Below are 144,179 nucleotides of genomic sequence, written 5' to 3'. Positions count from 1 at the left end.
AGGGTATCTGCAATCCTAAAATGCGATGGGAAGGGCGGGAAACAGGTCCGCGACGTAGGAAGTGGTGAAGGAAGTAGTCAAGGTGAGTAGTCCGGAGTGTGGGAACTGTTAATGACGATTAAATTAAGGTATCTGCAATCTTTAAATGCAATGGGAAGGGAGGGAAACAGGTCCGCGACGTAGGAAGTGGTGAAGGAAGTAGTCAAGGCGAGCTGTCTGGAGCGTGGGAACTGTTTATGATGATTAGATTAAGGTATTTGCAATCCTAAAATGCTATGGAAAGGGAGGAAAATAGGTCCGCGACGTAGGAAGTGGTGAAGGAAGTAGTCTAGGCGAGTTGTCCGGAGTGTTGGAACTGTTTATGACAATTAGATTAAGGTATCAGCAAACCTAAAATGCTATGGGAAGGGAGGAAAACAGGTCCGCGACGTAGGAAGTGATGAAGGAAGTAGTCAAGGTGAGCTGTCCGGAGTGTGGGAACTGTTTATGACGATTAGATTAAGGTATTTGTAATCCTAAAATGCTATGGGAAGGGAGGGAAACAGGTCCGCGACGTAGGAAGTGGTGAAGGAAGTAGTCAAGGCGAGTAGTCCGGAATGTGGGAACTGTTTATGACGATTAGATTAAGGTATTTGCAATCTTTAAATGCAATGGGAATGGAGGGAAACAGGTCCATGACGTAGGAAATGGTGTATGGTGTAGATGTGTGGATTTATGTATCTCCAATACTAAGGTGCTTTCAGAGTGAACTACGTTTACATTTGTTGTCATGAGAGCCGAAGCCCCCTGACTGCTTACCCGGTACCTATCCTTCAGGACATACCCGGGCCCCATGATGTAGGCCGAAGCTTACGCATCAACCTTTAGCACATCATGGGCGGATGACTTAAGGTCATCAGGCTCGCCGGCTGCCGAAGCAGACCCTTCGGAAAGAGGGTTGCCCCTCAATCCTAACCAGGGATTCCGGCTGCTTGTTTAAGCGTCACTCCACCTGGGTTCCACTAGGTCGGAACCTAGAGGTCCGTAGTAGAGCGCCCCGACGCATTTAGTGCAAGCAACACTTGGGACCTATCTAATCCCTGACAGGCAGAACCCGCCATCAATAGCCAGGAGGAAGGGGACCATCAGCACGCTGACGGGGGGAACCCCAACCTCCCATTTACACCGCTGCCCGATCGAGGCCTTACCCATTGCTGGGAAACCAGAGATAACCAGAGCGATAGATCCCCAGATACCCCTGGCGGGCTCGGACCCAGCACCCGATCTACTTCGTTTGCCCGTCAGACCCAACATCACTGCCAGGCCATCAGGGTTTCCCAAAAGGAGGCAGGTATAGAAGTGGGACCCACCCGGATGAACCTATCCACCAGAGGTGGCGACACCCTTGACTCAATTGAGGTTCCGGGAAGAACCCCCCACACTCAAGATAACCATACCGTCCGTGCTCAGAGACAGGGATTGGTTTGGATAAGTACCTACAAACCGTTGCCCTCACACTGCGGAAAGTTACGTTGCCCTTGAGTGTCCCCGTGAGCTGCGGGTACTTGCCCGTTTTCACCTCCAGGAAAGGTTACTTCCAAAGTCGAGGATTTGCCCACTGAATGCTGGTCGCACACAACAAGCAGGCCGAAGCCCAAAGAACCACACACACAGGTAGGTTAGAGATTATGATGTACTTCCATCTCTCCTAGAGCTAAACACCCCTCCATCCTGGATAAAGGAATGTCACTGGGACCCGATGCCCAGTCGTCCATGTCTGTGGCCAACTTGAAAATGCCGATACCAACACGGAGCATTTACCTCCCCTCTGGGGGCTAGTATTTCAGAGTGAACTAATGATATTCCCCGAGCAAAGCTCGGTCCCCAGGTACTCATGACTAATACAGCATGTTGTGATTATTAAAACCTACAAACAGTTGCCAGGTAACAGCTAGTTATATTTATTTGTAAACATGGTACCTAGTTCAAAAAGTCTGACATTGGCCCACTTAAAACTACCCTTTGGGGCAGAGCCCTTTTGACGGATCTTCACCAAACTTCACTCAAACCATCCTTCCTTGAATAATAATGAAAATAAACGTCTGAAAGTTTCATTACAATCTGTCGAGCGGTTTCAAAATACATAAGGTACATACATACATGCATAGTTACTCTTTTATAGATAAAGACTAGCTGTTGAACCCGTGCTTCGCAACGGAGAGGACACTGAAGCGAAAAAAATGATCTTGAATTCTGTTGTATGAAATAATTACACATTCCCCTTTGTTTTCTGTTATTTCAAAGCGAATAACAGTAATTTTTACAATGAGTTTAATACCCCCACCGCAGCAAACCTGCAGACTATGCGAATTTCCATTTGCTTGATTGGATGTGCACTAAAATATCTCCTTTAAATATTACAAAATTATTCCCTAATTAGGTTTGCTGCAACAGGGAGGGTTTAAAAGTGTTTGATTGTGAAACGTTAATACAGTATGTAGTTAAAATTAATAGTAGTTAAAATTAACATATCTTCTTCTTGTCACGTGTTTAATTTCTGACAACAGCTGGAGTTTCATAACAATATTTGTTTCCCATGTTAATCTTATGGAGAAATACAAAACTTTAAAGGACCCTAGGGCCTCACCCTATAATTATTTCCCTAAAAAGAAAGTGTCCTGGACAACTTCACGTTACGCTCTTCCCAATGACACCAAGAACATATAAATTGGTTCAGTAGTTTCGGAGGAGTAATTGTCACAAAAAACCTGCTTGCGTATTAAATAAGTATAGATAAGTATATTTTCATAAATATTTTTAAATCAAACTATTCTCATAATCATATGGCTTTAGACTCTTGGGAGCAGAACCTGTACCTCTAAGCCTCTGCTATTTGAACTGTGAAATTATAGTATTTACAGCTGACTTCAATTAATATTTTTGACTATTTACATTCTTCAAAAATGTAAACATCGAAACTTTGGAAGCCCATGGGGCATAGCCCAAGGGAATACGATAGAAGGAATAGGCCTATATGTTAACCAGGTATATAAGCTACCTTCATACAAAATGTTATTTCAATCGGTTCAGTGGTTTTTGCGTTATAAAGTAGCAGACAGACACACAAACACACACCATCTCATTTTTATATATTAGTATAGATTAATTGAATTTTATTTAATTCTTTAACCCTTCACGGACGGGTGACGGATATATCCGCCTAAGTCTTTTGCGATAAAGAACGGGTGGCGGATATATCCGCTTATGGTTTTTGATGTTCTTGACGGAAAGTGGATAAGTTAATATATCTGCCTTTTCTTCAGACAGACTGGTAGGTGCTTTAGCAGTAACCAGATTTTTCACGGTACCAAGGCGCCACTTTCCTGCTCTCTCCATGGCTGCACTCTCTCCCGCACACCCCCCTCTCCTGTGCACCACCCGCCTCTCCTACGCTCCCCCCTCGACGTTTCGCACTCAACACCATGTTCTCTTTATTTATTGTTTACATATTGTTCTTTATTTATTGCCTCACGTTGTCATGGTCATATCTTCAAAGACAGGAGGCGGAGATATCCGCTGCTTTTCTACTCATCAGCGGATGGGTAGCGGATATATCCGTATGGTTAAAAACTAGTAAAAAATTATTTTGACAGTATGATGTGTTCCATTGTGTCTATTTTATGTATACTTGTATAACAAAACACAAATAAGGAAAACTAGTGTACCTCTTGCTCGAATTCGAGCAATTGCGAAGCATTATACAGGCGACTCAAAGATTATGGAAAAACTCACAATCTACAAAACAGTTAGATATAATCAAAATCTTTTTTAAATATCTTATCTTTTTTCAAAAAGCTGATCTTGTTTTTTTAGTGTTTTAGTTTAAAATACCCCCACTGCAGCAAACCTGCTGTCTAAGCGAATTTCCATTTGGCTGAATTGATTCTCAATCGATCTATTAAAAAAACATTAGGTTTAACGAGTGGGTACCTAGGTTTGCTGCAACAAGGAAACCAATAAAGTGTGTGTTTTAAGTAAAATAATTATTGCTTAGTAGAAAATGAATATATATGCCAAGTTTGAACAAAAGATATCCATAAACAAGCAAACTACAACATTTTACAATATTCTCCATAAGAATAACATGGGAATTTTAAATTTACAATTTTTTTAGTTTTCTCCGTAACCAATAACTGTACAAAAACACTTTGATATACTGAATTGTTTGTTTTTTTAAGCTCTTTAAGAAGGTTTAGAGAAAAATTGGGAAATTTTGTGTTTTCAGGGTCAAAAGTGAGAAAAACCCATTTTTACCCCATAAAACCCCCCATAAAACCCTGTTCCCATGGTCCGATCATGCTGGATCGCGAACTCATTCAAGTTTATCCCGCCTTACACCTTCAAACCAAATTTCATCAAAATCGGATAAAAATTACTCAAGTTATCGTGTTCACGGACACATATATATATAAATCTATATATATACCTATATATATATATATATATATATACATATATAAAAATTTGAACGAATGGTGTTTTTGGCCTCTGGGGACATCAAAATGAAAAAGTAAATCGGTCCCGGGCCTAAGTCTTACCATGAGACCTACGGTAATAGCTACTTCCCTATAGGGAAATTCGCTAAAATAACATTATTTCTATTTCTTTTACTTGGTTGTGTTCTATGACTTTTTCTATGTTTCCATTGTTTGAAAATCGGTTATTTAAATGATTGCTCAAGAAATGTAGCACAGTGTTAATTCAGTTTTTTTTTTAGCCTATATCAAATTGTCCAGGATTTCTCGCTAATAATAAGAAATAATTGTAAAAGTTACTGTGATATTAGGATTTTCCACTGATTTGGTAATAGAACATTATATTGCAAAACATGACAGATGCAGAAGAAAATCAATTTTAAAATCAGAAAAATCCATTGCAAATACTGTACTCCATTTTGACAAATTCAATAAATCACAATTTAAATATTAACAGCTGTTGCATTCAAAAGTAGTGTAGAATTATGCATATGGTCGTAATGTAAACAAATCTGAAGAGGCAACTTTAAAGGCTTCTGGGACAGAGCCCCAAGGGAATTTACCTCTTTCCTCTTTTGATGGCTCATCTACAGAAAAAGACCTTTCTTTAGAGACCCCTACGAAGTTTCTACGCCCAGCCGTTCTCTCAAATTAGCTGTGACAAAAACCCCGATTTCCTCCATAAGAATAACAAAAGGCCACGGGGGCAGAGGCCCAAGGGAATTCACCATGTTTCTCTTTTGATGGCTCATCTACAGACCAAGACCTTTCTTTAGACACCTCTACTGAGTTTCTACGCCCAGCCGTTCTCTCAAAATAGCTGTGACAAAGAAAAACAGTTTCAAATTAATATATAGATTAATTTATATTTTTTATTATAATTTTTTCCCCTTCTATGTCACGATTTCGCCTGTGCGGGAAGGGTTTTAAGACAATGACACACACTTAGGTGTGTTTTTTAGGTTAATAATAAAGGATGAGTGTAGGAATGGAGTGGATGTGATGAGATATGGACTGTGTAGCTTTCTTTACTGACTAAGGCTATAGCTGCTGTTTAGTGTTTAATAGCCAAGCTCATTTATTAAAACCCCAATGATTAAGGAAAGCTGGGTCTAGTTTCAAAACATCTTGATCCTTCAGGATTGTAAATGCTAGAACTATCGGTAGCAGTTATTGAAAAAAATATAGTGAAGTAATTAGTTCATACTGTGATGATATCTAGGAAGAATCACAACATGTATAATACAGTAGAGTCCCGCAAACTCGGCACTCGATAACCTGGCAGTCTGGATAACTCGGCCATCACCTGGCTCAGAAAATTAGTGAATTAGTCCAAGTAAAACATGGACTCAAGCCAGCTCAAGTCAAATCACTCGCAACTCGTACCAAGGATTTGTTTTACTATATCTGACGACTTAATACTGACTTGTAATATAAATATAAATAAAAAAGCGGGTTAAAAAGCTTAAAAATTCTATTGTTCTTATTTTTAACCCTAGTTCCCGATAACCTGGCATTTCACAAACTCGGCACCCTTCCAGTCCACATTACGCCGGGTTTGCAAGACTCTACTGTATCTATGTTTTACCGAGGCTGATTTTGCCATGTTCTCTTTCGACCAAAAATTTAAAACCAAGATTAACATTTTAATTGCTTAAAAACATTGTAGAAGTACAAAGAACCAAGAGATGAAAAGGATAATGACAAGTTTTTTAGCAGCAAATCATTTTAAGTCGACAACATAACTTTATATATTTTATTTTAACTTTGTGGATACAAAAATAGTTCTCCCTTGGATATAGATTTCAATGTTCATTGTTATTGTAATCACAGTCATCCAAACTTTTATTTACTTCTAGATAGTCAGACTCCAAAACTGCGAGATCATCTCTAGCTTCTATGAACTCCTCGTCTCCCATGCCTTCGCTAGTGTACCAATGTACAAATGCTTTTTTCGCCCACATCAAATCAAACTTCTTGTCCAGCTTCCTCCAAGCCTCAGCAATGGCTGTGGTGTTAGACAACATACACACAGCTCTCTTGGTAAGTGATAAGTCACTATTTACAGGCATCAAAGGGGTTTGATAAGTTATCCCAACCTTGAACACAAACAGGAATGTGATAAAACATGTAAAATAATAACCATTTCCAGTAGACCAACAAGATGCTATAGATATATTTATGTGATTTGATTTTACCCCCTAAAACTCAACAATGCAGAGTTTTAACCAAACTGTTGACATCAAACTGTTCTTAAATAACCCTTTGTTTATTTAAGATATATTAGTATATATATTTTTTTAAATATAAGATAGGTATTATATTTCTCTCTAAGAACTGGGGCTTATTATACCCTCTTGATAATGCATGGGATGGCAATTGCAAGGCAAACTTTAACCAAACCATCAAATCACATACCGGTATTGATCATAGAGATTTTTCAGCAAAATGGAAGCAGTAATAGCCAATTTGTTAGTGTTTCTCATCTGGTATCATCCATTGGTATTTCGGTAACTTTGTACAAAAAGAGTGTTAACCCAAATCAACAGTTAATTGCATACTGTATTCAAAAGAAACAAAAACAAACCTTGAATCCAGTTGGACACCAGTCTACAAAGCTGATGGTCTTTTTATTTTTCAACATCGCAATAGAAGAGTTGACATCCTTGGGGGCCACATCCCCTCTAAAGAGCATACAGCACGCCATGTATTTGCCCTTTCTTGGATCACACTTTACCAGCTGATTGGAGGTGTCAAAGCAGGATGTGGTTATGTCACTGACTGAGAAATTCTCATGGGACGATCGGTTCTTGGAGCTGAGCGGTGCGTAGGCGATGAGAGGAAAGTGGATCCTAGGGTATGGTACAAGGTTGGTTTGGAACTCGTTCATGTCCACGTTCAAGGCTCCGTTAAACCTCATTGAAGCCGTTACAGCAGATATCGCCTGGAACCAGATTAACAGAATCATATTATATACTGTAGTATCAAAAATATTTTAATTATTGCGACCATTGCAGTTGTCGGCTACTCGTTCACCACTTGAAAACACTCATGATCACCAAGCGCAGATAGCTCAGGAGGTAAGGTACTAAGTTACTACTAAGCTACTAGTAAGAGGCTCATGATGCGAAGGTACCAGGTTCAAGACCCGTCTGGGCCAAAAACTTTTTTATCGTTTTTTTTTCTTCAAAATTTGTGTTTATTAACTATTTAATCAATTTACTCAACTGATAATTAAGCTTTTCATACTAAATCTATATTATTTTGTGTTTTTTATGTTCAGGCCCAGACCACACTTTATCCCAGGGACATCCCATAGTAGTCCCATATGTCCTGAGAATGTCCTGAAGACTACCCTGGGATGACCTCGGATGTCCCACGGATATGCTGCGAGCTTATCCGTAGGACATCCCCGGGCGGGGACATTACGCATTCCTGCGGATATCCTGGGATATCCCAGGTTGACCAAAGGACTACTATGGGATATCTTGCATATCCTGTCGCAATATCCGTGGGATGTCCTGAGGAGAAAGTGTGCTGTCTGGGAGTGGACACTTGTAAATCAACATAAATTTTATCTTTCCAAAAAAGGCCCTGAATTTGCTTTACTGAGGAAATCTGATATTGTTAACAAACCTAGCAAGAAAGATTATATCCCAAGCCGTCTTTTATTGTCGGGAAAAATAATTAGAAAACTAAACTTCACCTTAGTTCATCTATGCGTTGTTTAAACTATATGCACTACTGTATGGTGTTTTGGTGCTGTGGTTTAGTTATTCACTTCCAAGAACATGGTGACTTTTTCAACATTTTACAAAATATGAAGAAACTATAGGTACTTTTAATAATTATTTTAACCAACTAGACCGGAAAGTTCATTAGTGAGAGGGATTAAAAGAGACAAAAGTCAAATTTTATTGTTGACTGGTTATTATTATCCATTCTGACCTGACCGATGATGCGGTTGAGGTTGGAAAACGATGGTCTCTCGATGTCCAACTTCTCTGTACATATGTCGTAGAGAGCCTCATTGTCCACTATGAAGGAGCAATCAGCATAGTCCATGCACTCGTGTGTCATGAGGACACTGTTGTAAGGCTCCACTATTGAACTGCTGACCTACACAAGGTGCATTATTAGCTTATAATTATTTAAATTAATTCTTGATCAGCAATGTACAAGTTATTAAATTTACAGAAAGTAAATAAATATACGTGTTATTTGAAACATATACTTACCCTTATTACTGTCAATTCAGGAAGAGTTAAGGAGTTACCCCTTTTTGCATGTATTTGTTAAATACCTTAAAACAACTTCACAAGATAAAACCTCAGTCAGGTTCAAACTTACGAGGAAATTGGTTAGCTTATCCATATTTTTTCCAGATACCAGTTGTACCTAAACATGTCACAGGCTTATGCAGAAACATGACCAATTGAGGTAAAATCTTTCTCTCAAGAGTGTGGTAGCCTCGCTGTCTATTCATATTTTATATTATAAAACCACCTCTTCTAGTGGCCCGAAACAGTTCAGTACAAACAGGGCCTCACCAGACTTGTTGGGTCCAATATGGCATCTGAGATTGAGTAAGCAATTAATAATTTACTTATTATTTAAGACTGCATGGACTTAAGCCTTAATATCGCGCTGTAATTGGGAACTATGCTTTTAATGTTGTATTGATATACAAATAAATAAATGTCACAGTACAAGATCCTACTCTATCTAACTATAGGCCTATGCAATAAAACCATTCATAAGAACAGGAATATTAACTTTTTGAAGATTAAAAAACCTCCTCATAGGTAACACATTCTACAAGCCTGACCTTAGGTGAGGGGTAGACCAAGAACTCAAGTCGGCTCTTCTTAGGGTATTCAGCTGCTAGCTGTTGGAGTAGTAGAGCAGTCAGACCAGTGCCGGTGCCTCCTCCTAAGGAGTGGTAAACAAAGAACCCCTGTAGACCGTCACAGCTCTCTGTCATCTTGCTGATGCGATGCATGATGGCGTCCCTCATGGGTTGGCCGATGGTGTTGTGGCAGCGAGCGTAGTTGCTAGCTGCATCCTCCTTGCCACTGAGTAACTGCTCCGGATGGTACAGTGCTTTGTACGGACCTGTGCGGACCTCATCTGTAACTCAATGGAGAAATCAGTTGAATCATCAGGGATGCCACTGTAAGTGTGAATTTGTATTGGTTAAAATAAGCTCACAAAAAAATATACTTCACACTTGCCTGTCCGCACAGGCTTCAAAGGCCTGTGTGCGTCAAAAGTATCCAAGACAAGCGAGGAGTGAGCAGCACAGCACTCAGGATTCAGGTAAAAGAACACATACATACAGTATATTGTTTCACCCGCTTGAATTCTAGAAGTTCAAACTACTTTGGATAGGCACTGTAGGGATAAAATAAATTACCGTACTACAATCATAATGAATTTAAGATATTGATATTTAAAAAATGTTTCATTGAAATACTGTTATAGTTAAATATTTGTGATTCTGATATATATGGTGATCGCCATCAGGGTTACCTACAATCGTTTTAAATGGAAAAACACAAACCTTGTACATGGTAGGTACCGTATGTAGTTTATGTGTTACCCTCATCAACTCAGTTTATCAAGTATTCACCAATTCACCTATGACAGTTGGCTCCAGATCAGCAAGGATAGCTCGAGGGACATATCTGTGATTCTCTGTGATGGAGAAAAATGCATCACAGCCAGATCTACAGGTTATGTCACCGGAGACCTTGTCATTTTTCAGTGTAGGTTTACCATCCTTGTCAATACCATGTTCCATGCAGTAGAGCTCCCAGCAGGGATTGGCAATCTGGACTCCAGCCTGACCAATGTGGATGGAGATACATTCCCTCCTGTCACAACTTCCAGCTCGCTAGAAAAATACATATAAATTAAATGTAGTCTATTATTAGATGGTACAGGGGAGTGGAAACTTAATTATATCAGTGTACTGTAGTGCAGGCCAAATTATAATAAATACAATTAAGAATTCTTTGACTTAAACAATGGTTGATCAAGACTATATGATACACAAGGATCAGTGTTTCTACTTTCAGATTATGTTATGGGATGATGTATTGTACAAGGAGGATTCCAATATATAAAGCGCTTGCGTTTACTAATATCACTAATCTATCAGATTTTACATTGTTTCATGGATTAGGTAGGTACACTAAATATATAATACACTATGGTACATAAATATAACACTACAGTATAGTTGTATTTATAAAAACTAAATTCTTACTCTTTGCTATGATTGTGACAACAGACATCCCTAGTATAACATTTGTAGAATCACCCTGTTATACAGTACCTAGAAAATCATCATTGTAGGTTGCCTGATTACATTATCATTAAAAAGAGGGGACCATAATAAGGCAATGCCTCCGTAGACACATTTTTCCTGGATGTCTGTCCACCTCTAAAGGGAACTGATTGTTCAAATCTAACTCTTTTTCCTCATATGGGAATCTCTTGTATTTGAGAAGGTGTTGAATCTTTATCGTTATCATTCATCATTATGGAGCCTTACCTACTTTCACATATTGCCTGAGAATAAAGGAGACAAAGGATAGGATAAGCAGGCTAAAAGACCGTTTAAATTGTGCCTATTACTTACTGTATTTGCCCCTCATCGGCCTCATCGTATGATCTTATGAACACAAAAGTGCAAAAAGCTATAAAATTAGTTTTCTTGTTGGATAGGCTACATACAGAAAGATACAGTAAATAAAAAGTTGCAAAATGTCAGATGGGTGCAATTAACTCACAAACAATTCACCTGTCACAACCACCGTTTATTTTAAATGAACCTCCACCATCAAGCTGCACTCTCAACCTGATAGAAATATGATAAAACTCTTGATCTTTATCGTCTCCTGCCTGGGAGACAAAACTTATAAGACCGTATTGTCATTGATCGAGACCTAAAAGTCTGCCGCAATAACAATACTGGTAAACCCAAAGCCCAAACAGTGATATTTTAAAACTCAAACTCAAGGTGCTTAGCCCATGTCAGATTCAACTGACGCACCCCGGGTTTTTAAGCTAGAAACGCAAATTCAACTAATAAAAGTATAGAATGTTGCTATAGAGTCCATTCACAAAGTTTAGGCGGTTTAAGGGGAAGATTTCCTGTGTATCCCCACCACTTTTTTTAGCTTAATGTTTATATAAGCTGATCCAGCTTTCGGCTGTTATTTCATAGTTATGGTGAAGTGGGTCGAGGGGATGGAATCTCTTACCCTCAAACCGCCAAAATTTTGGTGCCTGGATTATAGTGTACCTACAGTTTTAATTTCAATCATAGTTTTGCTGTAGACAACAATATTGCCGCGCATAAATTATTTAAGTAGGCCTACTAAAAATGTGTTTCTTTTCATGGTCACACCTGTATAAACTGTGCAAATTGTTTTGTTTAAACTAGTTCAAAATCGTCATGAAGATTGTTGAATTAAATAAGTACGGTAGGTACCTCCTTGTTAACGTTTTTGTAGAGAGACGGTGATTTTTGTTGGGGTGCCTATGCCTATGCTTGCAAATATATAGAAAAAGTGAGGGTTTGATCGTGTTACTCTAGATGGACAAAATAATGGCCTGTGGTGTTCAGAAGATTATGTCTGTTTTCAAGACTGTAAAACTAAAGAAATAAAAGTTTTAACTGTTCAGCCTCCGGATAACTGTATATTTAAAATGGTTTACGATATCCGCATTTTTCCTTGGTAGCTGTACAGGAGTTGTGGCTCCTTATCAGAACCATCATCAGGTCTACTAGACTTTACTTCAGTCGTCTTATTTGCTTTTGTCTATAACCTTTGTTTATTTTGTGTTTTTTTAAGTATCCATTTTATTTTACTGTATCTCCTGTGTATGTTATTTATTTAACTCTGTTGACAAACTTCAAATGAAGTGACTACTGACACCTTGTACTTAGAGCTTGTGATGGTTCTGATAAAGAGCGGAAACTAGTAGCTAGTAGCCACTACTACAGTAACCAAGGTTTACGATAGGCTACTATATGCATGCAGATATCGTAAAAAATTTTAGAATAATAAATAATCAACTGGATAATCTCTTCCTGAGATATGTTGACTCTCTGTTAAGTAGTAGCAATATGACAGGAAATTTGTTTTTAATTGTTGAACAATTTTAAATTTAGTTTTTGCAGGGCTATGATTTAGATGTCTAAACTTACATGGATGGGGCATAGTCACACAAAATAATACACATAGTCACCAGGGACGTAACTAGGGGGGGGGGGGGGGGCACGCGGGGCATGAGCCCCAGGCGCCAGTTGTTGGGGGCCAACACAGGCACAGATTTTTCAAAAAAAAATTGTTGAAAACATTTTTAATTCGTCTTGTGTTGCAATATATTTTTTTATTTTTATATTAGTCTAAGAAAGTAAAAAGTGAAATGATGTATGCTATCTGACTGTTACTATACTGTTTACAAATCATGTCAACGGTCCGTATGAACTTGTACGGAGCGAGTATGAGGATGAGCATACTGTGTTGTCTGTCTGTCGTCGATGAGTCACTAGGTTGGCGCCAATCTTTTTTAAGAAGATTTGTAAGGAATTAGTTTCAGTCCAATCGAGGGGGGGCGCCAAAATAGGTGTTTGCCCGGGTGCTGAATAGCCTAGTTATGTCCCTGATAGTCACACATTAATAGTCTCACTTGTGACTATTTAAAGATTTATGTAAATTGTTTAAATACTTACATTATATTCCATTTTCGTGCAAAGAGAGATTGAAGACTATAATTAATTGATAATAGTACTTATAATTTAGTTAACAAAAAATTTTGATAACAAAAATTTAAAAAAAGTGTTAAGTAACTGAAATTTTTAAATTGGTATAACAATGAGTGTTTGTTTACATTGCAACAGGTGTTTTTCTTTTTGTGTATTTAACTGGTCTAAAAGAAAGTTTAAGAGCACATGATTACATAACTCTTATTGCATCGATCAAACCTGTGTACTCTAATTAGTAATTACCCATTATATTATAGTTTCAGTTAGTAAAAATATATTACCTACCTGAAAAAAACACTAATTTAATTCACTCTTCATTTCGATTTTCTATAAGTGTCTATCAAAACAAGGGTATATTCTAAATAAGTACCTAACAGTTTCAAAGAATGTTTAAGCTTTTTTAAAGGTGTGCTTTGATTTGTTCTAAGCATGTTTTAAATCTTTGTCTGTGGGGGACATGGCATTACTATTACTCCAACCTATCCACCTATTACTCCAAAGACTGGTTTGTCCCTTTCCCCTAAGGTAATCCTGTGGGTGCCTATGCTGGATAGTGCGATGAGTATTTCAGAATCTGGAATACTTGTTTGTGTCTATGCTCTTTCCCATGGTCCAAATAACATGTTCTTGAAGTAACTAGTATTTTTCTGAAGATTGTAGAGAATGTCCTTCCTCAGATGATCCCTCTTATTGAAACTTTAACCCCTTTTAATGTCCCGTTCATTGCTTCATTGCTATTGTCATTGCTTCTATGTCACATCTAGTTAGCACATGTTTCAAATTGGCAGAAATTATGCTTAAGTTTGTTATTTTACAGCTTATTTGTGTCATATATTTGCAACAAGTGGTCTTTAGTACTGAAATTAGCTTGGCATGGCTTTCAAGATATGGAGATCATAGTTGCATTCAATTTTATGCTCAGTCATACAGTTTATACGAATGTCGACAGAAATATGCCGAGTGTCATACAGAAATATACGAGCCATCGTTTGATTTTTTCCCCAAAAGGTCAATATAGGAAGGGTAGTATGCTTGTTTTCTACCATTGAAAACAGAAAAGAAGAAAATGTTAAGCTATTATACAACGCTCCTCAACTAGGAGAACCAATATAGCAACTTTTATATGTTTAAAAATAAGCTAAATATAGGGCCTACATTTTTTTATTTAAGTTAATTTAATAATTTTTTTATACTTTACAATATTTCAGATTTTGACAAAAATAATGTCCATAAAAGGTACACATTACTTCTCTTTGGGTACACATAAATACATATCTCCTTGTTCTCCATTAAATTCTACAACTTTTTGTAAAGTTACAAGCCAAAAGCTTGAATGCAGTTACAATATTAAGAGCTATCAAAAACTAAAAAAATTTGGATCTTCATTTCATTGTAAATATTAGATTTTTCATCTGATTTTTCTCAGTCATACCCAACATGCTTGCTCAAACTAGTAATGAAATCTCTTTGAAATTTAATATTTTATCTAGCAATACTAGTGTTATCATCCCGGTCAATTTTCAATCTAGAGGTCAAAATGTTCAACAGATACACTGAAAACCCAAAATACCTATTTTTACATATAAATAGAAAAATTGTGAGTTTAGAAACTATGCTTGTAGGAAATTTTTTTTCTAGTTTTGACATAAGGAACCATTTCCCAAAATTTATCAGGGTTCCCTTGAAACACTAGTTTGGAAGAGAGATATCTTCAGGTTCAAAGGTTGTAGACAGGATATTTCACTGCTTTAGAAAGCATTTTCAATTAAGGGTTGACTTGGAAAGAGACATGTCTTGGTGTAAAAGAAATACATTTTATCATTCTTCAGCAGGAGTGGACCTTTACCCTTTCATGCAAGCCTGCTATCTTAACAAAAATCTGGAGATACAACAAGTGGCTCTTTCTGCTTGCTTGATTATAAGTTTGGCGTATAAGATCCATCAGCAGTGCAGTTGGAGGCTCACTTTAAATATGCTTGTTTTCATTCCAAATTTGTCTTCAACTTTAAACAGAAATTGAATATATATCAGTCCATCCAATCCACAGTGAAAATGTCTGTCTACGCTTCTTGAACAGCAAAATAATAATTCCTGTGGCATGTTGACAGTAAATATATGTTTCCATAGAAATCACTTATTTAATTCTATCACTGATCGACTCAGTAAATGAACAAAAGATAACATTTTTCCTCCTGTTCCAAAATCTGCTCAAGTTCCAAAGAATCTGCTATGGGAAAATGTTGGAGGAACATGATGAAATGTGGGAGACGAACGGAACTATGGAGGATAACTGATATGAAACTTCAAGAGGAAGAAACTATAAAGTTCTGCAACAACACTGTGAACTAATTAAAGACAAGTTAGGACAGACAGGAACAACTGTATGAATTAGAAAATATGTGTTAGTATGTATCTAGTGTTAACATCTAGTATAAGGCATCTTGTATCTAGTGTTAAGTATCTTATGTATCTAGAAATAAAGTATTTCACGTACTAATAACCATCCCAAGTGAGGTAGCATCGTAATAATGATGCTGTTTCACATTTGGGAGATTTGAATATCAGGACTTACTGTGGTCCTAATTTTGCTTGGTTTAAAAAACTCTAAATATAGGTACGTGCTGTGCTCTTCCATTAAATCATTTAATCCACAACAATTATAAACATATCTTTTTATTATTACTCTTACCCTTGCTTTTAAAACCCCCTATTCATATTATATGGAGAAAGTATTGTTTTTGTAAAAATGAGTTTGATAAAACAGTTTTCTCCATAAAAACCCATAAAATAACAGAGAAAATTTGTTCAAAAACTGTTTTGATAGAAATTTGGTATGTTATAGTACTTTAAATTCTGGACAAAACTGTACAACTGTCATTCCTGTAAGAAGTGTGGTTCAAAAGTTATTGTAACTTATGTTATTTTCCCATAAAAAACCCATAAAAATCTGAATAAATAAAAATATATTAAAATAGAAAATATGATTTTTGAACAAATTCGGTTTTCATTGAAATTACTGTGTTCTGGTCCTTATAATTCAACATTTATTTTAAAGTTTGCACAAAATAGTGCAACCTCATTGCTGTAAAAAAGGTGTGATGATGATCAAGTTTGTTGACAAGCGAATAGGAGAAGTATGTGTCAGATGATACCGTTTATTATTCTTTGTGTTTTAAAAATAAGCTTAGGTTCAAAAACATCACTTGCCTCTGCAGATAAATTCATCTATCTATCTATACTAGTGCACCTGTTGCTCGAATTCGAGCAATTGCAAAGTATTACAGGCGTTATTTAAAAATGAATAACATCATAGACTAACCAACACTAAGGGAGTATGTTTTATCTATGATAACAGTCATAATTTCCGATGACTTAAAAGAGTCAACTCAAAGATAATGGAATCAATCACTCCACTCCAGTTATCGAAACTAAAAACGAACTCACTCTGAAAACGAACGCTCTTGTGTGTATCATGTTTTTACTATGAACAGCTGTAATTAATATAAATTATTCGTCTGTGTAAGTAAATAAAATCTTTTCTTCGTAAGAAATGCATTGGGATTTTGATGGCCTGTGGGGCAAAGCCCGAGGACTTTTATTACAGGAATTGGCAAAAGGGGGCGTCTAAACAAAAGATACTTAATTTTGACATATCGTTTGTAAAAATCCGTCCATTATTAACGGAGGAGTAGTGTTTCGTAGAAACGGTTTACGTTTTGAAGATATATTAAATTGAAAACTCTCCCCCATACATTTCTTATGGACGTTTCGTACTTTGAAGATTTTTAAAGACATTTTTTCTTATATGTCCAGTTCTTATCAACGCTTGCAGTTCAGTATAACCTTTAAATATTCTGGGATGTAAGGGCTTTCATTTCACCCATTGATCATTCAAATTGAATGGGTAAGCGACGAGCTACAATTCCCAAAACAATGTTAAATTTAACTTTTTAGAAATCTTTTTTATTAAAAGATTTATATCTCGAGTTGTTAATACGTCACCAAGTTCTTTCTGATTTTGAATTACTTAGTAAATGTTTGGCTTTAATTTTATTAATCACTATATAAAATCTGACAAATCTAAAGTGAGTCATGAACCTTCATTTAACATTAAATTATTTTTGTTAAGAAATTTGTCTTTGGTTTAAGACATAGTATGAACCAATTATAAATAACAATCAATAAGTAATCTTTATCCAAAATAAAAGTCAATAATTTGACGAATTATTTAAGACTATAAAGAGTTTTTGGAGTTATTTATAATTGGGGATATATGTATTTAACTAAAGACAAATTTCAAAATAAAAATAATTTTATGTTAATTGAAGGCACACAACTCATTTTAAATTTTTCAGATTTTATTGAATGATTAATCAAATAAACGCCAAACATTAAATGAGTAATTTGAGACCACAAAGAACTTGGTGACGTATTAACAAGTCAAGGTATAAATCTTTTAATAAAACAGATTTCTAAAAAGTTAAATTTAATATTGTTTTGGGGATCGGAGCCTGTCTCTAATTCGTTCGATTTGAATGATCAATAGCTCAAATGAAAGCCCTTACATCACAGAATATTTAAAGGTTATACTGAACTGCAAGCGTGGATAAGAACTGGAGATATAAGAAAAATTATCTTAAAAAATCTTCATAGTACGAAACGTCTATAAAAAATGTATGGGGGAGAGTTTTCGTTTGAATATACAGTATCAGCGTGAAAATCTAGTTTGTACCGCTGGACAGATTGTAATGAAACTTTCAGGCATTTTCATTATTCAAAGAAGGATGGTTTGAGTGAAGTTTGATACAGATCCGTTAAAGCCAATGGGGAGGGTTTTAGGCGGCCCAATGTCAGACATTTGGAACTACAATGTCTACAAATAAATATCATTTAAAAACAGATGTTTACTTTCACCATATCTGCTTTGTAGTTTTGAATAATCACAACATTCTGTATTAGTCAGGATTTGAAATAATGGCACACCGTTACCACAGAATGCAGCACAGAAAACTATATTACTTTTGGATAAGTCCAAATATATTAAACCCCAATATACAGCACACCCCCAACGCATTCAGCAACGTTTCAATGCTTCACCATTAAATATGCAGATCCGTCAAAAGGGCTCCGACCCAGAGTGTTTTAAGTTACATTGTTACTTAGAGAATACAAAACAATATATTGATGTTTTTCACAAGATCAAAGATCGAATTGTAAAATATCAATTACCATTATTTTATATTTCAACAATTGTTGACTAAACTTATGATGTTGGTCTACCTTTAGTGACTTATTTTCATGTACAATGAACCCCTGCTGACGAGCTCAACGCATGACTATAAATACCCCCGTCACAGCAAATTTGTAGACTAATCGAATTTCCATTTACCTGATTTATTTTAAATTACATTAAATAACATTAGGTTTAACGAGTACCTAGGTTTGCTGCTACAGGGAGGCTAATAAAATGTGTTTTGTAGTAAAATATTAATAGCTTAGAATAAAAAAAATAAATATGCCAAGTTTAATCAAAAATATATCCATAAACAAGCAAACTAAATTTTACAATATTCTCCATAAGATTAACATGGAAATATTCCTTAACCAATAACCGGACAAATACTCTTTAATAGGTATAAGGTAAATGCACCAGTAGCTGACAGTGCTCCAGAAGCTGACAGTTTGAGTTTCTTTACATTATAATGTGGTCTCTTAAAAATATTTACACATGATTGCATTGTTAGAAGAACATATGTTTATTCTTGATTTGTTTACAAACAAATCAGTGAAATTTAGCCCATACTCGCTGAATGGTGGTGGTTTGAAAGCGACCCTGTCTGTACACATCACATTTAGTCGATTCCCTTAATGAAATTGTTAAGAAGGTAAGTTTGGGTTTTTGTCATTTCGCTAAATTTCTTAAATAGTATTAATGATTAGGCTCATTATTTTTATCAATTATATCTTTGTTGACAATTTCATGATAAAATTGGGGTGTTAGGGTTTTTGGATTTAAAATGATATCACTGTCAGGCTTTGGTACACAAAAGCCATACAAGTTCCACTAGCTGACAGGGGATATTTGCTACTTGCACAATATTAAATTGCTTTTACCCATTGAAATTTGCATGCTATTTATAATTTATCTGATCTCACATTTTTATAAAATGATTTTAATCTTTTAATTAATAAGCCAAATTATCTTTAAAAAAATGTATATTTTTTTTAAATATATATATATATTTTAATGTAAATATTTTTTATTTTAAAATATGTAAAATAAATTTTCTTAATAACATTTTACATGATTTTATAATTTAATTATTAAGTTAGATTTTATTCGTCTTATAAATTATAAAACCCTAAGGTTTAGCAGCTAGTACATTTATAGTTCCAGTGTCAGCTACTGGGACAACTGGCAGTCAGCTACTGGTACAAGCACTTTTTTCACTGTTAGCCACTGGAACACGTACAAAGGTTGAATTAAGTTTAAAAATGTTATAAAATATATTTAAAAAACCCTTTTTGTATGACAAATTTAAAAACAACACGAAATTTAGAATCACATAAAATCCGTAATATCTCTTTAGTTCCTATTTATTCAAAACCACGGATTATTAAGTGCGTATAGTTTCTTATACTGTCAGCTACTGGTGCGTTTACCTTACTAAATTATTTATTTTAAGCTCTTTATTATGGTGTAGAGAGAAATTGGAAAATGTTGTGTTTCGATGGTCAAAAATCAGAAAAACTAATTATTACCCCATAAAATCCCGTTCCCATGGTCCGATCATGCTGGTTCGCAAACTAATTCAATTTTATCACGCCTTACACCTTCAAACTAAATTGTATCAAAATCGGACAAAAATCACCAAATGAATCGCGTTCACGGACACATGTATAAATCTATATACAGTATATAACATTTTGAACAGTTGGCGTTTTTGGCCTTTGGAGACATCAAAATGAAAAAGTAAATCCGTCCCGGGCCCAGGTCTTATCGTGCCACCTAAGATAGTAATAGCTACTTCCCTATTATAGAGACATTTGCTAAAAATTGTATAATGGACATTTTTTTGACGTAAAACATACGTAGGTAGGCCTAAACTCGAAAATGTTCGAAATGATTGACAACTGAATTCAGCACAAACTCTGAAATCTAAAAAGCCTATAGGACGAAGGGCTTTCACGGGATATCATCCAAACCCGCAGAGCTAGAGGATAAGAGCTTTACATTTATAGGTACCCACCCAATATGCCTATGAAAATAAATATTTAGAGGTCGATATTCTGAATAGAAAAATCCAACAAATTATTTTAATAATATAGATATCCTGTTAGTAGATCCGCTAATGTCATACAAACATGCCGGACATAAGATCGGAAGCGGATGTTTTGAGTGTTGATTTGTTGCTTAATACTAAGACACGGCCGGAATCTCGATGAGTGGTAAAGTTTACAATGGGGACCACGAAGTTGCTTTCTATCATGCAGATAGTTGGCCGTTGGCAGTGCTTAGTTTCCAATTGCGTAATATGAACGTCCTCTGCCCCACCGACGTAGTGCTCAATGACTTAATAATTGAAGGGATGGAGTTAAAGGACAAATACAACGACATGTTTCAATACATTGACTTAGTAATCCTTGTTTACTGTAGTGGGAACTAGTTTTGATTTGTAGATCCATCTTCAGGCCTAAAAAGATTAATAAAAGTCAATCACGTTAACTTCCGTTGCAGGCTGTTAATAAAGTACAATAAAGGATTAGCCTACTTAAAAATAAACGGTATCAGCAATCCGACACATACTTTCTCCCATTACCTTGTCAATAATCTTTATCGGGTAAGCGAAGAGAGTAACTATCTATGATATTTGAAAGGTAAAATCACAAAATTTGCATTAACTTTTGATTTGAACCATGATTTTTGCAGCAATGAGGGGTTGCACTATTTTGTTTTTGATTACAAGGACCATAACAGACGAAAGATTATGACACTCGCCAGTCGCCCTCACTTGTTGAAAAGAACATAGCCTATTTATGAACAACAAAATGGTTCTTATTTTAACTAAGGTGGCTGTCGTCGTTGTCTTACTGGTCGTGGAGAGCGAACTGGAAAGTTAACTTCTGTAGGCTGGTCTGGTTCAATATGGTCGGGTCTTTTATCAGGATAAGGTGGAGTTTGGTTTTGGAGTTTTGGGACATTAAACGATTGTACAGGTCCAAATGTTACTATCTTTTCTTTCATGACTAGAGTTGGTCTCAGCTGGTTAATATGTCTCTTGATACGAGGCATGTTTTTTAAAAGTAAGTACCGTTTTTAAATTTCTCCTTTCCAGCGCTGCGATTGGCATTATGGATGGACATTTGCGCTCTGCATGTGCATCTATTGGCCAGCCTGCACCGGAAATTCGGCAACAATCGGCCGTGTTTACATCCGATTTCGAGCATTCAAAATGGTGCCGCCAATTGAGACTGCCGCCGACTGTGAAGTGTAATTAAGGTAAGGTGAGAATGTTCTGATGCGGGCGGGGTATATACTGTGACTGGCAGACAAGACGTTAAAGAATGCGTTAACCAACTTTCGATGGTGTTGCTGCTTTAGCCTATTCAAAGCAGATTATGGCTGCCAAAAACCCAGAGTTTTTTCTCCATGCTAAAAAACTTTGTTGCAACATGTTAACTCGAATTGAAGCAGAGCGTTTAGCATTCATTAGAAGTTATCAGTTAAAACTGAGAGTAGAAATAATGTAGGCGAACCTTGACAACGCAATAAGAGAAATTTAAAATTAGTTGCTAACAAGTTTTCAAACAATTCTAAGATGTATCTAGAATTACTCGAATTTAAGCATAACGTTTTCCTCGACGTTGTGTTTTATACTGTAGTTCGGCCGCTTAGAAAACGACCTGCGCGCTAATGCTAAACCAATGCTGGAGGAGGTCGTTTTCTAAGCGGCCGACCTATAGTAGTAGTATCTCTAGTAATTGAAGATTATTTGAATATGTAAAATGTTATAATTTTGGTTTTTACTCGTCACCAAAAAGGGTTTGCAAGATTATGATAATCTGTCAAAGGCAATGTTATTATGTTACATACGTCGTTTTCTTTGATGCCAAAATATTTTTGCCAGATAAACATTTCCGGAAGGCTTGTCTATGTAAATAAAAAAAAATACTTGGATTAACATTAGAGCGAAAGCTAAACCCTGTCAAGCCTCGTTGCCGGTTGTTCACCATGAAATGTTGTGCCTCCTGTATCAATGATTCGTCCAATTAGTGAACGGAAGTGAGGATGACCCGGGTCGCCGAGGACCAGCGTGAAGGAACACATCCGAGACCTGCCAGTATTGTGGACGTGTGTACACAACATTTGTAACATAGGATTATAGGTGCAAAGCTCGGGATAACGTCACCTACGGTGCATACACTTAGCCACAACCGAACCCCCAAAACAGGAACCGAATGAATTTCAAACGGAATTCACACGAAATCAATAAATATCGTCAATCACTTATAGTTTTTCGTTGAACAAAACAAATCAAAATACACAAAAATTATGTTTTAATTCTTTTAATTTTGCATACAAACGTTTATCTCTCAATTTTGCAATGATGTTTTTTGCAAATGTAAGCACTTTTGATGGCCTTTATGGTGATCCAAATAAGAAAACTTTCTTATTTTATTTTATACTATATATTTTTGGTTATTTGTAGTTATTATTTATCTCAACCAATTTATTACCAATTATCTGTCAGTCATGTGCAATTTGCAAAGATCGATTGACCCAGACCTTATAAAGCTCTTTTTCATCACACCGTACAGAAAGTAGATATTTTCGATAACATCTGATATCAAAGAAAGCAATTGGTTCCCAAACTCTAATCGAGACCAAAGAAAAAACGATCAGATGATTTCCCTTTGCTCTTTACTTTTTACCATAGATAAAACATACTCCCTTAGTAGATTTCTCATCCTAATGGAACAGCTGAAGACAATTTTATTGTTAGTTCTGTACGGTCTATGTAGAGGTCGTGTTTTGTTTACAATTTGTTTCCCGTTAATACAGTCATTTAAAACCTCGTTTAACCAAATCAATACGATCTAATCATAAACAATAAATTGTCCCCTAGTTATTTAACCAAACAGTAAAGCACAAATCAAGGAATTAACCCTAAAATAATAGAAACAAAATTTCGTCGACACTAGCGCCCAGTGTGGCGTACATGAACTAGACATGAAAAACGAGCTTCAAAATTTTAAATGGGATGAGAAGTCTACTTGTGTTGGTAAGTCTATGTTTTTACTTTGACCCTCAGCCAGTTCTCCATTTGCCTGCCACACGTGACATACATACATACATAGTTCCTCTTTTATAGATATAGATTCGAGTTTGTGTAAACATAACCCCAAGACGGATCGTGTTAGTATGGTTGTATCTAAAATTGGTGTATTTATCGTTGTTTTGTGTCGCTATGACGGATCGTGTTAGCATGATTCTAACTTAAATTTGTGCATTTATTGTTGTTTTGTGTACCTATAATTTGTTTATTTGTTGTTTTTTCTTTAAATGCCTCCAACGCGACGAAAACGAAACATAGACAGGAGGCGTAATCGTGATAACGACCGCAGCAGAACAGTGGCGCGTAAAATAGGCTTAACTAATCAGTCAGCACCTGACCCTGGACAATCTCAACTATTAGGTTACAAATGCGCCCTAACACTACCCCAAAACGACTTTTCGTTCTTAATTGGCCCTCTATCAATGACCTGTATTGCCTGTACAGCGAGGCATTTAGAGAAGGAGAAAACCGGCCGGAATGCTTTTTTATCAATAACGAAGATAAACATGGTCTGAGTTACACACCGGTAATCTTTGAGTTGACTCTTTTAAACTTATTTCAAATATGACTGTTATTCGTTTTGAAATAACTCCTAGAATACTTTGCAATTGCTCTAATTCGAGCAACATGTACACTAGTCATGACTAATGCTAATACAGAATGTTGTAGTTATTCAAACGTACAAAACAGTTGGTGAAAGTAAACATCTGCTTTTAAATTATATTTATTTGTAAACATTCTGGATCAAAAAGTCTGACATTGGCCCACTTAAAACCCTCTGGGGCAGAGCCCTTTTGACGGATCTGCACCAAACTTCACTCGAACCATCCTTGAAAGATGCTTAATAATGCCTGAAAGTTTCATTACAATCTGTCGAGCGGTTTCGGAGTCCATAACGTACATACACATATATATACATACATAGTTCCTCTTTTATAGATATAGATTATTGATTTCTATTATTGAAATCGACCGGTCAACAAACAATTTTGAATATATACATTATTTACTATTTTTGCTAGTTTTAGCTTGTAGTGCGTGTTTACTACATAATGAACATAACCTTTAACTTGAACTGCTATTTTTACGTAGGTATGTAATTTGCTAAAACCTATATGTTTACATGAAAATCAATAAATAAACTAATTGTCATAAGCTTAAGGCTCCTTTCACGCTATACGGGGTTTGCCGTCCGTTTGAAAACAGTAGGCCTACGATTTTAAGATGTGTCTTTGTTTCTTTCACATTACAAGGTTTCTGACTGTGCGGCGAGATAAATGTGTATACAAGATCACAATAAACATAAACAGTGTCAATTGACAGGTGAGATTGTAAACTAAAAACAGTGGAACAGCTAAAGCTTTTTGCTCTGGCTGGTGGGCTCCAGTGCTAATGGAAAAGGCTCCAGTTCAATTAAAAACCGTGCAGTTTGTAATGGCAACTAGCTACTATCCCCGGCCCCGGCTGCACGCGCCTCTCGCACGGCCACGGCGCGACAACCGTCCGGTTCAGTTGCAGTGGACGGCTGCAAGACGACACGGTTTTCTGTCATTGCCGTAACCGTGTAGTGTGAAAGCTCTCATGCCCTTCTTTACACTACTAACAATAAATTACCCGTACGATTTTTAGCCGTACTCTTCTATATCTACTCGCTTATATGGGGCTCTTCTATACCTTTAAAAGTAATTCTTCGATCGGGGTAGCGGATTTTTATCCCCCTGGAATTTTACCCCCTGGGCAAACGTGACGTCACAAACCAGGGGGTAAAATTCCGGCCGCGAACTTTTGAGTTTCGCGACATCAGCTCGATGGATTAAACGCGGAATTAAACATATATTTTCACGGTTGTGAGTTTAATCAGAACACATCAAATTATAAAAACCTAGAATGTACGGCCCGGATTTTTACCCCCGGAATTTTACCCCCGGAATTTTACCCCCCGGAATTTTACCCCCCGGGATTTTACCCCCTGGCCAGATATAAATTAGTGAGAATGATTAATTATCGTCATTCAGTTTTAATTTAATGGTAAACATTTTATTATTAAGTAGCCTATCTTAATTTATATGTAACATTAACTAATCGAACAGGGTTTTAATATTAATTTTGAGATTCGAGTGTCAGGATTCGATCTTTGAAGCTAACTGTTGGTTAATATGATCAAAATAAAACAGCGAATTCTGTTTACTTAGTTGAGATTACAAAATAAATAAATAAAGATAGGCTACTAAATAATGAAATGTTTACAATTAATTAAAAACAGAAATAAGAAAATCAATCATTCAATTTCTAAAATCAGCCAGGGGGTAAAATTCCGGGGGGTAAAATTCCGGGGGTAAAAATCCGGCCCGTACATCTTCAGTTGCCTAAACGCTAGTTATATGGACAGGGGGTAAAATTCCGGTTTGTATCGCTAATCTAATTAATCACGCTCTGACTATTTTCATTAGACTTCCAAATCCGCGGGGGTAAAATTCCGGCCGCGAACAAACTTTTGGCCACTCAGGTTACTACGTCATAGTGACGTCAGCTTTGCCCAGGGGGTAAAATTCCAGGGGGATAAAATTCCGGCGACCCCTTCGATCACCAAAGTTTAACGGCAACTAGATAAGTAGTTCGATAATTTTATTTTGCGGTATATGGATTCAACGTTGTATAATAAATTATTATTCGAATTCTAGGAACAAGCTGATCTGTTGTTTAACTAATTGAGCAAAATTGGTAGAAGCCAAAACTGTTTGAATGTAATCACCACACCTTTTCTGTACCACCCTGTTTTAAAATGAAATTAAATATACCACCCCAGAGGTTTTAAGCTTAAAATGTAAATTCAGGTCTCAAAAATCCATATAATAACACCTCTGTATTTTTGACAAATTGTTTCTTTTCACTGGGAAATAGTTTTGTAACTATTTTATTCACCATCTATTCCTAAAAATTTTTTCTATATCTGAAATTCTAGGTAAAATGATTTTGAAGCTTGATGAGGGTCAATGGCTTCTGATGACTCCGCTCAATTTTGTGGACGCGTCTGCGAACGCCATCTAGTAGTATCCTTGCTTATGGATATGTTTTGATTGAACTTGACAAATTTATTTATTTTAAACTAAGCTATTAACATTTTACCAAAAATCACACTTCATTAGCCTCCCTGATGCAGTTAACCTAGGTACTCGTTAAACATTTTAATACATTTAAGTGAAAATCAAATCAGGCAAATGAAAATTCTCTTAGTCTGGAGATTTGCTGTGGCGAGGGTATGTTTCTTTTTCTCAAGAGTATCGTTTTGATAACATTCAATAATTTTAAATTTCGTTTTAACCCTAACAGCTGTCCTACTGGTAGTGTGCCATTAATATCAACGTTTTCCTGAAAATTATACCATTGACTTTGGAACATTGCAATAGATTTCTCATTCTATTATAATCCTATACAAGTCCATGGAATACCGTTATTTGCAATTTTGCCACTCTATGTTTATGTGTGTTCCAAAAACCCGGAACTAAACATTTACGTTTGTTATCGGCTAAATGTGTTTCTCCTATAGAAGAGTATATTTTACAGTTTAAACTCTTTTTATTTTCTAATTACACCACAGGACAAGCCACTGTTACAGTCATAGTAACTAGGAACCGACTATGTATAAATCTGAAATGGTACAAATCGAACAACAGGGCTTTTTCTTACGTGAATTGATACGTTTAAAAATTTAACATGGGCCTTATGGGTTAATTGGTCACTATGATTGTTTTTGCAAGATAAAAACAAAAGAGTCTTAACATATGTCTGTCAAAAGCAGTTTATACAAGCATAATATTGCAAAACAGAACAAAAGGAAAGGACAATCGGTTTAATACCGTTGTGCATAAAATACTAGAAAATAACAAATAAATTTGAGCTTTGCACCATTGACTTTAGATATTGAAATAAGTTATTCCATTTATTTAAACAACATGTATTATTGAATTTGAATACCACAAGTAAACATCCCATTAACATGAGCCAGATTTCTCTCTCTCTCTCTCTCTCCTGGCCACCACGAAATCTAATGCGCAGACTCACCAGCGCTGTGTTCATGAAAATACGTTTACATACATCACTAATAATAACAACCCTTTTATTTTTAATTGACATTCCACAAATTCAATAATTACTTTTTTTCTATTTGACAGCAACTTAGCAGACGCACAGGTAGCACTGCCTATGTCTGCTAGTTCCATTTGTCTATTGTTGAATATTTTGGCTCATTAAAACTTGTATGTATTTTACTATTTTTAGTGTCATAAGTCTCTGTTAAGTATATTTGATTTTATAATCACTGTTTGTAGCCAATGTTTTTTGGAATAAACTATATATTCATTCATTCATTCATTCATTTACTACTAGCTTTGAAAACTGCATGTAGACAACTAATTTACGTGAACCAGTTGCAGCATTGGCTTTAGTTACTGCAAGTAAACACTCTATTGACTTTGGGTAGTGCAAGTAGACATCCCATTTATGTAAATCCGAGCACATTAGGAACAACCAACTCATAATTTTACATTACCCAAAATTATTGTATCATTATGCATGCTTCCCTCAACATTACAAACAGACAACTGCACTGTGCTCCTAGTTAATAGATACATCATATCTCATGTTTAATATAAGCCTACGCGAACCACGACATCCACTACAAGCTGTTACAAACTACTCATCACTTATGTCCCAACTCTAGCGAAAAACTATTATCAATTCATGAACTGCACATATAATTTGGTATTTTGGTGTGTGTTTTGGCGGTTGGTGGGGAGAGAGTATAAGAAAGTGTGTGTGACGGGGCGCCGGCAGTCGGTGATAGTGCGGTGGCTGTGTACTGTAGAGTGAGAGAGGAGGACAGGATAATGCAGGTAGGTCTAGGTTACACGTGATAAATAGTAGTGTGTGGAGATATGTGGTAGTTTACAAAAGTGGCTAAAAACCTTCCGAAATGTGCGAATCTTAAGGGTAAGAATGTGGAGATAAAGTATATGTGGTTTACTGTACCTTTCAATTCCATATACAATCCCGAAGAGTTGCTAAATACTTCCAAAGATAAATAAAGCGAGAAAAAGTTTGTATGGAATCAAAGATAAAGCCTCCTTAGCATAACAACTGGAGCGATTTTACTTGATAAAGTATGTTGACAAATCATAACGACGAAAACACCATATTTTAACAATGCTATTTTGATTAATATATAAAATCTAGAAGATATGACGATAGATTATAAACCGAACTGTAAAGTGAATAAAAATGTAATGATAGATACAACTGTTAGTATAAACAGCACACAGCTATGACTTAAACGATAACGACATGTTTAGGCCGATTGTGGATCTCTTTAAAGTTTTTCATTGTTACTTCATTATTGACACAGAGATGCTAGTTGGCTATGTGTTTTATGCCTAATACAAGGCAAGAGATGAATGAACTGAGGAGACTACTTGTAGTGTAGTGTGTCGCTTTTACTGTCAACTCTCTTAGACAATCTTAAACGCAGCTTGGTATATATAATATTTTTTCATTTTAGTTATAATTTGAATGTTATTATTTAATACAATGTAATACTGTAATGTTAAATCAACAAATATAATAATTTAACTGTCATATCGATGCATAATGAAAATGCCATCACTGGTCCTTGTAAAAAAGGTCGTTTACTATGACTCACTCATTAAGACAATGTACTTGGCTTATCATGTTAAATTTGCTTGGATTTATAATCAAAGAATTTATCTTAGTATTTATAAACAGATTTAGGCACAGTTTGACTATAAATACGTCATAAGTCTATTTATTCAGAGCAGTGGCGTGAAATAAAACTTTGCTGGCGACGCCTTAGTTAATCCACTGACGTAAAAGTCAATAAACAAATAAACTTACTCATTGTTTGGTTATACAACCAAAGGAAATGGAAATAGTTATTTGTTAAATTATCAGAACCAACCAAACACACTTGGAATATGCCGAGCTCTTACTTCTCGTGTTCTTAGGTAATTTTATTGTTATGGTAATTTCTTCGTAAATTAAAACATCACTGTAGATATTGAAAAACAATTTTTGTAAAAGTTTCTCACTGACTTTCTGTAGGCTTATGTTATAAAGCTGTCGTATCACTAAACGTAGGATCTGCCATACGATTTAAAAAATCGCACAGTGTTGCAAGTATTTTTTTGAGAATACTAAACACTGAGAACGACATAGAATTGGAAATTTAAATGTATGTGCATAAATATTATAAAATCCATAAAAGTCTGTGCAATATGAAATTTAAATGTGCCTCGTGCCTTACTTCAACAGTAAGTTGTCCTAATTTATGATTATGACAACAATCCAGTAGCCTACAGTTGGTACAATATTGTACAATTGGTGCGATGGGTAGGTCGTCCCTGTTTTGACTAGGATAAATATATGACGCCGTGTTACGAGTAGGTCAAGACAAAGTAAAGAAAGATTAATTAATTAATTATGAGATATATGAAGCGAATGGAATATAGCTGCAGGTTTATTGCAGTGCTTGAAATTTCAATATGCATTGTAGTATTCGAGAAAGTTTTACCAAGCATTTGACTGTATGATCTAAAACAATTGAACTTGACAAATGAACAGGCTAGTAGTATAAAAATCTAATGGTGTAGCCACCTTTGTATGGAAATATTAAAACAGATTAGGTATAACTTGGTCTGATAGTTGAAAAATATAGGATTATCTACTTCAGTAGGCTTACAATACATTTTTCGCCATTTTACGAGTATTACCACTTGAGATCTCCAATTTAGGCGAAAAATTATGTAGTTTCCATTCTAATTAACAAATTATACAAAACCAAGCATATAACACAAAGTACAATATTTTCTGAGTTTGAGGTATTCTTGCTTTTACTGAGGTATTAATTTTTACTAGACCACTTTAACTACCTGGGCGTGACGGAAGCTGTATGGACTCACATATTATGCTACTTTGCCTCCGGGTGAAAGTGGTCGATGCTTTGCTAACGACAGCAGCCACAGTTGCGCCGTCAATGCTACGTCATCTCCGTGGTATTAATTGTTCAACGAAAGCAGAGTTAGTGAAAGAAATTCTAAATATGAACTTTCATCTCTCCTCGTTTTATCATAAAAATGAAATAGTATATTTCGTACCTAGGGCCGAAAACCGTCTCGAGATAGTTTTTAAGTTCTCCTCTTCGTCTCGAACTTAAAGCGTTCGAGAGCTGCAAAACCATTTCGGTCCGTGGTACGATCACTACTTTTCACCACACTATACCCTATTACCACTAATCACAACAAAAATAATGCACACAGTCTGAACAACTTAAGGTTATGTTAAGAAATAATTTGAGGAATCAGACGAACGCTATTTTTCACCACTCTATAAACCTACCTATTATCACTATTCACTACAATAATAATGCAGACTGATAGTCGACACAACTACAACTTAAAGGTTATGTGAAGAAACAATTTGAGGAATCAGCAAAAATAATAATATATAGTTTCTCGGCAGTGGTGACAAAATAAAACAATTCTATTTCAATGCTATGGATACTGATTGTGTATTTAATAGGCATTCATTTTTAAAGAAAGTAAGTGAACAGCTGATTTTGTGACCCTAGGGATGTAAAAACCTGCTCGGTCCCCAAATGACGATGACAGCTGGCATGGTCAGCAAAACGTAACTTTCAGCCACCAATTAATGTATGTAAAACAGCTAAAAACATTATAGTGTGGTGAAAAAAAATAGTTGCTAGTCAGCGGTGAAAATCTATTTCAATCTCAGTCTATTTCAATGCTATGAATACTGATTGTATATGCATTAATGTTTTAAGTAAGTAAGCGAACAGCCGATTTTTGGCCCTAGGGATGTAAAAAACCTGCTAGGCCCCCAAATAACGATGACAGCTGGCATAGACATAGACAGCAATATGTAGCTTCCGGTCTCCAATAAACAATTGTAAAACGGCTGAAAACATCGTAGTGTGATGAGAAATCCTTTTTGCGAAGAGAGTAAATAGTTCTATAGTCTGAATTAGTTGGACCCTTATAAGCAATTAAAATTGGTAATCTCATGGTTAGAGAGTCTAATTAACTAAAATCATTAGTTATATAAACTGAAAAGAACCCTAATGATTCAAATTCTTAATAACCCCTATTAGAGTAATAGCTGTTAAGATTCTTATTCTACATTATGTTTTTAATTAGTCCATACAGAGAGAATTATTTAACTCGATACAGGTGCATTACAATATAACATAGATCATAACACGAATATTGCTATGCATCTGTTGTACAGGGTAAAAAAAAAAACACAAATAACGTACACTAGGCGTGGTTTAACGTTGAAACAAGCTCACTATCCTTGTATTCTTTATTTCATTGGCAATCAACTTATATGCGTTGTTTCATAGTTATCTATGAGCTTTAGTGTTATTGGGAGTTTATTGTGAATACGTCTTAAATCCAATTATTTAACAGTCAAACAATTTTGAACTTCATCAATACGTACCGGTACCAAGATATGCAAAGTGCCAAATACAATACATTGCGTCCCATTTAAACTCTTATGGAGAGTAAATTAAATGCTTTAGAAAAATTTGCTCATGGATATATTTTCATCAAATTTGCAATCCGTTTGATCTCACAATATTAGGCTTTTAATATAAAAAACATAACTTTATGTGTTTCTCTTTAAAACACACATGTGCACTATTGAAGAAAATTAATAAAGAAAATTTCAAATATTTAAATATAATGTGTAGGTCAATCAAAAAATTGCTTTTATTTATAAAAGCAGATTCCATCATTTCGGTAGATCGTAGCCCATCCACTTGCAGCTGATCCAATTCACTACAAAGCTGAAGACAATAATAACATATGTCTAAACCTGATTCCTTAGAGCCTATACGTTCTAACTCACAAAACCATTTAAAAGCAAATTTCTAATCTCACAGTATACTTAGCTGTTTGAATTTATCCAAGATGGCCGCTAGCCTCCAAGGATGTTACATTTCATAAAAATATTGCATACATTGCTAGATTCATATGTAAGATCATAGATTGAGAGTATAATGCCCCCTCCTTAATATGTGGTAAGACAGTCTGGACTTTTCAGATTCATATGTGATAATTCTTCAGACTGGACGAATATATGGAAATGTAGTGATACAATCAAGTCAAACCTCCCAATAACGTCACTTTCTATAGATTATAAATCAGGAAGCATAATTGTGTAAATTGAGTGGCTACAGCCCATACATCTCTTCAATCGAAGTTACTGGACACGGACCCTTATTAGGGCAGTTTTCAATTGTCCATTAGGTAAATGAGGCGCAATTCTCGGGTAGGTTATGTAAACTAGCTGCGGCGGCGGCGCGGCGTTGAGACCTCTACCAGGTGATGGTTAGAGATTACATGATATCAAGGTCGTAGAGGAAAGTAACGCGGTCATCTCTCACCCAATCCTCATTGTTTATTGATGTAACAGGAATCAGTATGGAACTACTTTTTTCTTTTTGCTCTTCCTCACGGGTAAAAATAGACCGACCGGTTTAGAAAGTTATTGTAACATCCTTCGGCTGAGTATTTGAGTGAAAATACAAATGATCGTTCTCCTTGTTGCATTGTAGGGTGTACAAGGGCTCAACCGGATTTATCTGTATAACCTTTCGATGTTGGTGTATTCACTATACAGGGTTAGTAAAGAGTGTGGAGACCCCCTGTTATTTTTTTAACAGCCCATACTAGAAAAAATAAACTCGGCACACCTTTATGACATGTTATGAAGTGCTTTTTGGGCATAACCGTCACTTGGTGTACATCCCTAAAATGGGGGATTTTGGGGGAAACTCAAAAATTTCAAATACAAAGACCCATCGAGTGACCCCTCATTTTGAAGGTCCTGGTAAAAGAAAACCAACAACGCAAACTAGAGGTCTTGATCTCAATCCAGTAAAAAATGGCAGCCAATTGAAATTCTCAGAAGTTCAATTTAACTTACAGCTTTCCAAGTCTGGAGACCTGCTGTAAATTTTGTAGCGGCTCACACTAGGAAAACTAAACTCTACACACATTTTTGGCATGTTATGAAGTACTTTTTAAGCCTAATAGCCACTTGCTTACCAAACCCAAAATGGGGGATTTTGGGGGAAACTCAAAAGTTTTAAATAATAAGCCCCATCAAGTGACCCCTCATTTTGAAGGTCCTGGTAAACGAAAACTAACAACGCAAACTAGAGGTTTCTATCTCAATCCAGTAAAAAATGGAAGCTGTTTAAAATCTTTAGAAATTGGAAATAAATTGCAATTTTATATTCAATTAGCTGCCATATTTTACTGTGTTAAGATAGAGACCTATAGTTTGCATTGTTACTTTTCTTTATTATTACCTTCAAAATGACGGGTCACTCGATGGGGCTTATCATTTAAAACTTTTGAGTTTCCCCCAAAATCCCCCATTTTGGGTTTGGGAACTTATGAGAATTTCAATTGGCTGCCATTTTTTACAGAACTGAGATAGAGACCTCTAGTTTGCGTTGTTGGTTTTCTTTTACCAGGACCTTCAAAATGAGGGGTGTACACCAAGTGACGGTTATGCCCAAAAAGTACTTCATAACATGTCATAAAGGTGTGCCGAGTTTAGTTTTTCTAGTATGGGCCGTTAAAAAAATAACAGGGGGTCTCCACACTTTTTACTAACCCTATAGATATAAAAACAAGGTTCTTATTTGTGCCAGATAATATCGCATAGTAAATAATTGTATTTATTGTGTAGTTGGATGTACCCACCAACCAATACAATATACACCATGAGTATTGTAACTGATTCGTGGTGAACGGAATACTCAATTTTTAATATTTTTCAGCTGAAACTGATGAAGATAAATGTTGTCTAAGTGGTTTATGCTAATATAATTAAGACTCAACATAGGTTTCTCTAAAACGCAAATCATGTTTAATATTGATTATTGCACAGTTATGGGAAACGTAAGTATTGTTTTATTAATATTAAATATTAATATTAAATTTTACGTAAATTTTACGTTTTTTATTTATAACCCGTAGTTGATTTTATTAGATGCTGGAATCTTACCTAAAAACTTAGTTGACCTAAAAAGAATTATTTTCTTTTAATAAACTCTACTGCAATGTCTAATCTTTGATTTTGCGAAAACATAATGTAGAGTATTATCTATATATTAATTTGAAACGGTTTTTCTTTGTGTCAGCTAATTTGAGAGAACGGCTGGGCGTAGGAACTCGGTAGAGGTGTCTAAAGAAAGGGCTTGGTCTGTAGATGAGCCATCAAAATAGAAACGTGGTAAATTCCCTTGGGGCTCTGCCCCAGTGGCCTTTAAATTCCCATCCCATGTTATTCTTATGGGGATAAAACGGGTTTTTTGTCACAGGTAATTTCAGAGAACGGCTGGGCGGAAAAACTTGGTAGGGGTCTCAAAAGAAAGGTCTTGGTCTGTAGATGAGCCATCAAAAGAGAAACGAGGTAAATTCCCTTGGGGCTCTGCCCCAGGGGCTTTTAAAGTCCCCTCAGCAGATTTGTTTACATTATTACCATATGTATAATTTTACAATACATTTAAATGAAAAGCAAATTTCTAATCTCACAGTATACTTAGCTGTTTGAATTTATCAAAGATGGCCGCTAGCCTCCAAGGATGTTACATTTCATAAAAATATTGCATACATTGCTAGATTCATATGTAAGATCATAGATTGAGAGTATAATGCCCCCTCCTTAATATGTGGTAAGACAGTCTGGACTTTTCAGATTCATATGTGATAATTCTTCAGACTGGACGAATATATGGAAATGTAGTGATACAATCAAGTCAAACCTCCCAATAACGTCACTTTCTATAGATTATAAATCAGGAAGCATAATTGTGTAAATTGAGTGGCTACAGCCCATACATCTCTTCAATCGAAGTTACTGGACACGGACCCTTATTAGGGCAGTTTTCAATTGTCCATTAGGTAAATGAGGCGCAATTCTCGGGTAGGTTATGTAAACTAGCTGCGGCGGCGGCGCGGCGTTGAGACCTCTACCAGGTGATGGTTAGAGATTACATGATATCAAGGTCGTAGAGGAAAGTAACGCGGTCATCTCTCACCCAATCCTCATTGTTTATTGATGTAACAGGAATCAGTATGGAACTACTTTTTTCTTTTTGCTCTTCCTCACGGGTAAAAATAGACCGACCGGTTTAGAAAGTTATTGTAACATCCTTCGGCTGAGTATTTGAGTGAAAATACAAATGATCGTTCTCCTTGTTGCATTGTAGGGTGTACAAGGGCTCAACCGGATTTATCTGTATAACCTTTCGATGTTGGTGTATTCACTATACAGGGTTAGTAAAGAGTGTGGAGACCCCCTGTTATTTTTTTAACAGCCCATACTAGAAAAAATAAACTCGGCACACCTTTATGACATGTTATGAAGTGCTTTTTGGGCATAACCGTCACTTGGTGTACATCCCTAAAATGGGGGATTTTGGGGGAAACTCAAAAATTTCAAATACAAAGACCCATCGAGTGACCCCTCATTTTGAAGGTCCTGGTAAAAGAAAACCAACAACGCAAACTAGAGGTCTTGATCTCAATCCAGTAAAAAATGGCAGCCAATTGAAATTCTCAGAAGTTCAATTTAACTTACAGCTTTCCAAGTCTGGAGACCTGCTGTAAATTTTGTAGCGGCTCACACTAGGAAAACTAAACTCTACACACATTTTTGGCATGTTATGAAGTACTTTTTAAGCCTAATAGCCACTTGCTTACCAAACCCAAAATGGGGGATTTTGGGGGAAACTCAAAAGTTTTAAATAATAAGCCCCATCAAGTGACCCCTCATTTTGAAGGTCCTGGTAAACGAAAACTAACAACGCAAACTAGAGGTTTCTATCTCAATCCAGTAAAAAATGGAAGCTGTTTAAAATCTTTAGAAATTGGAAATAAATTGCAATTTTATATTCAATTAGCTGCCATATTTTACTGTGTTAAGATAGAGACCTATAGTTTGCATTGTTACTTTTCTTTATTATTACCTTCAAAATGACGGGTCACTCGATGGGGCTTATCATTTAAAACTTTTGAGTTTCCCCCAAAATCCCCCATTTTGGGTTTGGGAACTTATGAGAATTTCAATTGGCTGCCATTTTTTACAGAACTGAGATAGAGACCTCTAGTTTGCGTTGTTGGTTTTCTTTTACCAGGACCTTCAAAATGAGGGGTGTACACCAAGTGACGGTTATGCCCAAAAAGTACTTCATAACATGTCATAAAGGTGTGCCGAGTTTAGTTTTTCTAGTATGGGCCGTTAAAAAAATAACAGGGGGTCTCCACACTTTTTACTAACCCTATAGATATAAAAACAAGGTTCTTATTTGTGCCAGATAATATCGCATAGTAAATAATTGTATTTATTGTGTAGTTGGATGTACCCACCAACCAATACAATATACACCATGAGTATTGTAACTGATTCGTGGTGAACGGAATACTCAATTTTTAATATTTTTCAGCTGAAACTGATGAAGATAAATGTTGTCTAAGTGGTTTATGCTAATATAATTAAGACTCAACATAGGTTTCTCTAAAACGCAAATCATGTTTAATATTGATTATTGCACAGTTATGGGAAACGTAAGTATTGTTTTATTAATATTAAATATTAATATTAAATTTTACGTAAATTTTACGTTTTTTATTTATAACCCGTAGTTGATTTTATTAGATGCTGGAATCTTACCTAAAAACTTAGTTGACCTAAAAAGAATTATTTTCTTTTAATAAACTCTACTGCAATGTCTAATCTTTGATTTTGCGAAAACATAATGTAGAGTATTATCTATATATTAATTTGAAACGGTTTTTCTTTGTGTCAGCTAATTTGAGAGAACGGCTGGGCGTAGGAACTCGGTAGAGGTGTCTAAAGAAAGGGCTTGGTCTGTAGATGAGCCATCAAAATAGAAACGTGGTAAATTCCCTTGGGGCTCTGCCCCAGTGGCCTTTAAATTCCCATCCCATGTTATTCTTATGGGGATAAAACGGGTTTTTTGTCACAGGTAATTTCAGAGAACGGCTGGGCGGAAAAACTTGGTAGGGGTCTCAAAAGAAAGGTCTTGGTCTGTAGATGAGCCATCAAAAGAGAAACGAGGTAAATTCCCTTGGGGCTCTGCCCCAGGGGCTTTTAAAGTCCCCTCAGCAGATTTGTTTACATTATTACCATATGTATAATTTTACAATACATTTAAATGAAACAGCTGTTAATATTTAAATTGTGATTTACTGAATTTGTCAAAATGAAGTATTTGCAATGGAGTTTTTCTGATTTTAAAATCGATTTTCTTCTGCATCGTGTCATGTTTTGCAATATAATGTTCTATTACCAAATCAGTGGAAAATCCTAATATCACAGCAACTCTTAAAATTATTTCTTATGGAGTTGACTTATGTCTATTGTATGGGCTGGTTTCTGACTTTTTTTTTTACCACTTCTTGGAGATTGTACGTAGGCGTGTTACACGTAGATGATATTCTTTGGCGTATTGCATCTGTAGACGATACTTGGGTTGGTGCAACTATTTCAATGGAAAAAAGCGAGAAATCCTGGACAATTTGATATAGGCCAACTAAAAATAACCTGAATTAACAATGTGCTACATTTCTTGAGCAATCATTGAAAGAGCCGATTTGCAAACAATGGAAACATAAGAAAGTCATATAACACAACCAAGTAGAAGAAATAGAAATATTTTTTTTTCTTCATTTATAATCGTTATTATAGAGAACCTAATACGGCTATGAGTGGGTAACATTTGGTAAAAAACTCTAAAAAACAAGACCAGCTTTTGAAAATAGATAAGATATTTACAAACAATTTTGATTATATCTAACTGGGGTTGTGTACATCGTGAGTATTTCCATAATCTTTGAGTCGACTTTTATAAAGTCATCGGAAATTATGACCGTAATTCGTTTTAAAATAACGCCTGTAATGCTTTGCAATTGCTCGAATTCGAGCAACAGGTACACTAGTTAACTATGAATTTCAAATAATACTATGCAGAGAAAAAACCATGCAACAATGTATTATACAAGCTTAAGCTGATCGTTTTGTTATTGAAGTAATGGAAGCTGAATTAAAAACTTCTTTTGTCTCTAAACAGTGATCCCTATTCTTGTAATTTGGATTCCGTTCTATAAAAAAGTACCCTGTTTTGGTACAATAATGTTATGCTTAAACTTGTTTAATAGTTATTTTCTTACCAGCATAAGAGATATTGTCAACGTAAAATACTCCAGTGTTAAGTAATAGCTTGCTACATTTATTATATTTAGATGATACGTTTGTTATAATAATACTAGCTGTAACCCGCGGGCTTTGCCCCGTTTAACTTCTTAATTTTCAAGATTATCTCGTTCGCATGGCTCAATCACGTCCTGGTTGAAGTTTGTTCGCTACGCTCACTCACCTTTAGGTTGGAGCTCGTTCGCTACGCTCACTCACCTTTAGGTTGGAGCTCGTTCGCTACGCTAACTCGCCTCCAGGTTGGAGTTCGTTCGCTACGCTCACTCACCTTTTGGTTGCAAATTAGCTGTTGTCATAAATGTAAAAGAAATAATAGTGCTGCACCCTGTTGGTAATCCTTGTAACTTTAATGCTATTGAACATCATAGAACAGAACCAACTTGTTTAATTGAAACAGCTGTTAAGATTCAATAATTCCAATTCTCATAAGGTTAACATGGGAAACTCCAGAGCCACTGGGGCGGAGCCCGAAAGGATTTTTGAAATAAGAATATGCCTATATGTTAATCGGGAATGTGAGCTATCATCATGCCAAATTTCAGCCCAATCCGACCAGTATTTTTCGAGTTTACTTTTCCCATACACACATACACACATACAGCAACCACCTCTTTTTTATAATAGTATAGATAGATAACTTTGAAATATAATCTTTTGATGGAGATTGGTTCTTATGGCCGGGTTTAAAAGCACTTAGGGTGGAAAAGTAAACTGTTGTAGTTTGCTTGTTATGAATATACTTAACTTACCTTATGAATAAAGATCAAATTTAACAAATCAATTTACTTCATACTCCACTATTAACATTTTAAAAAATCCGTTCCCTGTAGCAGCAAACCTGTATTGTTGTGTTCATGGCTATGTGTTATTAGGAGTTTTTATTGTTAATAGGACTTAGAATTTTTTTCGCAAGTTCAAAGATTATTTAACCTATTGTAGAATAATAATTTTAAAGTAAATTATTTGTTTTAAGCTAAGAGGTGGCCAATTAATTTTTCAACGGTCAATTAATTTTCCGGTTACTAATTAATCTAATACAGCTTATAAACATGTAAGGTTGGAAAATGCTATATTTATATTTTTCATATTTATACATGGTTCAATATTAAACATGTGTTGCATTTAACTGAATACCACCTTATTCACAATAAATTCCCAATATCAATATGCCAACATGCAACAATGCATATTTTCTAAACAGAATAAATTTGTAATTGTAAAATGTTGGTTGCGTTTGATGACACCCTGTATTTACCCAGGCGGTTTGTGTGACGGCGTTTTGTCGTCTTAACGAGGCGTCGGCAGCGAAAGTAAAGAACCCGACCCATCGCTGTACAACTCGAACATAGTTTAGAGACTAGGAACCAGTTCTCTAACATTCTAACTTTTTAAATGTGAAACTAGTTTTGGAAATAACGAATAGCCATGAAATGCGAAGGCGAAATCGAATACTAGATCCGCCTCCTAATTTGTATCTGCTGGTTGTTTGGTAAAAGCTTGTTTATTTAAGAAATGGTGCGATCAGATTTAGCCTGCTACCTATTAACAGTGTAAATTTATATATTATATGATCTTACTTTTTTAATATTTTTTCCAAGCAGTTGATTTTAGAAGTAATCAATATATGTTATGTACGAAGAAGTTATTGAAAATAATAAAGACTAGAACTGCTCATATTTTCCTTGTGCCGATTTTTTTATATTTTTGTGTCGTTGGATAACGTTTGGCATGGAGTTAATGTTACAAAATTTTAAAAGGTTAAGCCTTAAACCAGGGCCCCTTAAATTGTCTATATTTCCATAATATTTGTATTGATTTTATGTTTACTGTGGATAGTGTAGTGTGGCATTTTAATGTTCAAGAACGAGTTTAAAAACCCCCATATCCACTTGAACAATTTTAACCCTTTTTGTTTAATTAAATGCATTCTGCTCTCAGTGGCGCTCTCTGTTGTAAGCCACATCTTTGAAGTCAAACTGTTAGTGCAACTAGCCGTGAGCTATTGCAGATGCTATAGTTGACAATAAGCTCACCTAACGTATAGATTTGTATAGCATTGTCTATCGCAGTATCGCAAACTAAGATACAAAATGTTATTTATGAACATAAACGGGTGATGGCTAGTTCATTGATTCATTGTTATATTATGTCATATTATCATCATTATTGTCATATTATTAGTTCATTGAGATGGGATGTCTAACGTAGTATCCAATGTCAATATAATACTTCTTAAGAATATTACAGCTTAACATGTAACCACAAACAAGTATTTAATAGCTGGACGTTCGAGATGGAAAGGTATTGTAACTGTTATCCACTACTAGGATACGGACCATTCTGTCATAGACAATGAACAACAATTTTTAGATTTCGATTAACTGACAGGCCTACACCCGCATATTTTTTACTCTTCGAATTATTGAGCGGAGCGAGCGAAGCGAGCGAAGCTCTTATACGTCGACTTTTATGCATTTCGTAATACGCAAACTCCTCCTAGACGGCTGAATCAATCGTTTTCAAATTTTGCATGGTGATAAAGACCATATCGGTGAGTGCCAACATCTATATGGCGTTAAAAAAGTCTCTCAGGAATCCGTAGAAAAATGAAACTGAAAATCACATTTTCTTAACATTAGTCTTATGGGTTGCTAGGTAACCATGTTAGCTGAATTAAATAACAAGTAAAAAGTAAACAAAAGATTTGAAGTTTTAGCATGTGTTCATAATAAGCCAACTACCCACAGTATACTAGGAAATTACAAATACAGTACAAAAGGAAAAACATCACTTGTTAATATTGAGCAAAGATTATACTTAAGATTACTCGATACATTGTAGTCAAGGGTAGCAGTGCGAAGTCTAGGATCTGTTTATGACGAATACATTAAGGTATCTGCAATCCTAAAATGCTATGGGAAGGGAAGGAAACAGGTCCGTGACGTAGGAAGTAGTGAAGGAAGTAGTAAAGGCAATCATAAAATGCTATGGGAATAGAGGGAAACAGGTCCGTGACGTAGGAAGTGATATGAAGGAAGTAGTAAATGCGAGCAGTCCGGAGTGTGGGGACTGTTTATGACGATAAGATTAGGGTATCTGCAATCCTAAAATGCTATGGGAAGGGAGGAAAACAGGTCCGCGACGTAGGAAGTGGTGAAGGAAGTAGTCAAGGCGAGTAGTCCGGAGTGCGGGAACTGTTTATGACGATTAGATTAAGGTATCTGCAATCTTTAAGTGCAATGGGAAGGGAGGGAAACAGGTCCGCGACGTAGGAAGTGGTGAAGGAAGTAGTCAAGGCGAGCTGTCCGGAGTGTAGGAACGATTATGACGATTAGATAAGGGTATGGGCAATCAAAAATGCTATGGGAAAGGGAGGGAAACAGGCCCGTGACGTAGGAAGTGGTGAAGGAAGTAGTCAAAGCGAGCTGTCCGGAGTGTGGGAACTGTTTATGACGATAAGATAAGGGTATGGGCAATCCTAAAATGCTATGGGAAGGGAGGGAAAGAGGTCCGCGACGTAAGAAGTGGTGAAGGAAGTAGTCAAGGCGAGCTGTCAGGAGTGAGGGAACTGTTTATGGCGATTAGATAAGGGTATGGGCAATCCTAAAATGCTATGGGAAGGGAGGGAAACAGGTCCGTGACGTAAGAAGTGGTGAAGGAAGTAGTCAAGGCGAGCTGTCTGGAGCGTGGGAACTGTTTATGATGATTAGATTAAGGTATTTGCAATCCTAAAATGCTATGGAAAGGGAGGAAAATAGGTCCGCGACGTAGGAAGTGGTGAAGGAAGTAGTCTAGGCGAGTTGTCCGGAGTGTTGGAAATGTTTATGACAATTAGATTAAGGTATCAGCAAACCTAAAATGCTACGGGAAGGGAGGAAAACAGGTCCGCGATGTAGGAAGTGATGAAGGAAGTAGTCAAGGTGAGCTGTCTGGAGCGTGGGAACTGTTTATGATGATTAGATTAAGGTATTTGCAATTCTAAAATGCTATGGAAAGGGAGGAAAAGAGGTCCGCGACGTAGGAAGTGGTGAAGGAAGTAGTCTAGGCGAGTTGTCCGGAGTGTTGGAAATGTTTATGACAATTAGATTATGGTATCAGCAAACCTAAAATGCTACGGGAAGGGAGGAAAACAGGTCCGCAACGTAGGAAGTGATGAAGGAAGTAGTCAAGGTGAGCTGTCCGGACTGTGGGAACTGTTTTTTACGATTAGATAAAGGTATTTGCAATCCTAAAATGCTATGGGAAGGGAGGGAAACAGGTCCGCGACGTAGGAAGTGGTGAAGGAAGTAGTCAAGGCGAGTAGTCCGGAGTGTGGGAACTGTTTATGACGATTAGATTAAGGTATCTGCAATCTTTAAATGCAATGGAATGGAGGGAAACAGGTCTATGACGTAGGAAATTGTGTAGGATGTAGATGTGTGGATTTATGTATCTCCAATACTACGGTGCTTTCAGAGTGAACTAATGATTTTCCCCGAGCAAAGCTCGGTCCCCAGGTACTATAATCAAATGACGACACTAGCTTGAGGTTCGTGACGTATGAAGAGGTTAAGGAAGTAGTAAAGGTGAACAGTCTGGAGTGTGGAAACTGTTTATGACGATTAGATTAGGGTATCTGCAATCCTAAAATGCTATGGGAAGGGAGGAAAACAGGTCCGCGACGTAGGAAGTGGTGAAGGAAGTAGTCAAGGCGAGTAGTCCGGAGTGCGGGAACTGTTTATGACAATTAGATTAAGGTATCAGCAAACCTAAAATGCTACGGGAAGGGAGGGAAACAGGTCCGCGACGTAGGAAGTGGTGAAGGAAGTAGTCAAGGCGAGCTGTCCGGAGTGTTGGAACTATTATGACGATTAGATAAGGGTATGGGCAATCAAAAATGCTATGGGAAAGGGAGGGAAACAGGCCCGTGACGTAGGAAGTGGTGAAGGAAGTAGTCAAAGCGAGCTGTCCGGAGTGTGGGAACTGTTTATGACGATAAGATAAGGGTATCTGCAATCCTAAAATGCTATGGGAAGGGAGGAAAACAGGTCCGCGATGTGGGAAGTGGCGAAGGAAGTAGTAAAGGCGAGCTGTTCGGAGTGTGGGATCTGTTTATGACGATTAGATTCAGGTATCTGCAATCTTAAAATGCTATGGGAAGAGAGGGAAACAGATCCGCGACGTAGGAACAGGTGAAAGAAGTAGTAAGGTGAGCAGTGTGGAGTGTGGGAACTGGAAACCGTTTGTAGCAGTTTTAATGTATCTGCAATGCTGAAATGCTATGAGAAGGGATGGAAGCATGCCCAAGACATAGGAAATTGTGAAAGAAGTAGTAAAGTCTAGCAGTACGGACAGTGGGGATGTTTGTTGCAATTAGATTAACGTATCTAAAATACTAAAATGCTATGGAAAGCGATGAATATAGGTCCACGACGGAAGTGGTGAAGGAAGTAGTAAAGGCTGGCAGTGCAGAGTGGGGGAACCGTTTGAGCAGATGGATAAGTGAATTTGTAATACTTAAATGCTATGAGAAAGGAAGGAAACAGGCCAATGACGTAGTAAATGGTGAAGGAAGTAGTAAGGCTAACAGCGCAGAGTGTGGGAACTGTCTTTGGCAATTACATTAATGTATCTGCAATCCTAAAATGCTATGGGAAGAGAGGGAAACAGGTCCACGACGTAGGGTGTGGTGAAGGAAGTAGTAAATGTGAGCAGTGTTGAGTTTGGGAATGGATTAATGTATCTGCAATGCTAAAATGCTACGGGAAGAGACTGTAGACTGTAATATGTTAAAAATGATTACGAAGCACAAATTGATACATATTTTCGATACATGCAATCGTTTACAATCGAAATTTACAACTGAGTTGACAACAGCTGATTTTTACTCCATAGAGGCTAAAAACGATTTTTACTCCCTAAATATTAAAAATGCTACTTTAGACCCGCAGCGCATGCATGAAAAAATACTGCTTTTACTGCAGTAAGACAAAAACAATATAATATGAACCCTTGATGACTCCGCTCAATTTTGTGGATGCCTCTGCGAACGCCACCTAGTTAATGTTGAAACTTTAGAGAGAAAGTGAGACGATATCAACGTATAACCCACCCGCCTCAGTGACTGATAAGGGCGGCGACACGCGACACGGAAGTCAGCTGATTAGTATGGGCAAAGGCGCTCCAGCGGGAAAGTAGGGAAAGTATTCCGGCCCTTTGTCCAACTTGACATGTTGATGAGTTAATCAGTAGAGTTGTATGTCATTTGATCGGTGTCTGTAGGTAAATAACACTTGCCAAGTCAGTAGAATCACGTCACACACTCACGCCCTTGACAAAGGATTACGCGAGTGTGTACTTTATAGTCTTACCGAAACATGACCGAGCAGGCTCCTTTCATTAGGGGTTCAGATTCTAAATTGAGTACTTCCTTACAGTTTCGCTGAATGAATCGGTGACACGCTACACAACAAGAATAAATTACAAGTAGTTCTAAGAAATTAGGGTGTTATAGGACATTTAGCAATAGTTAAGTGCGTGCAATCACTGAACAAATGGTACATATTATTTCTTTCAACATTTGACTATGCCAACATTCACACAAGAAAAAATACGCAAGATCCTTATATAACTAAAAGTGGTTTTTTCAATTAATTATAAATATTATTAATTTGATAAGAGTTAAGAGTCATTTCCTCGGCCGGCCGGAGACATCAACGGCCGGTGTCACAGATGCCTTTGTACAATATATTTGCAATATTATAAAACAAATAATATTCTCTTATTGAAACAGCAAATAATTTTCAATACAATTAATTATATGTCCTAACAGTTTTTGAGGACAACAACAACCTTCAAATTACTAAAATGCACAAGTCTCATTCCTTATGCAAGTAAAATTGAGACATCCAAGTAAAGTTCTCTAGCATCGTTTTCAGAAAATGTATACATAATTGTAAAAAAACAATTAATTGCAAACTTTTCAACTGCGGTGTATTGTACAAGTTCTGTATTCGATTGCCAGACAGAGGAGGTATACCTGGGCCAGTTGTTGCAGTGTGTCTGACCTACTTACATAGGGTCATTGTCACAGTCGCATCTATTACCATACATAAATCGTCAATCCGACTATGCCGTACTCACCAATACAATCTCTTCCCTTGTTATATCATCTCTGTCAGGTTCAAGTTGTTTAAAACCCTCGCCGTATTTTTTTATGTTTGATTTTGTTATTTGTATTCACTTTATTTATTGCGAAGTACGTAAAGAAGTCTGAAACTGGAAAAATGTCTGTTAGCCAGTGTTTTCTATTATAATTTCTAGAATAAAACATCTATGAAGTCTCAATGAGTCTCAATTTTATGACTTCTGCTTAGGGAATGAATGTGAAAGAAACTCAATAACTTGCACGAAAATATTGTCAAGGTCTATACATGGTATGGTCACACGCAATAAAGTATTAATTTCTTGTACATATTAAAGGTTTGGTCATACGTACCAAAATATGAATTAATTAATTTCGGAAGTTTAAGGCCTATTTAAGGAAGGTTTACCTTAAAAAGTTGATGATCTTATAAACTTCCATTTCAATCGATTGATTTGAGAGGGAAAATCGCACTTAATATTGAAAATATTATTTCCCTGTGATGTCAATGAGAGGTCCAGGCTAGAAAGCTACTAAATCACCACTTCTACCACCACCAGTTCCACTTTACCAGTTTAGTGGAATCCTCCGTCCATTTGAGACGTCCGCCGTAGAACTGGACCGATAAACAGTAATCGATGTCTAAGCTAGAGGCTAATTCGGAGAGATATTGTCTGATCCATCTTCTCAGTAGCTTCAGTAGCTTATATTTGCGATAGAGATAGAATTTGTGAGATAGGGGTATATGTTATAAACCATTTGAAGCGTATGCAGAATACATAGACTAACATTTGAACAAAACTAATATTTGATCAGAGTATATATAACTGATGATGTACATTGAGTATTTCATTCATTAGGAAGATTAAATTATATATCGAGATTTAAATAGTGTGTATGTATACGTTTAAACTAAGCCGTTAACTAATACGAGCCGAGGGCATGTCTTTCAATTGAGACAACCTGGAAATGATTAATTTTGGCCATTGCGATTTGTTAGTGAGTGTACATTGATTGACTTCTATAAATAAGGTAAGACATCCCATATGTACCAGCTTTTACTAGTTTTTTTTTAACCAACAAATAAAATATTCTATAGTTTACGATAAGTTAACAATGCAGTTTGGTTTGGTTAAAACCAAAGTTTGGGGTTACCTAAAATAAGTACCAGCAGCCCATTCTGTTGGAACACTCAATTCAACTACGTTCACTATAATATTTCAAAACTGGACACAACTCCCAGATACATATCATGCAACATAATAATGTACGTAGTAAAAACATAACGTAATTCGTGAGAATTTGGTACGATTTAGAATATTATATATCTGTTCTATCGTAATAAACTATTTTTAAGAAAAGTTTAATGAAGTGCAAGCATTCACTTAACCTTACGAATGTTTACAAATAATACATTTCGTCTCACGGATAACATATTATGACTAACTAGCGTGACTACCGTGTGAACTGAGAAAAGCCACAAAACAAGTGAGGAAGAGAGTGTTGATATCAACAAACTGGAGAAAGTGTACAAATGAATGCGGGGTTGAGTCTCACAAGTGTGTGGGTAATGAGCAACTAACTGATGCCTCTAACCGTCGGGAAATTTGTAAATCATAGTGCAAAATAATGCAGTATTGCTTTATAGATGTGTCATATCTCTGATTTGAAACTAGTTTTGTATCTAAAACTAATTAGACCAATATCAAACCTATATAAAAATATTTTAATATACACGTTTAGCTGTCACTAAACGTGTATATTTGAGTATTTTCAAAATAATCAGTTTAGTTCAACAATTGTTCTTTCATGGAGTAATGTACATACAAATACTGTCAAAAACATTGATGATAAGGCTTTCTTCAAGATTCAAAAGCATGTATCAATATGCGTCAATTCGATAAAAAAAATTTGATTTAATTTTACTAAATGGTAGTTTACCTAAACAAAATCAACATTAGTGCTAAAAATACGAAATAATATTAACTTTTCTATTCCTCAACAAATAAATTTTACTCTAGAATAAATGTTTGATAATATCGATTTAATATTTTAGTTTAGGAATCTCTGTTTCAACTCTATGCATAGTTTGAATTTCTTTTAGCGAATTTCCCATATAGGGAATAATCTATTACCGTAGGTCTCATGGTAAGACCTAGATCCGGGACCGATTTACTTTTTCATTTTGAGGTCCCCAGAGGCCAACAACACCCTCCGTTCAAATTCATATACTGTATATATGTGTCCATTAACGCGTTAACTCGAGCAAAAATGATCCGATTTTAATGAAATTTAGTCCATCCGTGTAAACCTACGTTTATTCGAACGAGTTCGCGAACCAGCATTATCAAACTATGGGAATGGGGGCTTGTATGGGGGGGGGGGGGTTATGGAGGAGTTTTCCCATTTTTTACTCTAAAATCATAAAATTTTACAATTTCTTTCCAGACTAATTTGTAGAGCTAAAAAAATTAATAATTTTGTATATTGAAGCGTTTTTGTATGCCTAACGGTTACGGAGGTAATAAAAAACTTTAAATTAAAAATACCCATGTTATTCTTATGGAGAATTAATAAACTGTTGTAGTTTGCTTGTTTATGGACATATTTGAATCAAATTTGGTAATTTTATTTATTTCATTAGTTAAGCTATCAACGTTTCAATCAAAAATATACCTCAATACCTTCCCTGTAGCAACAAACCTAGGTACTCATTAAAATTAATGTTATAGGAAATAAATTTGATAATTTTCAGGGAATATTTTAGTAGAAAACCAGCCAGGTAAATGGAAATTCGTTTATTATGTAGGTTTGCTGTGGCGGGGGTATTTCTGTGTTATCAGCTTAAAATATCCTCAATATAATCAAGTTTAAACTATAGACAATTGCTCTATAGTAATTGTTGATATATTGTTGATAGATATACTATCAACGCAATATTATTATAGATCTTTGCCTTTCATATACTTAGGATAGTTTTCTTGTTACGGTAGTTAACAAATATATTGGGGAAAAGTTGAATAATAGCTTAGATGGAATTGCAGATATGTCAATATTTGTGGTACAAATCTGAGTACAGGATACTGTATTTTTTTCAATTGATTTTTTTACAAAAGCGTGGTGGTTGGATTTAATAAAAAAAAAATACAAACACATTAAAAAATTACAAAACACAAAATGACAGTTCTCCGAGTACCTTATTTAGTATAAATCACACTTTTAGTTAAGTTAAACATAATATTCAAATTTGGCTCTGACTTGAAAAAGAAACCTTAATATATAGTAGGAAGCTTCAAAACATGCCGTATTATATTGTAGTTGGTCTAGATGAGCACGCAGCATGGGGAGGAGGACTCGTATGACGTGACCTGACGCAACTAACACGCAGGACATTGGACAGAGGACAGTCACTTTCCTTCCTTCATCTCCAACCAGACGTATTGCGGCTCGAGAAAGCTCGCGGCAAAAAGTTGAACGGTCACTCTCTTTCGTACTTTTCCCACCAAAATTACGAATTAGATAAATAGTGATCTGATTAACATGATGACAAGTAAAATAACTCTTGTTTTAATTATAGAAAATATTTCAGTCAGGATTAACTAATTTATAAAAGTTGGTTATATTTCGGATAGTTACGCCAAATACAAAATTTTACTTAGTTATTTAATTTTATTCATTTATATCTTTGGTGTCATGTATAATGAGTGAAATGATGAATTTATTGTTATTATTTTGTTAGTGAAGCACAATTTATTTTTACTATGATGCATAATACATTTATATTAAATATCAAAAATATTCAATTTCGGACGTATTTTGCGTTTAACAAGTATAAAAAGATTCACCCAAATTCAAGTATTGATAAAATTATGTTTAACAAATAAACCAATAAACTTTATCTGTATTATTACCAAACAATTTTAGTTTAATACAATAATTAAACTCATTAATGTATTAAACATATAATTAAAAATAATTTTGAATATTTGTGTTTACTAAGTCGTTTTGATAGAGTATAGAAGATGCAACGGAGAAATTGTAACTATACATGTATTTTCAACTGACTCTTAATATTAATAGTGTTATGTTTCGAAAATTTAGATAAAACTGCCATAAATACTCCCTGTTATAAACAATGACAAATACAATTGATCTACGCTGTTGAGGGATGGGTCAGCAGAAGGCCAAGCATCATCAGTTGCACAACAGGCAAATACTGTGTTTAGGACCTGTCTCGTTAAACTCGCATTGCGTAAAACAAAAGAGCAGTTACCTACTCAAACCTCCGTTATGCAGCAGATATAATCGTCAGAAGGGAGATGTTATTTAACTATCTGTGACACAAACACATGCGATTTACAGTTTAGTTCAACAGTTGTTTTTTTTTTATGGAGAAATGTACATACAAAGACTGACAAAAACATTGTACGTTTTTGCTATATCTAAAATACGATGAAATTGTCCTTTTTCAAAAACGAATTATGAGTTCGGTGAATTAGAATATCTTAGAATATATTAGAATATCGGATCTTTTAAATCTACCACAACGTATAGTGTAGCCAATAAAATTAGTTAGTGAATTATTAATGTTAGTATTTCTGTTGTCTATTAATATGACGGTAGCTGCATTAAGTAATCGTTGGTACTGTACCTAGCTGTAATTAAAACTTAACAATAGGCCTACACAATTTTAGCGACAGAAGGCTCAGTAAATAATAAATGAGAACCAGACGATCTGACGATTAGAATAAATATGCTGGATAGTACCAGCATGATTGCCATTTATTGATGACGATGACAATTTATATTTTCCTAATTACATTACATGTATTGAAAATATTTCTATTAACACATGTTTTATGTGTAAATATCTTTATTTTGTAAAATTGTGTCAACGTACCATTTGTTTTTAAATATTAATCGCAGCTTATTATAATTTACAAGAGTTCTTCCGGAGGCAATTCACAAATCACTTAAAACTCACAATCCAAAGCCTACAATAATATTAACTTAGGACCGCACCAGATATTGGTTTCATAATTGCTGTAATCTATGACGGTGGTTACAGAATTTGCGGTAACCAGAGGGCAAACAGCTGTTTCTGAATCAGCTGATAATGTGTGTCAGTTCCGTGGGAGAAAGTGCTGGTTGAAAGCACTCCTCCTTCTTCACTTTTAGTTTCACCCGGCTCTTTGACCTTCCTCTTTGCTATTGTTTAACATCATGAGCCGTGTTGGATTAGCCAGTCTATTATATCTGCAGCTTGTTTAGAAATGTGACTAATGAGTTAACTTGTGTTTCATAGATTTTAACTAATGTGTTTGATAAAATAACTTCTGTATTTTTTATATTCACACGAAAATTGGATAACATTTCGTCTAGTTTAGAATCGTTTTTTAATAGATAAGAATAATTTGTTACATTTTTTTTATGTTAATTCTATGGAGCTATGTTTCTCATTCAGTCCTGCTTATACAGGGTAGATGAATATAAAGAAAAAAAAGCTAGAGCAACAAAACTTGGCACAAAATTAACTGGGCAAAATCATTTTAACCCTATCATTCAGTGATACGCAACCTGATGAGGGGGACGACCACTAGAAGGCGGAAGAAAATCATTAATGGCTACTTAAACTTGTTATATGGACCACACCGACAAATCGACTTCCAAATCGATATACTGTATTTGATTCCGTAAGCGAATCGGTCCCCACGAAACATCTCGAGCTAGAAAAAATGTGCATTACTGTTGAGGTTTCATTTTAAAACTTAAGGTCCAAGGACGGTATGTAAAATATGAGAAAGGTAAAAAATAACCCCTGCTATGCCCTACATGTCGTCAAAGTCATTATCTAATGGAAGTACTGTTTTACAACACAGACTATAGAATATCTATATTCATCACTTGGGGGTACATAAAACATACATAAAAAAATTGAAATACTAATTTTGACTAAATAAATCTAAACTATTTAAGCTTATGAAGCCGGTCGGCGATAGACTACGTCTTAAATCAGGAATTGCTTGGACTGAAGGTACCTTGATTACATTACCGGTAACTTTAATCTGCAGTTTACGTCATGTAAGAGTATAACATTCGTGATAACAGTATCAGTCTCGTGATAGTCTGAGCATTTGTCGCATACATCAATGTATAATCTGACTAGTTTCTCCGCAGCAATCACTGATTGATTACCAGTTACCAGTCTATTACTGGCGGATGAGATGTATGTATGTATGTGTGACAATGAGGATCGTCTCTGTCACTTTCTAATTGTTGGCCAACCATTACGTCACCAGATGAACGCTAAACATCGGCAGACGACTCGGGGTCAGCGACACTTTCACATAACGCGTGATCTACAATTAAAATAATTATAAAAATTGAACGGGCATTTCCGCACATTTTATATGACTTGTCTGCTATACCCTTTTGACTAAAGATACATTTCAACTAAATTATTATGTCTTTTAACTAAAAAGTTTAGATTTTTCAAAATTAATTGAATTTACATTCGCTATCGTGTGACTCTCTAGCTTAGAACGTATTTCCATAACGATTATTTTTCTCTAATTTATAGCATACTAGCCACCATACCCGTGCTTCGCAACGGGAAGAGAACACATAAGAGAATAATTATTACTCCTTAGATCTGCTGTATGTTGATAAACTCTTAGTAATCCACTAACAGTATTAACTTAAAATACTAACTGGCTCCTTTCGTTTTCCAGGCATTATTTTTTGGGAAATTAACCATACAAATTCAATAGGTTGTTTTTGGAAAAAAGAAAGTCAATGAGTTAATGGATTATGCACAATAAAACTACATATTCACACACTACCAAAAATTATTTATTTAATTAAAAACATAAACATAACTGTAAACAATCCTAATTTGACACATCTAATTTTATCACAACTGTGCTTGGTTGAACAATTAATAGTGCTGCACCCTGTTGGTACATTGTGTAACCTTTTAATGCTATTGGTCATCATAGAATCAAATTGTTTAGTTGAAACAGCTGTTAAGATGCTTTAATTCTATTTAAATATGAGTACTCATAAGGTTAACATGGGAAACTCCAGAGCCACTGGGGCGGAGCCCTTTTGACGGATCTGCACCAAACTTCACACAAACCACCCTTAAATTATGCGTAATAATGCCTGAAAGTTTCATTACAATCTGTCGGGTGGTTTCAGAGTCTATAACGTTCAAATATATATATACAAACTTCCTCGTTTATAAATATATATTTAATACTCAGCCTCTTTATTCAGATATATATATACTAGCAACCCCGTCGTGGATTCGCTCACGAAAATTTGAAATACAAAGTAAAATGCTTAATCTGATAGAACAACCTAATGATAAAAAAACATATTAGGCACAAATACATTTATATATCATCACTTAATTTAGTTAAGCATTTGTGACTAAAAAAGTAAAAACCAAGGAGAAACCGTTTTCATTTACAACATTAACTGCCCTTCCACCAAGAGCTTCAGACTACTCACTCTGAAACCACCTACAAAATATGTTTTTGGCCAGGATACTATCCCCACTGTATCTCTTTCCAGATAGTTGTAAATGCTAAGACCTAATTTTTTAATAGTACAGTCAGTTCTCTCATAACTTTATTTTGAAGTATTATATATCTTAAAATAACACTAAGTAATATAAAACCTTGCACAGGATGTTTTATTGTGGTTTTCAAAATCCTCAAATGCCCTCCCTCAAAGCCAACCCTCAAATGCCCCCCCAAAAAGTTGCAGGTTTACAGTATATAAGATGTTTTCACCAAATCGCGCTTTTATGTGTGTGAATGCACTGGCGTTTTTTTCATATCTGCAGTAAAAGACATTATTAAAACTTAATATTATAAATACATTTATCCACAAAAAAGCCTCGTTAGTAATTTACTTCAACCACTAATATTTTATTTACTTAATCCGTCAAATATTTGATCTCTGGTTTTACAACAACGGAGCAGAGCTCTGATAGAATTTCTTAAAAACACTTGCTATTGCATACATAGAGGATGATTGGAACCTCTATGCCAATTCCTTTAGTTTCTATGGATTTTAGTTTTTTTTAGATATGAGTGCAGTGATCAGTGAGTCAGTCAGTGGTATTTGACTTTTACAAGTATAGAAGACATAGATATATTTTAATTTAGTAATCATAGTTTTGCTAATGCATATATTGCTATATTGATAACTGAGTGCAGGAGTTCTATCCTTGAGGTAGAATTTACCAACGACACAGAATAAAGAATAACTACTTCTGATTTCGTGTGTCGGTGGTTAGTAGTCCACTCTGAGCTGTAACTCCAGTGGTAACTGTTTAAACAATATCTCAGGATAAAATCTGCAATCTTTGAGCCAAACGAGCTACCTCACCACTCAAATGCCTATCTAAGTACATTTTTTATTAACAACCGTTTGTATTGTCAAGACTTTTGGAATGTCAAATGTCACACTAGATGTTTAATTTTATTCTACACTCACCTTGCATTCGCCCTTAGTTTAAAATACGCACCTAAATGTCTGAATAGTAGTGAAAATGATAATGTGTCAAAATCGCCTGTTTACTGCAACTCCGTTAGCCGTCCGGGTGAACTCTGAAGTCATTGCACCTTTAATCCATGCTGTTGCAACTCTCAGAATTCTTTTATTTTTCTAAACATACGACTTCGCCGATTAGATATTACCTTGATCTTCGCATTTGAATGTTTAAGTGCTTCGTTTCAGATGGTCACGGACCGGTTGGTGGCGAGTGGTGACATTGAGGGTCACCAGGACCACGTGTAAGCCACGGACCGCAGAGATCCTGGGATTGAGCAATGTCGGGGTAGAATGTGGTCCTGTTGCCCAACCATGCAGGATCCTGGGGTCTTTCCAGTTACCAAACACGACTTTGACTCATAAATTAATCCGTATACATTAGTAATGCTAATGGACAAATGATATTCGGAAAGAGTCAATTTAGAATATAAATAAAAATGTCAAATAGGTACTGCATTATTGTCGGATACAAACTTAATATATTTTCAAAAAAACTACCACATTTGACACACAATGAATTCCACACGATATGCAATATTGTTTGTGGAGTATACACAGAGTCCTCAAAAAGTCCATGTATGTTTATATTTTTAACCATTGCTGATAGTAAATTGAAGCTTTTATCATATCATCCCTAAAAATCTACTTTTTGGTGCAAATATATATTTGTCATCTTACTGGGACGATCTACGAGGAGTCAGAAGGAAATCTTAAATGATGGCATAGTTTGAGTAGTGCCGTTACCTAGTATAGTCAATGGTTGTACATTATCTGAATGGGTTGGGAGAAAACAGTGCCGCAAAATAGACACAAACACTTGAATCCTAGCAAAAACAGTGCGTTGGTAGTTTAAAAACTACAAGGAATATTAAAAGTAACAGGCGCTGTTTGGCTGGGAAGAACCTTCTTGGGTGTCAAGTTCAACACTTCACTGTGTTATGCTATCATATACTGTATTTCCTTCCGACTTGTTGTGAACCATGCCCAGTACTGTGAGATGAAATATTTTTTTGATTAAAAAATAGGTATTTATGTATTTACGTACTAGCAGAGTACCCGTCCTTCGTACGGGGTTGGAATATAAGTATAAAATGCTTATTGCAGTTATACTCAAGCTTTGCGTTTGCATTAAGGGAGGACACAGTTTGATAAAATTTACTTTTTTTTAATTTACAGTATTCTATAGTATTACACATCTACCATAGCCATAATGTTCTACCACTTCACCTAAACAATAGAAAAAAATAAATTATCAACAATTTGCAAAATATCACAAATTATTCATGAAATGAAAAACATAAACATAACTGTAAACAGTCCTACTTTGACAGTTCTCATTGCGAATCACAGTTTTTTGTTGCTGCTTAGTTAAAATTATCTGTTTTCATAAATGCAAAAGTGCTGCACCCTGTTGGTAAATCTTATAACTTTTTAATGCTTTTCCAATATCATAGAACCAACTTTTTTAGTTGAAACAGTTGACTAAATTCTTTAATTCCCTTTAAATATGAATACTCATAAGGTTAACATGAGGAATTACAGAGCCACTGGGGCGGAGCCCGAAAGGATTTTTGAGATAAGAATATGCCTATATGTTAATCGGGAATGTAAGCTATCATCATGCTAAATTTCAGCCCAATCCCTCCAGTGGTTTATGCGTGATTGAACTTCAAACACACAAACAAACAACAGTAAGATATGCATTTAGTAGGTAACATGCAGACGAAATTAGACCGACATGTGCTTTCAGATGTTAACACTATGGATCCAGGAAAAAGAACGCGAGGTGGAAGAAATCCAACAGAGCAAATGGTCATTGCTAAAATTCACCCTGTCTATAGTAGTAGTAGTTCCTGTTGACTCTTATTTTATATAGGCCACGTGATAAATCTATCTATATATTAATAGGCAAGCACGTTTCTTTAAAACCTTTTTTCTCAGCTCGTGTGAATCGTAGGGAAAATCTACGCATACCGTTGGAAAGCTATTTTCCTGTAGGTGTGCAGAATCCCTTTATAAATTTAAATAGGCTCAAAGATAAGCACAAAAAATGAGTTTAAAAATTTGAAAAAATTAACATGGATCTTATGCGTTGCTATGCTGGTTACGAAATAACAACGAAATATAAACAGAAAATCAAAACAAATGGAGGAAACTCCAATCACATGTTTTATTTACAGTGTGGGGTGAAAATAGATAAGTGAGTACATTACATATTTTTGGTCGAGTTTCGACCACTGGACGACCTCTCGTATATCTTAAATTACACACCTTGCCTAGTCCAATGAAACATTTGTTTGTCAATCTGAAAAACAGAAGAAGGGTTTTTATACTGAAGAGTCTAAAGAAAAATATAACTAGATGTTTTGATATTTTTTAAACAGATAAATTAATTTTACAATGATATCCGTATTGATAATGTTATGAATACATTAATTGATTTACCAGTAGATGGCACTATTGAAGAACAAGTTTCAACGATAAAGATGTTTAGTGAACTACACAAATTGTTGATCGGTAGAATTCTAAGTTATCAATAGTTGGAACTGTACCGCCCCGCCCTGTCCTAGAAAAAGTGTATATGTCACCCCAGAGGTGTTAAGCTTAATATAAATACAGGTCTATGATAATACAATAGCTATATTGACATTATTGTGTTTTTAACCGACTTCCCCACTACCAACAAAAGGAGGAGGTTCTCAATTTGTTTGTGGCGATGTTTTTTTTTTCTATGTATGTTCACCAATTTCTCTGTGATTCTTTTACCGATCAGTGTGGTTCCACCACCAAAATAACCAGGAGAGTTTCTATTTGGTACCTTATATATTATGTTTAAGTATAATATTTGTTTCGGTGAAAAATTCTGAAAACCTTAAATATTCAACATTTATTTTGTTTACATTTGTGCAGATTGTTTACATTTGTGCAGAGAAGGCAATAAATAATAATAACATTCCTACAGCTGTTAGTTGAAACCATTTAAATGAAGCTACAGACATTTCTTCATGAAACAGTTGCTTCATATTGATCAATAAACTATTTCTTGCCATGGAGCCTAAATGAATTACATTGAGAAAAATGCATTTTGTTTTGGTTACTATAAAAAATGTATTTTATCGTTTGACCTGATTTGTGTATACAGTAATTCTGTTTTTATCAGTATTGAATATTCTGACTTACAAAAACATATATGTTTCAGTGAATAGCTGTATGATATTGACAAATAAAGGTGTAATGTGAAAACCAATTCATTCGTAAAACAGGTCTAAATTTTAATTAAATGCAATTATTCCTTACACGACCTAAGAAGTGTGACAGTGCATAATCGTCAACTGTCTTAAAAGTGTTAAATATTTTAATTACTAAACCTGCATTTGCAGATGTGGAATGTTTATTGATATTCTCTACACAAGTTACTATATCATACCAATACTATTACCGGTATGCCTGCTTCGGAAAGTCCTAGAGGAAGATGATTTGCAATTTCGACTAGGCTATATCTTGATCAAACAAAACCACCTACATGGCTTGCACCACCTTTAGCTGATCTTTCATATACATATTTCATTTGCAGATGTGGAATGTTTATTTATATTCTCTACCCAGTTACTATAACATATCAATACTATTATGCCTGCTTCGGAAAGACCTAGAGTAAGATGATTTGCAATTTCGACTAGGCTATATCTTGAGCAAACAAACCCCCCTACATGACTTTAGTAGTACATTTTCTGTGCTTTAGCTGAACCAATCTTTCATATAGTATTTTCCAAAGGTACTATACGTGTTAACGACCAATTTTCCACTTTTGAGAGATTTTTTAGTGCTGGTGGCTGAGGAATAACTTTCATATTGTTCCTAAATACTTGAGACGTTACTGTATTTCTTTTTATAATGTAGAAGTACACCGATTGCAGGAAACGATGATGTCTGACATTTCAATGTATCTAGAAAAGACAATTAGTTTTTCATTAGGCCTAATGTAATGGACAACTCTTTTTTTCTTAAGGAATATCTAAAAATATTTATTTTCATACCCATTGATTATGTAACCTGAACAGGTGACTCAAGCAGTTTTAAAATAATATGATTGTTCTGTGGAACTTTTGATTGTTTCAAACAGTTTTGCTTATCAAAAAACCTCAAGTAATTAATACAAAAAAAATTATACAGTCACTAAAAATCATGAAATAATTTATTTTTGTAAAAAAATACAACCGACTTCAAACGCTCTAAAAAGAATGAAATAATTTCAATAAAGTAAACTTTTGTTTTAGGCAAGCTCACGTATTTCAAGTCGGCGTGGCTCAAACTGAAAAAAATATGATTGAAATTAAATATTGTGTGTGTATTTTGAAAATCAATAAATTGTAGCTGGATAACATAGATATATAAAAAACATACTGAACTGTTTTGTTTATATATTAAAGGAAATATTTTCTGTTTACTTCAGAATAAATGCATTATGAAAATAACCCACACAAATGTTCTATATGAATAGGAAAATAATTTAGTTTGATATTATGATAGGGAAAAGAAGCTAGTTTAGTATTAAAACGTTACTTTTCCAAGTTAGAAACATTTAAATGCGTTATAATCTTTTTAAAGATACTCGTTAATACCACTATTATGCCGATCTCTGATTACGGTATAAATAACACTTAACGCATAACTATGAAAAAGACATGCAGATTTAGTTATAGATAGACACCTGCAATATGGACACCCTCTTTCAATTTTGTATCAAAAATCATCATAGAGCCGCGCCGACTTAAAATACGTGAGCTTGCCTAAAACAAAAGTTTACTTTATTGAAATTATTTCATTCTTTTTAGAGCGTTTGAAGTCGGTTGTATTTTTTTACAAAAATAAATTATTACTCCCCTTTATTGGGAAAAAACTATTTTATTGTAACTATTTTAATCAACCCAATGGTTTATATATCCACAAATATTGTCTCCATTTAAAATTTAGATATAAAGAATTCTGAAGCTTGATTAATGACGAGGGTCAATGAAAATATAATGCCCTGTTAATTCCGCTCAATTTTTTGGACTCGTCTATGAACGTCACCTCGTATAAATCGTTATCAATAGGCTAGTGTTTAAGAAACAGTTTAATGAAAATTTAATAACTTAAAAACTAAAAACAGAGCGTTCCCATTTCTGTATAACAAAAACAAATAAGAGGCGGGATTGCTAGGGATGTTCCGTATGAATATTCTGTTACAAATACAGAGAACCATGTTGAAGATACACTTATCATGCATCGTATTTTCCATCAACACCAAAAATAAGTATATTTGTAGAGATATACCTTTGATATACTTGGTATCTTCGTTGTAAACTATAATGGTATTGCACTTGTTTACAATAAAAACAAAATGCTATCACAAATAACCATGTATTGTTATGCAGGTGCTAAGGATATTAACGCTGTCGGCGTTGGTCGCAGTGTGTTGGTGTGAAGACGTCTCCACCGCCGCCCCCACTGCCAACTCCAGCGTCCCCGTCCCCGACCCTGCCAAGACGACGTCCACTGACGACGCCACCACCAACAGGACGCGGCGCTCTGACGTCATCGGCCTCTTCAACTCCAAGCTGCACAAGAAGTTCTCGTTGTTGGGCTCCTTGAGTTCGCTCAGTTCCTCCCATCCTCATATACCCGCAACTGCCCCAGACTGTCACAGCCATACTCTAACTGTGAGTTACAGTACCTAGCCACTTATTTGGTCGCCATTCAACTCTGTGGTTCAATAAGTTAGCAAAATTGTTTTTTGACTTGACAGAGGAATGTTGCACAAAACCTTCTAAAAATATTTTATCAGAACTATTCAAATAAAAAAAAATACATATTAAGTTGAAAATAATTACAATGTCAACAAACCATAGGCTCTAATTACAATAAGTGAGGTAATTAACCAGGTACTTATGCAAGAACCACGGACGATCGTACGATAGATAGATAACTGAGACTAGAGACTAGAGTATTTACATTGCAGGTGCCCGGGGCCTCTACTTGTACTGTGTAGGAGATGATGGGAGGCGGTCCCTGTTCCTGATGTGTTATTTACCGCCCAGACTTGTATAACAATGACGTGATAGATGGCTTCATCTAGGCCTCGTGTTGTGAAGACCTCGGCTGAGTGCAAGGGAGAAATCTTGATGATTCTTTCTCCTGCAGCCGTAGACGCTGTAATTGGGATAACTACAAGTTCCGCGATGTTCGCTTCATTGTTAAAAAGTGTTTGGTTCGGATTAGTGAGGCATACAGATGGTTGTGTAATTTCCCTTTTGATGAATATTTGTAGGAAAAGGTGTTCAATGATCTTTTTCATTATATATATTTACCAAATTGATTCTCTGAATTCAAATTTAACTATAAACTATATAATTGGGGTAATAAAGCTGTATCCAACTTATTACAACCAAGCTCATCAACATATTTTCACTTCCCTCCAAAAATGTCATGATTACGATTACATGTCTCAAACCCCTTATAATTGATGGGAAATACTTTGTAGGATCAATGATTTCTTGTTTCACGAGCAAAATTATTTCTTCTTTCAAAAGGTGTTTGTGACTTAAGACTGCATGAAAATCCAATCTGGTACTTTACATCCCTTTAAAAAATTAGTGAAATGGAAAATCGTCATTATAAGGTGTATTTTTGAAGAATTATCTGGTAAAATAAGTTTCGCAGCATGGAGTGCTGTTACATTCTTAGAATGCATAAAATTTCTCTTAAAAACGAAATAACTACAATTAATGTTCCAGTATGACCACAAAGCCTTCAGTTTGTGGAGTTTTAAGAAGGCAATATTCTCGACGCTGCTTCAGGCCATCAAGGCCATCACCGGAGGAGTGATCGCCCTGAAGGGTCAGATAATCAAGGTGAAAGGTCACCTGATAGCGGCCAAGGGCCACTTGCTGCAGACCAAGGGGGAGGCCATCTCAGACTTCGGTCGCCACATTGCCACCAAGGCGCTGCTCTCGCCAGTGCACGTTCCTCCGTCTGCCACTGGGCTCAGCGCTACTGGTAACCTGAAAGAAATTAATATGTCTAATGCTTGAATATAGGAATGACTAAATTTTTATTTACTTATTAGGATATAAATTTGTTTCTCCACTTAAATAAATCACCAGTTACTGGTGAACCAGTTACTGGTGATTTATTTAAGTGGAGAAACAAATTTATATCCTAATAAGTAAATAAAAATTAGGATATAAATTTGTTTCTCCACTTAAATAAATCACCAGTAACTGGTTCACCAGTAACTGGTGATTTATTTAAGTGGAGAAACAAATTTATATCCTAGTAACTGTTACCATCTTATAATAAGTTACCTTGTAGATTGTTTTATTTATTTATTTATTTTTTTTTTTGAGGTTGGTGGGGTTTTCACCTTGCATTGCCCGTCCACATCGGCCACAGAGGCATGTGCGTAGAGTTTGTCCAGAAAACCATGGGGTGAGCCGGTTCAATACGAGGGTGAACTGTACTGAGATAAACAGTAGTGGCAGGGCTACCGACTGAGCCCAGACTTGATGTTGATGACTGACCACAGCTTCCTGTGGCTTCACGTTGACAACTTATATACCATTCAGAAACAACTCATAACAACGGCAAAATCCACAAAATTAGGTATTGCGCAAAATTACAACCAACACCCGCAGTTGTAGCAGAGAAATCATGAACGCGCCAAGTCTCTGACCTTAGCGGGTCCAAGGTTACTTTCTCCGGGAACTGCCCGGACGGGTTTCCTGTTTCCTGTGGTCGGGTAGCCAGCCCCATTGGATGAAAGTGAAGCTAGAGGTTGCATCATAAAGAGCGTCCTCTGTGGTGGCTGGGCTGGGGTTACCTCACTGTCAGGGCTGTGATGCGACCTTGACAATGACAACTGATTTCTTGAAAATGGGTTGTGATTCTGAAGGAGAACTACTCTTGGAGCGTAAAAGGGACGAAGATGCAATGATTCGATTGTAAGAGCTTACTAAACTGTCCAGGGTAGCATATGTCATTGTTAAATTATCAAACACCAACTGTAGATTCCCAAATTGTTAACTTTATCTATAAAGCATGTTTAAATAGTTTTAGTGATACAGCAATTTTAGACTAAATTCACGTGTAAACTGATTTGTAGGCATAGGCAGTACTGGGTACGCCGCTCACAAACCCATCTACGGGCCTCCTTCAGCTTCAGGTCCTGGGACAGGCTACGGAGCGCCACCTAAACCTGTGTACGGACCTCCTCCTTTCGCCAAACTACCTCCCTCGTCGTACGGTCCTCCGCCGGCGCCCTCCAGTAGCTACGGCGCTCCTTCTGCTCCGTCGGCGCCAGCACCGTCTCCTCCTACTAGTAATTACGGCGCGCCACCTCCCCCTGTGCCGTCTACTTCCTACGGTGTTCCTGTAGCCTCCGCCCCAGCACCTTCAGGAGGCGGAGACTACAGCGGCCCCCCGCCACCCTCTAGCTCAGGGTCCTCGAGTATCTTCCTCCCCCCATCTTTTCCGTCCTCACCAGGCTTCAGCGCTCCCTCAACGGGGTATGGCTCTCCTTACAAGAGAGACATTAAATGTAAGTACTGATTATAACATTTTAGACTATTTTGCATTGTATGCAAAGTATCCTAAATAACTGTAAAATACCTCAAAAAGTAATAATAAGTCCATTAGAATTTAGTTATAAGTGATATTGGGTACAATTGCAGCTAATGCATATTTGAGACTGAATTTACATTAAAAACCTAGTTAATAACCCACAACCTTACACTGTTTGTGGGAACAAGAATCCTCAGACATCTCCTTCACTTCGAGATCATCGAGGTTAGGTTACAACAGTTAGATCAATTTGTGTCCTAAATGATTATCGATACGCGCCTAAATGTTTTAACTTGTAGATGCCTAGATAGTTATGTGGTTAATAGGACAAAGGAGGTTAAGAACATAGCATTATAACTATAAATAAAAACAGTGAAGTTCACGTTATATTCAATATTAAATCATGAAAAGGGAAAAATGACAAAAGTTGATCAACATTTGTGTCTAATCAGCCGTATAACATTCACCGACTGTGTTAACGTATAACGTATAACGTATAACGTTCCTTGAACTGAATGTTACTGATACACATACAGCGGATCAGCTGGTGGATGGTAGCGGGTGCGGGAAGGAATGCAGGTTTCTCTCCAATGCCACGGCCACGGCTGGGAGATCTCACGCGCTACGGCCAGACTAGTTAACTGTACTTCCTGCAACAATAATCACTCCTTGCTACAACGTATGTATTATATATGTAGTTGATTATCATGTCCGCTGGGCGCTGATGACTTTCACGTTAGGTAGTATAATTAATTTACGAACTTGTAATCGAGTCTTCATATGATCACTTGAATGACTTGATCGATGAATGGTTGGTGGGGTGGGGTGGGGGTTTGCTATTAATATATTAGGCGTTGAATGCGTGAATTATTTTCTCGAATTTGATTTAAATTTTGCTAATCCATCCTTGTTTCACCACTTACTTTAATTGATTGATAAAAGAAACCCATTCATTTCAAAGCACCATAAGAGTCATATATTTGCAATACGGTACGGTATTTGATAGATCAATAAAAAATACATATAATATGAATTGCTAAAAGTGAATCATACAGAAAAAACAAAGAAGCAGAAAAACTCTGACCAACCAAATTACATAAAATAATCGAAATTTGTTCGTAGTAAAAGATCCACGATCAAAATAGCCACATTCATAACCTTATCATTACCATAGGCTATCTAGAACTTTTCATTAAAAATCCTTAGGTTGGTTCCTACAAATTTCACTAAAACTGATCAAATCGTAAGATTAAGAAAAAAATCAAATGTTGTTAAATACGAAAAATCTAACAACCAGTTTACAGTGTTTACGAGTTATATATTATTGTTTTCCGTTACGATAACATGAGGGAAACGCGCCACATAAAAACTACATTGAAATAAAATTTTGTAGACGAATGATACAAATATATAGATTTACTAAATCATTTGCCCTCGAGTACCTACATAATGTGAATGCTTACATGTTTGTAATGTTTTAAATGTTGGACGAAAAGTAAAAATAAAATGGTTTATTGTGGTACGATTTGTCGAACTTTTATGAATTTGACCGCAAAAGGTATCCAATCTTGAACTGAATGTTACCAAGAAATAAAGTCTGCTACATTGGGAAATCTTGAAGTAGGTTTTATGATGGAACTCTGGGAACCGTAATTTAAATTGTGTTACTGCAAATTTAAAATTTTATTATAAGACAATATTCCATGGAATTCCTATTATATAAGCCTATTGCATTGAATAGTTATTTGTGCAACTAGTGAGAAAAGTGAGCAATTGACGACGTTGCCTGCATGTTACGCGCTTACTATTTCGTGCCTTCACGTTGAAAATCTGGAGTGAGACAAAGTAATTAGAGTGAGACAATGTTAACATTGTCTCACTGATGAGCGAATTGGCCAATTTGCTTTCTCAAATCAGTGAGAGAACATGTACATTGTACATTGTTAGGTAACTGTAGGAAAAATTATTTGTATTTACCACTTGGTTTATTATACTGTTTACTACTGACAAGTAACAAAGTTATAATTGATATATTGTCTTGTCCACCTGAGCCGTTCTGGGCCACGACACGGGCGGGCCGCAACGGTCTGTTTGGCCGACTGCTTTGGATTTCTTTCTCCTAGTTTACAAAGATAATTGTTTCAGGAAGGAAATAGATTCTTAGACTAATGGCTCAGAGCTGACAGTTCAAAGAAGACAAGAAAGTAGCTTATGCGTATGAGAACTATACTGCCTCGTAATCTGTTTGTGGCAGAGCGAGATTTGCACACGTAAATTGCTCTTCTTTTTTTTATCATCAACACTTTGACTATGTTATGACATTAGTTTTTTTTGTAGACTGGATTTTCAATATTGAGATCTGAAATCAAGGGAAATAGTTTCTGAAATAGAAATATAAAAAAATTCTACCACATATTTTGAATACTCCCATGTATTCACATTATAAAGGAATCTGCAAAACAGCCCCACAGGTGATTTAAAAAAAAAAACTTAGCCAAATCACTAATGTACTTCAATACAATCTATGTCTGTGTGTTTGTAAAATATATCTCGCAATTCAGTGGAATTATTTTGCCTAAAGTTTGGAGTGACTTAGGCCTAAACACTCGGCGAAAGCCACTACTTCAGGATAAATCATATGTCGATACGCAACTCGTTTGAAAATTAAAAATATAACCCAAGTAGCCATGATGGTTATATAAAATAACCAGAAATAAAAAAACAAAAAACTTATAAATTAAGTTTATAAAAGTTACTGTACAGTATACTAGCAAATTACAAAATACAACATAACGGGGGAAAGCTTAATTTTTGCCATAGAATTAAACTATCCATATTGAACTTTTGGACAAAGATTAGTAAGAAAGAAGATTACTCGACATTGGGGGAAATAATTCTGTTTGAATGCTGAATGTTTTACTTAATCCCCAAAACAAAACAAAAATGTTTACCACATTTTAGTTCAACAGTGAAATAAATTATATTAATTAGAATTTAAGCAAACATCAAGTCCTTGGAGGCTAGCGGCCATCTTGGATAATTTCAAACAGCCACTGAAGGGTTTATTTATTGTCCAAAAATATTTTTTCTAACACCAAATTGATCATAATTTAAATTTCTAGTATACTGTGGGATTAGAAATGTTCTACAAAGGAGTCCATGGAAGCTAGCAGCCATCTTGGATTTGTCCGCCATAAGAGCAATGTTAATTTCATTAATTTCAAACCGCCACTGAAGAGTTATTTACCATCTAAAAATAATTTTTCAAACACCGGAGTGATGGTAATTTAAATATCTAGTATACCATTTGTTTAGCGAGTTAAAAGGTCTAGTCTCCAAGGACTTTCTGGAGCCTCTTTTTGATGCATGTTTCGTGTTAGTGACGTTTGAGTGCACTGGCGTCATCATAATGTTCCTCTCTTATTTAAGGGTGGATTTTACAATTATTCATGATGCATACTTTTTGTAATACCAAATACCAAGGAAAATTAATAGTTGGCTTACTGTATAGACGGCTATATTGATTTGTATTAGTATTGAAGTTGGTAAAATAACAAGAATATAATCTATATATATAAAATCCAATGTATGTTTGTTTGTATGCATGTATATTTGTATGTATGTATGTTTGTTTGTCCTTTATGGACTCCGAAACCACTCGACAGATTGTAATATTAATATAAATATTATTTCAGGCATTATTAAGCACTAGCTGTACCCGCGGGCTTCGCCCCGTTTAACTTCATAAGTATTCGCATGGCTCATTCACGTCCTGGTTGAAGTTCGTTCGCTACGCTCACTCACCTTTAGGTTGGAGCTCGTTCGCTGCGCTCACTTGCCTTCAGGTTACCTCGTTCGCTACGCTAACTCGCCTCAAGGTTGAAGTTCGTTCGCTACGCTCACTCACCTTTTTGGTTGGAAATTAGCTGTTGTCATAAATAAAAAAAGAAATTAATAGTGCTGCACCCTGTTGGTAATCCTTGTAACTTTTATGCTGTTGAACATCATAGAACAGAACCAACTTGTTTAATTGAGACAGCTGTTAAGATTCATTAATTCCTTTTAAATATGAAAAATCATAAGATTAACATGGGGAACTACAGAGCCACTGGGGCGGAGCCCGAAAGGGTTTTTGAGATAAGAATATGCTTTAATGTTAATCGGGAATGTGAGCTATCAGCATGCCAAATTTCAGCCCAATCCGTCCAGTAGTTTATGCGTGATTGAGCAACACACACACAAACATACACACAAACATACACACAAACATACACACAAACTCACAAACTTTCAGATTTATAATATTAGTAAGATTATTCAAGGACGGTTTGTGTGAAGTTTGGTGCAGATCGATAGGGGCGGTAAGGGGATAAGGGATAAGCGGATAAGGGGCGGTTAAACAGTTAAACAGCTGATTTTGCAGTGCAGGAAGGTGTCCATAAGTTTGCTAAGCCTAAAGTCTGTTGATGACTTGGCTGCGTCACAAGAGATTAGTTGGCACATTTATCTGCTGAAGTTGCAGTGCCAGGATTTGTTAAACCTGGCGTCTGTTGATGACTTGGCTGCATCACAAGAGATTAGTTGGCACATTTATCTGCTGAAGTTGCAGTGCCAGGATTTGTTAAGCCTGGCGTCTGTTGATGACTTGGCTGTAACACAAGAGATGATTTCTCACATTGATCTGCTGATGTTGCAGTGACAGAAGGTGTCCATGTGTTCGCCAAGTCTAAACTCTGTTGGTGTCACAAGAGATGAGTTCTCACATTGATCTGCTGATGTTGCAGTGACAGAAGGTGTCCATGTGTTCACCAAGTCTAAACTCTGTTGGTGTCACAAGAGATGAGTTCTCACATTGATCTGCTGATGTTGCAGTACCAGAAGGTGTCCATGTGTTCGCCAAGTCTAAACTCTGTTGGTGTCACAAGAGATGAGTTCTCACATTGATCTGCTGATGTTGCAGTACCAGAAGGTGTCCATGTGTTCGCCAAGTCTAAACTCTGTTGGTGTCACAAGAGATGAGTTCTCACATTGATCTGCTGATGTTGCAGTGACAGAAAGTGTCCATGTGTTCGCCAAGTCTAAACTCTGTTGGTGTCACAAGAGATGAGTTCTCACATTGATCTGCTGATGTTGCAGTGACAGAAAGTGTCCATGTGTTCGCCAAGTCTAAACTCTGTTGGTGTCACAAGAGATGAGTTCTCACATTGATCTGCTGATGTTGCAGTGACAGAAGGTGTCCATGTGTTCGCCAAGTCTAAACTCTGTTGGTGTCACAAGAGATGAGTTCTCACATTGATCTGCTGATGTTGCAGTACCAGAAGGTGTCCATATGTTTGCCAAGTCCTAAGAGTCTTCATTAGTGGTAGCCATATTGGATTTTAGTCCCATAAGAGCAATGTCAACTTTATAACAGAATTTCTAAAAACCCTGTTGTGATAAAAATAATGATGAGGTATTAAAATTAAGGTTTAGTGGTCCTCTAGGGAGTAAAAATTCTAGTTTTGCCAGTTTCCCTTTACTTAATAAGTTAATGATAATTAATTAAGCCTTTAAATAAATTATATAATTGAGAAACAACAAAAGCAAATGTTTGAAATATAATTTCCTTATTTCCCTAGTACTCTATGCTATAAACCTAATTATAAATTTTCAAAACTATATCTTTATAAATAACACTGGCATTCTGCTTCAAACAATGGTATGTTCTGTCAAATTTAACCTTGCTCTTATGGGACTAAAATCCAATATGGCTACCACTGATGAAGACTCTTAAGTCTGTTGGTGTCAGAAGAGATGAGTTCTCACATTGATCTGCTGATGTTGCAGTGCCAGAAGGTGTCCATAAGTTTGCTAAGCCTAAGTCTGTTTCTGGCTTGGCTGTGTCACAAGAGATTAGTTCTCACATTGATCTGCTGATGTTGCAGTGCCAGAAGGTGTCCATAAGTTTGCTAAGCCTAAGTCTGTTTCTAGCTTGGCTGTGTCACAAGATATGAGTTATCACATTGATCTGCTGATGTTGCAGTGCCAGAAGGTGTCCATAAGTTTGCTAAGCCCAAGTCTGTTTCTAGCTTGGCTGTGTCACAAGATATGAGTTCTCACATTGATCTGCTAATTTTTCAGTACCTGAAGGTGTTCAGGCCGGTCTGCTGGTCCTCAAGCCAATCAATTTGCCCGCCAGCTCCACCATTGTCCAGGCACTAGACCCCAGACACAGAGTACGCAAACAGGCTCTGCCACCTACCATCTAGTCATCAGCCAGCACATCAGTGAGTACTGTAGATAATAGAGTGTATTTAGAGATAATGTATGATTTAACATAGTTATATAGGTATCCTTGATGACACTCGGACTTGCCCTCCTCCTAAATACAAGAGGTCAACATGACAAGTCCGTTAGTTATCCTGCACGGTTATTCCTCCTAGTCTCATGAAACCCAATAAACTTACTTTTTTTAGTAGACACTCGACTTCGTCTGTATCGTTCAAGACTGTCATCCACTTTAACTTTAGCGAATCCCGGGCATGATAAATCTACAAATAGAATTGCTAGATTCAGGAACCTCTGTCTTCAAGGTTCAACATTCTAATGAATTAGTGTCGTTTTACGACAACATTTTACAGCCTGGTTCCCTTAGTTAAATTTAAGAAATAACTTTAACAGGCTAAGCCTTTGCAACATAATAGAATAATCTTTTAGTTTTGCAAACTTGTTGTAACAAAAAACATATCACTGAGCAATTAGCAATTTCGGGCAACTTTTTTCTACTGTACCAGATATTATGAAAAGGTTTGATCGATTTTTGTTATTTTCATACTTTATATATTTTGTATATACGTACTAAGATGAATCATTTGTAATAAAATATCAGGATTTTGCAGGTACTACCGTGATATATCCATACTATATACAGAACTTGTAACCTTTTACTGCCAAACACTTGAACAGAAAATGTATCAACTACAATAGGGGGTTTGTGTTTACACTGTCAACATTTCTTATAGCTTGTAATACAACTTTAGATTTTCGATAAATTTGGCATACCGGATAGATTAGACTCTCTCTGGGCAATTTGAAAAATCCTAAAACGGTTCCTTTATGCGATATTTCATAATTCCCCCCAACATTATACTTTGAAAGTCCATAGTTGCTGAAAGATTTTTTTTAGCAGTTTAAAAAGAATATGTTTACTTTTCATAATGTAATACATGTCTGTTCTTAATACATTGAATCTGTTCAACAAAATTAGTAGTTCCGTCTCGTTTGTCGGTTTGACCGAAATAAAGATAGACGTTATTTAACGGAGGAGATGCACTTGTAAAGCAACATGATGCAACATGTCAATCAGCGGCTTGGCGTGTGAGCGAGTGAGGTGCAGATATGAAAGTGCAAGACTGTTATTGAGGAAAGCAACTTAGTGAAAGTTGACCTTCCTAGTCATCCACTTCCTAGTCATCGTCCAGCGGTCATGGCCATCCCTTGACATGGGGATTGACAATATTTACAAATGTTCTTAGGTCTATGACACAAAATGATAAAATCATGCGTAGGCCATGTTATTGTGCCGTAGTGGTTGAGAATATAAAGCCATCAGAGACATAGGGAATTAAATTTAGTTTTTTGCTCTATGAATTCAATCTATACTTATAAAAGGCAAAGCCCTCACTGACTCACTAAATCACTGACACACTCACTCACTCATCACTAATTCTCCCACTTCCCATTTACGTAGGAGGCTGAAATTTGGTACATTGATTCTTTAGGCATTAAATTGGAAAACTAAGTTGTTTTTATTCTGATCGGACTCTCGCGCTCCGCCCCAGTGGCTCTAGAGTTTCCCATGTTAGCCTTATGATTTTTCATATTTAAAAGGAATTAATGAATCTTAACAGCTGTTTCAATTAAACAAGTTGGTTCTGTTCTATGATGTTCAATTGCATTAAAGTTACAATGATTACCAACAGGGTGCAGCACTATTATTCATTTTAATTTATGATGAAATAATTAGGGAATTTTAGAGAGGAGAGAATAGTTTTAGGCTTGATGTATAATGGAAAAGGATAGAGATTTACCTTGAATAGTTATATCTTTCTAATCTTGATTCTAGTCTTGAGCTTAATAGTGTTGAAGAAAGAGAAAATCCTTTATAACTTTTAAGATATACTTACATAATCTAGAGAAAATCACCATTAAATAAAAGTAAAAAGATTGAGGACAAAACTTAGATGTATTTCTTGACCATTTTTCACAATAATAATAATATCAAAACAATAATCACATGTAGTAAAATTGAAAAACCCAAAAACATGTGTTGGAGACAGACTAAAATAAAATAAACCATAGAATACTAAACATGCCGGGCCCCTTGAACCGCAGGTTCAATGAATTAATTTAACAAATGAGTACAGAAACAGCAATTAAAACAGAGAAAGTTAAAGCAACAAAAGGGGCGGAACTGTAATAAAATTTAGTCTTCAAGTACAGGCAGTGGGAAAACCTTGATTGCCGGTCTAGTGAAAAGTCCATTCTTCGTACGCACAGTCACAACTCTTGTAATGTTATCTGAACCAGGGTGTGTTTCAACAATTCTAGCCAGTGGCCAACACATTGGAGGTGTAAAGATGTCTTGAATCACAACAAGATGAAGGTAGTCTCCATCGATGCCATCTTTGGAATTTATTCATCGTATGAGGTGTAGGCCAGTATGCAGTAAGTATCCAGGTGTTGGTGTAGATAGGTCTGATGGATCTTCTGAAAGAGGAGTTACAAGACGAGGTTTCTGGATTGCTTCTTTGTAATAAGGTTGAGTTTTAAATTTCTCTTCTAGTGCAAATAATCTGGATTTAGCGATGTTACTTGAGTTGCCAAGAGGAGGGTGATTAGGTTTGAATGGCAGTCTAACACAGTATCTACCTGAGGGTTCTCTAGAATGTGTTTTTACAAAATGTTCTTCACTCAAAATTTCATCTTCGGTTTGTTTAGAGTATTTGGGAGGTCTTCTTGTTGCCAAAACCGTTGCAAAGCGGAATGAAGATCAAAATCAGAGACAGTTAACATAGTTGTGAGATGAGAAGAATCTTTGTTATTAGAATTAATCTCACATAGAGCATGTCCCATGAGAGTGTAACCAAACACTGTGTTCATGACAAATGGTAGGTTAGGTCCAAGTTGTCGTTTCTCTCCGGTGAAAATGATTGGAAATAAACCCCCACCTAGTAAAACGTCAACATGCCCAGGGCGGTGGAAGGTAGGGTCAGCTAGGGTATAGGGTTTCACTAGTTCCAATAGATTTGGATCAAGAGGAGATCTTGGCATGTCCGAGGTAATGTTATCCAAAATCAACATTGGATGATTTTCTGAAACTTTGTTCCCATTTAGTGTTTCGATGTCCACATAGCCCATTCCCTTTGGGGATGTAAGAGACTGATTGATTCCATTAACACGAAGACTTGACTTTTGACGTTTAATTCCCAACAGTTGGGCTGCTCTTTCTGTTATGAAATCACATTGACTGCACGAGTCGATTAGAGCTCTGAAGACATGAGCAACACCTTGCCTAGACACCAACTTTACCAATACAGTTGCTAATAAAACAGTGGTGTTCTTTTGAGGTCGAGAAAAATTTGTTGATACTCCAGCAAATTCATTTTGACTTTGAGATGAAGATGAACATGATACAGCATTTCTTGATGTGAGGTCTTTCGATGGTTCTAAATGTAACAGGGTGTGGTGATTTTTATGACATTTAAAACAATAGTTTTTCGATTTGCAGATACTGACTTTGTGATTTCCAAGACAAGAGAAACAACGTTGCTTGGATTTGATTAGTTCATACCTTTCTTGAGGAGATTTTTCTTTGAATAAAGTACAGGAATATACTTTGTGTCCAGGTTTAGAGCAAACGAAGCAAGGGAAATCACTGGAGCTTTGTGTTGATGCAAGGGTAAATGGTCTGGGATGAGTCATTTTATTTTTGCGGTTGAAGTTGGACAAAGGTGGGATATTTGAGTGAGGTTTGACCCATTTACTACTATTGGGTGAGTGCATGGACACATCTTCAGCATGTGCACAATGATTTGACAGAAAAGTTATTACCTCATTGACTGAGGGCAGAGATTCAGGGTCATTTCTTGAAGATTCATATTTATTTAACATGTTTGAGTCTAGTTTTCGTAAAAGCATTGATGCTAAGAGAGGATTGTTTTCCACTACATCACAGCCTAATGCTGTTAGAGCTTGGGAATTTTCATTAAAAGAGTTTAGCAAGTTTCTGAGATCCTTAGTAGAGGAAAAACTAACACTGGGCAAATCAATGATTTTATTGATGTGAAGAGATGAAAGCCTTCGCACAGAGTGGTAACGATCTCGCAACATGTTGTACGCGATGTACAACATGTATGTTGATGTATGATGTACATGTGATGAACATGTATGATGATGTATGTTGTAGTTTGCTTCAGAGATGGGTAGGGATTTGACCAGATTGAGTGCTTCACCAGATAAAGTACTAAGTAGATATTGAAATTTAGCCACATTTGAGAGAGATGAATTTGAATGAATTGTGGTATCAAAGAGGTTGATGAAGGCTATCCAAGTTTGAGAGTCACCATTAAAGTTTTTTAATTCTATTTTCGGTAAGCGCACCACAGACATGTTAGAGTGTTCCCGTTCATTGAGATGAGAGGTAATAGATTGATTGCCATCATTGACTTTACCTTCCAAAAGATAAGCATTTATTTTACTTTCTATGCTGATACAAAGTTCATTTATTTCCTCCTGTCGATCAGATCTTGTTCATCATAGTCACCAGGCAGAGTAGGCACGTCCAGTAATTTTCTAATGTGTTCATTAAATTCACAACGCTTTTCATTGACTTCACTTTTATAAGAATTAACCTTTTGTTGATCAACTAATTGAACATGATCATTTTCTGATATAGTGTCAATAAATGAAAGAATATTATTGAGACGAACTTTTATTAGTTTAGAAAATTTGACAAAGGTTTGATACTTCATTTTGTATATTAAAGGAATGTACTAATGAGCTGATTGGAAAAATGTGGTTGTAAAGGAAAAGATAGAAAGGGGTAGTAATATTGTTACTAAGGCAACAGAATCAAACATTCCAATTTTTCAGAGTACATTAGTAGATTTTTAAGATTTAATTTTAAATATCTTGATGAAATAACAAATAATAATGTACACTATTAGTAATTTTGAATATCCATATTCTTGATTCTTTCATCCGGCTCGAAGGACCAATGAAATGATTAGGGAATTTTAGAGAGGAGAGAATAGTTTTAGGCTTGATGTATGATGGAAAAGGATAGAGATTTACCTTGAATAGTTATATCTTTCTAATCTTGATTCTAGTCTTGAGCTTAATAGTGTTGAAGAAAGAGAAAATCCTTTATAACTTTTAAGATATACTTACATAATCTAGAGAAAATCACCATTAAATAAAAGTAAAAAGATTGAGGACAAAACTTAGATGTATTTCTTGACCATTTTTCACAATAATAATAATATCAAAACAATAATCACATGTAGTAAAATTGAAAAACCCAAAAACATGTGTTGGAGACAGACTAAAATAAAATAAACCATAGAATACTAAACATATGACAACAGCTAATTTGCAACCAAAAGGTGAGTGAGCGTAGCGAACGAACTTCAACCTGGAGACGAGTTAGCGTAGCGAACGAGCTAACCTGAAGGCAAGTGAGCGCAGCGAACGAGCTCCAACCTAAAGGTGAGTGAGCGTAGCGAACGAACTTCAACCAGGACGTGATTGAGCCATGCGAACGAGATCATCTTGAAAATTAAGAAGTTAAACGGGGCAAAGCCCGCGGGTACAGCTAGTTAAACCTAAAACTTAAACATTGGTCAATATAATAAGTCCATTTTCATAGACAGTCCAACTTAACTTGGTCACTTCCAGTTAGAAACCTTTGACTGAACCTGTACGATGCTTTTTTACTGAGACGATTAAGAGATGATGAAAAACATTTAGACATAAGAGACATGTTTGATGTATGTGTTGTATGTTAGATTTCTTTTATAACATAACATAGAACGTAGAACCAGAACATAGAGGTGACTTAGAAGTTAAGTAGATCATAGAGTTTTAGTAGCTAGTAGCTCTACCAAGAGACATAGTAGGCTTTAACCCGAGAGTTGGTAACTATAATAGCCAGGGAACGTATGATGCAATAACTATTCTAATGTAGCTTTCAAAGATTAAGTCAATTGTAGTTAAAAGAGTGGGAAAATACACTGGTTGGTTTCATAACCTACTTGTCAGTTCTGATGTAGTTACTCTAGATTACCAGATTAACATACCAGATACATTCCTCGGTGCCTAACGTAAGTAATTATATAACCACGAAACTAGACCCAATATTTACCAACGTAAGCATTATCTACCTGATGTTTACCAAAAACTAAAACTAAATTTTTGTTTCTTACCAGTCTCATGTGGCTAGATTTATTAAAATTCTTTACTTAAAAAGTTTAGGCTTCGCAAATGTTGAAAAAAGGGAAAATACGAGAAGTACATAAGTAAAATCTATTTTATACTAACTTTGTGTTTAAACACTTAGAAGTAAATACCGTTTTAGCTTCCTTTTTCGAGGAAAGCCTGTAGAAGGATCGTCCTTGTTGAGTCTCAGCCTTGTGATAAGGAGTGAAATTCTTTTCCTTCGTAAAGCATTGTCGTCTTCTTCGGAGTTGCGATACGCACTGAAAAAGGCAAAAGAACGAGTCATTTGAGTGTAAGTTTAACAGAAAAGATAACAGATAGAGCATACCAACAACAATAATATAAATGCGTACCTACCAATCTGAAGGGAAATGTGTACGGTACGAAACCAATTTTGGTGCTATGTCTACTTTTGAAGGGGATATGAGTTGTCTATCTACAATTTATGACAAACGTTGTCTACTGGACTTCTTCCACTGAGGTTATCCAATGAAGAAACTGTGATGTAAGATACCAATATTTGGAAGCCTTTACAGTAATTGATCATCTAGTTTTTTTTGTTGGATGACCTTTTGTCTTTGGTTTCATCACACGACTGATTGTTGATTTCTAACGTCTGATGTGATCTAATGTTCCAGATTAGTTATCCAGAGACCTGTGATTACAATAAGAGTCAGCCCTCGTCGACTGATGGCTGTTCACTGTACAGTGTATACATCACAATACATCACAACAATGGCCTGACAGTTTACTCGGCTATGTAAGCTTTACCAACAACAACGACCAAGCAATCACAGTGCTTACAACAACAATGTGCGTTACTTGATAGGGAGAGTAGTTGATTATTCAAATTATTTGGCAAACAACATTGAGCTGAGCTGTAGTTTGTGTTGTGTGGTAGGAAATGTTTCACGCAATAACACCGATTATACACCATTATTGCATTGCGTTATTCAGTAATTTACACCAATTCCAGTCTACTTCTAACATCTGGAATAGAATCAGATTTTTAGAGGATATAAATTTTTTTAAACTATATAATAATGCGAGTCAATAATTATCTTGCCTCATTGCTCGGTAATGTTGACGTTTAATGTTCAGCCATGTTGTTATGAAAAGGATTTTTTTTTTGTTAGTACCAATATCTATACAGGGTGATTGATATAATTGTGCCAGCCGTTTTATTCGAAAACTATAAGAGATATCAAAAAAAGTTAAACGGTAAGTGCCTTGGATTTTTTTATTTAAAAAATGATAGTCTAGTCAAAAAAAATATTTTAGCCGCCATTTTTCCAATATGGCCGCCAACTTTGATTTTTCTTATGGAACACCCTGTATTTTATGATGTATTCTGGTAGAAAAAGTAATTTTAAGACGATTTTATTCTTATGATTTTTTTCATAAACCTAACCGTTTCAAAGATAATGATGGTTTAAATTGCGAAATTTCGAATAGTTTTCGAATAAAACAGCTGGCATGCTTGCTTAGGCTTTATCGAAACTCTTTCTCATGCAGAAATTTCAAAACTTTAACCATTATTATCTTTGAAACGGTTAGGTTTATGAAAAAAATTATAAGAATAAAATCGTCTTAAAATAACTTTTTCTACCAGAATACATCATAAAATACAGGGTGTTCCATAAGAAAAATCAAAGTTGGCGGCCATATTGGAAAAATGGCGGCTAAAATAATTTTTTGGACTTGACCACAATTTTTTAATGAAAAAATCCAAGGCACTTACCATTTAACTTTTTTTGATATCTATTATAGTTTTCGAATAAAACGGCTGGCACACTTATATCAATCACCCTGTAGAGGTCTATCTATAGTTATTTATATTATGTGAAATGTAATTCATTCTCTTTTACTAGTGTAAAGTCATAAAACTCATCTATAATCTATAATCATCTATATAGTCCAGTAAATAGAGACAGAAATAGGGGTGTTAACTTACAAACGGTCCGGTAAGTCTAAATTTTTTATATGTTGTCTAGGATGTTAAGTAGGTGTTAAAACCGCAAAATGCACAATTCTACCCCCTCCGCGCCTGCCGCCATATTGAAAAATCGAAAAAATCGGTACTTTCTAGAGATTTTCGCCTATATCTTCGTTTTGGTGCGTTTTAGAGAAAAATATGTTATTGCAATGTTAGACAATTAAATTTTCTATAATATAAGTATAACAATTTGGTTATAAGACTTATGGATACGAAAATATTCAATTTATTTTACAATAAAACGTAATTATTTTTTGTTATCTTGCCAAATCTCTTTCTTTAGATCGCTGTAATTCAGTAATGAAATATTCTAGGATAACAAGTATCCCAATCACATGTATAGAGCATTTAATTACCTACAAAATGCTTCTATTCTTTAAGCCAACCGTTTGATGTGGTGCTGAAAAACAAACAAAACAAATTAAAAGAATGGGTCTATTTTTTCGTTTTTTTGACCTAAAAATTAACAAATTAACTTTCAGTTTTCGGTTTAATTTTCAGTTAATGAAACCATACTTACTGTGCTTACTACATGTAACAGTGCAATGCTCATGATGCAGGTACTATATTCCTCCCTTACAAATATGCACTGGTGAGAGGAGGTGTTAAATTTAAAACAACCCACCAACACAGCAAGTAAATTTTTAAAGATTCATTTATTTAAACAAAATAAGATCAAATACTGTAATAATAAACGTTTAATAAATAAGTAAACTAATGGCTAACAGAATTAAAATAAACTAAATAACTAACATATTAGAAAATTTATTACTGGAGCTTTGCTCGTTTAGTAGGCATCTTCATCTTATGGGGTTATGCATATTATTCCACACATGGCATGAAAAGTCCCTCGACCATCTAGAGTATTGACGTTTAAGTCGGCGTTATCAAAAACCAGTTGGCAGAAAGCATCGCCACGGTTGGGTTTCACCAGAGGTAGTTGTTGTTGCATGATGGTAGACAGTTGTAATTGTGCTTCGTGATAAGAGGAAGAAAATCCAAAAGATGACATTAAATCTACCAGAAGCTTTGAACCAAACTTTTTGTACATGAATACACTTAGTCCAGTCAGAAGGGGTGAGACACAAAGGACCTTGGTCTTGCAGCAGCTATGACAGCGTGCGATAAGGCCACACATTTCTTTTTCAATTTCTCCAGAGATATTTTCTTGTTCTTTGTTATAACGGGTGTGTTGATGTTCAGTTCTATCACCTAATAATTTTCTTTAGCCTTTCTTTATTTTCTTTAATATAAAAATATATAAAAATATACCCTAACTCAATTATTTATTATTCTATGGGTAACTAAAGACTGTTTCGTGTTTATAAAATTTTTTGTTATGTTGGCATAGCAACTTCCTAGTTGGAGAAAACAAATGTGCTTATGAGTTGTACAAGTTTATATGTGTTCAAGCCCTTGATGCAAGAAATTTTGCAAAATAACAGAAAGTTTGATTTGTTACAGTTAAAAAATTTGAATATTTAACCGTCCACAACATTGACATTACGTATTTATCTTATTTTGATCTTATTTTGTTTAAATAAATGAATCTTTAAAAATTACTTGCTGTGATGGTGGGTTGTTGTAAATTTAACACCTCCTCTCACCAGTGTATATTTGTAAGGGAGGAATATAGTACCTGCATCATGAGCATTGCACTGTAACATGTAGTAAGCACAGTAAGTATGGTTTCATTAACTGAAAATTAAACCGAAAACTGAAAGTTAATTTGTTAATTTTTAGGTCACAAAAACGAAAAAAAAGACCCATTCTTTTAATTTGTTTTGTTTGTTTTTCAGCCCCACATCAAACGGTTGGCTTAAAGAATAGAAGCATTTTGTAGGTAATTAAATGCTCTATACATGTGATTGGGATACTTGTTATCCTAGAATATTTCATTACTGAATTACAGCGATCTAAAGAAAGAGATTTGGCAAAATAAAATAAAAAAATACGTTTTTATTGTAAAATAATTTGAATATTTTCGTTTTCATAAGTCTTAGAACCAAATTGTTATACTTATATTATAGGAAATTTAATTGTCTACAACATTGCAACAACATATTTTTCGCTAAAACGCACCAAAACGGAGATATAGGCGAAAACCTCTAGAAAGTACAGATTTGTTCGATTTTTCAATATGGCGGCGGGCGCGGAGGGGGTGGAATTGTGCATTTTGCGGTTTTAACACCTACTTACCATCCTAGACAACATATAAAAAATTTAGACTTACCGGACCGTTTGTAAGTTAACATACCTCTATTCACTGGACTAATAATCCATAATCAAACAGACTGCCATCATATCGAGCTTATTAATCTGAAAGTTGAAATATGATTGCCAAACACGAAACCATGATTGCCAAAACCAACTTCTGAATACTTTTGTATCTAATAATAGATCATAAAGAACGTAGCCCTTTATTTTAGACCAGCATTTGAATGCAAAAACTTAAAAAAACTACTTTAGTATAAATTGTAAACATTATCACATATTAGTTGTAGTCAAAGTCGAAAGATACAAAATTTGACGTGAAAATCACAATGATTTAATAAATATTGGCACGTTAACATTTGCAATTGGAATTAAAACAATATATTTATCGTGAGTCCGCCAAACAGTTTGAAACAGAACCAATGACTTCTAAACCGGTCTATTGATTCACATAATGTCACAGCCAATGATTTAAACATAATCTTTTCCAACTAAGTTTACCTTAGTACAGTAACGACATTTTGCCATCCCAGCAAAACAAAACAAGTTTCATAAAACCGACATTTAAACAATACAATAATATTAGCTTTGCCAAAACCTTATAGCAGTAAGACTATTTATATTTCTCGTAAGCAGAAAGCCAGATTAGACAAGTAAGCTAGTTTACGAAAGCTGTAAAATAAGCCTATTAGTATAAGAGATGTATATTTTTAGACAAATGTTTGTAAATAAATATGATATATTTTACACAAGTTTTATTGTACCTATTTCTATATTTGTAACATGACTTATCGTCATAAGTAATCTTTATGAGTACGGTAGGTATATTCTCCTGCTTTAGGTGCAAACGAAAAATTGAACAGTAGCCTATTACAACAGCTGCTATGCTACTTAGTACAACTAAATGCTCAATGGTCCACTGTTCAGTAAGCCTAGATTTAAGAGCTTCCTTTGACAGATACTGGGTCCCGCGGTCGTATGTGATACTCTCCACTCTTGGTAAAGTACTTGACCCACGGCACCGCCTGGTAACCGCTCTTCTCCGTCACCTTAAGGTAACGAACACTTAGTCCGGAGATGCTGTATGCGGATATCTCAAATTTTACCTCTATTGGACGCGAAGTCTCCTTGTCCAGACTAGGGACACTAGGAAGGCCAAACTGCGCGATCATGAAGTACTCTTTACATCCTTCCAGGTTTTTGATAGACCACTTGATCACATTGCTCTCTGGGACGTAACTCACGGTTCCAACACCAAACTGAAACTTGGGCGAGTCAACGTCACCGGGGACTGGTATGAGTATGTGGACGAAGCTTGCTGAACGACGGTTCTTGAAGTGTGACGTCACCTTTACCGTGTACTCCACACGCTGTCTGGACAGTCGGGTCACACAGTCCACCCAGACCGGGGGCCTGACGTACGTATTGATGCGGTAGGACATCAGCTCAAACTCACCGTCAGGAGGAACGAAGGTTATAGTACGATCCTGATCGAACTTCGTCAGCCTAACACTTTGGTGGAACTTGAGTTCGTCCAGGTCCACGTATTTTCCGTTTTCAGTAGATTCCTTATCACGTAACAGCCTATCGTTGATTCCAAGGTGCAGTTCGGGCATTCCAGATAGTTTTGACGTTATTTTGATCGAACCATGTATTTCACTGGAGATCACAGCACCGTTGTACTTGGCTGTGAGGCAGACTGACTCCACGACGTCCAGGAACACCTCGTTCCTCTTGTACACGATACCGCCAGATCTCCACGACACAGCGTTGGTTACAGCGTCTGGGACGTTAGGTGTTCCTAGCTTCCTACTCTCCTGAGTTATGTACTCCTTTAGTATGTTGCTCTCGGTGATTTGTGGATAGCCAAAGTCCAGGATCTCGTCTAAGATCTCGTACAATAGTACGAAGTTGTCACGTATACTCTCTTCCCGAACGTCCCTGAAGTACTCTTTCATGACGTTGAGTGCTTTGTATAGGAACGTGAAGACGAGGGAGATGTTAGCGTTGCTGCTGACGGTGGCTACCACGTACACGTTGTTGGTCCTGACGTAGGCGAAAGTGATGTCTCCTACCTGTAGCACCGGTGCTGCCGACATCTCTCCCGTGGACATCACGGTGGGCATGAACATGTCTATCACATCAGACTCGTGGCTGTGGCGGTAGTTCCTGGATATCAGAGACTTGCCCAACAAGTCGACTATGTGTATTGCAGAAACAGACATGATAAAGACCACACAAAAATGGGAACACAAATAGTGACTAGACTTTTTTGTTGTTGTTTTCATTATCTGCTATAACAGCTGATTAAAGAAATGCATATAGAAAAAGAGTCCTATTTTGGGCGGGTCTGCCATTGATTATAGAACTCTATACTGTATAGCCAATCACTGTTTCGACAAGCCCAAAACAACAAATGGTAAGAATGTAAACTTGTAAAGCCTTAAAAGGGTTTACATTATACTATTGGCTTAGGTATAAGACTTCTCATCCTATCATAAAAATCTGGAGCCTATATTGATGCGTTCTTTTTGGGTAGACTAAAGAGTATTATTATTCAGGGTAAGATTTGAAGCGGATGTTCTACACTTTTGTTACGGTACATTATCAAACATCTAGTAAAATTCTGTAGATATTTACGATTTATTTATAACTTAAAGTTTAAGATACCTATTTGAAAAAAAAATATATAAAGCAAACAACAATAAAGATTTTCCGACAGAACCATTTTTAAAATCGATCTTCAACATTTTCAACATTTTTATCCTGACGGATTTCAAACGTACGTATGTTAATCTTTACTGATTAACATGAGGTACTCTTGTAAACTGTAGATAATAACACAAAATATCAGTCTAATTTTTAAAATTGTTTGTTAAGTTGCTTATCCTATATTATCCTATACTATAATACGAGCTAAGTCTGTTTGTGTGTTCGTCTTTAGTATAAATATCGAAATCCAGCGGATGGATTTTTACAAAATTTTAGAATTAGGGACATATAGCCCTAAAAACGTATTGGTGAATGCCACTACCTCAGAAAAATTGGTACTTCGCTAGACAACTCATTTGAAAATTAAAAACTTTAATATTGGCCTTATGGGCTGCTAAGTAATTATGTTGGTTGAACAAACTAACAAGGAAAAAGTAAACAAAATACTTGTAACAACAAGCCATCCACAGTTTACTAGCAAATTACAAAATACAGTACAAAGAGTAAAACATCAGTTGTGCAAAGATTTCACTAAAGATTACTCGACATTGGGGAAAAGTGTTTCGTATTGGTGACGTTTGAGTGCACTGGCGTCAACTCAAATGTTTCAGTTTTATTTAAGGGTAGGTTTTACAATTTTTATTCACTCATTTGTTGTTTGCATTATTTGGACAGCTGTATTCAGTTGAACTGGTATTCTTTTTTTTAGCTTTATTTTATTTTACAATCTGTTCAGTACAACTGTGAACAATTAGTAAAAGGCATAATATAAGTAAATGACTTGACCAAGAATCTCCCCAGTGAAAGATCTTGGAAAAATAAATAGTCATATCATGTAACTAAAACTATGCAAATCGGTATGGGAGTTCAAGAACTTTCACAATTTTTAGTCTGTTGGGAAATTCACTATTGTCCAGTAAGTTAACGGCTAAATTGTTCTGGTGGGTTTCGAGTTTTTCATGATATTTCTTGCTAATTCTTGTTATTTCTTCAATCACTGTAGGTATTTTTAAATCTTCATGGATTGTTTGATTCGAGACAAACCACGGAGCATCAACTATTCTTCGCAGCGCCTTTGACTCAAATCTTTGAATAATTGCTAAGTTGGATTTGCTTGCCGTTCCCCAAAGCTGTATCCCGTACGTCCAAATAGGTTTGATCATAACTTTGTAAAGTGTGAGTTTATTGGTCAACGAAAGCTTTGATGTTTTGCCTAGAAGCCAGTTGAGTTTACGAACCTTCAAGTCCATTTGTTGTCTTTTACACCAAATATGTGTTTTCCAGGTTAATCTTTTATCCATGTGGAATCCTAAATACTTAACGCTGTCCACTTCTGTCAACTCTATGTTGTTCAAAGTAACTGGAGGGCAGTTTTTTTTGTCTCAGCGTGAATGTAATATGTAAAGATTTTGTTTCATTAACTTTAGTTCTCCATTTTTTTAGCCACAGTTCGAAATCATTTAATGTAACTTGCAATTGATTTGAAGCATCTTGAGGATTTTCGTGAATGGAGAGAAATGCAGTATCATCCGCAAACGTAGCAACCGTAATATTTTGGCCCACGGGGATGTCGGAGGTATATAGTAAATATAAAACAGGTCCAAGAACACTGCCTTGGGGTACTCCAGATTGAATAGGCTTCAAGTCGGATAAAATTTCCTGAAATTTAATCTGGAAGAATCGTTTATTTAAGTAAGATTTTAACAAACTGTAAAAAGAATGGGGGAGCAAGGATTTAAGTTTATACAGAAGTCCAGTGTGCCACACTTTATCGAATGCCTGTTGTAAATCCAGAAATGCAGCAGAACAGTACTTTTTTGTTTCAAATGAATTTTTAATTATGTCTACTAGTCTGTGGGTTTGTTCAACTGTAGAGTGTCCTTTCCGAAAGCCAAACTGATGCTCAGGAATCAAATTTAAGTCTTCTATAATTGGGTTCAATCTTCTTAGGATTAGTTTTTCAAATAATTTGGATACAACAGGAAGCAAACTTATGGGTCTGTAGGACGAGACCTCATTTGGTGGTTTGCCTGGTTTTGGAATTACCACAAGTTGAGCTATCTTCAATTGAACTGGGAAATATTCTAGCCGTAATATAGCGTTAAATATGAAGGTTAGCAATAATATTCCTTTTCGTGGCAATTCTTTCAGAATCCTGCCAGTGATTAAATCGTATCCGGGACTTTTTTGGGTTTATTTTATTATTATTGAACAGGTATTCAAGTTCATTGTATTACAATAATCTTAACAGTAAGCAATATACGCTTAAATCGGACTTATTTGTCTTCAGATCCATCATATGATAGAGAGTATTTTATAGAGTATGCTCATGCTGGTTTTTCTTAGAAAAGAGAAAAAATAAAGATTTAATTTAGTACCAAGAAATAAATTACACCCCTCTTACAAAAATAATTGATTTTTCGTATTTTTTTGATACGCTGTAATATGCTGTATTAATGCAATTGTAGCAGATTCACAGGTATTAACCTGTGATCGCAGATTAAATCCTACTATAGGAACTGATATAAAAAATACTTCTTTTATTTTTAAAACCGTTGTTTTACTTATTTACAGTGTAAGACATTTGTAGATTAATAAATTAGTTTAAAATGAATTAATGTGTTGGATTGCCAAAGTTAAAATTTCCAACATACGCGAGTTTCCTTTGTTGCTGTTACAATCGAAATAAAAATACCGAAGCCATGGCTCGGTCACCCGCTACCGCTACTTAGACTGATTTACCATTACATTTTTGAGCATTTAGCAACATCATGTACTTACTTTAAGGTTATAATACCAAAGATCCAATGATGAAAGTTAGCTATTTTAATATTTTAGTAGTTTTTATGTTCTCAACAAGGAATTGTGTTACAATATTAATACTGTAGTACTGTAACAAATGCGGGCGATGTTACGGCAACTAATACAACGCCCCTTCATTAAAACCTCTGCAAGACGTCTTACTTCTGAGTATTCTGCGTAGTGTTTCTATATAGAGGGCACGTTGTTAAACCTATATATTTTTACTAAAGCTCTAAAATATATTCTTAGCAAATTTTCATTTGGGCATAGGCTATTAAAATAGGCAGCACGATATGACCTAGAGAAGAGCTAAAAAACAAACAATCTTGTACATTGAAGCGTTGTTCGAAAGGTTTAAAAGTTCAAAGGTCCTTCGTAGGAAATACAAAAAACTGTACACTTAAAATTCTCATTATATACTTATGGAGAAAACCGAAAAAGTATATCATATTAAGTTCATAACTGTTGTAGTTGGCTTGTTTTTAAATATGTTCATAGAATTTGGCAACTTAATTAGTTTTTTCCTGTATTATTAACATTTGATCAAAACATTTTCTCGTTCCCCGTTGCAGTGAACCTAAATACTGAACTCATGAAATCAAATATTTATAAGTATAAAATAAATAGGTATGCTTTTTATACAAATATTTTATAAACAAATTATTGGATTGGAAATATTTTAGTCTGCAGGTTTGCTGCGGCAGGGGTTAAGCCTTTTAATTAAGATACTGTACTAAAAACTCCTTAACTTTTCGTTTATGGTAAAAAAAATTAACAATGCGCATGGCACAACTGAACTTGTGTCCCAAGGGGTTAAACACTACTTTATTATTGACCAAAGACTATTCTTATGTTCGCTTCCGGGTGTAGTGCATTTGGTTGTCTTCAATTACTATTTTTAACACATATTTTTTTAAATATTGTTTGTGTTCAGGATTAATGTCAATAATTTACTACACCTCTTTAAAAAAAACCCTTCTAGAGAGAAATATTTATTCAACATATTTGGACTTAGATTGATTAGATACTACATAAACATCAAAACATGCTTACACATCTTTAACTGTAGTCAAATTATTACGGTACATAGGTTTGAGAATTTTGTTTTGATACTCCACTTACTGTATATAAATTAAAATTTAAATGATAATTCATTATAAAGCTACTGAATGTGGGATTAATTTTACAGTGTAGCTAAAAACCCCAACAACAAACCTCTTTAGTTTATTATTTGGCTCATTCTGTTCGACTTGAGATTCGCCAAGTTGAAAACCATGGGCAGCAAACTGTTATCCTAGTAAGCCTTTGTCCTATTGGCCTTCCCAGGTCTCTGATGATAATGTGCAATGCTGGTTTAGAAACACGCCTTTTGATTAATGAACTTAACTGTAGACTAGGAGAATTAGGAAAATTTTGGGTCAAAATATTATTGGCCAAATACTTGTCTTTTGACTTTTGGGTTCCAAAAGTCACCTAATAATTCTCCTCTTCTACAGGTAAGTTCTTTAATCAACAGGCGTGTTCCAACAAACTGCATTACATTATTTTTACGATTAGTACCGGGGGACCGAGCCTTGCTCGGTTGTGGTTAATTGGGTTAAATAGTCGAAACAATATTATAAAAATAAATGTTTTCTATATAATTTACAAATAAACCAAATTTACCATAAACTATATATTTTTAATCGTGCAAATAAGTTCAACTCTGTAATGTAAAATTATGCCATAAAATGAAATCGAGATAAACATAAAAATATGATCCTACTTAAGTTATTGAAACCCGTTGTTCATTTTTCTCGCTTACAGATAACAGCTGTCAAGGACGAAATCATGACCAAGTGAAAGAAATGGTTCAAAATTGGAATCTCATCCAAATCATTAAGCGTTGAACATAATGAACGTGCTCAACAACCCAGACAAGATTTATCGACTTAAGGGACCCTTAATTCTGGACCTGCCTACATTACTTACTTTTGGTATTGCATCTTTGACTATTAATACAACTTCAGTATCCAATAGTCAATAATTGCATGCATTTACTTATTCCTTATCAACAGATTGTAAAGTAAAGAAGAAGGAAAAAGAAAGAAACGTACATTACAGCAAATGAAAAATAAAAATAAACAATGTTATATTAGATTCAAAATGGGTCTCTTTAATGTTTAATTTTTATCATGTAACCCTAAGCCTTCATTTCGCGGCGGTAAGAGCGATTTTCCGCTATTGCACTATTACTCCTGAATAAATTAAAATTCTGCTCTCTCATTGGGGTTTGGTATAGGTTAATAGTTTAGTGCAAATTAAAACCTCCCAGTTATAATAAGTCTACTTTCAATTTTGACATAATTATAAGTTAAAGGCTCCTTCTGTTTTTTTATAATTATTTTGATCTAAAACCAGTGCTCGTTAATGAGTTTTTTTTCGAAAAAATTTAAAGTTCCCTACGGTACTTGTCCACTAATATTTACTAAATTGTAATAGAAAATCCACAAACGACATTGCTCAACAAAGCATGAAATAGGATACCTGGAGATTCAGCTCTCTTCGTGGGTTATTGATAGTTTACACCATCATTCAGATAAACCTTTTGAGACAAATTCCAATTATAGATAGAATCTATAAAGAATACGATTATTTATTTGAATAAGAAGTGTGATATGTTTGTTTGCTCCCTAAACTAAATCTTCCTTAAGTAAAATTAAAACCTCAACATACATACGTCCTCCCTAAAAATACTCCCGAATAGATGTATCAAAATCATCCTTCAAGGTTAAGCTGAATACATGATAAAGGTTGCTTTCTCTATGATTTAAGTTAATAGTGTTTTTTTGTCTTCAAAAATTTAGCAAGTTTTTTTTACTTTGTATTTAATTTACAATCTGTCCAAAAAGCAGAACAATTAGCAAATACAATAACAATACAATAAATTAACTGAAATAAACTTAAAAACTAACTAAACTGAATAAAGTTGTCCAATGTAAACTATAAATACCCCCACTGCAGCAAACCTGCAGACTAAGCGAATTTCCATTTACCTGGCTGGATATCTGCTAAAATATTCCCTTAAAATTGTCAAATATGTTTCTTATTTAAATAACATTAATTTGAGTAACTAAGTAGCCTACTTAGGTTTGCTGCTACAGTGAAGATATTGAGGTATGTTTTTTATTGAAATGTCGATAGCTTAGTATAACATAAACAAAATTGCCAAATTTTATTAAAATATATCCATAAACAATCAAACTGCAACAGTTTATTTATTCTCAATAAGAATAACATGGTAATTTTAAAAGTAAATTGTTTTATTATCTCCGTAACCATTAGGCATAAATCAAAGCTTCAATATATTATTTCTTTTTTTATGCTCTAGAAAATGGTTAGGAAAGAAATTGGTAGTGGCTTTCGTCAATATTTTTTTAGACTTATAAGTAAGTAATTCTAAAATTTAGTTTTTAAATAATTCCACTGGATTTCGAGATACATTTTACAAAGAAACAGACAAAGCTCATATTCGAGTATCGGACTAGCCAAAATAATAATTATATAATTGTAGGCCTAATAATATTAGCCTAAAACGACGTGGTTTCCTTTCATGCTGCTGCTACAATTTAATCTCTTTCCATCGTGCTACACATGTGTAATATAACTGATATTTTTAAAGAACCTTAACTACGTTAAAACCTAGAAGTGTTATAAATCCAACACACATTCTTGTTACTTTTGGTCCCACCATATTCATGTAAAATTGGAATCATATTTCCCATGTTGTATTTATAGACATCATTAGAAAGAATAACGTAGTTGAGTTGTTAACTGACAGAATGAGGTGATGTCGGTCTCTAACTTTTCCCGAATACGCCAACTTGTTAATCAAGTCAAACGGAACTTATTGTAAACTCTTGCATCTCTGTTATGTCACATCTTCTATCACAGCATCAATCTAAAACTAAGAGAGAAATAATTATAACATCGAGTGTAGCAAACTCACGAGTTACTCATTCCAATTGGTTATATTTTTAATATTTTGAATATAAATTGGCTAAGCCATAGTAGACTTCCCATCCAATGTAAAAATTTGAAGGCAAGATTAGATAGGCAAGAAAATAGATGCAGTTCAGGACCATCTCACCAGAGGGTACTAATGTATTGAGTTAAATGTTAATTTACATCCATGCCAACAGCTAATTGATTAACCACTTGACACTGAATATTGTCATTAGTTGTAGACCATCTCAACAGATTGCACCACGTTTTTTCTTCAAATGTTTACATTGGATGGGAAGTCTACTCTGTGTATAGTCAATGCTACACCTAGCCAAATAGAAAATAATTCTACTTCAGTATCCAAGTGTAAACTATGTAGGTGTGTTGTATTGGCTGGGTGATGCCTGATGGTTGACGTTGGGTGACGGGGTCTCGCCAGGGCGTCGTCGGCGTCGCCACCGGGGCGGAACACCTAGCAAGCGCAGGCGGAGGCGTAGCAACGGAAGTGGACGCAATCCTGTGACTCCAGCAGGATGAGATTGATGGTTGCCGGTCCGATGGTCCGGGACATCTCCACGAACAGACGTGGATCCTGGACCGAGTCACCTGGAAACTGCGAAACTCCAGTCTTTATAATACATTTTGCAGCTTTTCTTCTTCAACTTTGTTCTTGAAATACCAACATTTTGCACCTACAGTCTCCATGATGGAACCTATCTCCTGCCCCTCCGTCTACTTCGAGCCTTTAACCATCATTAACCAGTCCCGAGATTGACCATGAGGTAGACGGAGGGTGTCGACATCAAACGCATAAGAGTGACAACAAACCACTTTTAATCAATAGTTTTCCATAATATGTCCTCGCTCACTGGCAGAGGACGGGAAAGCCAGATTGACAGCGGACACAAAAGCACTTCTTTCCGACTTTGATATAATTATATCTGTTATGTATTTACCTTGTGTATGTGGAAAGTAACCAGCCAATTCGAATCTAAAAAAAAGGATAATATACCTTTGAGCAATTTTCTTCTTTAAAATTTCATCCTAATATTTTTTTAAATAACTTTATTCTTTTAATGAATACAAACCCTTTCTATCCTAATCCCTCTCATACAACAAAGTAATTCATATTTTAATCATAACTAGCTGTGAAATATAAGAATCAAAAGTTAGATAATATGTTTAACTATTCTCCTGGAATACAATTCTTTACTTCTGGTATGTAACAGCAATTGAAAAAACTATTTTGTACAAGATATCTGGGATGGATGATTTTAGATACAAATCGCAGAGCCAAAACATTTTTTGCACAATAAGAGTATTTTTGTGTAATGATTATCCAACCAGAAAAATTCAAATTATCCATCCGCATACTTGGATGTATTACCATGGTATTACGTTTACCCACAACAACGCCAGAAAGAGATTGTTGACTAACTCAAAACGGCCCACACGGAGATTAATGACAATTTAATAGCTGTCGAATTAACCATAATCGCCAAAACCAAAGTCTTGCAAATGAGGTTATTCCGTAAATGAAAAAGAGTGTTACAAATACAGTAGAGGTCGGTACCAGTAGCGATTCTTGTAGGACTACAACCATCCATCACAGGGTAGTGGGTACAATGGATGTCTAATGAGTAGGCCTGAGCAACAATGCCACAATGCCACTTTGATATTAATGGTCCTCAGCTCGATATGCGGGTGTATGACTTGTGCCATTCAATCACACATAGCCGAGCTACTGAGCTACTCAGCAGCCACTCGTCGGCAGTTGTCCAGACAATCAGCAGCTGAACTACTCAGCAGGCACTCGTCAGCAGTCGAACAGACACTCATCAGCTGAGCCAGGTACAGGGACATATCCTCTGTTTAGGAAATAAGTTATTGTTATTTTGTAGCAACATTATTTCATGCAAATTGTGCTCTTGATTTTCAAAGATTCAAACTAATGAAATTGACAGCTATTTTTATAGTTATTTCATTTGATTTAGGATTTATCATGGTTATTGGTCAAGTGTCAAAGTTTTGGGGATGGTTATTACATGTCCAATATTTAGTATAATTTTCATGTCCTCCTAAATTGCTTGAAGAGAAAACAATTGAAATACAGGGTGATTCAAAATGAATGACCCAGTTTTAACGCTTTATAACTTTTATACTATTAAACTTATCGCCATAAAATGCACATCAAACGAAAAAGCAACTCAAAGAGTTTATGCCTTCCAAAGACACATCATTTAACAAAATCGATCCAGCAGAACTGTAGATTTTATTGTACAAAGTTAAAAAGTAATCCCCAACTTTTTACCGCTAGAAATTTGGAGGTTACTTGACGTTTTTGCAAATAACTTTTAAATGGTGAGGAAATCGACCAAAGTGGAAGGTAATATTCCGAAAGAGAATAAAATTTCCTACAATCTACTATTATGCATTTTTTAAAAATACTCAAGAAAGGTACCAAAAAAAGCCTCAAAATGAAAGAAAAATTGAAAATCCCCGTCTTTAATGTAGACAATAAACTTAGCAAACATTAAATTTCACAATTTTTTATTTTAAGCCAAATTTAAGCTACATTTATTGAGTATTTTCAAGAAATGCATAATACTGTAGTAGATTGTAGGAAATTTTATTCTCTTTCGGAATATTACCTTCCAATTTGGTCGATTTCCTCACCATTTAAAAGTTATTTGCAAAAACGTCAAGTAACCTCCAAATTTCTAGCGGTAAAAATTTGGAGATTACTTTTTAACTTTGTACAATTAAATCTACAGTTCTGCTGGATCGATTTTGTTATATGATGTCTCTTTGGAAGGCATAAACTCTTTGAGTTGCTTTTTCGTTTGATGTGTATTTTATAGCGGTAAGTTTAATAGTATAAAAGTTATAAAGCGTTAAAACTGGGTCATTCATTTTGAATCACCCTGTATTTTATTAAATTACTTTTTCCTAATATATTTGGTTAAAATTGAATTTCATTTATCATTAGGACCATTCTAGATTAAGATCATGCGTTAAACGTTTGATGTATTAGTGTTGCATATCAAATTATTACTACAAGGCGGTAAATCTTAAATCATTGTGTTAAAACACAAAATGTAAAATTAGCCGTTAAAGATCACGGTTCTTCTCAGCCTCTGTGGTTTTAATATTTTAAATTTTGTAGTAATAAGGCTACCAAGAAGATATTTTATGGTTGTTTGTAAATTTAAACCTAATTTTTGTTTCTTTTTGTTATTTTTACTATTGCTGAACTTATTACTTATTCTAGTACAATTATTTTAGACACAACTAGCATTTTAGTTGGACAGATGAAGCCTCTGATGTAAGGATTACAGTCATTTGAAAATATTGCACTCTAGGCCCTATATCACGGTAAAAATTGCTTAAAGGAAATGGTTCTGCGATAGGAAAATTGTTTAAGAGGGGTTTTGTCTGAAGGTTAGTGGGTTTAATTTCTTTTAGGTTGTTTCAACCGATAGACCAGATATAATTGTACAGTAATTAAGCAAAGAGTTTTTTTTTTTTTTTTTTTTTTTTTTTTTTATCTGTGTAGCTAACTAAATACAGTGTACAGCTTAATCATCATATTTACCTCTGTCTGTACTAGGGGGTCAGGCGGCGACAAGACATTGGAGCCGAGGCGATGCAAGTGCTGTAACGTTTACTCCGACGTTGACTCCGACACACATTAAACTGTCTTTAATGCTGTTGCTGATGGAAAGAGACAAAAACTGCGGCATCTAGCGGACAAGCAATTGTGCAATCAGTGCTGCGGCGGCTGATCATTGTAGCTAATTGAATAATGTTTACGTCGCAAAGTCTACTGAAAATATCGCCAAGTACTCTTTTCAGTCAAAACCTAGTTTAAGTGCATTTCGTGCTTAGGATAGAGAAAAATTGACAGCTGTCAATTTTACTTTAAAATAGTCCGCTGATTTTTCCGAAGAAAATACAGTAGACCCGAGTGATGAAAGTGGTTCATTATTCAATTCTGTTATATCAACATTATGTTTGTGTATCGCGAACAACCAAATGTCTCTACAATAATATTTAACATTTACAAGCTCGGATAATTGCAATAAGGTGTTGTGGGGTTTTGTAAATATTCATGCAAGTTTATCTCGTCCTACACAATCATGCCAAATTTGATGACAATCGGACCAAGAATTCCTTGAGTTGTTGTGTTGACGGTCGCACACACAAATACAGTATACATACCGTGCACCTTACGGCCATAGACTCTTCCCTACAGCGGAAGAGTACTTTTAAAAACTGAATAATGCTTGATCAACAATACCATTTACACATTTTCCTATTTTGTAAAAAATATTGATTACAAACAACACATTGTTATACTCTGACAGTGAACCTGCCTTGAAGTTTCACGTACATCGATACGATTAATATTTAGTTAGCATTTATGGTGTATTGGCTACTAAGATTACCCTATCGAATATATTATATACCTATATAGAACATAGGTATATTGTAGATCTGTAACATTTTTATTGTCTAATGTCACTGTCCATAGTATTGTTGTCTTTAAAGGCTTTCATTATGACTTATTTATTTCACTTGTAGCATTGTTAAACTGGTGTAGCTTGATTGGTGTTATTTTATTAAGATTGATACATCTTCAACTAAAGATTAACTTTTGAGAAGATTTTTAAGTAAACCCGCAAGTTGTTAAACCAACAGTTATTTCGTAACATAATGGTAAAGTTAAAATATCTAACAAAATAAATGTTTTGTCAAAGTGTACTGTATCTACATCCTTCAATCGCTTTAACGTTTTCATAGATTTGATTGTAAAATCTAGAACGTTCACGACTTAATTGTAGCTTGCCGTGAAATGAGTTCCTAATATTCCGTTTAGAGCGAAGTCAGACACAACACGCAGAGCTGCTAAACAAAACCTCCGGCCTCATAAAGTACCTGGTATAGTGGTATTAGCGAATACAGTATCACGTTTTGTGGGACTTTGGAAAATATTGTTAACATAATAAAAGTTTTATGTAAGGTAATTTACTTATACCAGCAGATTTTACATAACAAATATATTACCTAAAATAGAATTTAGTAAAATTACCATAAACACAGTTTTCGGATGTACACGTAATGTATAAAACATGGCAATATTTTGCAGTTCTTCCAGTTCAACTGCTAATGGCTTTTGTTCGTTTTTCGCCAGCAAAACCTCCCTTTTACCACATTATTTGTGTGTCAAGCTGTGTATACAGCAAATCAACAGTTTTGGTAAGGTCGATGAGTCGTTACATGTTATATTTACATTGCAGATTTATACCAAGTTTAGCATAATAACAATGCCCGTCTTTGTTAATATTAGCCATTTGTTTAATAAATATTTCCATTTATTTATTTACTGAACGTGTAATAGTTTTGGATGTGTGCATTCGTTTTCAAACTGTGCTAATCACAAACATAGTAGTATGGGGGTGCCAAATATACTACAAAATATAATGAGCAATGGATGGTATCTGTGTTTAAAATATTTCTAGTAAAGGGACTGACAAGGGATCATTATGACTTATTCAGGGGTTACTTTCCAAATTTCTGTATGATCATACTTGGCCGTAACATAATATTATTCTGTCTAACTGATACAGCGATATTCGGTTGTATCTTGTTATCCTCGTTGATTTTCTTGTTATTCGTATCATATTGATTAAAAAAGCAAAACCAAAAACTATTGATTGGGGGAAATCATTAATTGAATCGGGAAAACTACCATTGACCAAAGGACTTTCACCATAAAATTTAATCAGGTGAATATTTCTTCCGTTTCGAATTAATCATCCACCACACAATATGTCGCGGTTTTACTAGAGAACTACTTAGAGAATTTACTAAAAAGGAGTAAATAAAATTTCTAATTACCAAATTAATTAAGTATTTCGCTAAATTTGACGTGATTTCAAAACGACGGCAAACTGGACGTTTTATATTTTTTTCTGTATGAACGTTATCATGGTGGTTTAGCATAGACGATGGTCATGGTAGGTCAGTGCATGAGACGGCACGTAGCTCCAGCTGACTGCACCATTGTTGCTAAAGGAGGCGTGAAGAAGAAGAACATGGCGGCGGCGGTATAAGTACAGCAGAGACCCGCTAGAGCGCACAGTGCCCGCTGCTCTGTGCATTATATACATCGCAGCTTTACTCCAGTATTTATAATGGTGAGTCCGAGAAAAATAAACAATAATAATTGTAAAACAATTGAATGTAAAAATATGTTTTGTAATTATGTATTAATGTATTCTATTAGCCAGAAATATTCTGTAAAAAGACTTTATTACATTTGGAATTAATAATTAATTGTGACATTTCTTGGATCTCAACCATGGGAACTGAATCGGCTTTTGTTGGAGATAATGGTTTTAAACTAGGTTTTTAATGCATTATATTATGCTGTATTAGGACATTAGAGAATCATTAAACCGCCATATAGTTGAGCTGCTCTTAAAACTTCAATTTGTTTTTATCATACAAAGTTTGTTCATTCAATACTTTATCCATCCAAATTTTAGATATATTTTTTGCGGAAATGGTTTATGCCAAAACAGGAACGTTTTAAAGTGAGGTAACTTTTTAAATAATAAATTTAACATAAAAAGTTTTTTTTTTAAACTAGCCAATATAAATATAATATTTTTTTAATTTGTATTCATAAAAGTTAATCTTACCCACTTAATTTCTCAAATTAATATTACTAAATTAACTGAAATATAAAATTGACACAAAAAATCCTCGCCCTCGCGGTATGGACCCGTTTTCCATTAACTACTTAATTCTAAGTTTATCTAATACATGTTTGATTTACAGTTATTTTTTTATAATGAACACTGAAGTACTATACTGTAGTACTATATATTTACTTTTATAATAATTAATTTATAATTTTGCTAAATCAAATTTTGAGTAGTGATGAAAACAGCATAAGATACTCTCAGTGTTATATTACTCATTTTAATTATTACTCATGTTCGATTATTTCACAATTTTTGAATCGGTGGTCAATGTAGGCATATTGGCTGTGTTTAAGCTCATTGCTCGGTTGAAATTATCAACAGTAAAAGAAATGCATCACCTATGAAATACATCTATGAAAAATGGAGATAATCATCTTAATCTTGTGAATGAAATTTAATAAACTAAGAGAGCTCGCTCCGTGGTCGAAAACTCGACCAAAAGTATGTATTGTGCAAAATTCTCTATTTTCACCCCACGCTGTAAATAAAACATGTAATTGGAATTTCTTCCATTTGTTTTGATTTTGTTTATATTTTGTTGTCATTTCGACACCAACATGGTAACACGTAAGGCCCATGTTAATTTTTTTAAATTTTAAAATAGTTTATTATGCTTATTTTTGAATCTATTTTAATTTATAAAGGGATCTACACATCTACAGGAAAATATCTTTCATTTGGTACCACCCGCGTTTAATTCGGTCCATTAGTATTGCCAGATTAGCTGTCGTAGGCTTTGCAACAGTTTTTTGGTATATAAGATTAATAAAATGGTGTACTTCTCTAGTAACACTTAAACTGTAGACAAATGGGCGGAGTTAACTAACATCTCGTATGTGTTTATAATAATCAGAAAGACATTCTATTTATTCCATATCATTATATTTTTAAGCGAGTGCGTTAAGATTCAGATTAATTTATTGTTGGGCTATCAATTTTATTCTTTCTAACAATATGTAAACAATAGATAATAGCAAGGACCAGGGTTTCGGCCGTTCACTAACAAAAACGTCAATAAATGCCGCTGGCGTGGATATACATTATAATAATAAATAGAGTAGAATTGGGTCTATCAAAAACATAACTAAATAAACAACACAGCAATAATTGCCCTAAGAATTCAAGTAAAAGTTTCATAAGTCAACAGAAATATTCATGTGTAAATATCTACGTAACCAGTTATTGAGTTGCAACAGAGTTTGTATAAGTAAACCACTCAGCTTATTAAGCAAACAAACGTGTAAATTGACTGGAGTATGCCTACCTATTTGGTGAAATATGTTCTTGGATACAAAATATTCTATTTAATATTAATTCAATATTAACACTATTAGAAATTGTCTACAAGACCGATGGAGTGTGTATTATACATTACGTAGTGTACATGTGTTTTACGCGCATTGAATTTAAGCAACATGAACAGCACTTTTCTGCCTGTATCCGATGACAAAGTTTGCAACATTCGTAGAACGGTAAACCCTTAAATTTAAAAACTTAATAAAATTTCTACTCCGTACATCAGGCGATGTCGCTGGAAGGGTTGGTAAAATATCATCTTGGAGACTATGTCTGTTTGGCAAACCCGCAGCCATTTCTCAGGTTCGCCGCACGCGACTTTCGACTTATACTAGAGCAAAGCTAATGTTTGTTACAACTTTGATTGTATTACTCCTAAAGTTGTTAAGTGGAAGCAGAAACATTTACTTAGTTACTTCTCGTCAGTTTACATGCGCCATTATACAATGATATGTAGATGAATATGAATAATTTCAATCACTGTATTCAATACAAATACTTTTTTACTCTTTCTATCTAGATATTAGTACATGAATAAAGTACATTATTTTCTTCTAAATTTATGAGTTTGAGTGAAAGTATCTGATACGCGCTCCCCTGAACCTAAAAAAGTGCTTTTCGAAATGATTTTTGTGTGTGAGGAGGGATGTTTACAGATTACACCTGTGGTCCGATTTTGATTAAATTTGTACTAATCCTTGGTATCTCCAGTAGTTTATTTTTAATTTAGAAATTTTGAATTTTAGTGGATATTTCCTCATAAAAGCCCATAAAGTAACATAAAATCGGATTTTAAACTATTTTTATTACAATTTTATTTGTTATGAGTCCCTTAAACTCTAAAAGATTGGCACAACCACCAATTCCGTAATAAAATAGGTGGAAAAGTGATTGCAAATTTTGCGATTTTACCCATAAAATAACATAGTCTCTTCCACCGCTTATCCCATTATAAGGGTTGTTGACAAGCCAATGGGAGAAAGTATGTGTCAGTTTGCTGATATCGTTTATTTAAATATTTATAATATACTAAATGTCTAGTCGCGGCGAGTTTCATTCAGTGTACTAAATTATTTTCCTACAGTCACCCGACAAAATTGGCTTCCTTGTACTGTTTATAGTACAGAAAGCTGCTAATTGATGCATATTTATACTTTGCCGTACGGTTTATACTTTGCCGCACATCAGGATTCCAACGAAACAACACAAAACAGCGTGGTTCTATTATGCACGTAATCCGTGTACGCTTGGAAATAGGTTGGCAACACTTAAAGATAATAATACTATGAGCAGCTGATTGACTATTATAACTTCGATTTACCTGTCATTTCGTGTTTATAGTTTCGGTATTTCTGAACTTCCTGGACTTTTCTTTTAAACGTTTTTAAAACATTCCTACGATCTTAATAAACAAAAAAATACATTTAAAGCATTTTTTTAGGCGCGGAAACCACTTCAAATTACAAAAACATACGGAACTATATTCTCAAAACGCGGAGCACATTTCTTGCCGAGGAAAAATAGCGGAGTGATACGGACCGCGGGTACTACTTTCTCTAAGGGCACCATTTTATTTGTGTTGCCAGCTGAATCTAAAAACGTGTTGTATAGTGTTTGAGAGACTAATTATTTATATGATTCATAGTGACTGTAGGAAAAATATAATGTGTAACACGAGTGAAAAAGGCCTTTGCTGCACTCGAGATCATTCCGCACTCGCCTGCGGCTCGTGCGTAAACCGTAAACATTGCTCTCGTGTGCAGCAAAGTGCCACTTTCACCACTAGTTACACAAATAACTATTGTTCTTTTAAGCTCTAAAAAATGTTATAGGTAGAAATTGCGAAATTTTATGTTTTGGATGAAAAAATTATAATATCGCTCAGGGTGACACTAACTGTGCCATTAATCGATAAATCAATCAGTCAATAGTTTTGAAACCTAAAAAGGTTAATGAATTAAACTGAGTTAAGTTAAACATGAATAGTAACTCAAACTTTATAAAAATACATCGCAAAGACGTAAATCATAAAGATATAACGCCTCCAAAAAAGAGGAGTATTTTATCTTGAATAAAATGAGTATAAAACATATATCGTAGATTATTGTACATTGAACGTCGTATTATGCATTTTAGCCTTGATCAAAGGAACTGTGAGCGGACTAATATAAATACTACCAAACACATTTGAACATGTTTAGCTAGTGTTTAAATAGTTTAAACATTTGCAATACAAAGGACGAAATTACACCCAATACATAATTCAAATACGTAATGTACTGTAAACAATACTGAAAGTAGACCCTAACTTATTATGTTATTAGGAATGATAAATATGTTTGGCACTTACCGGTATCAGTTCCAACGAGTTATTATTACACATTTAAAGTGTGCTTCATGGAGAACAATTATGCGTTTAGATATGAAATACTCGTATAAAGTACCTCACGACCTATGCCGATCAGTGGGCCAGCCACAATCGATATAATTGCACCACAAGACATCCTGCAAATAGAACGGTTAACTAGTTTTAATTTTTTATTTAGATAAGTGCATCAATTAACAGCAATACTAGGTGAGTAAAAATGCATTTAAATTTTATTCGCCTTTTTATTACAATTTTACTAAAACAATTAAAACATCTTTTACGATCTTAAAGATGATATTTCTATGATTGTTTGAACTATGCTGAACTGTGTCATACGTCTAACCCATTTAAATTATATTATTGTCATTTAATTCTGGTGTAGATATTCATAGGCCGTTTGCAAAGGGTGGAGTCATGGTTCATGCAAACAATATTGTATGCACACTATATTAAAAAACTACTTCATTAACTAAAATCTGTTAGCTTACAATATTTAGATTTTTTTATTCGCAATAAGTATTTTCGTTGATTATTTTAATAATGAGGATACAAAAATAGTAATTGTGAAACACTACGTTGACCGATTATTTTTTACAGTACTTTATGGATGTTTTACTCAACCACCAATTCAATGTCGCTTACCCTTAAAATCCAACAATCCTATTTTAAAATCAAATTATGATTTTGACGTTGAATTTTAAAATCAGATAAAATATAAATAAACTAGGATTGATTTGGAAGCATTCCTAAGTATTTTACTGCTTTAAGCACATTTGAAGTTAGAACTAAAACTGTTAAATGCTTAATAACTGAAACTAAATTACTAAAATGCTGACTTTGCTTAAAAAAATCTATTATATTCTAATTAAAACATATTTATTGATGTGTTAATGCTAAACAACGTCCAGCGCATTCTTTACTGTATGGTTAACTTTCCGATGAGATTATAACCACATCACGACGTGACGAACTTTCCTATGAAAACCACTACAACACGAGTTAATTAACTAAACAAATTATTCTAACTATCGTAGTTCTGTCTATTGTACTGTGATTATCGCTGCAACAATGGCTGAAGTCGTGGTCAGCTGATCTCTGTCTATCGTCTGCAGATCAGCTGATGAACGTGTATATTACCCAGCTGGTCACATTCCTTCATACAAAGTGGCCCTGTCTGTGCTTGACGTCACCACTCATATATCATTTGCCACACGACCAGTCGTAAATTAGGATCATGTATTTATCTCTCCCAATAAAATGGGCTTAAGTCCGTATCAAAGAAGTTGTTCATATTTACTTTGGACTACTTACTTTGAGTCATTACTAAGAGATTATTTAAATTTCGTTTGAAATACATCTCGTATATGTATTTATGCTGCTCTAAACAGCGGGCGGCAACTTTTGACGAGCACAATTCTCTATGCTGGACTTCCAGCAAGGATCTATTATATCGCTACTGATTATAGCGTTGGCGACGATAGCCGAGGTATGTACAGTTATTTTAGAGGCTCAACTGAGTTATCATTATATTGCGATGTTTAAAGTTAAATTTCAATATTTATTTCCAACTCATGGCCTTGGCCCTAAAAGTTTTATTAACTACTCTACCCTAGCTTTCAATGGTTATAAATGAAGTTGGTTTATAAATTGAATTACATTGTACGTAGAAGAGTAGCTAAGCAAGTGGTAATGTTTCGTAATGATCACCAGTTGCTGGTTGGAGACGAGGTAAGAACCAGAGCATAAACCGCCGTTACTGCAGTAGGCCTACCACACTCGCTTGCGTGGCAACACTAATGTACAACCTAACAATTACTTGTTTGCATTGTTTAAACGATCTTCATCACGATGTAGAGCCATAAAGACATTAGTATACAGTACATTATAGTTGACTCTGCGATAAAAGTCAGCAAAACTTAAACTATAAATGTAGTAAATATGATGGAAAACATGAACCGTTACTTTGACTATGTTTGTTATATGTCTTCAAATATTATTTTGTAATGTTTTAATTGACTATTTGGTGGTGAAGTAGATATATATGTGGAACAGCTGTCGAGTCTTTTTATAAAAACAGAATATAGTCACATAATGTGCTGGTGCCTAAGCCGTTCCATCAGTTTGGCTTGCTAAAAGATTTCGTGTATTCGACGGAAATAAGTAGTTTACATCAGCACAATCTGTCAGTGGCTCATATCAACGATGATGATTTTGATTTCAAACTGGTGATTAAAAATAGGGATTAAATATCTTATAGGTTAAAACCTTAAAATTATTAATATCTTACCCTAAAACCTTACATCTACCTCCAAGAAATGTGATAGTATTGTTGAAGACTTTTTCCCCTTGACCTGTATTTATCGTATGTTATTATTTTATTCTGTTTACTTTAACAATACATTGTTTTTCTTGCTCATGTTAACATGGTGTTTTTTTATGATTAAAATATTTTTTACATTTCCCAATCCAACGACTATAGTATGGATAATGCAGAGTAAAGTGTAAACCTATGTTTGTAAACTTCCATTATAAAAGTTAACATTTTGAAGGATACTCATGTTACCAAGTCATGCTAAACTCGTAACGGCAGCTATAATAAATTACTATAGCTCGTTGAGATACTATAGAACAATTTTAAAAAGTTTCTTTCAATTATTAATGTTGCATTTTGTAATATTGTAGCTTAAAACGGTAATCGATAGATAATATTTTTGCAAAGAAATCATGGCAACATTATGATCAATATTCGATTAAAAACATGACTTCGTATAGAATAAAATAAATCAAACCTCCTATCTAGTTAGCTTTTGTTATTGCAAAATTACAGGATACTGTTAAATTTTACCAAACGGTAACTACATCGTGTTTCGATCACTTTTATAAAATAGCACCCCCGCCACAGCAAATCAGCAGACTAAGCGAACTTCCATTTGCCTGATTTTATTTTCACTTAAATCTATTTAAATAATATTAGGTTTAATGATGGTTTGCTGCTACAGGGAGAGTAATGTGCTCTTTAGTAAAATATTAAGTAAATTTTTCACGTTTGGTCAAAATATACCAATAAATAAGCAAACTACAACAGTTTACAAATAGTCCATAAAAATAACATCAGAATTTTAAGTTAGAAATATTTTTGAATTTTCTCCGTAACCAATAACCGTACAAAACACGTCTAAATCATATTTGTTTTCCAAGCTCTTCAAACTAGTTAGAGAAAAATTAAACAAATCTTATTTCAAATTTTTATTCCATACCCCATGAAACCCCGTTCCCATGGTCCGATCTTACTGGTTGGCGAACTCGTCCAAGCTTATTCCGTCTTACACCTTCAAGCCAAATTTCATCAAAATCGGACAAAAATTACTCAATTTATCGCGTTCACGGACATTTAATCGAATAGTGTTTTTAGTCTCTGGAGATATCAAAATGAAAAAAGTAAATCGGTCCCGGGCCTTGGTCTTTCCATGCCACCTAAGGTATTAGCCACTTCCCTAAGGGGAATTCGCTAAAAACGGTGGATTTACCATGTCAAATTGAATATTACAAAGGTTAGTGTTCTAAGATTACATCCTCTACATATTAATTACATCACCAAACATCTAAACCTGCAATTTTGGATCGAAAAAATGATAACTCAGATTAGGTGGATGTCTTGGCAGATTGCGTCCGGTGATTGTAGTACATGAAGGAAGCGGGCCTCATCGAGGATATTGGTTACACCTAGTGTCATTATAGCAGGACACGTGCTTGTATCCGGTACGACGGACCACGTGTGACACTAGAGTCACTAATTGCTTTCTTGTAGTTTAGGGGATGACTAAACTGCTTCGAGGTTTAGCTGTAAACTACTTTCTTAGTAATATTGTTTATATGGTTCTAACAGTGACGTGTTGTAGTAGGTTACCTCTTAGACTCGTTACTTACAACTACTCGTTATACACTTACTACACAATGTGTAGCACTCTACACGAACGTTTTGTAACGTCTGTAAAACTCCCGTATTAAACAACTTTTGAGTTATGATTTGGTTTATAAATTCAGTGATAATTTTTGTATCAATGCAAAATAAATTATGATTCCAAATAGTAAAATCTAACTATAAAAATCGTTTCGTATTGAATTCAGTACTTCTTCAGCCTGGTCTTCTCTTTGGCTATTTCATCAGGCCACCAGAGATAACGCAAGTTGAAAAATATTTAATGTAATACACTTCCGTTAATTTTTAATCACATGTAATATTGAAAAAAAAAACTACCTCTCCAGAGAGCTAAGTCGTTAAGATATTAAAATCGGTCCATCAAACATTTATATAATGTTAAGCAGTTAGTCCTTCTGGTACACCAGAGGCCAGGTCCTATAGCAGGCAGCACAACGTCGGTTTCGGGTCATGCACTGTAGTTGTTGTAATTGTGACACTACGTATTTCTCCGATTCGCGACGCTTTCTTCGATTTTTGCGTCGTTTTCCTACGCGGAAGCTGTTTTCTTTTCTGTGAAGATTTCTTACAGTCGATCTATTTCATGGTTGAAGTTTATTGTAAAATAAATAGTTTTATTCCTGTTCATTACCTCTGAAGTTTGGCTTAAATTACACAAGAAAACTTCGACATGATACCTTTTAGTGTTTTGCATGAAATTATATGGACCCCTGCAATCAATATGTTGAGATAATTTACCGTAAATATGCATGTAATGGAGAGATCCTTCTAAAGTCTCCATATAACTGATGGTGCCTCCCGCATCACCTTGATGGCGAATACAATAATAATGTATGTACAAACAGATTGTCCAAAAATTTAACTGCAACCTTTTGAGATATATTTTCCTATCATTTTTCGTCCAAATGTTTTGTTTTCATAACTTAATGTACATAGTTTGATATTGTAATAAAAAAATAGATAGAGGAAATGAGACATATTTTTGATCCATGTCTTAACATCAATGGCTTGGATTAACATTAAAACATTCTTGCAATACTATTGAACATATGAAATTCCGACCCCGTATAAAACTAAGATTCGCAACATCTTTTTTGCTATCAATCTAAACTTCTAAAAATATATCTGAAAAGAAATTAATTCTAGACATTAAATTTGTGAGCTATGTGGGTAGTTTAAATGGCTAGAAGAGATAATCGAGTCATTAAAGTTTGGGAAGACGAATGTGATAAGCTAAACTAATTTTACCTACGCATGTATTCATCCTACAAATGCATTTAAATGCTCAAATGATCACCAGACAATACTCGTACCAACAGTTGTCTCATAACATTACATTTTATATGTGAACTTAAACACACATATGTCTCCAACAATCGTTGAGGTGACTTGCGGAAATTGTGGGGAAGATGGATCTTTTCCTATTTCATCTACGTATCTGTTCTTTGCTAAACAGGTATACTAACTTATAATTTATTGCAAATGTAATACTAAATAACAGTGCACTGTTATATTTACTTTTCCAAACTGTGAATAATAAATTACTCGGTGTAAAGTTGCTCAAGCGAGATCATAACTACTCTGATGGTATTTGTCATTGGATAATCAATTTAACAAAGTTCGACGTTATATATAGTAACAAGACCAGGGTTTGGGCTGTTTCCTAACAAAACATAAAATTGCCACAGGCATATACTGTATGTACACAAAATAAAAATACAAACACCGGTAAATTAATTAAAATAAACCCAGTTACTACCTAACCACGGTTTGAGCAATAGAAATGCTTCTATATTATAAATTAGAGATGTTTAAGAGTCTTCCGTAGTGGAAGCCATGTTGGATTTCTTCCCCATAAGAACAATGTTAGAATTGCATCATTTGTGGACACGTAACGGCGTTATTTGTTAAGATATAGCTTTGAAATTTATAATTTGTATTTTTAACATAATAGACTCGTGACTGAGGTTTTTGAATTTCGAAAATCCATTTTCATTTCCTTTCAATAATTAGCTTAATTTTAAGCTAATTAATAATCAATTATTCATTATAAAAATTAAAAAATGTGAAATAAAAAACGTCAATCTCTAGAGGACCACAATTCCTTAAATTTAACTCCTTATCCATAATTATATGACAATTTGCTGATGAGATATTTGGACCCAAAGTTAACATTGTTCTTATGGGGAAGAAATCCAACATGGCTTCCACTACGGAAGACTCTTAATTCGTCAAGTACTTGACGACAATCGTCTTCTGAAATCATAGAGACTTGGTTATCTCTCTGTCTATTTTCTCCCCAGAGAAAACATTCATTGCTATTACAGACCTTTATCCGGTTGTCAGGGATGATTCGCTTACCTCTCCCGCTGTGGTGTCTGGTGTCAGCATTGCAAGGCAATGACAACAATGCAGTTCCGCCTGATGACTGCAGGTGTCGCGGTGGTCGGCCAGACAACACTACTTCTTGCATGACTGAAAGAAAGGTTCTTCTTTCGTCAGAAGGCAAGAATCCTATTGTTCATTACCTTTTAATTGGAGATCATTATCATCTTTGTACAAGCTAACATCAATAGGTACTTTCTTTGATACATGTCTCTGGATGGTATGTAGGTTTCTGCTAAACAAACGCGTATAAAAGAAAACACATGGTGTGAACGTATGTGTGTACTTGTTAAGGTTGGTAATTGTTAAGCCGAAATTGCATGTGTTAAAACTTGGATTTGCAAAGTTGAATTTTCATGCTACAGTAGTCGTGTAGGTACAGAATCAAGAACTACTTAGTTCGTTAAACGTCTTTATACTCCTGAGGCTAATATATCGGTTAAGTGCCCCTTAAAATCAGATTCACATGATTTATAACTGTTTATACCTTTGTGGGGATACCGGGCTATATGCCAGGTTTATTGCAGTAATCAACTCGTGGAATAAAATGGTTGGACAAGCTATTGGTAGCGTGCTCCACGATAGCTAGTTTCTAATCAAATTCACTTTTCAAAATGTACAGATCGTAAGCTATCTACTTTAAAGCTATCGTACTTACTTTAAATTGAGTAATCTCTACGTCTACAGGCCTAAAAAATATTTGAATACCTCAAAAGTATTTCTTTAAACAGATAAACTAAAAACACCGACACCTACGTACACAAAGCTTTGCATATTACATAAAATATTTCTTTTGTAATCTTGTGTTATAATTGACGTCTAACAACTAATGAGGGATTGGGTAATATTCAACAACTAACCTCAATATCGAAAATTGCCAATTTCTACTAAGTAACTAAGTCTATTGTAGACAATACTTTCTGGGCTATTCTGGCTACACACGGTGGTCAGGACCAGGGCCTCCACTGACATGATGCGTGAGGACTTGCACGCGTGTTGCGTGTCTTGTGTTGCCGTGTTGTTCGTCTGTCTATTCAGATATGTTTGCTATTACCTATTCCAAACATTGTACATCTACCTAACCACCTTACTTTAGCACAATGTGTTGTATGTTGGACTAATGTCAATATGTTTAACTGAAGTCGTAAAATTGACGTTTCCATTTCACTCGCTTAACAATATCTATGTGTTTTCTACAGTTTCTGATGCAGTGATGCACCGACAACCGATTCATGAGAATTTTGTCATGGCTTAGAAATCATAAACAGGGGGAAATTTTTCATATATATTTAAAGTTTTGTCTGTAAGGTACATCACATTTTTTATGTCTATTGATCATAAATAATTTAGTTACCATAAAAATAATACTACTATATTATAACGTATAGGTCAAACAAGGAAAAGTTTCATATGCATCTATCTACATTGCGACTGAATGTGAGGAAGTTGGAGCAAAACTTATATGTAGGACGAAGTGACCTTATCGATTTCGGTTTACAGGTGGCATAGATAAGTCCCGATGTAGTCCATCATTACAGTCCCTTAGTCCATCGACCTCGTGGCCCACAAACCATGATAAGAGCCGCGATGCGCCCCCAGCACCCCCCTAGACGGCTGTCTGGCCTTTATTTACAACCTCAGTGGCACGCACCACTCCATCTAGCTTTATTTAAGCGGCTGATACCATCGATGAACTGTAGACGAGGTGAAACACTTTGCAACTCTTCGAGTATCTAGCTACAAAGCTCTACCAAATATCTCTACTAGTACCATGTTGTAATTACTTAAGCCATATTACAAATTGTGATTTATATTGAGTATTTACTTACATGACTTGAATTTAAAAAATCAGGATTTGATTGTTTTTCAAAACGTTAATGGTCGTTAGTAGTTCAACATACTGAGCACCATTTCACAGGCCTGACCCATTACCGTAGTCGTATCCAAGTCGTTTACGACTCCGCATCATACGACCAACTACCAGATCCAGAGTCTGGGTGGACATTAGAGTAGACGACGACGATGCAGCTGTAGACATCTCGCCAATGTCTACTGTAGAAGTCCTGATAACATCAGCTGATTGGAACTATAACACATCCGAGTAGCACAACTGTCGGATGAAACTGTGGTTTTTATGATAATTAGATGGCAGTAGCAAGTAATCACACCGATTGTACGACATAATAACACAGAAGATCTGACTCTACTCAGCTTAAACATCTAATGGGTCGCTGATGATTGGCAGGAAACGTATTCTAAATGAGTAAATAATTGGTTTGATGCGACTTTGAATGTTGACTTGCGAGATTGTTGGGCATTTTCCTTGTGCTTATTTAAAATCAGGGTTAAATTGCAGTTTTTAAAAACATAGTTTACAAACTTTTTGTAGAAGGTAACGTTTGAAGGTATGATTGTGAGTAACCCTGATACGTTGACATGAAATTCCATATCAAAATTGTTTAGTGGCAGTTTTAGAGCTCTGAAAATGTGTTATAGAATTTCCATTGCAGGAAAACTATCTAAAAATTGAAGAGTGCATTTTGTTTCAGATGTGCTCAGCTTAGGTTGAGATTGTTTTTTGAATGAGGCCACACATGACTTCCGGGGTAAGAAAAAAGGCTTGCCTCGCTTTTGACCATGTAGCCGTCTTATTTCAGTATATAGAACTAACTGCACATCTTAGTAACACCATTTCGAGTAACGCTAACATTACTACACATTTCAGTATCAGTAATAAAATGTTGCATCGCATTGATCTCACTAACGATAATATTATAAACTACTGAAGCTCGAAATTAACACGAAAACAGCATGATAGAATACAGGAAAAGTTTTATTAAACACATAATATAATAACCCCTTTGTTAATGTTTTTGTTAAAGTCAAAAATGTAAAATGAGTATTTGGGTGTAATTGATATTTTGTTAGTATCTTAATAATTTTAGAAACTTTATTAGTTAATTATTAACTATTAACAAGTTAATAAATCACTGTATTAACTTAATCTTATAATGTTATTCTAACTAAAGCCATACATTTCAAAGACGAATCGATTCAATTTCATTTGTTCCAGAGTAGATAATATTTCAACATTATTTAAGAAGGAAACTTGTAGGATTTAAATAATGTACGTATAAATTTGATTAATTCTTATTGATCATCAAATAGTTTTGAATCAATGATCTATATAACAAGAAGCATTACAGAAAATAAAATAAAAAAATAGTCAGAATACAAAACATACACGTGAGGCGAATTTGAAAGAGCGTCCCTTCAAAATAATGCACGCAATATGAACATGTACTCAAATTGCATACCTGAACGCCTTGTTAAAATAGAACAGTTTCCTTTGGACTACTGCACATTTAAGGTTCAATTAGAGCTGTGTATATTTGAAATGTAGAATGGATTGATTTGTTTGTGTGTGTTGTTAGAATTTAGTGATCGTCTTAGGATGAATTGCACGAAAAATAAACCTAAGGTTATATCAAACAAGTTTATTAAAATTATAATGACTTCATAACTTTTTATAACAAAATCAATCTTTCTTGTTCATCTGATGGGTATATTCAATAACTTAAAATTGTAATGCAATATTTCTGTATGCAACGGTAATTTACAGTACCGTATAATGTAGATCGCTCGTAATTGCATCTGCTGTCCTAAAAACTCGTTTTCGTTGTTGGTTTTGTTGTTTATAGCATTTCTCTAACACTATGAAACCAAGTTATATCAGGATTAGGTCAAAGCGTATAAGTAATGGATCATACTTGATAAACAGGAAGACACTAGTATATAATAGTGACTTATTTTTTTTGAATGAACGAAGTGAATTCTCATACTGGGGTGAAATGCATCTTTATGTTGATCGAAATCTCGAGAATGCCTAAAGTTATAAACTTGATGTGTTGCACAAAGATTCTATACCACTTTATCTTGCGACCATTAGTTGTTGAAAAATATTTGTTCCGTAATTATTATAAAATCTTAAAAAAACATTTTTAATTTTGTCCCATAAGATTAACATTATGAGCTACCTTTTTCTTCTTTTTATTTGTTTACATTTTACGACCTACAATTTTGTCGTTTACTTGAGACAAAGAGAACGACTACTCTTTCATCCATAGAGTAACAGTAAAACCGTATTCACATTATAACTCTACAATTTCTAGGATAATAATGTATTTACGAAAATACTGGCAGGAGTTAACAAATTATCTACTAAAATGTATCGCAATTGATTGTAAAATAAATATTTACATGTTTATTCTACAAGCTACGTTTCTTCAGTAGGCAATGCTATATAATAAGTACGACGCGACGGTAAACGATGCCGTGGGTGAAAGTCTACTAACTTATTGTTTCCTAACTTGCTAAAAGTTAAGTGTTATCTTTGACTAATTAATATTAGATAAGATTTCACTATCTAATAATCAATGGTTTTAGTTATTTTCGTTCTTGTTGTTCTAAATTAAATTTCAGTTCTCGCGTCGGTGGCTTTATCTATTCAGTCAGTCATTCAAATGCTGCCCCAAAATATTTAGATAAGTTACTGTACTTTCATATTACTGTATTAGTGATATAACATAAGTACTAAGACTTTTTTTATCAAATAAGGTTTTTTTCATTTAATATATCTTTTTTTCATCGGTCGTCTGCAGTTCACTCGCTAACTAAGACAGAATCAGAATCAGAAATGCTGCCTTAAGTTAAGTTTAGTCTTAGAACATACTCCTCAAGGTTTAGTGCATTCTGCTAATTGATAATAAGACGGCAACCTAAGTAGGTTTCAAAAGTTTGTGAATAAAATCCTATCCATTTAAATTACGTAGGTAAGTAATGCAATCAAACTGCATTTTAGATTCAACTCAAACCTCATTCATTAAGTTAAGGTTAACCTAAAACAAGTAGACTCAGTTCTGATGAAGAGTGGATGAAACTCAGCCAATGGACACAAGAATAGGCAATAGGAAGGAGCTTTCCCGACTTTGGTCTGAATAAGTGACAAATTTTAGTGAGTTTAATATTGAACTCTCAGTCGACTATGTGTAAACTGAGCTTATGGACCCTTCATCAAGTATTGAACACTAAATACTGTAGGTCAATAAGTGGGAACCTACTGCTTCAAAGAGCTAACTTAGCCCACATAAAATAATGCTGCTAAGGGCCCATAACAAAAGGACTACGCAGATAACCAAGAAGTGAAGATCAAGACGTACTGTTCGAGCAGACATGAAATTGGGCTCACAGGTCTTCATCGATTGTACCAAGGCAGTGGAAGAATGGTGAGACAGACAATCAGAATGCTGAGGTAGATAATCTTAACTTCAAAATATAGCCTTAAACAGTATAAACTTTTGAAGGAAGGCGGTGAAGCGAGGAAGTGCTGTGTCATGTAACGTTGTTTTGTGTAAAGTGTGTCTGTTACATTAATTGCCTAGACGGCCGTGTTGCCTAGCCTAGGTATGGCCTGTCAAGTGTTTTGTTAAAAATCTGTGTCTAATGATGTCACAGTACTATGTTTATTTGTTCATACAACAATCTGTGTTTAATGTGTTTTTCACCGTCAAAGAATGTAGGCCTACGGTAGAAAGTTTAAACTAAGAAAGGTAGGCTTTAATATAACCCTAACTTACCTAAAAAAGTAATGTATCCTATAACTTTATTTTAGCTACTATATATCTGTGTCCTTATAGTAAGTTAGGCCTACTTAGATTAAGTTACCCATCTTCAGGGGAACAGGTTGGCAGAGAACCTAGCCTACGATAATTTATCAGATGAAATATTTTTGTTTAACTTAATATAATATGCGATAACTTATCGTAATCGGTTCACTTTTAGGCGATACAACTTACCGTACCTATTTATCATGTAGGCCAAGGCCTATTTCAATATTGAACAATTTATGCCTAAGATCTTTTTTTAAGGAGACTCTTTACACTGTGTAGCCTACTTTTTAGTTTATAATAGGCCTAATAACAAAGGTAACATTTCTAAAAATCAACATGAATCTTTTGTGTATGATTTGCTAAAGAGATAAATTTTTAAATACATAAGTTAGGCTACGGTAAGTTAACTTTGATCTTTTTCACGAGTTTATAAAAATGTAGGCTATTTTCCTTACCTATGTTACCTACTGGGTAAGTTACAGTTTCGCAGAGAACCAACAATAACTTAATTATTTTATCAGATGAATAACTACTTATCGGTTTGATTTTAACTTAACTTAATATCGTAGGCCTAGGCCTATTGAATTTAAGTTCATCATACATTTACCATAGGCTATGATAAGTTATAAATAAAAAAAATAACGTTTAAAAAATCCCACTTCCCAGAGCCATAGGTACACCTACCGAGGTAACCAAACATTAAAGAAGCATTTTATTGTTTTATCCTTGGTCGTTATGTTATTATGTAGGCCTAGGCCTATTTGTTTTGTTTCTTTTGGGTACACTTCCATATCTGTTGGCACAAACAACCGAATGAGTAATATAGATCGATATATCGAATTAAACAATCGAATAATTAATATTACTCATTCGGTTGTTTGTGCCAAAGATATGAAACTGTACCCTTTCTTTTTAATAGGCCTAACTTATTATTTATTATTGGTCAAATTGTAAGTTAGTCCTAGACAGTAGTTTAGCCTAATTTCTTAAATAGGTATGAACAAAAACCGTACCAACCATAAATCAATTTGATGTTTAACGACATACATTGGAAAAAAAGAATTTTTTTTAATCGAAAAATTGAATCGGATAAATATTGATATGCATTGTTAAGATTAAATGTATCTAACTTACTCATCCGATAAAATATTTGGCAATTATTTAGTATGTCTACATTGAGAAATGGTGTAATTTTTAGATGTTTCCTTACAGTATTTTTCTGATTCCAAAAATGCAATCCGTTTTTGTCGGAAAGATTCCTAAGTGGATGTAAAACGAAGGCTAAAATTACGAATCTAAGGTTCATTTCGCGGTTCGGATGGTAATATGGCGTGGTCTGGACGGGTCCGAATGTGGGCTGAGGACTGTGTGAACAAAGCAAACAGCTGTTTATACTTGACTCAATGCGAAATTAAATCAAATTGTTTTGAAACTAAATAATCAGCTCTTAGTTAGGCATGTGGGGAAGGTAGGTTGGGTTTTATGTGAATTTGTGACTGTATTAAGTGTTTTGAAGTTAGGTTCGATTAGGAAGGTAAAGTTTAGGTTATAACGAACCGGCTCATTAATTTATGCTACCTCCAGACTGTCTTTGCACAATTGAAATAGTGGTTGAAACACAATGAAATAACAATATAAAAAATGCTTGCAAATAAAACAAATTGAAATATTTATCTTGTTATTTTTACCTTAAATTCAATATCCATAGGTAGGCCTACAGTACTTGATTTGTTTCTATATACAGGCTTCTATTCTTCTGGTAACATGGTCCTACAGGTTAAAATACTTAAATAGTAACATTGTTTTGCATCTTCCCTTAAGAAGGAGTTCCAGATTACTTATAAAGAAAATGATTTTTATAAAATAAAAAAGAATATAAGATGTTTTAACATTAAAACCTAATGAACTATGCATTAAAAATTCAATAAAAATTAAAAAGTGAAAAAAAAACTGTTAGTAAAAGTTTTGAACTTGCCCGACCGGGATTTGAACCAGGGACTCTAGCATTGAACTCCGATCACTTAGCCACTACACCACGGCCACTTCTAATCACGTATTGTAACGAAAGCCATTACGAATAGGAGAATCTAGGTCTCGTAATTGTAAGATAACATTTCCCAAAAATTGTCTTGCTCAGTAGAACTTTTACCAAACGAAATTCGACTGACTACAACAGTTCCTACAGATTTAATCATTTATTGATCTCATAGGCCTATCTATCAATGAAGTGAAAAATTGGAATATTTCAAAGAAAATGTCAAGAGGGGTTCACCAGTTAATTAATAATAAAAAAAGTAAGCCATAGATAAGTTAGGCCTACACACAATGTTATCGTAGGCTAACTTAAGTACTTTAATACTTTTTTTTAATGGTCCTTTACTTATGCTAAAACAAATGGTTGGCAACCATATGACACAAAAACAACATTGATTGTGAAAGGCCTACAATAAACAACACTCTACAAACCAAACAAATTGAAACTATTTTTTTTACTCATGCGTTAATTTAGTTAAAGTTTTTTCAATTTCTATGTCAATGGTTACTATCTTTTTTAGGCTTTGGATTTTATGAGAATAAAGTGTGGATAACATAAAATGTTAGTTTGTCTCTTAAAACACAAATGTTACCAATTTCATATTCCATATCTGGTCAGATCTGGATGCCAGATACGATCAGATCTGTGATGCCAGATCTGAACTAATTCCATATCTGGTTAGATATGGGTGCCAGATCTGGAATATGTCCAGATATGTCATCCCAGATCTGGCCAGATATAGAATCCAGATCTGGGACCAGTCCACTTTCCCATAAGGGTTACTAACACCATTTTATGGCATCAAACTATTGAATATTATTCATAAGAATTCCGAATTAACCACAGTACTCAAATTGCCATTCGCGATAGACCTAGGGTACTCTTGCATTACTTGCTCTAGCTTTTATAATTAACATTATTTCTTCAATTTATGATAGGGCCAGGGGCCATCACATAAGGTTTAAAATCTTGTAAATGTTATGTTTTTTTTTTAACTTTTATGGTTGATATAGGGGATAGAGTCTTACTGTTATTCAGTGCTCGATTTGGGGGGAATGCAGTGGAACGGAGTTCCGGTACCTCTCTTTCAGAAAGATAAAAATATTTGCATAAATAGTTACCTACATAAATAGATATTTCATTACATTTCATTTGACTTCAGTTAAAAAAGGTAGCCTTAAAAAAACTTGAAATGAATGATGAACGGTTTGCTGAATATAAGAAAGAATGGTATAAATATTAATAATTCTCTCAATGCACCGTAACAACGTGGTTACAACGAGGCTTTTACCAAAAAGTTTGCCGAAATATTTAAAATTTGAATTCAGGGGATTTGGTGGGTAATCAAGACTTGATTCCGGCTAATTCCGAGGATTACCACAGGATTTTGCGGGTAAAATGAGCAAATTGTGTTGGCAACGCTGGTCATCACTGCCACTGTCGCCGCACGAACTTGCGGCGGGCCGCAGAGGCAGGGTTAAGGGGCACCTACATGGAATTGTCTTCGTTCATTCTCATACGCGACTTCGGAGCGTACTCCTAGTAATATAATTACACCGTAAAGTTGCATTCTCACCGTCTGTAAGCCGTGAAGTTCCGTTATCATGCGAGAAGATTTCACACTATGTACATGATAGCCGTGATCAGCTGTTTCTCCCGAAGTTGCATTCTCACCCTGCTCAGATCAGCTGTTACAACTTCGTGTCGCACGATCTCTCAGTGAATTAAATAATTGATAACCCCCGAGTGTGTGTGTAGCACGACCTGCAGCGCTGTGGCTGTGGCTGTGATGGATGCTACGATAGTGAGATTCTTTCCATAATGACGCCTACGTCACGTCGTGGACTGAATACATGCTGGGGTCTCAAAGAGTCATCCAGTTGTGCCGATACTGGGAAACTACATAACTAACTCATTTTCGTCCTTTTCCTAATCACATTAGGGCCCTTTTATTCACCGTGGCACTCCGCAGTAGTTCGACGCCTCGGCCTACATCTGTATACCATACCAAGGGGTCACGCGGCAAGCCGCTGCAATATAGTCAACCCCACAACCCAATGAACCACTCGCCACCAGCGGTTTCTTAGTGCAAGCGGTTGAATTTACAAAGCACCGCGGTAAACCGAACTTCTGAGACCTAAAAGCACCCTTGTACGGTGATGCACTTACAGAACCGCGACGGTGAATCGCTGCGGTCTGCCACGGTGAATAAAGGACCCTTAAAAGTTAGTTTATTTGTTTGGTAGTCATCTTCTGTTTAAGTTTTAAGAGAGTTTCAAACCCTTTGAAGCCTACCTAATTCACTATCAGCACTAGACTATGGCGACTGTGACGAATCTGACTGACGTGACGGAACACAACACTCACGTTCTGGTAACGGTTCACGTAGCTGTCCTGTCACACGACCTTCATATGACCTTGACACTGCCACTGATGCAGCCATAATTTGTCAGTTAGGTGAACATGCGAGTAGCCTAGTTCCGTGACAGCACTGCGTCAGAGATTTGTCGTACTTCCAGGCTGGTTTCGGGTTTATATGTATTTATTTGTAAATTTGGTAGGTTAAGGAGTTCAAATTAAAATATCGGTTATGTTACCTACACATTGAACCACCATAACGAACACCTTCATTTATTGGCCTAATTGGAAAGCGTTAACTGTTTCGGGTGGACATCTTCATCTCTTTCCCATGTATTGCCTTATTCTTTTAATTTAAAATATATAACTATCAATATTTTTTTCGGATTTCCGCTGACATTTGCCCCATTTAAATAAGTGTGGTAATGTACTTATGTTTGCTGCTACAAGGAATGTCATAAAGTGATTTTTTTTATTTACACGTTATTATCTTGTTATGATATAAACAAATTTACCAAATTTGATCATAATATCACCGGCGACGTACAGAATAAGCAAGTTAACTACAACAGTTGCTGACTTCCTATAACATTGACATGGACATTTTAAATTTATAGTTATTTTATATTTTCTCCACGATCACTAGACGTACTACGGTAATATAATATTTGTTTTTAACCTTGCAAAATAGTTTGGAAAAACTGCAAAATTGTATATTTTGCGGTAAAAAATGGGAAACCCCAATTTCAACAACATAAAACCCCCCATATAACCAACCCCGTTCCTATAGTCCTATCATGCCCAGTTGTAGATCTTACCATAAGACCAACGACAATAGCTTTTTCCTTTTTATGATATTTTCCAATGTATTTTTTTACAACAACTCGTTAAACTATCATAGATTAATCTTGACTGCAGTTCATTTCCGATGCCACTGCGTGCACAGACACAACCAGTATAACATCAAGCGCAAATGGTCATTAAGTTTTTAGGCAGGACCACCGGACCGTGGCGGGACACGGTCGGGCGGTGAGCGGCGAGCGGCGGACTTATCTTGTAATTGTTCTGCAGCCACCAACAACGACGCAGACGGAACATGATATCTGCATCCGCGTCCGTGTCCGGCCTAGCAATGCGGATCCAGCTCCGACAAGATTCTCACAGAACTAGGTCAATTTACAGATCTTTGTCGCATTCAACTACATCCGGAGATGTACCGGATGCTTTCCAAGTAATTTGGACAACTATTCATGATCAGACGAAGTGAGAGATGATGACTCATACTTTTGATCAGAATTTAAAGAGAAGAGTGGTTCATTCTTTGTGTGTAGGCAATAAAAGAGAGTAAGAAAGAACATCTTTTATCCGATACTGCCAGAGTATAAGGATGGAACAGAACAGCATTACAGGCTTAAATCGTGGAAGCTGTGCACATCAGCATCCAATTAAGGTAGTCAAATAGTGTAGCAAGAGAAGCTAGAGAAGCATAGAACAGCATTGTAAGATGGCTGGCACAACGTTTATGTTAAGGATGGTTTGTTTGATGTCTGTTTTCGATGTACGAAATACCCCAACTGACTGTATTTGACTCATTTGACCACCAAGTCTGTTTAATAAATTAATCTAGATTACATACGCTGGTTTTAGAAATTAATAGCAAAGATAAACTAGACATTTACATAAAGTCATATTTCATTTTATGCTACCTCGCCGTTTGGTTAAAGATTGGTAAAGTATGTAGTCAAGAAAATGATTGAAGGCTTATGATAGGCAGTCATACAATTAATTAGTGGTAAATGAAACAACTTCCATGATCAGGCAATGCTAGGACAATTTGAAACTGCTTACTTATGGGTGAAAGCCGGGATTCAATAACATTTGAGCTGGAAACATTGTGATGGTTCAATGACGATTTGGATTGTTCAATTTGCTGAGCCAACCCTGTTTAAAGTCATTAAGTGCAAGGTAATTCCAATAACCCGGTTGTGTCCATTACATTACTGTCCACGCGATGATAACCACTTCCAAGAACTGCAGACCACGACCACTGCTGGTGATGCTACAATTCCAGATATGAAATCACCGACCCATAGCCTACCTCACGCTCGGACTACGATGGAACGCCTCAGGGACTTGTAATAATCCCATTGCTGTTACTTAGCTAAAAGCTTTCAGGAAGACTATGTCATTTGCCTTAAATATTACATGCACTGTTATACGCCACTTAAAGCTGGGTTACTTCTTTATTACTATCCTACTTTTCATTATTGTAATAAGTTGCTTTACGTTTAGATTTAGTGACGTTCTGTTCGCAACTTATTATTATGAGTCATGTTTTAATGATTGCTATGTCAACGTATATTTCTATTATTTGTTTTGTGTTCAATTTCTTTAATGTGTATTGTTATGGCAAAGTATAATTTAATAGAGCAACTATCCCTATCACGATCTTCTTTCATGATAAAATAGTGCTAACCTAACCTAACCTTTTCCTTAATATGAAAATAACCAAATACAAGATATTTATTTATTTCCATAAGGTTGGCGTGAAAAGAAAATAGTGAAAGCTTATTCCAGTGCTGAAGTGGAATTGAAATTTGCTGTAACACGAAATGCGACATCTTTGAGTCACTCTACTCCAATGTAAAAGCTGTTAGGTTTCGCATCTAGTACAAAATATTTTAACTAAAATGTGACTAACCAATGTAACGCAAATAGATTCATCGAATAGTCCAATTTTAACCACAAAAAATGAAGTGATCCTTTTTGTTTGGTAGTTGTAACAAGTACAGACTTGGAATTCAACACGACACACTCACACCGTGTCAACAGGTACAATGTGCAGTAGTGTAGAGTGAGTGTAATGACTGCGTGTGTTAACAATCAGTGCGTGTTAGTAACACTAATTAGGACATAATCTGTTGTCATTACTACATTGTAATCTGTGACCACATGTGTCGGCAGTGACATATATTACCGAGTCACGACACAAGGCAAGGGTCAAGTGTGAGTCATTATAACATCCATAAATGAAACAACAACATGTATCATCCTGCGACACAATATGTTACATATGTTAGTTTTTTGACGGGGTTTGGTATTTTTAACATATGCAAACGATAGTGTAAACTTTAAAATCGAGTTATAGACGCATGATTCACTTGCCATGTTCTTATCGGCTTTTTGATCAAAATCCATACAAGTGTTTGAAAATTTATCATATTTTAAAATTTTGATGCTTGGAAAATGTTATACTTAGACACAAAATCACTATAGAAAGAATTCCTCTTTGATAACTGCCATTAAGGAAATATTATTAACTAATCGTGTTATTAATCTGTTGTATTTCGAATAAACAATCGTCCACCGATAATTAGACTTAAATGCAACACATTTATAAGTTTTATCGTTGATAAGTAAAATTTGAAACAACAGAATTTAACATTTAAGCAATTCCTTGTATATGCTTAAGTTTTATCCTATCCCCTCTTGTACCCACTTTTCTCTGAAGTCTATAACACATCTGGTGCTACATTATAATGATTACGATTGTTATTTTTCTTAACATACAGGGTGATTGATTTAAGTGTGCCAGCCGTTTTATTCGAAAACTATAAGAGTTATCAAAAAAAGTTAAATGGTAAGTGTCTTGGATTTTTTATTTCAAAAAATTTAGTCAGGTCGAAAAAATTATTTTAGCCGCCATTTTTCCAATATGGCCGCCAACTTTGATTTTCTTATGGAACACCCTGTATTTTATGATGTATTCCGGTAGAAAATGTATTTTTAAGACGTTTTTTTTTCATAAACCTAACCGTTTCAAAGATAATAATGGTTGCTTGTTTGCTTAGGCCTTTATCGAAACTCTTTCTCATGCCGAAATTTCATGACTTTAACCATTATCATCTTTGAAACGGTTAGGTTTATAAAAAAAATCACAAGAATAAAGTCGTCTTAAAATTACATTACCGGAATAAATCGTAAAATACAGGGTGTTCCATAAGAAAAATCAAAGTTGGCGGCCATATTGGAAAATTGGCGGCTAAAATAATATTTTCGACTTGACTACAATTTTTAAAATAAAAAATCCAAGGCACTTACCCTTTATTTATTATTTTTTTTAATCTCTTATAGTTTTCGAATAAAACGGCTGGCACACTTATATCAATCACCCTTTACGTTTTGATTAACTAGACTAAATTTTATAGAAGTAAACTTTCATGCATAATAATTTTGGTTCATTGTATCATTGACTTTTGGATTCTATTCACAGTCAAAGTCTGTAAATAAATATATCTAATACGACACAAATTTAACATATATTTAACTTACGAAAATTCTCTACAGACTCGACTACATGGGTTTATTGAAAGTGAAAACTATACAGTGCTAAAAAGGACACAACCCGATCTGACGTTGCAGTAGGCCGAGTGGAATGTTACGTCTAGCGTCCAGACTCGAATGACAGCGACGGGATTGAAGGAAGGGCAGAGTGTAGGGTTTCCGTGGGACTATGGGTGGGTCCGGCGACTCAAGGTGTCTGCGCTGCGGTCTAGCTTTGCTGCGATGGTTACGACAGGGAATCTAGCTAAAGACAGAAAATCAACCGCTTTAAAGGGAAATCAGTCCACCGCTTGAAACAGATTTGTAAATATAAACACCACTCTTGAACAGAAGTCCAAGGCGTTAAGCCAATGTAGCAATGCACCCAATATGTCAACAAGTTTGGTATCGTGTGGCTAGGATTGGCAAGGGGTTTGAGATTACGATCGTTTATGCAAATACTTTTCATTACCTGTACCTTTGACTAGAGATAAATCACATTGAGGTAGCTGTGATCGATTTGTAGCCAGTATTGGAATACAAACAATTGACCTAGTGTGCTACCGATAGTGTGTGCTGGTGTTAAGATAAAAGGATAATTTGAAACACTGCGATCCCAGTTTTTACAATGGAAAATTCTTAATTGGATTTGGAAATTAAAATGTTATCTGAAAATGTTCTGTGCTTTTAACGGTGGAAATTATTATTGACTTGGTGTACCACTTCCGAGCAGAAGTTAGTCGGACTTGTACAAGACATTTTCATCAGGATATATTAGGCTGAGGGTTCTTGACCTGCGATGCGTGTTTTAACTCATCATCAGGGCGTGCCTGTCTGAAACACACATACTATACACACATACTGACCTACACACACACACAAACTCCCACTTACACTGTCTATAACCTATATAAATCTAGAGATTCGGCAAGTTTCGTGTACCCTTTTTATAGGTACCACCGAGTGAGGTTACTTTGGCCTAAAATATGTAAATTTCAAAGTTTATGGAGTTTTATGGAGAAAAATGAAAAATTAAACTGTTGTAGTTTGTTTGTTTATGGATAATTTTTATCAAATTTGGCAAATTTATTAATTTGATCCGATGCTATAAAAATGTGAGAAAAAAACTATCTACCTCCCCCGTGAAATCAAATCTAGGTACTCGTTAAATATATAACATAGGTATGCCATAAGTTGTACAATTTTGCATATCCTTGCCCAATATGATTTGCACCTATGGTATCATCATTAGAAAGATAATTTAAGTGATCTTTGTGGAGAGAGCAGTAAACACTATTAGGCCTCTTTAAACCAGAAGCTACATTGTCGTCATGTTGAGAGTAAAAAGTATTATTTAAGTATATGAGACCCGCTTAGCTTGAGTATATCCCGTACATCTTTCTTCTTTTCCTCAAATGTGCGTTTCATTTTTAAGTCTTTGATGTTTTGCGGAGTTTCTGGCATTGATTTTGTAGGCTAGCCTCTTCAACAAACATCATATCATATTATGCATTCCTTGACGTTTCCCATCATGTGTATGTGTCTGCCAACGCCAAGAGGTCAATGCGAGGAATGTTGATGTTGATGTTGATGTTGGTGTGACGGTAGAATAACAATCAGTCATTCACGACACAGAGCATAGCACAAGTTATAGTATAGTGGTTGTTGGCTGTCGCTACATAGCTTAGTCTTACTATATGCTCTCCATACCTATACACTAGATACCTTGGTTTGGTCTCTATTTTAGCTACGCCTACTTTTAAACATTACAGTCAACATACAAGATAAAAACCAAGCGTGTTCTTTAAAGTGCGACCTTTACTGTATTTTACTACTGTACAAACCCCATAAAGATTTATTCAGCATTCAGCGTCAAGGTTAATGCACATTTACTACAAATAACAACGGAAACCAGACCAACCGAAATGCAAATATTATAGTATAAATTATAAGCGGCAGCTTTGGAGGAATTACAGGTTAATTAAAATATTCATATTTAAAACATGGCTGATAGTAGCACATAAGATGACAATCATACTATACTTAACCAAACAAAAATACGTGTGGAACTGTTCTCTGTCAAATTTTATGTAACCTCATAAAGCCTGCATCAAGGCAAGGCCAGTTATACAGTTAATACAGTTAAATAATGTATAAAATATTTTAGAATGCATCAATAGATTGTTTACTTGCATTAGCGTAAACGTTTATAGTTTATAACCTATTATTTAAGGTAAGTTAGGGTAAAAAAACTTAAAATTGTACACCGTACACTTTTAGAGATAGTTACAGTTGTGTAGAAATAGTTAAAGCAATTGCATTGCTTTCAGACTTGCAAACTAAGATCGAAGTTCTATATTCCATCCTGGATTGATAATATTAGGACCAAAGCAATAAAGATTGAAATCTTTGATGTATGATTAACATAAAATATATTGATTATGATTAGCATTGAATATGATTGAATATGAATATGGTTGAATATGAATATGATTGAATATGAATATGGTTAAATATGGTTAGCATGTATAATTAACTTTTAACTGCATCATAGGCCTATACAACACATAGTTTTTCCATAGAAAATATATAGTCTACACAAGTTCTAATTTATAAAAACAAGGTAATTGACCGTCCGAAGTTTAAACAAAATGTAAACACATCGACTGGCTATCTGTGCTTTTTAACACATTGATCGTGTGCACGCATAGAGTAGCTGTTAGTAAACAATCACGTTTTTCAACAGCTGTTCCAAGTTTGTTGCCAGATGGCTGGTTATATCAGCTGATTCAATTGTTGCCTTATATAGACTCTACCTCGCCAGCACGTGTCTAGTGTTAGTGTAACACATTGTTGACAATTGAGTTTCTTTGTTTTGTTTTTTATTTTCATTGATGGTTATGACTCAGCCGATTTGTTGAGTTTACGTTTAGGGAGTGTCCTTAGAACAATAGGGATTTGTCACAAGGGCCGTTATTGAACGCATAACCGAGTGAAATACTCTTGTCCGTGTTTTACAACTGTAATTACGCTGTTGTGAAATGTCTATACATAATGTAGATGAAGGTCTTCTTGTTAAAGGTAAGACAGAATGTCTGAATGACGGAATGTCTATTATTTATAATAATCATTTGAAAATAAGTTTTTGTCACCAAGTTTTTGGGAGTGATGGTTCTTTCTTTAATCGTAGCTCCCTAATACATGTCTGAGTTAATAAGACTAGTTTTATGCGCAGTTCATTTTACATTACCACCTTACAACAATAGATATACAACAAAGGCGGGACTCTCAATATCAGATAAAAGTCCAAAGTTGATAATCTCGACAATCCAATTCAGAGTCTGGTGGCATGCTAGGAGCGAGGGTTGAATGGTCAAATAACACACCGGGGATTGGCGGCAAGTGTGATAGAAAGGGCGCGTAACTAACTTGTAACAGTTTCTGTCGTGTCTGATGGGAATTAAACCTTCACAGCCAGGTGCTAACATCGGCACGCCATTGGAGACACAGAAATGACCGCGGAAAGTGGGCCAACAGAAGCAATCGAGCCATCGACCTGTGGCAGTGGCTGGCTGTGGCGTGTACACTGTACAGATCAGCTGAGATACTGAACGATGACCGCTTCTTCCCGCCATAACTTACAACACTTCCGTGCTGCACTTCCCTTTTATTTTGTCAGTTTACAAAAGAATGGTAATTTACTTATTAGATAGATTAAAAATAAACATGATATCTGGAACGTGCTTGAAGATTTCAAAACGATAGATTATTTCGGAATATGACGAGGGGGAAGCTGGATCAAAAGTTCAGTTAATGCTAGTTGGTTTGATTTGCCATGCCATAGAACAATGCCATGCCATTCAGTTTGGTACAATAAAATAAGTTTAATATATTAAACTTATTTTAAGCTTTTAAGCTTTTAAGACCCCTTATTCTAAGCTCATATATTCTGCAGAGTAGGACCTGAGAAGGAACCGGATGAAAATGTAATTCATCTGGCCAAAACTCAATATTAACTTTTGAAATGGCTTGTGATTACCATAACACTAAATTATAAAGAACTTCTTTAAAACAATTAAGTCCTAAACAGTTATTAAGTGTGTATACAAACTTTTAGTTTCTCAATAAGTGATTAGAGACTCTTAAAAAAACTTTCAGAAAATAACACATTTGACATCATTATAAACCTCAATGATACCACACAAACAAATAGTCATACAGTATATTCACACAATAAATCGTTTTTTCGAATGTATCGTTACCAAATAGTGCGTATACACTTGTAAATAAACTATTAACGTCAAATATATGAGTTTATGAGATCAGTTAAAAGACCTAACTAACAATAACAATTGATAAACATACTAACCTGTCTAAGTTCGAACGCAAAAATGTTTTCCTTTTTGGTTTAATCTGTGCGTAACATTCATGAACACTTTATACTTTTATATACTTTATGTATAGCAATGTTTGCTAAACTCAACTCATAAACATGCTACGTACTTAGACGCGGCGGAACACCGATCTAGGGCAACGTAATTAATTCATATTGAAGGAAGGATAATTTAGCTCGATGGACTAGAAAAAGTTATTTTCGTGTCAACAAGATTGACTGTCAAAGATCGATAATGCATCGAGGCCACTGAAGCATCAAGTGTTTGTATTTCACTAGGCTACTACGTGAAGAAACAAGTCAACTACATTTATGTTGCAAGTTATATGTTTTAAAACTACAAATATCTTAGTTTTCCTATGTGCATGAATATCATTGGTCTTGTCATTAAGAACCATCGCGTGATGAACCTTAGAGTTGCAAGCGGTAGAGGACGATTAGATGCATTGCCCTTCTACCGTACATGGAAACACGACATCAAGAGGTTGTTTTGAATAATAAACTACAATTTTTGTTTCCAAGTTTTTTTTTTTTTAGTTTGTGATTTGACATGTACGAGCAAGCCTACGTCAACAGATTGGAATGCTGACAATGAAATGAACCATGCATTAGTATTTAGTATTACGTGTGGTGTATCTGTCATTTAGGATAGATGTCGGTACCTTTAATAAGTGGGCAATGAATTAGTATAAAAATCTCGCATTTAAATACCATGTTTCGATCCTAAGGAAAGATCAATTCAGTTCTCAGTCATTCCTGTCTTTGGTAATTTCTGACCGTCAATAGCAAAAGTTGAACTGACTCGGAAAAAATTTCAGTTCAACTCTCGTTTACAGAGAGGAATTAAGTTTTGTTTAATATTTTCAATTCTAATGCCTGTGCACTTCCAACCGTTAAATGAGGTAACATATGTCGGAACACAGTCGTTCCTTAAATATTATCTTGCCATTGCCGTTTGTCTAAATGCTTCAAAACTGTTTGGTTAACATTCTTGATTGAAATTAGGTATATCCATTGACTATTATCTCAAACATACATCATATATCTCAAACGCACAGTATAGTTTTCTAGGTTACAATAGTATGTCTCTAATCTTACTACTGTAGTATCTACATGTAACAACACACTACTAGTAGTCATCCCCTCAAGTAAGCATTTTGCTATCCTTGCTATCACACTTCTTGGCCCTAGATAAGCTAGTTACCCTTATCTTCGATCCGACATCTTCTCTTAGACAATCGTTCCTTACTCTTTGGCTCGTTGGCTCACTCCAGTCGGACTACTCGGAGTCAAGCGTGAAAGTGGCTCATAGTAGGGACAGTAGGGACGACAAATCTCTCTCCGCAACCTAGCAAGCCTATAGACAAGGTAAGTGCCACACAACTGGCAAGTACTTGCAACCAACTTGTCGTATCTACTTTCCCTGTCTATAAGCTGCTTCAAATCCAAATTGCAATTTGAGGGAAGTATTGTGTGCTCGAGTCCTGTAGTGGTGTAAATGTGTTGTGTGGTGTTACAGAGGGAATGCATCTCGGTGCACATCGGCCAGGCGGGCGTGCAGATCGGCAACGCCTGCTGGGAGCTGTACTGCCTGGAGGGATTGTGTGCTGGGGTCCTGCAGTGGTGTTAATGTGTTGTTTGGTGTTACAGAGGGAATGCATCTCGGTGCACATCGGCCAGGCGGGCGTGCAGATCGGCAACGCCTGCTGGGAGCTGTGCTGTACTGCCTGGAGGGATTGTGTGCTGGGGTCCTGTAGTGGTGTTAATGTGTTGTGTGGTGTTACAGAGGGAATGCATCTCGGTGCACATCGGCCAGGCGGGCGTGCAGATCGGCAACGCCTGCTGGGAGCTGTACTGCCTGGAGCATGGCATACAACCTGACGGACAGATGCCGTCCGACAAGACGATCGGCGGCGGAGACGACAGCTTCAACACCTTTTTCAGTGAGACGGGGTCCGGCAAGCACGTCCCTCGGGCAGTCTTCGTCGACCTAGAGCCGACCGTAGTTGGTCAGTTTAACCATTTTACGTAGTATCTTTGACTGATAGTCAATGTAAGTATCCTAAGAACACTAGATGCAGCGTCCGCTGATGTTTTAAATTATGGGATTTTGCTTTAAATATGCTAAATTGAAGAATATACTGTACAATTTCAATTTAAGAAAATTGAGGTTAACTACAAATTAATTTGTTAATTAAGGAGTGCTTTCCATAAATAGATAATTAAGTGAAGTGAAAACACACAAGAATAAGAAACATACTCAAGTAAAATTTAAAGTGCACGAACTGCTTCTATGTAAATTGTTAAACACTGTATTGAAGCATACAAATTAAAAGTAATAAAATAACGTTGTATACTCGTATCTTATTAGGTCAAGTCAAACTCGCAAGGTCCTAATTTAGGCTATTAAAAGTTCTTGAAATTAAAAAATACTCCTGCTGCACACTCTTCTTGCGGTTTCAAATCATGTCCTCTTATAAATATTTAAAATTTCAATCGAGGGATAATGTTGCAAGGTTATGTTAGTATAAATTTGTAATATATAGCAATACTTCAAGAGCATACAAATTAATATGGATGTTTATGTAAGACGATTCTGGCAAATTATGTATAAATAACTTAACAATGTTTCTTATGTATTTTTGCGCTGAAATCGTCTAACTCCTCATGAATGGATGCATATCCCCGTTATATTGACTGAGAAGGAGCAGGTGAATTTTTTTTTTGTTGAATCGGTAACGTCATGCATAGAAAGATCGACGTCGGATAGTCTACAATGTTTGAGTAGCAAATGATTGCGAGGCACGCACTGAGCACGCGGCACAAACACACGCGTTACAACAGTTAATGCTCCCCATGTTGTGTGTCTATATATATGCTTCTCTCACTGTGCAAAAAAAGAGTAATATTATATTCTATATATATATTATATTCTGAGATTGTGTTTATATTCTGATGACAGATAGGCGATATTCTATGAGATTAATCCACACCAAATCGCAAAAATCTGTTCAGTCACTATAACTGATCTCCGGTTAGTTACCTTAATATGAATCAATCTGTTGTGCAAAGTTCTGTGAACTCGGTCCATAAATCAGTTGGTGTTGTGAATGAAGGTGTCAAATCACATAAAGGATCGCGAAATTGCGGGACCGAACAGCTGTCTTTCCTGTCCTGGTTACCAGCCTTGATAAAGAATTAGACTCGCATGATCTACCGATGTAGGCCTTCATCGACAATGTGACGTTGTTGCTTGGATTATTCGATTTTGCGATCTTGTTCGTCGTAAAAATTTGTTGTTTTTCAATTCAAAATCTGTTACAATAAGGGCTATTTTTTAATACAATACATAACGGTACACACCAGGTGAATCATAATGGAAGTGAATCATGCCTTCATTATCGCCCAGATTCGTATTAATTGTTATGATATTTATATGATATGCTTCTGTCTAACTAATATTGATAACTAATTCACATATATCATGTCAAATCCATTCCCAAACTAAAGTGTGACAACTAACCGATTCGCGGTTAACATTTATAAACTAATATTGTCGCACATTACAAATATGTTAAATCCTTCTTCCTGTAAGCATTACTATTGGAACTGTAATCTATAAATACGTGCAAATGTTGCTTCTTCATACACAGCAACCACATGTGGGGTGTTGTAGATGAGGTGCGGACAGGAACATATCGTCAGCTGTTTCACCCCGAGCAGCTGATCACTGGTAAGGAGGACGCGGCCAACAACTACGCGAGAGGCCACTACACCATCGGCAAGGAGATCGTGGACATCGTCCTGGACCGCATCCGCAAGTTGTCGGACCAATGCACGGGCCTACAGGGGTTCCTCGTGTTCCACTCCTTCGGAGGAGGGACTGGCTCTGGCTTCACATCCCTGCTGATGGAGCGACTTTCCGTCGACTACGGCAAGAAGAGCAAACTAGAGTTCTCCATCTACCCGGCCCCTCAGGTAAAATGATCGGAAACGAAGCCTAAAGTTTCTGAAAATGCCTGCCCATTACTCTTTCGGCGACTGTGATAGATCGTGATAAGAAATCTTAGCTCCACTTTCACGAAAATAAATACATGGCTCATGGCTTTTTAATTTATAGTGCATAGTGTAATATGCTAGCCAAAGATGCCACAAGGCCTTATGCATCGTCTTTATTTTGTAAAAAGGTATAAACTATAATTATTTTATTACTGTTCAGTGTTCAGCATACGTATGTAGATTTTTCGGACCAAGTCTTTGGCGTGAATTGCATTTTTTAATGTTCTTTCAAAAACTACGTTATGTAGTGATTGGCTCATCCTGTTGACAAAAACATGTATCCTTGTAAATCCGTGCGTGTATGCAATTCAAGATATTTTACATTTTTCAGGCTAAAAAGTAAACTTAAATAATACAGAATGCCCCGTGCAGTACCTAAATATTGACACTTGGATAGAGTGCTTAGCACAATTCCATTGTACACCTGCGACCTGCTACTTTCACCACCAAGTTACCTACTCAAAATGATTCTTCAACTCAGTGAATGAGAGGTAATAAAAAAAAACAACATGCACTGAAGAAATAAATATAACCTTAAGCACCCTTAAGTTAAGACATTATGAATTGACAGGTTTCCACTGCAGTGGTGGAACCCTACAACTCCATCCTGACCACTCACACCACCTTGGAACACTCGGACTGCGCCTTCATGGTAGACAACGAAGCCATCTACGACATCTGCAGACGTAACCTGGACATTGAGCGACCCACCTACACCAACCTCAACCGTCTCATAGGGCAGATAGTCTCATCCATTACAGCGTCTCTGCGCTTCGACGGCGCTCTCAATGTTGATCTCACAGAGTTCCAGGTTAGTAACTTGGCAGTAAATTTAAGACCTTAATTACATAATCAAGATTGTCACATCTAATGCTTATTAGAACTTCCCATCCTTTCCACAAGTAAAGGGTAGTCTTAGGCATACTCCATGGCGAGCTTTATAAGTTTCAAGTATCCTGGTTTACGTCATAAATCATGTACTGTAGTAACAGCGAGGGTTTGTCCAGTTGCATTTAAATCAGCATTTGAGTGGTTGCGCATGGACCCCTCAGCACCTTTTACCCTTCCAAGGTCACTAGTTTAGTTTTATCCAGATGAAATTCACTTTACACCTCTATTGGATCATCCTCTTTTGCGCCGTCCATGATACATCGGGCTACGTGAGAGCTCGGTTTATTTCTCAAAGTTATTTAGTCATTTGTGTCATCTGTGGCATTTGTGTCATTTGTGTCATCTGTGGCAACGTAATTCCGAGTTTTTATTTGATTTGTATTTTATGTAATTATGGTGGAATAAATCATTATTTCATTTCATTATTTCATTTCCTTGCATAATTTTAAGACATCTTGCTTACTAAAGACTTTATTTCTTACAGACCAACCTGGTCCCCTACCCCCGCATTCACTTCCCCCTGGCCACCTATGCACCCGTCATTTCTGCAGAGAAGGCCTACCACGAACAGATGACTGTCGCCGAGATCACTAATGCCTGCTTCGAGCCTGCCAACCAGATGGTCAAATGTGACCCACGTCACGGCAAATACATGGCCTGCTGCATGCTCTACAGGTAATGAACTAACTGCTGAAACACAGTGGAAAAACTTATCTTATAGAGGGTATTCTGAGACAGCAGTGAGCTATTAAAACTATCAAGGTGTTCCTACAATGTTAAGGTAAGCTGATTAGCCTTGATTTTGTTTGTTCATTGGTGTTTGATGTAGAACCCCAAACTGTAAAACCTTACATGATAACGATTTATTTATTCTATGCCGTGCATACTTTATATGTTTAAAAAAATACCTGCTTTTCATACATCTGATTAAGCTCCTATTGAAAGTGTTTATCGGAGTCCAAAATATCTTGAGCTGGCCACATACAGATTGGCCAATGGTTTAAGGGTCTTTTCTAACATACAGATTGACCAAAGGTCCTAATGAGCAGGGGCAAAAAATGGGGGAGGAGCTTACAGCAGCGATGTCCCGTGGGGGAGGAGCTTGTCTATTCAATCAAGTGTTTGTTAACTTTTTCTAATCTTACCAGTCACAGAGGTGGCCAAACTCAAGAGACGAATTTTACTTTTTAAAACACTAAGTTTTATGTAAACTGTTAATCAGAATTCATTGTCCTACTTCTGGATATTGCTTTATATTAATTAAATTGTTTTTTTGCCTTACAATATCCTTTTTAGTGTTGGTATCCTTTTTTATGTTGGTCGCCGCCGGCCCGACCAAAACGCGTGCACGCACCGTGACGGTACCAAAATAAATGTAATGAGTTTTTTTACGTGTGTTCTGTGTTTTATGTTTTAAATTGATGACGAATCTGAGAAGAGGATGGACCGGAGGACGTGGCAGTCGCCACGAAACATGTAGTTATGTACCAACACTAAAACGGATATTGTAAAAGTAACAAAACAATTTAATTAAACTGTTAAGTAAACAAATAAGGTTTTTACATTCAACTGTAGCTTAAACAAAACAGTGCGGTTTTCTAATACAAATAATCTAAAATCCAATCGTATGTTCGTTTGTCCTTTATGGACTCCGAAACCGCTCGACAGATTGCAATGAAACTTTCAGGTATTATTAAGCATTATTCAAGGATGGTTTGTGTGAAGTTTGGTGCAGATCCGTCAAAAGGGCTCCGCCCCAGTGGCTCTGGAGTTTCCCAATGTTAACCTTATGAGTACTCATATTTAAATGGAATTAAATAATCTCAACAGCTGGTTCAACTAAACAATTTGATTCTGTGATGTTCAATAGCATTAAAAAGTAAATAGGTTAACCAACAGGGTGCAGCACTATTTTTTTTTTAATTTATGACAACAGCTAATTTGCAACCATAAGGTGAGTGAGCGTAGCGAACGAACTTCAATCTGGAGGCGAGTTAGCGTAGCGAACGAGCTAACCTGAAGGCAAGTGAGCGCAGCGAACGAGCTCCAACCTAAAGGTGAGTGAGCGTAGCGAACGAATTTCAACCAGGACGTGATTGAGCCATGCGAACGAGCTCATCTTGAAAATGAACGAGCATTTGACACAAAACCACATTAGGACAGGACGACGTCTGTCGGGCCAGCTAGTAGGCTATAAAATCTAACTAATTGCTAATAAACTCACTATTAATTTTCTTTTTAAGTACACAAAGTATATTTTTTGGGAGGTCGAGTTGGCTACGAAATTGTTAGTTTGTTTGACCTAGTTATAGCAATAAGCATAATGTTACCATTTAAAAGTCCTGAAGTGTTCTTTCAAGATCCAAAGTATAAGCATTCTCGTTTTTATGTGTATACACATTGTTTGAAAATTACCTTGAATATCCACCCGTCTTAGTATTTCGCACACGATGTTCATTTTTAAGTTCACAAAACCAATCTAGCAATATTCATTATAGGAGTAGTATTTTAACAAAAGTTAAAAAAATGAAAAATATATTCCATTGGAAGTGAAATAACCCGAATATAATGTTCTACCACAGAATATAAAAATCTACTCACTTATTCAACATTTACGAAAACCAAAAATTAAAATTCTAAACTTCAAATAATTCTTAACATTTTGCCTTAAAATCCTGAAATAAATAATAATTTGTTATTAATATTATTCAGTCAGCTACATTTTCAGTTGCCGCTAAAAGAAAATAATAACTCCAAATTGGAGGTATTATTCCGTTTGTATGATATCCCGTGAAAGCATATAACCTCGTCATATTAGCTTTTAAAATTGAATAGTTTGTGCTGAATTCTGTTGTCAATAATCTGAACTTTTTCAAGTTTACAATGAATTTTTGTTTACATCAAAACATATGTCCATGGTACAATTTTGTTTACATCCATACGAAAATTGGGTTATCTGTAAGTCGGTGATGTTTAAGTTAAATAAAGAAAATGTTGTATTTTTTGTATAAAATGTAAAGAAGAAAATGGTTTACGTTAGATTTTGTGTTTTCATAGTATGTGTCATTAGTAGGCCTATTATCAATCTTTCTAGGTTGCCTTGAAGAGATCGCGCACGCAATGAAAATAATGGAGATATGATGAGACATCATGTTATCACCCTTAAAAACTACAATATATCGTAGTACTAATATTGTGAAATTTTGTGAATTTGTTCATTTGTTTGATATCCAATCACGCATTAACTACTGGTCGGATCGGGTTGAAATTTGGTATGAAGATAGCTCACATTCCCGATTAACATATCTAGACATATTCTTATCCCAAAAATCATTTCGGGCTCTGCCCCAATGGCTCCATAGTTTCCCATGTTAACCTTATGAGTATTCATATTTAAAATTAATTAAAAAATGTTGTCAGCTTTTTCAACTACACAAGTTGGTTCTACGATATTCAATAGCATTAAAGAGACCACCTCTGTATCTGGTAAGATTAGAAAACGTCAACAAACAGTTTACTTGAATAGACTAGCTCCTCCCCCACACACATCGCTGCTGAAAGCTCCTCCCCCATTTTTTGCCCCTGCTCATTAGGACCTTTGGTCAATCTGTATGTTAGAAAAGACCCTCGAACCGTTGGCCAATCTGTACGCGCGCCTTGAGGCCTGCCTTACTACACTTGACCTCTAAAGTGGTTCTTTGTTTAAGTAAATTTTTGGGGATGGTGAATTTATTTTATTTAAGAAACTATTGAGGACATTTGCCATGTCCGCAATTTGATTCTTACATACGTATTATGATGGTAAATATCCTCTATTATTACTTAAAAATTGTTTGATGTTTTTAAAGCAGTGGAAGATATACTTCTCTATCAAAAGTTCCATTTACAGAGGCATGGCAGGAAGTATACACATTGATATGACATTTATTACGTCTTAATAACAATACGAATTTACAAATACATACACATTATGCTACAAACTAGACTACAGTGACTTTCTTCTTCCTTTAGGGGTGACGTTGTGCCTAAGGATGTGAACGCTGCCATAGCACAGATCAAGACCAAGAGATCCATCCAGTTCGTAGACTGGTGTCCAACAGGTTTCAAGGTAGGGAAAAGTGTGACTGTGACAATGCTAGATTAGTCCCCCTTGAGTGTTCCAACCACGCGCGACACATACACGGACGAGGAGGAATGTTTTGACGCGGAGAAATTTAATCGATGAACGAACGATCTTCGCCGACGTTGGCTGCACCTGAAGCTGCTAGGTTCCGTTAGTTGTGATTGCTTCTTTTGTTGCCCATAAAACAAACACTAGATAGTATCTGAGCCTAATTGCGTTTTCTTCGGTACAGTCGTGGTTTGTAGTGCAGTAACGACAATCATAGAGATAATTCCGTCTGATTTTCGAAGTTTTTAATAGAACAGTATAAAGATTGTGCTTGATAATAGCTTATATTATTGTTGTTCATTACAACATAAAAGATACAGGTTATAGATTTACTGTTATTGCACCGTATCTTGATTAATGTGTAATCAAAGTGTATATGTATATTACAAAATATATTTGTATATTTTTACACTACTTGTTGTTTCTCATTCATATTAAATAAACAAAGATCGTTAGGAACGTTAAAATTATTAGGTTTCCTGAAACGATTGAGTTCGTTCTTATGATACAAATTAGTTAACTACCGCACATTTTTGTCCTTTTTGTGATTTTTGAAAAGGTATTCATATTGATGGTTGGGTATTAATGCTGCACTACGGGTACGTTTTCTGCGACTACGGTTGTTCAGTTTTATTTCGAGTTCTTTAAAGTGCGACGTAACCCTAGGGGTAGGTCCTATTCTATAAGATCCATGAGAGTAAGGAGTGGACTTAAATTAAACAACTTCTCTTTACAAAAGAGTCGATATTTTGTCTTGCCTACATTACAGCCTTACAGTTGCTTTATCATTTTATGTAGCAGTATCTTTTCAGCCATGGTGTCTAACGACTCAAGGAATTACGTTCAAGACAAATAACTATGCATTGCGATAATGCAAACCTTGTAGTTTGTTCATAAGCCCAGCAAATATCATTGCTCAGGGAGGCATCATAACCTCTCCCTGAATAGTTGATACAGAGTCATTCTAATCTTGCAGGTAGGTATCAACTACCAGCCACCCACAGTTGTGCCTGGCGGGGACCTAGCCAAGGTACAGCGAGCCGTCTGTATGTTGTCCAACACCACCGCTATAGCCGAGGCCTGGGCTCGCCTGGACCACAAGTTCGACCTGATGTACGCCAAGCGCGCCTTCGTCCACTGGTACGTCGGCGAGGGGATGGAGGAGGGAGAGTTCAGTGAAGCCCGCGAGGACTTGGCTGCTCTGGAGAAAGACTACGAGGAGGTAAACCCCCCTTTAACTCTGGACAGTTAAGAGGTCCTTAAGTGTTTAACCATTGACTCAAGGAATGTGCTGATGTCAAAAATTGATTTTCTCCATTCGTTTTTTTTAGTTTTAATTTTATTTATATACTCGATATGACAAAGAGATGCAGTTGTCTCCTCTCGGTGAGTCAGTAGCACCAGGGACTTCGGGCTCAAAGCTGCAATGCCGTGGGGTCTCATCTTAGTACAGTACTTTCCCCTACTTTTTATCAGTACAATTAGTTTACCTTCGTACTGTACCTCCTACTGCACTCCTTGGTTTGCTTGATATGTTCCACGGACATGCCTCTGTGGACGGACAAATGCAAGGTAAAGAGGCCGCAAACCTAACAAAACGTCCGTCAATAGGCAAAGTTATAGAATAATGTACATGCTCGTTGAACAACCTAACACGTTGGTTTATAATAATCGATAATATTGTCGAATATGGACATCTGCCAATGATTCACTGTCCCATATGTAGTTTCTGAGTTGTGTCTGTGTCTTCGTTTTAACCTAACCAAACATACCCCAATCCAATTAAAAATAACCTAATGATTAAATTGAGGATAATTATAACATTTCAACCCAAAAAACACTTTATGTTTGCAACTGTCTTGATTTATTTTTATTTTAATGAAATGATGATGAAAGTTTGTGTATTTATATATTTCCCACGGATTATGCCTACACCAATTATACTTGAAAAGTATTAAAGAACTACATAGGCCTACACCAATTATACATGAAAAGTATTAAAGAACTACATATCAATCCATTACAATAGATCAATACTAGTTATTATTGAAGGTATCAATACTACGTAGGGTATTCAAAAGGTGAATTTGTATATCAGAAGATGTCTATTATAACTCCACTAATAGGCAAATTATCACTGAATACTATTTTTATTAAACGTGCTGACCATTTATAGATGGTATTAACGACTTTACATACGTAATTGAAGAACGTTCTCACCTTTTCTCAGCAGGTAGTTTTTAAAAGTTAGACGTTAGAGCATGTTTCAGAAGTTGAAACAATGTGGGAAATTTATTTAGCCTAAAAATGTTCTATTCTATTTCGACAGGGACCGGTAAACAATTAAACTCTATACGCTCTAATTGAACTAGCTCCCTTTGAAACCCCGATTAGTTTTAAATTTAAAAAGGAAATTACCAAAACTTAATTAGTTTCCTGATAAGAGGGTGTTTTATTTTATCAAGGGCCACAGGGCCCAGCTAGTTGGAACATAAAATATAAATCTCAGTTAAATTTAGCTAATAAAAAAAACAAAACCACGGTTAGAACATGTGACTTATGTACTGAAAGTTGGATTCAAATCCCGACTGCAGTATAAAATAAAAGCAATATTGGTCTAATTGGTCATGTATAATTTGTTTCACCCTGTGGTTCATAGCCCACTTTAAGCAATAGGTTCGCCAATTGAGTAAATAACGGTAAGGGGAACTGGGTTCGAATAGTTTTGGATCATTTATTTAATTAACCTCTTCTGTCGACAGGTCGGCGTGGACTCTACTGAGGGCGAAGTAGAAGATGGCGACGAATACTAAACTTCAACGTTCACTTGGAATAGAAAACTGCATTAACTATAAGTATTAGCCGAGCTTAATAAACAATGACCGTTCATTATGGTGACACAAGGACGAGTTATGTACTATATAATTTAAGATAACCTTACTTTACGTTTAAGTGATTGTAAATAAAAAGAATGATCATGACAATCTTTATCCGGTCACTCCCTAGAGTAGTTTGGAAACCCTTAAGACTTTAATATTTATATCGATTTAATACGTTTAAAATGTGTTCTAGGAAAGTCACCTAAAGTAAATATTTACTACCTAATTAATGTTTAATTAAACTTTGTACTTTAATTTGAAGAATAATTAATTCGTAATTGAAATAAACGTTGCTAACGTAGATAATCAATATATAATACTAGTGTAAACCAAAACAAAACCTTTAATATTCCTATTAATTAATTTAAAATGTGACTTTGACTAGAATATAAGTTGTTGTCTGTGAATGTCTAATGTTGTAATATTGTAAGACAATTTTTATATCAGCAAACACCAAATGTTACAGATGGATTTTAAAACATGAGTTTTATGTAGTTGTCGCTTTGTTGTGATCTAAGTTGTTATCTAAGTTGTTATCTCTTAAGGACTAATTACTTATTAACTTTCGGTTTCGTTACAACGAATGTTATTATTAGTTATTTATTTGCTGCACTGATAAAGCGTAGTGTGATAGGGTACTCTACAACAAGCGTGTTCGTCAGCACTAAGATATATGTTGAAGAGCTACTGTTGCCTTATAATACTATACTGCCTTAATAAATGTTAAGAAATACTATACGGTATGTATATTTTATTTTCCTCGTTTTGTTTTTCACTTTCTCATATACATGGAGAAAGTATTGTTTCGTCAAAATTTTCGAGTTTGAGTTTTGAGTGTATATAACAGTTATATCAGTTTTTATATCAGTTTTGGGATCCACTGAAGCAATGTGTGTGTGTGTGTGGGTGTGTGTGTGTGTGTGGGTGTGTGTGTGTGTGTGTGTGTGTGTGTGTGTATCTTTTACGAGGTTTAAACTGGCGACCTTTAAAGGTTATGCCAACCTTGCAAAACCTCAGTTTAGTCCTGTTCAACACAAAATAGTAAACGTGGTTTTAATTTGTTCCTCTGTTGGTCCTTAACAGTTAAGTTCGTTAAAAATTGCTTCAGAAGCTAATAGGGCAATGTTTGCCTATAAGATATCTAGCTAGACGAACAAATTTTTAGTAAAATATGAATGTTATTACACTAAATTAATAACTTAAACAAACTACCTTATTTTTACATGAAAACATATACAATTTTAGAGAGTATGTCGGTATTCTCAGTTCCATAGTACTGATGGTTACTAATACGTTTCCTGTTGTGCATCAAGCTGAATAAACTTGTTAACCTGTTGGGCTGAGAACGCTGTGTGAGTGTGACAATCATTAAACCCTGCTTAAAATGAAATCAAAACATAGAAAATATTAAACACATTATGATTATACAGTGTGTAAATTAGGTCTTGAAACAAATCTGTATTTTTAAAACCAAAATAGATAGAAATATTCTGTTTGTGGCATTGATTCTTAACAAAGGTCCGCTAATTTTTACACCAAAATAATTGTTTAACCTGACTAATAGGGTACGGGGTAGGGGGTGACTATTTTTTTTTTCATATAGCAACCCCTATTAAGTGACCTCTAATTTTTAAAGTACTATTCAAAAGAAACACAATGACGCAAACCCGAGGTAAATATCTCACCCCTAGCCAAAATGGCAGGTATTTCAAAATTTGATTTACTGTATGTAAAAGATCACCAATTTCACAAATATGGAAACAAATCTGTATTTTAAAAACCAAAATAGATAAAAATATTCTGTTTATGGAATTGATTGTTAATATAGGTTCCGCAATTGTTTCAACAATATGTTTTACCCCTTTAACAGGGTAAGGGGTGGGGGTGATTTATTTTAATTAATAACAACCCCTATTGAGTGACCGCTCATTTTGAAGGGTTTGTCAAAAGAAACACAATGAAGCAAACCCAAGGTAAATATCTCACCTCTGTCCAAAATTGGTGCTTTTTCGCATATATCAAATTTTGGAATACAAACCATTTAGGCTAGGGATAAAATATCTACCTCGGGTTTGCGTTATTGTCTTTATTTTGACAAACCCTTCAAAATGAGGGGTCACTCAATAGGGGTTGTTATTAATTAAAATAAATCACCCCCACCCACTACCCTGTTAAAGGGGTAAAAAATATTGTTGATGTAAACAATTGCGGAACCTATATTAACAATCAATTCCATAAACAGAACATTTTGATCTATTTCGGTTTTTAAAATACAGATTTGTTTCCATATTTGTGAAATTGGTGATCTTTTACATACAGTAAATCAAATTTTGAAATACCTGCCATTTTGTCTAGGGGGCTAGGGGTGAGATATCCACCTCAAGTTTGCATCATTGTGTCCCTTTTGACAAATCATTCAAAATGAGGTAAGGAGTCACTGAATAGGGGTTGCTATTTGAAAAAAATAAGTCACCCCCTACTTAGGGTTTTTTTTAGGGGGGTTAAAAATTTTTGTTATGTAAATAATTACGGAAACGTTGTTAACAATTAACGCCACAAACAGAATATTTTTATCTGTTGCTGTTCAACAAATACAGATTTGTTTTAAGACTTAATTTACACACTGTATACACAACCTCCGTAAATGGCAATATGACCTGAAATTAATAGTGGTAGATGGGAGTCTCGTCCCTCCCGCACCTAAGGCTAGCAACACACAATGTTGCCTCATATTCTAAACTAGCCGCAATATCCGTGCTTCGCAACGAGAAGAGAACGCTAAAGAATCATTATATTCTATAGATCTGCTGCATGAAAAGTTATTAACTCGTAATAATAAGGTCCACAATTTTGGTAACGCGCCGTCAAAATCATTTTTAATTAAGTGGTTTATATCAATTTGGCATTTCTAATATTGATTTTATTAATAATAATGGCATAGAAAAATTGCAAGACGACAGGGCACACCCGTAGAAGAGTAAAAATACCCCCGCCACAGCAAACCTACAGACTAAGCGAATTTCCTTTTGCTTGATTAGATTTACACTATAAAATATCTCATTAAAAATATCTCAAAATTATTTCCTATTTAAATAGCATTATTTTAACGAGTACTTAGGTTTGCTGCAACACGGAGGTGTAACGGTAGGTATTTCACAATGGAGGTACCCACTGTCACTTTGGGTGACGTAGCTCAGGAATGAAGCTCAGCACTCGCTTACAAAATCCAACGTTATTAATTTCTCAAAACAACACAAAGAACAATAACCAACAAAAAGGCAGGGAACTGTACAAATCATTTAGTTAGAAACTGAAACCCCAATTTGGAAAAGACTCTAAGCCCCAAATTTGGAAAACCCTTAACATTGGGCTCCATCTCCCCCAGCAGAAGGACCCTGTCCTCTGGTGCACCACACTCACCACTCACACGAAAACTGAGCCCCTGATCAAATGCACTCCACCCTACTCACACAGCATTGCCAAACCCTTCCTGCTTACAATGTTTGACCCCTTCCCTTTAAAAGTGTTTTATTGTGAAATGTTATTACAGTATTTAGTTTAGTATAAAATAAATGTATTTTCCAAATTTGATCAGAATATGTTTATAAACAAGCAAACTACAACCGTTATTTATTCTCCAAAAGAAGAACATAGGGATTTTAAATTTAATTGTTTTTAAATTTTCTCCGTAACCATTAGGCGCACAATAATGCTTTAATATACTAAATAGTTTTTCAAGCTCAACAAAATGTTTTGGAATGGAATTGCAAAATTTTATGTTTTTATGGTAAAAAATAACCACTTTTTACCCCATAAACCCCATCGGATAATTTTTGCTCGAGTTATCATGCTAACGGACACATATATATGAATTTGAACGGACGGTGTTTTTGGCCTCTAGGGACCTCAAAACAAATAAGTAAATCGGCCCCGGGTCCAGGTTTTACCATGAGTACTATGGTAATAGCTTATTCCCTGATATGGGAAATTCGCTATAAAATTATGTACATTAAGCATGTGGTATGTTGGTTCTATTCATCGAAAAACATCTGCACAATTGGTCAAGTAGTTTTCACGTTATTCACATACCTACTCCAAACTTTCACATCTATAATATTAGTTATTTCCATCCAAGTCAGTGACTTGATCAGTAATTCACTAATAGCTATTAACATTACAAGTGTAGTAAGAGCGTTTTTACATCACGCAGGTGAATGTTGTGCAACTAGCTGTATAGGGGCGATGTCTACTTGTACCGGCGTCTAGTTCTACCTGGTGCATTTTTGTGACAGGCGTCTAGTTGTACCTCGTCCAAAGCTGTAGGTACAACTTGACGATGGTGCGGACGTCTAGTTGTACCTACGACTAGTTGTCTCTACGTCTAGTTGTACCTCTTAAAAATCTACAGGTACAACTAGTCGGGTACGCCACCGTCTACTTGTACCTCATACGTCTGCGTCTACTTGTACCTACGACTACTTGTACCTACGACTACTTGTACCTACGACTACTTGTACCTACGACTAGTTGTACCTACGCCTACTTGTACCTACGTCTAGTTGTACCTACGGCTAGTTGTATCTCCCCTTCAACTTGTCACCAGTTTAAGGGATTAATTTTATTTCTTTAAAAATCATACAATCTTACAACAATTTTTTATAAACAACTTGCTACAAAAGCCAGGAAAATTTGGCTTGTCTGCAGCTCATTGAGAAACCCCTGTTCTTGATAACAATGTACTTGTGTCCCTTGGTCAGTCCTTATCCATATTACACTTTGGTTTTCCTTATTTCTTGTCAAGATCTGCTATCATTGTTTTTTCCACTAAAACTCTACCTTTCTATAGAAAACTAACATTAACTAGCTTAAACAACAACTTTAAACAATTATCTTAAATAAATAAATTCAGAGTTTACAAAAACAAGTTATTGAGTATAATGAAGTGTTTTTGTATGGTATTAGTCACGAAGATAAAATCGACCCGTCGTACGATTGCTATTTTTCACTAAACTATACAAAACGGAGAAAATATATCCTACTAATATTATAAATGAGAAAGTTTGGACGTATGGATGGATGGATGTATGTTTGTGACAAGTAAACTCGAAAAATACTCGTCGGATTGGGCTGAAATTTGGTATGAAGATAGCTCACATTCCCGATTAACATATAGACGCATTCTTAAAGTCCTTTCGGGCTCCGCCCCAGTGGCTCTGGAGTTTCCCATGTTAACCTTATGAGTAATCGTATTTAAAAGGAATAAAAGAATTTGGTCAGCTGTTTCAACTACACAAGTTGGTTCTATGATATTGAATAGCATTAAAAAGTTATAAGATTTACCAACAGGGTGCAGTACTATTATTTTTTTACATTTATGACAACAGCTATCCTATTAACGGCGATAAAGGCATAATTTTGTTTTTAAAAGGCTTATGTGTAACTATTTTATCAACAGATGTAAATATCAAAATGTTTCTATTTCGTGTTCTCTTCCCGTTACAAAGCACGGGTACAACAGCTAGTCAATAATATAGGCAAGCATGTTTCTTTACATACTTTTTATCAGATCGTGAACATCACAGAGAAAATATCCGCATATCGGTGGAAATGTATTTTCCTGTCGATCTACAGAATGCCTTTATAAATTAAAATAGGCTAAAAAGACATAAACAAAAATTACAAATTTTTAAAAACTAACATGGGTTTAACGGGTTGTTTAACATAGGTAACGAAATAACAACTAATTATGAAAATAAAATCAAAACAAATGGAAAATATTCCAATCACATGTATTATTTTAAATAGAGAAGTCTGTACATTTTGTGAGTCAACAGTATATATATATATATATAAGTGTAAATATATTATTATGTTTTATTAGACGTATATATATATTTTTTTTCAAATAAATCTTTATACATTATTATGAAAAAAGAAAGTCTTTAAGTTGGTGTGATCTGAAGAAATATCAAGGGGTGATTCGATATTCGTGTAGTTCACTGTTATACCTTTAACAACAACAAAGACCAGTAGGTCAGGTATATATTTCGGCCAGTTGGTCAGTAAGTAGGCAAACCTTAAGAGATACAATCCAAATCAATTTCTGTTATAGCTCTGTGAAGAGTTCTTCCTCTTGGAGTTATTAGTCTCGAGCCCCAGTGTGTGTGTTTAGCATTATAGTCCCCACCCGCAATAAATGTTGGACCAAGTGTTGAGAAAAAAGTCTCTAAATTGATCTCTACTTATTGCATGAGTTGGATTACAGTAGACAGCCGACAGTGTAAGATAGGTGTTATTGCTGCATTCTACAACTATACTGGTGGCTTGTAAGAAATCATTATGTTCACAGTGTAGTGTTTTAGATGTTGTGCACTAGACAGCAGTTGAGCTCTGTTATTTGGGTGGTTAGTAATGTAGATTGTAGACACTATAACCAGGAATTTTGAAGAAACTTCTATCAGTGAAGTGGGTTTCAGAAATGAGGCATAAGTATATTTTTTGTTGAATTATAAATAACTAGCAGAGTACCCGTCCTTCGTACGGGGCTGGAATAAGTATAAAATGCTTATTGCAGTTATACTCAAGCTTTGCGTTTGCAATAAGGGAGGACACAGTTTGATAAAATTTGCTTTTTTAAATTTAGGCTACAGTATTCTATGGTATTACACATCTACCATAGCCATAATGTTCTACCACTTCACCTAAACAATAGAGAAAAATAAATTATCAACAATTCGCAAAATATCACAGATTATTCATGAAATGAAAAACATAAAAATAACTGTAAACAATCCTACTTTGACAGTTCCCTTTGCGAATCAGTTTTTTTTTTTGCTGCTTAGTTCAAATTAGCTGTTTTCATAAATGCAAAAAAATATATAGTGCTGCACCCTGTTGGTAAATCTTATAACTTTTTAATGCTTTTCCATATCATAGAACCAACTTTTTATTTGAAACAGCTGACTTAATTCTTTAATTCACCTTAAATATGAATACTCATAAGGTTAACATGGGGAATTACAGAGCCACTCGGGCGGAGCCCGAAAGGATTTTTGAAATAAGAATATGTCTATATGTTAATCGGGAATGTAAGCTATCATCATGCCAAATTTCAGCCCAATCCGTCCAGTGGTTTATGCGTGATTGAACTTCAAACAAACAAACAAACACACAAACTTTCACATTTA

The 144,179-nt window shown here is 35.4% G+C and overlaps 4 protein-coding genes and 1 long non-coding RNA gene across 5 annotated transcripts; 3 read left to right on the top strand and 2 right to left on the bottom strand.

The window, feature by feature from the left end:
• Positions 1 to 6,256: 6,256 nt before the first annotated feature.
• LOC129005303 (tubulin alpha-8 chain-like) lies at positions 6,257 to 13,410 on the bottom strand. The gene is made up of 6 exons (XM_054434160.1): positions 13,264 to 13,410; positions 10,155 to 10,410; positions 9,343 to 9,644; positions 8,463 to 8,633; positions 7,102 to 7,458; positions 6,257 to 6,613 (listed from the first exon to the last, which is right to left on the bottom strand). The coding sequence occupies exons 1-6, from the start codon at positions 13,273 to 13,275 to the stop codon at positions 6,320 to 6,322; spliced, it is 1,392 nt and encodes a 463-aa protein (XP_054290135.1). The 5' UTR covers positions 13,276 to 13,410; the 3' UTR covers positions 6,257 to 6,319.
• A 15,077-nt stretch (positions 13,411 to 28,487) lies between these two features.
• LOC129005317 (uncharacterized) lies at positions 28,488 to 77,039 on the top strand. Its single transcript, XM_054434174.1, has 6 exons — positions 28,488 to 28,525; positions 60,084 to 60,368; positions 61,443 to 61,704; positions 62,810 to 63,244; positions 69,388 to 69,533; positions 76,383 to 77,039. The coding sequence occupies exons 1-5, from the start codon at positions 28,520 to 28,522 to the stop codon at positions 69,513 to 69,515; spliced, it is 1,116 nt and encodes a 371-aa protein (XP_054290149.1). The 5' UTR covers positions 28,488 to 28,519; the 3' UTR covers positions 69,516 to 69,533; positions 76,383 to 77,039.
• A 3,686-nt stretch (positions 77,040 to 80,725) lies between these two features.
• On the bottom strand, positions 80,726 to 82,209 carry LOC129005306 (AP-1 complex subunit mu-1-like). The gene has a single exon (XM_054434163.1). The coding sequence runs from the start codon at positions 82,177 to 82,179 to the stop codon at positions 80,893 to 80,895; it is 1,287 nt and encodes a 428-aa protein (XP_054290138.1). The 5' UTR covers positions 82,180 to 82,209; the 3' UTR covers positions 80,726 to 80,892.
• A 13,379-nt stretch (positions 82,210 to 95,588) lies between these two features.
• LOC129005301 (uncharacterized) lies at positions 95,589 to 126,589 on the top strand. Its single transcript, XR_008491813.1, has 3 exons — positions 95,589 to 95,652; positions 108,764 to 108,820; positions 126,512 to 126,589. It is a non-coding gene; the product is annotated as an uncharacterized LOC129005301 (long non-coding RNA).
• Positions 126,590 to 126,742: 153 nt separating this feature from the next.
• LOC129005300 (tubulin alpha chain, testis-specific-like) lies at positions 126,743 to 137,728 on the top strand. The gene is made up of 7 exons (XM_054434157.1): positions 126,743 to 127,001; positions 128,669 to 128,970; positions 129,623 to 129,862; positions 130,427 to 130,617; positions 133,954 to 134,050; positions 135,090 to 135,335; positions 136,876 to 137,728. The coding sequence occupies exons 1-7, from the start codon at positions 126,758 to 126,760 to the stop codon at positions 136,924 to 136,926; spliced, it is 1,371 nt and encodes a 456-aa protein (XP_054290132.1). The 5' UTR covers positions 126,743 to 126,757; the 3' UTR covers positions 136,927 to 137,728.
• The last annotated feature ends 6,451 nt before the right edge of the window (positions 137,729 to 144,179 follow it).

The sequence above is a fragment of the Macrosteles quadrilineatus genome, unplaced genomic scaffold (genome assembly GCF_028750875.1).
Source record: "Macrosteles quadrilineatus isolate MER2022 unplaced genomic scaffold, UCM_ALF_1.0 Scaffold_19__1_contigs__length_3004403, whole genome shotgun sequence".
Taxonomy (NCBI): domain Eukaryota; kingdom Metazoa; phylum Arthropoda; class Insecta; order Hemiptera; family Cicadellidae; genus Macrosteles; species Macrosteles quadrilineatus.
Note: the sequence above shows the minus strand (reverse complement) of the source record. Positions and strands in the feature narration are given on the sequence as shown.

Excerpts from the sequence above, each read along its gene's own strand:
- LOC129005300 (XM_054434157.1), top strand. The coding sequence starts at position 126,758 with ATGTGTTGTGTGGTGTTACAGAGGGAATGCATCTCGGTGCACATCGGC. Across the intron at positions 128,971-129,622 it reads CCATCTACCCGGCCCCTCAG|GTTTCCACTGCAGTGGTGGA; the intron begins GTAAAATGATCG and ends ATGAATTGACAG. Across the intron at positions 129,863-130,426 it reads TTGATCTCACAGAGTTCCAG|ACCAACCTGGTCCCCTACCC; the intron begins GTTAGTAACTTG and ends TATTTCTTACAG.
- LOC129005303 (XM_054434160.1), bottom strand. Across the intron at positions 9,645-10,154 it reads TCTGGAGCCAACTGTCATAG|ATGAGGTCCGCACAGGTCCG; the intron begins GTGAATTGGTGA and ends ATTGAGTTACAG. Across the intron at positions 6,614-7,101 it reads GGTGTCCAACTGGATTCAAG|GTTGGGATAACTTATCAAAC; the intron begins GTTTGTTTTTGT and ends TTTGTGTTCAAG.
- LOC129005317 (XM_054434174.1), top strand. Across the intron at positions 61,705-62,809 it reads CACTGGGCTCAGCGCTACTG|GCATAGGCAGTACTGGGTAC; the intron begins GTAACCTGAAAG and ends ACTGATTTGTAG. Across the intron at positions 63,245-69,387 it reads TTACAAGAGAGACATTAAAT|TACCTGAAGGTGTTCAGGCC; the intron begins GTAAGTACTGAT and ends CTAATTTTTCAG.
- LOC129005306 (XM_054434163.1), bottom strand. The coding sequence starts at position 82,179 with ATGTCTGTTTCTGCAATACACATAGTCGACTTGTTGGGCAAGTCTCTG.